Source organism: Talpa europaea (assembly GCF_964194135.1).
Source record: "Talpa europaea genome assembly, chromosome: 14".
In the NCBI taxonomy this organism is placed as follows: domain Eukaryota; kingdom Metazoa; phylum Chordata; class Mammalia; order Eulipotyphla; family Talpidae; genus Talpa; species Talpa europaea.
The window spans coordinates 15,496,808-15,640,067 of record NC_140082.1 but is presented as its reverse complement, the minus strand read 5'-3'; the positions used below and the strand labels follow the sequence as shown (position 1 = coordinate 15,640,067).

Here is a 143,260-nt window from a genome sequence, read left to right as displayed (position 1 = left end):
CCTTCTACCATTTCCTACCCTTCCATGACCTTCCTCGGTCTCATAAGCAGGCTAGGGCATGCGTTTTCTTCTTGACACAGCAGTTCCTCTCACCCTATTTTCCTTTCTGCCCCCTGGGAGGCCTCTGGCCCCAACAACTCTCCAGGGTTGGATTTGAGTCACAGAGAATCTCAGAAGCAGAGAGGCCGCTGACTCACCCAACTTTATCAAACTGATACTGGTTGGCTGGATTGGGAGTTTTCTTTCCATGATCCCCAGGATACAAACAACTCAGGATTGAATCTGGAGACAGTAAGTCACTGAAAGGGAAAAGACTAGTGAGATGCCAGCCAACACCTTACCTCGAGGCAGACTTGGGCATTTGTCCCTTTGCCCTGATGATCAATGCCACATTTAGTGAATGCTTTCTATGAGGTGAGAGTAATACCAGTTCCATTTTTAAAAAATTTTGTCATATTGATTAATCACCTGTTTACAAATCTAGTTACTTGAGGGGTACAGGTTCACACCTTGAGGTATGTACATGCTTTACTCATCCTCCACTAGAGTTCCAGGGTCATTCCCATTTTATAAAAGAGAAACTCTGGCACTGAAGGATATGGCTTGTCCAAGGTCACATAGCTAGTAAGTGCTGAAGTCAGGATATGCATCATCTAATCAAAGATAGCATTCTTAACCTCCAATTTAAAAAAAAAAAACCTATCCCTTCAAGAGTTAAATGTGACAAGGGCCTTACCTCAGGGGAGCAAAGCACTGTGACACCAGAAATAGAAGTAGTTACAGTCTTCACAGGAGTATAACAGATCCCTCTCTGTCCCAGAGAGAACAAGTGTACAGCTTTGCTGCTGTATCTTGCTTTGATCAAATTTCATGCTAACCACATAAAAAGCTCCCTTTTATATTGCCAGAAAAGATATTATTGCATTCACTAGAGACAAGGTGACCCAGTACTATAAGCAGAGAGTGACAGCGACACTACCGCCACCCACCTGAAATGGTTAGGGCACAGCCTGTAATTAATCATGACAAGCAGAGAAGAAATGGTATGGGGCTGGGGCTGGGTGGGAGATAATGGAGCAATCTGATCAAAGGACAAGAAGACCTACTCTTTCCCTCAACCAACTGGGGGTGGGGAGGGCTCCTCCATCTTTCCAGGGATCGTATCAACAGCAACTCAGGAGGACAGGCTGTCCCTGCTGCTCTCAGTTCCTGCATGTGGTCTTTGGGAACTTAACACAGGAGCAATGGCAGCTTCAGACTCTTTCCTCTTTTGTCTTGCTCAGAGACTTCCTACCCACATGCATTTCAGATCCCTTTGTTGCCTCACATGAAAATTGGCTAGAAAACAAATAAAAATGTTCAGTCTTTTTGCCAATGCTTAGCAATCATTACTAATAGCTTAAAGCAATCAAAGCAGAACAGGTAAAACTAAAAATGCTGTTCATAACAAAGGTTTTTAACTGACAAAATCTAATGGAAGAATTAACTCTCTTTGATAAAAGTTACATTTCAAATGTGGCTCGGAACAATTGAATTTGGTAAAAATAATGGATATAAAAGGGAATGCTATCTATAGTTATAAAATAAAACTTCTAAACAAAAAAATGATTTAATTATCCAAACACTTGCTATAAAAAATTTCAATATAGAAAAAAATAATGGAAAATAAGGGATTGAAGAAACTTTGTGAAATAAAAATGAAAAAGATTAAAAACAGATTAATGAAAAATTGATCAATGAATTAAAATGGTCTAATAAAGATCATTCCAGAAAATAATCTCTTGAGAAAATTCAACCCATTGCTATAATTCTGATTAAAATGTTTGTATTAAAAACATTAATTTCCAGGCCTCCCCAGTGGCACAGAGGGTTGAGCACTGCACTGTGGAGTGTCCACAGCCTCTGCAGCATGGGTTCTATTCCTGGCCGGCTAGGGAGAATACCCACATGGCTCAGCAGATTTCTCCTGTCTGGCCTGCTGCTCCCCTCAGCAGTGTTTTCAGTCCATCTGCCTGTTCTGCTCCCCACTCTGTCTCTGGTGAATTCTCTCACCCTCCTGTGCTCTGGCCTGTACCCCAGTTCTTGTATAAATAAAATAAATCTTAAAAAAATAATGAAAAAGATTTAAAAACAAACAAAAAAACCCATTAATTCTCTAATGAATCAGTAGATCTTTTCAACAGTCATCAATGCTTACATAACAAAAATAGAGTCTGTGCCTCCTGAGAGAAACACCCAACAATATCTATGACACCATCCTTCCCAGAAACTCCCAAAATTCTAAATGGAATCCAATCAAGCCTCTAACTCTAGAAATTTATAGGACATCCAGGGGGAAGAAATAACAAGCTAAACTGTAATTCAGGGATGAATCAAATTCAGACTAGGGGAAACCTACAGAGCAAACCACCTACTTCCCTTAATAAACAAAATAAAAAGATGGTAGGAACACTGAGACGAAAAGATACTTGAGACACCTTACCCAACTACAACATATGGACCTTACAAATATCCAGATTTAAAGCCAAACTATAGAAATAAAATAAAACCCAAACTGTTAAATAAAAAAACCTTTTGAGAAAATCATGGAAATTTGAACTCTGACTACTAATGACACTAAGGAATTACTGTGATACAAGATCATATTAAAAGAAAAAAGTTTTCCCATGTTTTAGTACATAAGTAAAACCATATATACCAGGATGGTGTCCTCAGAAGCCATTGCAGTATGTACATGGGCTAAGGACTCTGGGCTGGGAGTTTGAAGCCCTAGGCCCAGGGTTGCAATAACTGGTCATATAGCCCTTAGACTCCAGTTTCTCCATCTGTGAAATAGAAGGATGAGCTAGAAAACAACTGAAGGCCCTTGAAGACCTAATCCTGGCTCAGGGTATTTCCTTTCGTGTCTCCTCCCTCTTTGGGGGCTAGGGCCCACCTGGTAATGACAGTAGTATAGTACACTGGTACACTGGCCTGGCCAACTTCAAATCAACACTCTCTACTCACTGCCTGTGATCTTGATGCAGTCCCTCAATTCTCCAGAGCCTCAGTTTCCTCTCCTGGTAGAGCCACTGTGAGAGTTAAATGAGTTGAGGATGATAAACACAGCTGTCATTTTCTAAATGACAGTGTGTCCACCTATGCTAAGCACTTGACCTGCCTCTTCACAAGCACCTGGGAGGGGATATTACCGTTAGCAAATACAAAATTAGCAAACAGACTCAGAGGCCAGGAAACTTGGCTAAAGGTACACATACAGCTCTAAGTGGCAGACCTAGTACTTGCTGGAACTCTGCTCCAAGCTCATAATCAGTCTGCATCACTGCCCCAGTCATTGTACATGGAAAGGTTTGAAAGGAGCTGGAGTTAAGTGTGCACTGAAGCCAGCCTGAAGCCGTTAATAGCAGAGAAAAGCAGGCAGAACACTCATGACAGAAGCCCCACCAAGGACAGGGCTCTCAAGCTGCTCATTGGACCAGGAGCCTAGGATGAGTGGAGTAACCAGGTACTCTGAAGCAACATGCCATGGCTCCCTCTAATGGGGGACAGGGGCAGTCACTTTTATACAGAATGCCCCTGGGTCATCCAACAACACTCTCAAGCCCAGGGTCCAAGGCTACTGTCTATAAGTGCAGGGTCTAAAACCCAGGGACTTGCCATCATGAGGCAGTTGCCGAAAGAGCCCCACCCTCCAGGCACTGACCTGTGCCGCCTTCGTGGTCTTTCTACAGTCAGTGAAAGTAAAAATGGCAGGGCCAGGAGTGACAGGCCAAGGGCAGTGCTCTTTTATGTGAGGCTAGTTCACACCCCCAGCCCCAGCCCTCCGCCTTTCTTCCCACTCCTGACTGTGGAACAAGACTGCTGTGGTCATGGTCTTCTAGGGATATGTGACCTGAGATTGTCAATACTATGCCTCTGCTCATTTGCCCTCTTCAAAACCTAAACAGAGACCCACCACTGTGAAGAAAAGATACAAGCTGAGAAGTAATTGGAACAGAATGAGAAAAGGAAGAGAGAGGCCTAAATTTGTCAACCTGAAAGCATGGGGTCAATCTCATATTTATATTCACACTCTCTCCACTTGTTATAAAAAGCTGGTGTTCAGCCCCACCTACTGCAGTCACTTTTATCATCTGCTTTGTAGTTAAGAAAACTTCACAAATTAAAGTCAGTGAGTGTTATAAATTCTAGTGATGTGCCAGAACTTCTGGTTGTCTGGACAAGACAACACAAACCAACGTAAGCGTAAACTTCCTCAGACTAGGGAGGAACTGAGACAGCCCAGCACTGAGGCTCTCATCACACCCCCCTCCCACAGCACCTGTCCAGTACCCTGCACTGATGGGGGTGATCAGTTCCATGGCAGTTGTCACTTTGGCTTTTACAGTCATGATGTTGAGGTTCATGAGGTAGTAGAAAGTCAGGTGAAGCACGCTGTCATCTGGAGGAGGAAGAGAAATAGAAGAGATCATTTATAAGTCAACTATTATAGCACAGTCAACAGCATTGGAGAAAAGAAAGGCAGCTTTGGAGAAAGGAATTATATACCAAACACTCAACGGCAATATAATGCTGAGCAAAAGAGGCAGAAGATCTACAAATTCTTGGCTGCTACTCCTCCTCCAAGAGGTGGAACTTCATTTTCCTCCCCCTGAATGTGAGTGGGAATGAGAGACTGCTTTTAACAAATACAATATGGAAACAGAGTGCTCAAGACTAACATCACCAGTAATAAGACAGTGTTACCATGTACCCTGGCGTGACATGATCATAAACAACACACCTATGGTATTCCGCCCCAAAATTAATATCAGTCTTACCTGGGAAAAAAACCAGGTAAGCCCAACTGAGAGTCTTTCTACATAATACATAAGCTTTGTCTTCAAGGCGTCAAGGTCTTGAAAGACAAGCAAAGACTGGGGAACTACTGCCTGGAGGAGACTAAGGATATGACAACTAAAAGTAATGTGAGATCATGGATTAGATCCTGGAACATAAAAAGGAAAAACCAGAAAAAATGTGAACAAATTTTGTAGTTAATAATATTGTACCAATGAAATTAACCCTGGTTTTAATAACTGTATTGTGATTGAGGCTGACATTGGAGGAAGCTAGGTGAAGACTATATAAGAACTGTGAGTTTACTTCATTGAAACTCTCCTATGAGTATAAAATCATCTCAAAAAGTTAAAAAAAAAAAAAAGTTAAGAAAGTACAGTGGTTCCGTTTGTGTAAAAAACTAAAGGTGGAGGGGATGACCGTACACGTGTATAAAAGCTTCTAAATGCATAGGATAGTTCTAGAAAATACATAAGAAGCTGAAACACTGGTTGTCCTTAGATGTAAGACCAAGAAAAAGTTCTGGGAGTATGAGGTGAGAAAAAACAACATCTGATAAAGCTTTATCATGTGCTCCTTAATCCTTTCAAAACTAGATTCAAAACAATCTTACAGGAACACAAAGTTCTACTTGTATTTATAAAATTAAGCATGTTGGACATATTATTCAAAACCTGCATACTTTTCCAACTGTTTCTGGGTAGATGATTATTCAAATTCAGAAAGAGATATATCAATCAATAGTTTTATAGAACACCCCATATGTATCTAGAATTTTGTTGCTATGGCTATGACTTGGGGAAAAGAAAATCAAATTCCATACAGAACAATGAGGAAAAAGAATTAAACCAAAATCTTTTCCTGGGTACAGGCCCTGACTGACTAGATCCTATGCAAATTGCAAATCGCTGAATTCTTAGGTGCTACAGGATCCCCTAAAATAAGAGGAGCCAGACCTTTACACTTCAGGTCGAGCATGACAGAGAGTGGGTGCCTCTTCAGCATCTCCTTGCGTTTATCATCCAACTGAACTCCCAGTGTGGGTCGTCGGCGTTTCTGGACAAAGACAAAGAGTCAAGCTGATGAGCACTCACAGTACGATTCTTCCCCTCCCCTCTCCCTGCCCGCCAGGGCCTCAGCACTCTTCCTGGACCCTGCTGTTTCACAGGTACCCCGCTGCCAGGTTCCCAGAGGCCCTTCTTTCAAACCTCTTTCTGCTTCTAGGGAGGATGGCATCTGCCAGCTAGCAGGCCCCAGTGTAGCTTCTTGGCACCCCCTCAAGAGGAAATGGCTCTCACCGTGGTCTGCTCCTCTTCAGCATCTGAGTCACTCTCATCGTCTGTAGCCAGAGAGAAGGCAGCCAGAAGTGAGGGGGCTTGCAAAGTTCTTTAAAGAGCCCCAACCCGTGGGATACAGAGACCCATACTCTCTGTCTTTTGTAAATGGTTTCTTGAGAATAATTTGCAGCTGCTTATTCAATATAGAAAACACAAGGCAAAAATAAAAATTACCTATAATCCTACCACCCAAGGTTTTTAAAGTGCTTTTAATGTCATTCTATGAACCAAAAGTCCCTCTATTGGTGATGGTGGTAATATAGTACTATTAGTAACAGTAAGTAGTAATAGTTACAAATCTTCCATCATGGCAGCAGCAGACATCATTTGGGGAGTTGCAATGTGCATGGGTTGCTAAGGGCTTTCCAAGCATGACCTAATCATTTAGTCCACATAATATTCTACAAAAGGTATTACTATATTCTTGCCAGCTGTGTAAATTGCTCAGAACTGTTAAAGAGCTTCTCTTGGGTCAGTGAGTGGCAGGACTGAAGTCCAAAGCGCTAGTGACTCCGGGAACTGAGCTCTTCCCCAACAACCCCTGAGCATAAAGACAAGCAAAGCTCCCAGCTACACAGAGTCAGTACAGCTTATTTCCAAAGGACAAGCACTGTCCTTGGATGGTGTCCCTGGAACTGCTACAGAAGACTTGGGAGGAGGCACCCAATTACCACATTACCTTGGGAGTCTTCAGGAGGCTTGAACAGAGCCTTGGCTTCATCCACACTGCCTTCGATCGCCACAGACAATGTCTTATCTGGGAGCAAAAAGGAGCTTCATGTGAAAGCTGCCAAGGGAAGGAGCTAAGCTACACAAGCAGCCAGCTCTGGGACTGTACCTCTTCTGCTTTAGTCACAGCTCTTTACTGACTGGGGCTAGAAGTGCAAAGGCTACTTCTCTAGATGAAGAGGGACAAGATGGGAAACTTGTCTTTTTCCCTATCACTTACTGAGAACAAAGAACCCAAAGTGCAGATTCCCGGACAAGCAATCATCTGAGACCAGGGTGAATGCCTTTTCTCCAGGTTTGCACCAAGGTACAGAAATCCAAACCTTGGGCCTAAAGCCATATGATACACTTCTGCCAACTGTCTTACGTTCTCATCTGGAAGCCCATAACCGTCCACATCTCATAAACAGTATCCTTCATTTCAGTGCTTATTTTCTGCTCTGCACTACACCACACACCTGGCTGGCACTGTTCTATTTAACTGGGAAGTACTCAAACAGCGGGTAGAAACTTGGATCCTCTAGTTCAGTCCCGGGCCTGAGTCTATGCCCCACCAATACCCAAACACTTAATGGAGCAAGTTATGTCACTGCTTTGACCCACAGTTTCTACATCTATGGAATGGGTATTTGAGAAATAGCTGCCCAGCTGCTGGGTGGCAAGGACTGAATGGGCTGTTGCATATATTTTAAATTATAACATTATTTTTAAAAATTAATTTTTAATTTGCACAACAATCCTATAATCACTGTAGTGACCACAATCATTTACAGATGCAAAAGTTAAGGCTTAGAAAAGTCAGATACAACAGCTAGGAAGTAGATCAGCTATGATTCAAGATCAGGTCTACACAACTTGAACTTAATATCAAGCATGAAGCTAAGCAGTCTGTTCCATGCACTAGGCCTGACCCCTCAATAAGCGATGCCTCAGGCCGCCTTTGTGTAACTCCCTGGGTCTAATTCTTGGAAGTCACACAGAGTACCTCCACTCCTCCATTCAAAATGGTATGCAGATAATCACAGAGCTTGAAAGGGTGTGTGCAAATGCACTAAGGAGGAATGAAAACTTCCCCCAAATGCCAGGCCATTGAGATACTATTCCCAGAGGCCATAAACGACTATGACAATCCTACAAGAACCTCACCCTAAACGAGTAGTCCCCATTAACCGCCTGCAAAGGCCAGATGTTCTTTTGAGTAGTTAAATCCTAGAATTCTACAGTAAAACAGGAATGGAAACAGGCTAGACTATAAACACAAAAGAAAAGAAAATTACTCACCCTGTCTAGGGGGCTGGGAGGATTTCATATGAGCTGATGATGGAAACAGGTGAGAGAAGGAAAGAGAGAGAGAAAACCAGAAGGACCAGGAAGACACAAGAAGAAAGACAGTCATGTGTCAATGCCCATGGCTGGGAGGAGAGGCATGCATGGTGCATTATACATCTGTCTGATGTGGGGGTGAGAAGGGGGCAGGGAAGGAAAGTCTAGGTTATTAGGTGAAAGCTGCAGTAGGGCAAGAGGTAGATCTCCAAAAACAAAGCAAAATCCTAGTGGAGTCACAAGCTGCCTTTAAGCATCAGGAGGATGCTTCTCACTTGCTGATACTTGGTAACAAACAACATGCAGCCAGCTTCAAGGCAGGTGAAAGCCTGGGAGAGCTGGCTGGGACCCAAGTTCACTAAGCCATCTCTCTGATGCAGCGCAAGAAATGCAATTCACCTGCCAAGCGTGCCTTGTTGGGGAGAGCATGTGTGAGCCCCACAGGCTGCCTGGGCACTGCCTCCAACAGCTGACCAGACAAGCTCATCAAGATTCCAAGCCATCCATACTGAAATGCCCATCAGATTAGTTCAGCCTCAGGCCAGCTGGCCAAAGCTGCCATGCTGGGTGGTGCAAAGGGGAGGCAGCGGCTGTCACCTGAGGGCTTCTGAGGATGGCCAGGGGCTGTTCCTCAATAGGAAGTGCTTCCAAATGACTCAATCAGCCACAGCTGCTGCTCCCACAAGTTCCTCTTCTCACCCAGCCCCTATACTCACCACAGGCCTGCCCATATGCAGTGGCCTGAACAAACAGGACATAGAGAGGAGGTGGCAGGTGTCTGGCCGTCTCATACTGCTTGTGAGCCTGGTCAAATGGCATGAAGAGGTACTCTTGCACAGGGAGGGAAGCCTGAATACAATAAGGAGAAATTTTGTTTTTCCTTTTCAGGCAGTCTACATAGCTGCTTAGTTACCATTTATAGTTTTTTAGTTATGAAAGTGGTACATGATAAACTAAAAGATATTATAGGTGGCTAAAAGATCAATAAAAAAAGTTTTACTTCTTTATACCAGCGACAAACAATAAGAAAATGAACTCAAAAAAATTTTCAACAGCATCAAGAAAACATCAAATATCTAAGAATAAAAGCATGTATGCCGCTACTCAAATAGCTAAGAAAACAAAGATCTAAATGAATGGAGATATATGCCACGCTAATGGCCTAGATGACTTGCTATTGCCAGATGTCAATTCTTCCCAAAGTGATCTATAGATTTCAAGACAACCCCAGTCTAAATTCCACACTATTACAACCGGAGAGTATTTTTGTTAACAACTCTCATTCTATGCCTACAGTTGAAGAGAGGAAATACAGACCTAGCCAAATCCCACTAGAGTGAATTTATTTATGAATTTTTGAACGAGTTTATGTTCCCTGGGATGTTTTTACAAAGTTCATCCAGACTAGCCATTCACACTGCTTCATAAAGCTATAAGGATTTAGGCCAAATCTGGCTTCACAAAGTAAACAAAAATCAAGTTACTTATCCAGAGAAAGACATTAGATTTTACAGGTAAAATGAGGACTTTTATACTTAAGGTCAAATATGAGTAAAGGTCTTTTCAGAAGACTTTCAGAGACGTCTTCCCCTGAGATGCAATCAAAGGGATCTCATGTCCATGGAAGCATGCTTAGATGCTGGAAATGTTGGGACTGGTAGGAACGATGTAGGAAGTAAACAGAACAGAGTCTGTGAAAAAGTGTTTTACATGGCAGAGATTCTGGGTGAAAAAGATAACACTCAAGTAAATGTGTGGATATGTTCCTGAAATCAGCTGGCCAGCAATTTCTTTCACCTAGGATACAACCTTATCACACCAGCTGGGTATGACTGCAGACAGGACCATTCTGCACTGTGCCCTAACAAATCTAGCAAAACCTAAGGGAAATGTGACCACTGGTGGCACTCAGCAAAGTCTCACTAGGTGGGAAGGCAAAGCAAGAGACTTGGGGTAGGGGGAGGAGGGCTTCACCTGCATGATGCTGTTGAGGCGAGGCTGGAGGCTGCTCAGGTACTCCTTCTTCACCTCAATCTCTTTGAGGATCTTCTCCTTGTTGGACAGAGACTCTCGGTACTTCTCTGCCAGCCTGTTTGGGGAGGACAGAACACTGTCACCAGATGCTCCCTAGGGATACTCTGACATGCCTGTCACTGTCAGACTCCTCCTGATAGCAGTTGCAATTAACTGTTAAAGTTTACCTAGCACTTACTACATGTCAAGCACCTTGGGGAATTCTTTACAAGCACTGTCACATGTAATCCTTATGAAAACCCTGAAAAATAGTGCCTCTTGTTATCCTTAAAGGAGGAAATGAAGGCTGAAGGAGGTAGGTAAATTGCCCAAGGTAATCCAGCTGACTATAAGCACACAGCTGGGTTTTGAATCCATACCTCTGACTCCAGAAGCTCTGCCATGACCACTACGCGTTATCAATACTATAGTCTCATGTCATTGTATGCTTCATTTCTTGACTCAGAGGCTAGACCCAAACCTTTCATAAAAATGTGAACCTAGCAGCTACAGGATCCAAATAAGGTTCACAGATCAGCCTGAGTAGAGCATAGTAGGGATGGATTCTAGACTAGTGCCACAGGAACGTAACACTCATGGTTTACCTATGCCAAGGCCAGAGTATATAGCAAACAGAGGAACAAGGGGCCAGCCCCACCTGCTAAAAGCTGACACCAATTCTCTAGGAACCAACTGAATACTTAGCACATGTATCAGGTGGACCAAAGTTACCAAATAGACTGCAATAGAAAATGGCAAAAATAAAAACAGCTACTTCTCCAAAGGAAAAAGAGCAGATATGTCAACCAAAAGCCCTAAAATTCTCATACAAATATGAAAGGGATTCAACTGTGGAAAGTTCGGTATGAAAAAACAGGATACACTATATCTAGAAAGATATAGCTTAAACTACTTAGTACAGGGGCCTCCCCGGTGGCGCAGTGGTTGCGCGCTGGCTTGCGAAGCTGCCCGCAGCCTCTGCAGTGCCGGTTCAATCCCCGGCTGCTCCCAGGCCACCGGAGGAGGGTCCCACATGGAGCGCAGACCTCTCCTGCCGCCGGCTGCTCCCCTCAGCAGTGTACTTCGGTCCTTCTGCCTGCTCTGCTCCCTGCTCTGGCTCCGGTGAATTCTCTTACCCTCCCACACTTCTGACTGTACCCAGTGCTTGTATAAATAAATAAATAAATAAATAAATAATAAATAATAAATCTTTAAAAAAAAAAGTTAAACTACTTAGTACAGACACTCCATTACACTTGGTTAATAAAAGTTCTTTATTATAGAAAAGTCCTATATATAAAAATTGAGCCTAGAGTCATCACTTGTGATAGCTTAAAATGAAAGCAATTTAAAAGATCAATCCAATAAGGGAATGATTATGTGAATTATATCAATAATTTCTCTATATACAGGAATGTACAAATTTCTAAAACAATGTTTGTAAAGTTTTATGAAACTATAGGGAAAAAGGCAAAAATAATTGATTTATGGTACAAAAGGCATTTAGGTCCAGTTATTAAAACTTTAAAGGGAATTACTCTAACTTTCTGTTAACAGTGTCAAGCAATTCCAAACCCACCCATGATGTGGTTGGTGAAGTTTGAACTACCAGGTGTGAATCAATCATAAAATGGGACTTGGTCTTAGAGACTATTTGCTGGCTCCACAGTGCTTTGCTGTCTATTCATGGGGTCATGACAAATCACTGTGTCCTGTCTAAAGGTCCATGTTTGCACAGGTTAACAAGATAAAAGGGGAAACTACCTTTTCCGCTGCTCTAGCTCCCAGTCCAGACGTGCAAGGGTTTGCTGGTGAGGGTCTCCCATGGTGACTTCAGCCTTGCTGATATCTGGAGGGGCTTCTTTATAAAACTCCTCTAAACTGACCAGATCAATTTCTTCATGCTTTGACCTGAAGACAAAAACTAGGTGTCAAGTTGCCATTCTCAGGAACACAAATTGTCGCTTAAACACCCCCACAGTTACCCCATGTATGCTTACTAAGCCCTGGTCATACTTATGCTTACTAAGTTCCTGGTCCAGGAACCTGGAATCCATTATCAGTAAATGCTCATTAGATGTTTCAGTGTGAAGAGAAGTAGTTGGTGATATGCCACAGGATCCTTATCCATGCTAATATTTTGTATCCAGGAATTAACTAAAGGAAGGGATGCTGATCAAATTTACAAATGTCCCCAAGCTGAGCAAGGAAGCTGAGACAAAAGAGTCAAACAAAACACCACAATATAAGTCTAGACTGCCAGGCTGAAACCAAGAAATGTCATTCAACAGGAATAAACATAAATTCAAAACACTAACTGAATTTAAGTCCAACATGGCAGGATTAGATAGGAAAAAGATTGAGAGGCTTTGACTGATGCATTTATAGTGACATGCATGTGTATAGACAGAAAGAAGTACCATACTCTGCTGCATTAACACAGTAGTCAGCTGTGGACAGATGATGGTGATAATAGCGGCTACCATGTCAAAAGCTCCACTATACCCCATCCTCACTTCACTTAATTCTCATAATAACTATGAGGTGGGGATTTTACCTTCATTTTTCAAATGACATAGAAATTTCCACAGATAACCAACTAGCCCCATGTCACACAGTTAGTGAATGGCAGAGGAGGGAATGGAACCCAAACTGTCTCATTTCAGGACCCAAGTTCCTCCCATGTGGTCACCTGCTCCGCACAGGCCTAAGGTCCACTGTACTGTCACCTTTCATCTGATCAATGGTTAAAGTTGGGGCATCATATCCTTTTGTTTTTATTTTCAAATAGTTTGACTCATAAGAAGTTTCAAATGTAGTACTGAGAGCTTCTCCCACGTACACTTCCCCTGTGTTCTCCCAATGACAATACCTTATCTAGGCATAACATAAAATCAGGAACCAGACAATGGTACAATACTATTGACACAGGTACAGAACCTATACAGCTTTCACCTCTATTAGTATTTAGTATTATTATGTGATAAATTGATGATGTAGAAAAAGATGGCTCTCAAAAAATCAGATCATTACCATTATTAAAAATTCATTGGACCCAGTGTCCAACGTGTCTACCTCATTCTAAGTTTATTACAAATAAAATCTGCCTTTGTTTGCACAAACAGGTCTGACTATGCCAGAACATTTTCCTCTTCTTTCCCAGTCTACACTACTTCTCAGCTCTCACCTTGGTTTTTTCAAGACACATTATATTTTAAGAATACACTAAGAAACTATAGTTTGTTCACCTCAGGACAGCTAAGCTGCAAGAAGTTCAGGTTCCAAAGACCAAAATCCATTTGCAAAAACGAACACCTAGAACTTCAAAAAGGAAAACGAGACCAAAAGGTAAAAAGGATGTTACTGGAAGTGCTCTAGGAATTGAACTGGTGTAATAATAGGAACTGAAGATGGACCAAAGGTCTCTGCTGGGGAGGGACAACTACCTTTACCAGGTGCAGAGCTCAAAACTCAAAAGGGTCAGACAGGTTTCTGAGATTCTTTGTGCAGCCGGAAGCAACTACTTCCAATTCTCCCACTGACAGTGAACGAGTCACCCTTCTCCCAGATCCTGCAGTCTCCGGCTCATTGATTTCTTTTGAAACAAACTGCTAACAGAGCTACAAGGAAAAGGCAGTTGCCCACAAATCATTTTTCCAAAGCCCTGTTCTCCAACTCACTTAAATTCCAGACATTTGGTGATCTCCTTCTGCAGGTGCATCACCTCATACAACAGGTTCTGGAGCTGCAGGTGATAGGCGTCTACTTTCTGCTTGGCCTGAAAGGAGGACAAAGTGAGAGGTAAGTGGGGCCAGTCAGGAGGCACAGAGCAGAGAAGCAGCAAATGCAGCGCTGGGGAAGAGGAAGGAGGAGGGTTAAGCCTCTCAACTCCTACCTCATGGGTCTGATCTCTTCCTTTCTTCAACCTGATGTGGGCTAATCGGTTAAGTTTCTTTAGAGTCATGAAATGCACACAACTCTGGATCCTTCGATCTTCAATCTCAACTGCCTGTGGGCAAAGAAAACCAGTAAAGACCTCAAATAAGCTTCCTTCAGCCCCTCACTGCTGACCCATCCTCACCCAAGGTGAAAAATAGACACTAGAGGGAGCTCAGAACCCTGAGCTACATCAAAGGGACATGAGTAACTGTGTAAAGGAAATGCTTAAGGTCCCCAGGTAAAAAATCAATTTCTGCTGGGACTGTAGTAACAGGAACTGAAGGTGGAGCAAGTACACCCAATACAAACATTTGTTCCTACATATGGTACACAGAGATCCTAATAATTACAACACTGTGCCATACAATTTGACCTCTTAAATAACATTACTGAATAATTCAAATGAAAGCTGAAGAAGTAAACCTGTAAAGCTTAGCTATAGTAAAACAGATAAAACGTAATAAGTGCAAATAAATGAGAGTCCAAGAAAAATATGGGTCATTTTGTTTTGAATATATCTCATCCAGCTTTTAGTTACATTGTTTACTTTCTCTGTCCTGAAGTCTGGTTTACTCAGTTAATATTAATGGTAATTTCATTTTAGTTTCTGATTTACTTGTACATATCCATCCTTGTAATAGTAAGGGAATTCATATGTACTATCCTTTTTCAACACCCAGCCAAATGCCTAGCACTTAAGTAGTAATTGGCTGAAATATCATATTACAGGTATGGAAAAAATGAATTATCCTGTACTTTCATTACTGTAATTGGTGATTATAGGGTAAGTAATGCTCAAGGTTTTTACACCGCTGGCCTCTGTAGCTATTGCCTGTGGCCTTGAGTGCAGAAGGCACTTCAGAGCGTGGGTTCGGGGGGCAGGCATGTCTGACTGTGGACACCTGAAGTATGGTGTGGGCATGCATAAGTGGGCACACCTGAGCCTGGAGGCTGAGGCTAAGAGGGCAGCATCTCACAGAGGACAGCTATGGTGGTGGGGAATGGCTATAAGAGGACAAGTGACTACCAAGAGACAGAACCATGAGACAATGCCAGAGAAGGCCCAGAGAGTAAAGATTTGCTGGGAGCCAAGAGGCCCACCAGCCTCCCAGTCCCCCAGCCCATGGGCCTGCCGCCTTGTGCCTGGTTGCCATACTACCATGACTGAATGGTAATGAAACATTTCAAAAAATTAGCAGGCAGGTCTCGGAAGCCCCCAAGATCCAAATACCTGAATCATGACTAGCACAGTAGATGAGGATCAGGAAACTCGTCCTGGTCCCAGGACACACCCATCAGGTTCATATCTGCCTGGGTCCACTACTTACCGCATCTTTGCCTCCCCTGCTCTTCAAGTCCTGGATCTCAGCCATGAGCCTCTGTAGCTCCTGGCACGTGTACTTGTATAGCTCGTAGTCTCTGCCAGGGTCCCGCAGGTCTACTTCAGCCTCCTCACTGTAGTATTTACCTTCCTGTTGAGACAAGTATAGTGGCCTTGGTTGGGTGTATGGGTTAAGTCTCCCCGGCAGGGTCAGGGACCCTTAACTGACGTAGGTAACAATGAAGCCTTGAGTAAGATCTCTAAAGGACTGGGTCCTCAAATGTTTTTCTTTCTCTTCCTGATTATTATTAAGTAATTCATGCATGATTAGCACAGATTCAGAACACAGTAGGGAATATGAAAAAGAAAATGAAAAATTGCCCATAACCTTACGTTCCAGCTTGAAATAATGCCACTGTTAATAATGTAGACAAAAATAATAAAGATGAAACAAGGAAACAACAACAAAAGTAATGTGGACAGGGCCTCCCCGGTGGCGCAGCGGTTGAGCGCTGGCTTGCGAAGCTGCCCGCGGCCTCTGCGGCGCTGGTTCGATCCCCAGCTGCTCCCCGGCCACCAGAGGAGGGTCCCACATGGTGCGCAGACCTCTCCTGCCGCCCGCTGCTCCCCTCAGCAGTGTACTTCGGTCCTTCTACCTGCTCTGCTCCCCGCTCTGGCTCTGGTGAATTCTCTCACCCTCCCGCACTTCTGACTGTATCCAGTACTTGTATAAATAAATAAATAAATAAATATTTAAAAAAAAAAAAAAAAGTAATGTGGACAAATACAAATTTTATTTTTAAATAAAACGGGATCATGCTATTTAATGCAATTTCCCATTGAAATAAATACAGATCTCCATCAAAATGTTATGATGGTTCACACTACAAATGAACAAGAATTCACTTTAACAAATCTTTATCCAATGGGTGTTAACATAGTCAAATCAAGCTTCAGCAGAAAACAAAACATCATAATTGGCCCCCCATTCTCTGTAAATAAAATATATCCTTTTAATAGACAGCCAGAATCAATGCCCCAAAAGCATAAAACTCTTCACTAATCTTGATTTCCTAAATCTGAGAAAAGCCTCATTTTTTTTTTTTAAGATTTATTTATTTATTAATGCAAGCACTGGGTACAATCAGAACGGCGGGAGGGTGAGAGAATTCACCAGAGCCTGAGCGGGGAGCAGAACAGGCAGAAGGACCGAAGTACACTGCTGAGGGGAGCAGCAGGCGGCAGGAGAGGTCTGCGCGCCATGTGGGACCCTTGTCAGGTGGCCGGGGATTGAACTGGTGCTGCAGAGGCTGCGGGCAGCTTTACAACCCAGCGCTCAACCGCTGTGCCACGGGGGAGGGCCATGGAAAGCTTCATTTTTAATTTCATTTAAATTTAATTTAAGATGGTATGTTTCTCTATTCTAATTTAAAAAGCAAAACTAACCAATCAAAGAGTTGTCATAAATTAACATTACAGATTCAAGGACAGAGAAATAGCAAAAGGAGGAAAACCTGATAACCACATGAGCTCTCAGACCACAGAAGTTCTGGAAACACATGGTCCTAGGACTGTTTAATACTCCCTCCAGCAGAGAACAAGGATGCACATCTCTAAAGATCCAGCAGCATGCTGCAGATGAACTTGCTTCTTCTGCCCATGAGGACAATTAGAGACCCACACTATACTAGACTACATTCTCTTCTTAAGCACTAATGAGTCTAATATAGGCTTGTTGTTCTTGGGATACTACCGCTAAAACCTAATATGGATACTTAAGATTTGTAGAGCCAAGTGAGAATTCCAGACACCCAGTCAAGAGGAGGACGTCTGGGAGGTTGTCCCTGGAATCCTCAGCTGCCAGAAGCTTTGTCACAAGCTGCAATATCTCAGCAGCACAGCCAGTCCTGGCTGATCTCACCTGCTCAGTGTCAGATCGATTACGCTTTCCTTCAGTTGGGGTTCCATCACTTCGGATGACTTTGGGCTTTCGTTTTTTGCTTGATTCTGATGACATAGTTGTTTGGTGAGGTCAGGAGCAAACAGCAGAGACCTGTTAAGAGAGGAAAGCTTTGAGATTTTCCAGAGTTGGAATTGAAGATTTTCTAACAAGCAATTCTGGCCACTTACAACTTTGGTAACTCAAGAAAAGTCACTGAATCTCCAAAGTCTCAGTTTCATCCTCTGTGCAAAGGAAAACAAATCATCCTTCAGCCTGTTCAAAATGAACTCAACTTCTCCACCACCACCTCAATGACGAAACTTCTCAGCCTGTCATATAAATCCATTCCCAATACTACTGATTGATCGCAGTGAGCTGGGCCTTGACTATACCCATACCCTTTATGGGTATAGTCTCATTTGATCCTTATTATAAAACATCATCCGGTGATGCTACCAACTCCCTAAAATTTAAAAGAACAAAATCTACATTTCATGGGGCTCTAGGATCACAAAACATCTTTCCTCGGCTAACTTTCTACTTGTCACTGCAGCCCCCTGTGGGCACCACTGCTCCCTTAACCATTAATTTATTACTAACACTTACAATGAGGCCAGAGAAGCCCTGCAGTGGAGTATCCACTCTACTGTAATTTTATGTCATGTCACTTTCTTCAGAGTCTGTTTCCTCACAGACCAAACAACAGTAACAGGTCCTCCCTCAGGGATTTGTGTACATAAAACAGGAGGCAATCCACTGGAAAAAGTGATGTAGATAATCTGGGGCTGGGGCTTTAGAAGGTGCATGGGTGATCTGAAATAATGTTAAAACACCTAAGGAGAGAGTTAAAGTCTTGAACTCTTTAGAAACCTCTGATTGCTTCAAGGAGAAACTCATTTCTCATTGTCTTTAACAACTCTGAATGCCAACATTCCTTTGATAACAAAGAACTGTCTCAGAGCTCTCAGTAATGAAATCTAACCAGAATTATTAACAATTATCTGTTTTCATCATGTTAAATATATTTTTATCATTACTTGAAGCATATCAAAAGAGTAGTTTTCCATTTATGACACAGTTTTAAAGTAAATTTAATAGTGACTCGATTAAAAATCTTGAGTAAACAGTCATAGAGATGGTAAATTAATCTGGCAAAACCTATATAAATGGAGCCCTAAAGGCGTAAGTGTAAAAAAACGTGCCTCTGAAAACAGTCAAAAGAGCCTGGCACACATAAACGCATAATATATGTGAGCTGTTACCAGCACCTTAAACTAAATCTAAACCACCATTGTCGTCGCCGTCACATTCTGAGGCTACAGCGTGGGACCAGACAATGCTGCAGGCAACATCTTCCAGACGAAACCGCGCGCAGCGCCGAACGCCTAGGAACCCCGGGAGTGAGGGGAGAATCCGGGTGGGACCCCAGCCTGGACACTCCTGCCGGGAGCCGCGGACCTCACCCCAGAAGCGCCGCGCTGCACCCAGTTCACCGCTCCGCTGTCCCGGTTCCCACCTCACCACACGGTTACCCAAATCTGTCCCGGCGAGGAAGTCACTTCCGGCAGCAAAGGGACTGCAGCCCGCGCACCATAGAGAAACGGAAGAAAGGAGAGACCTGCCGGAAGTGAGGCGCGGAGGCCGGAAGCGAGGCGGGAAGGGCCTCTCTGGCCGCTGGCTCGCCTTGCTGGCGGCGACTGGGCCGTGTGGAGGCGAGGTCGTGGACTCCTGTGCTGTCGACAGGTCCCAGCCGGCCAACACCCTCTAAAAACAGGAAATTGAGATTGCAAAGGCAAAATAGCGTTTATGCCTCGTTCACTTTCCCCAGAAACTAGTGGGCGTTGTGCCATGTGTTCGTCGTATGCCCTTTGGAGCGAGGTAGTGCCAAGATCTAGACCCCTGTGGATTTGCCTCTATAACCTGGATTCTTAACTGTTAAACAACATGTACCCAAACACCTCACACTAGTGAAGGGAGCAAGTCGAGAAGGTTTTAACCCCATTTTACACTTGTTTTTTTCCTCCACGTGTGCATCAATAGTTCCCCCATCATAGACTGGATTTGCCCAACTCTAATGCAGCATTTGACAGCTTCACTTTTTTTTTTTACTCTTGATATGTATTGTACAAATAGCGCTCAGGGCTTTTGGTGTAAGTCCTATTTAATCCATAACTAGAAACACCGATGTCCTGAACCCCTGGTTTCATAAGGAATTATGTCACTGGGGTAGGAACACCATACCCTCCAAGGGGGTATTGTGGAGGGTATTAATCAGGTGGAAGCTGGCCAGCTCTGCTCTGCTCTACCCAGGGCACCTGCCAAAGTACCTTGCAGAAGAAGAAAAGACACTGTGTTTTATAGTAAATATTTAATTGGTTCCACCAGCAACTTCAGTACAAGTTTTCTTAAAGGGGAGGCAGAATCAAGCTACCCCGGGATTCATGAGGTGGGGGTGTCACTGAGCAGGCCCCTATAACCACTGACCCCATTTCACATACAGAGGCCCAGAAGAATGAGGGTTGGGCTGACAGAATATAATGATGGAGAAAAAGAATGCAAGTGAGGGGAAATACGGGCCCTGGCCTGGCCTTTTGCTTTTAGGAGAGAGGAAAGGACAGGAGAGAGGAAGGGAGGGCAGGAGATACTGGCGCAGAAGGGACGAACTTCACATTCAAGTTCTCACCTCATCGTAAGGACAAACAAATGAACCTTTCTCCATCTGTTTTGTATTAGAAACCCCTCCCCAAGTGGTCTTTTGTCAATTCTGTATTCCAAATTCTGCAATTCAAACCCAAGTTCTGAATTCTAAGTTCTATCCTCTAGGTTCCCATTCCATTTTGTTTCCTGTCCCCAAATCCTTCCAGCTCCCAGCCCTTTTTGGTGGAGTAGGAGGGCCTCCTACAGACTGCTAACTTGTGACTTTTGCCCATCAGGAGGGACTTGGCTCAGGCAGTTCAGCAAGTGGGTAGCCCAGTGGAGACCAGGGAATTCCTGAGCGCTTGGTCTCACGGGCTCCCTTCCTACCATATCTGAAGCCACTGGAAACACTATCTTTTGTGCACTTGAAGCTAAACAGAGGACTGCCGTGATAGTTAGGGTCTGGTGGCCTTGAGGTGAGGGATCTTAGGGAAATGTGAGAAGACATAAAAGGTTGTTGTTCTTCATTTAGAGAAATTAAAAACTGCTTTTAGCACAGGGAGAAGGGGTTGGGAAGATGGGAAGGGTCTGGTTAGAGCTACAAGTGCTCAGAACCCTGTTATCCTTCAACTCCCCCGTCTGAGCTGAGCACTAACCCCCAGAGTCCTCCCAGATCTGAGAGAAACCAGGACAGCAGGAGCTTCTCTGTTGGTGTCTGCCCTGAGGGTGAGGGGAAGGAGGTGGAGGCAGAGGCAACATCACTGGAGAGGCGAGATCTTCAAAGGAATCATGATTCGAGACTCCATGTGTCGCACGAGGGGGACTGCAGGGAGAGAGAGAGGCAGAGATCAGAGGGAGCTGAGGGGTGATTCCTGAAATTAGCCTTTGAAGGGGGAGGAGGCCTGGGATACCAAGACAGGAAAAACCTTGCTGCCTTCTTGGAAGGGCCTATGGAGAAAATCAGATCCTCCAAATATGGGATAAGTAGGAGACTTAGGTGGTGATGAGAATTTTAAAAAAGTTTTCATAGTTACATATTTATTTTCCTGTGTAGGTGAAAAAAATAGCAAGCATAGTAAAAAGTGAATCCATAGATGATATTTAGGACAAAGCTAAGGACAAAGTTTGGGAGTTTAAAGAAAACTATCAAGGAGATAATCGTAGCAGTGGTAAACTGGTAGGGCAAAAGCTGTGAGGCTGGCCTCAAGTGGCCAACGTTTAAAAAACACTTGTTTTTTGTTCAGCTGCCTCATGTTTTAGATGAGGAAACTGCAGCCCAGGGAGGGTAGGAGTCTCTGGCACACAGTGAGGGTCAGTCAATGCTCACTGACCCTCGGTGTTTACTGGGGGTTGGAGCAAGGTGGCAAACATGGTGAACAAGAAACTTGCTCAAAAAAATCTGTTGCATGCATCCTCTGGGCGAGAATCTGGGCAAAGCACTTTTCACTGTTAGCTCCTGGAATCCTCGCTCCAGTCCTCTGAGGGAGGCACTGGCACCGCCATCTTCCAGATGAGGAAACACACGGTGAAGTGAGAACCATGCCTGAGGTCACAGGGCTCAGTACCTCTCTTACGCAGGTGCAGCCTGGCTGCAGTACCTGCTGCGGCACTCACTGTGGAAAGTGCCGCCGGGCTAGAGACCCACTAGCTGCCTGTCTGAAAATCGAGCCCCCATCACTGGAGGCGAATCTTGTGCAGGGGTGTGCCTCCTTAGGGCTCCTGGTAGATGACCTCTATGAACGTGGCTGATGCCCCAGATAAGGTTCTCACCTGTGTAGTAGACATTTTCATCCCAGCCCCTCTTCCTCCAGGCAGCGTTTCGAGTCTCCTCCCGAGACTGTAGGTCTTTATAGGCTGTGGGGAAGACACAGAGTCATTCCATAAGCACAAAGGATGTGATCCTGTATCCTGTTCCCAGCATGGGGCCCTCCTCCTACTGTTCCAAAGCCTGCCCTGCTGTCTCTTCCCCTGCCCCCAAACCCCCATGCCTGGGACTGTTAAACACTGTTTGCTTTGACAATCTCATCCAATCAGTATATTTGCTGACAACTCCCAAATGTCTAGCTCCAGTCCAGAACTCTCTTGGCTCCAGACTAGTGTATCCAGGGTTCACTTGATGTATCTAGTTAGAAAAGTCAACATCAAATGTAACACAGCCTAAGATCTTATGTCTGAACCTCATGATAACCACAAAGCAAAACCTTGAGGAAACACTCAATGGGAACACTTCCCAGGACCCAAATTACACTCCTGATCTTTCCAACCTGCTCCTGCTAAGGTCCCAGGAAGTGACACACAGCTGCTCGGGCAGGCGCCTGGGCGTCTGGAGTGCTCTTCTCTCTCGCCCCACACAGACAATTCACCCAAGTCCCATCGGTTCTTCCTCCAGACTAGTGAAGCTGTGGAATTCTCAGCATCCTCTCCCAGGTCACTTGACACCAGGCCACCGCCCTCTCCCAGCTGAGCTAGTATAACCTCCTCCTGGTGCCCCACGTCCTTCCTCTCTGGCTCCCCTGCAAAGTGCTCTAGCAAAGCCCATGGAGCCAGAGGAATCATATTAGAATACAAAGCAGGTCATGTCCTGCTGCTTCAGGGGCTGCAGCAGCCTCTGGAACCTCCCAGCTCATGCCCGTGGCCTGCAAGGCCCAGCCTGACCTGACCTGTCTCCCTCGCCTATCCCATCTCCTCACACTCTACCCACTCCCTCCACACCAAACTCCTTTCCGTTCCTCAAAACCCCAAAGGCTCTTCCCCACCACAGGACTTTTGCACACATTGTTCCCTCTACTTGAAATAACCTTCTCCAGCAATGCATGGCCTGTTCCTCCTCATCCTTTTGCTGAGCTGACATTTAACCTCCTCAGAGAGACCTTCTTTGTCTATTCAAGCCAGTGTAGGTTCCCGTGTTTTTCTTCATCATTTCTCCCTGTCTATTATCTGTAATAATTTGAAATTATCTTGTTTGTTAGTTTATGTTTGAGGTGGAATCTCTCTCTGCTAGAACACAAGCTCCTCACAGGTACTAATGTATCCTCATTTTATATGTGGAGTGACAGTAGAGGAAGGGGGCTACAGAGGGTTCCCGGAGGGTCCCCAGCCTACCCCAGAGATGGTGCACCACGTAGAGCTCGCCTATCTGCGAGAAGAAGCCGCCTACTGCCTCCTGGTTCTCCTGCCGATACTTGATGGCCCGAGCCCTGGGGGTGGCAGAAGAGTGTGGGGCAGAGGCCAAGGCTAGTGCGAAGGTCCCCTGTGGTGTCCTCAAGCTGATTCCTCAGCCATATATTGAGGGAGGGAGAAAAGGCAGAGCCCCCAGCTCTCAGAAGTGAACAGGGTACAACCGCAGGCTGAGTTTTCTACCAGGGGAGCCTCACAATCCTCCAGGAGATCCTCTCCTTCTGGTTGGATCCTTCCCTTGGATCCATAAGGATGCGGAGTTCCCTGTAATATGACCCTAAGAAAGGTGGCCCACCAGGGGCCTTGGTGGGGCAGGTGCTCGGGGTACCCCCCCCCACCCCCTTGGCACTGTGACTCACCAGTTGTTCCCCCACTCAATCATGGTTCCTGGCTGAAAGAGAACCAGAGGAGCAGGTGGGAATGAGCCCCCATCCAGGCTTCCCAGCATCACAGCTGGGTACAGATGGGTAACTGTCTTGTCTGCCCAGTTTCAGGGGCTGCTTGGCCTCATTCAGGGACTCTGATTGGTACCCTGGGGTGTGCATGTGTGCACATGTGCATACACATCTCTCTTTTTCGCCCAGAGGGAGCGAGAGGCCAGAAGCCCCAGATTAGGTGCTCTGGCACAGAGCCTGCCCACCTTGGGGTACCTGCAAGCAGCGCTGCAGGAGGGAAGATGGGAGGCACATGGGGATCTGGTGGGAGGGAGGCACCTTGAGCTTGTATGTCCTCAGCTCATAGATGTTGGGGCCTGTTCTAGGCTGTGGCTCATTCCAGAAGCTGAACTCAAGGAGCATCTGGTTTCTCCTGGACAGCAGCATCTGGCTCCGCTCCTTCCGGAATTCCAGGTACTCCTGCAGGCATGGTGATCTGGGCATGATAGCCTAGAAGCGACCCCCATCCCACCCTGGCAGTGTACCCCATAGGGTAACAGAGGCAGCCACCAGCACAGGGCTCTGGACCAATCTCCAGAGAGGTTTGTTGAGTGGACAGTGACTTACCTTGTTGTTTTTGAGCTTGTTCATGCACTCCATGAGGGCTGGGTAGCCGCCTGAGAATCGCCACAGGTGCACTATTGGGGGATAGAGGAAGTGGGAGGTACAATCAGGGGACTCTGCTCTGCTTACCCCAAGGCTGGTTAAGTGTATGTGTTAAGGGGTGGTCTCTAGCCTACCTCCCAGCAGCACGAAGTCTGAGTTCCCCTTGCGTTGGTGGGGGGCAGTGCTGGGCAACAAAAGCCAAGGAGACCTCAGGTTGAGCTCCAGCCCTGCCAGATTGTCTTCGACCCCCTCTAGACTTCAATATCCTCAACTTGAAAATGGGAATAATGGCTTAAAGGCCTTTTCCCTCCAAGAAAAACAGCAAAAGTACCATATGGAGGGAAGTTTACCAAGTCCAGGAAGCTGACCCGTGGGAGCAGGATTAACCTGATACTAAGGGATGGACAGGGAGAACTTAGAGACCAAGAGGGCTCTGCCTAGCAATTGTCTAATAATTGCAGTGGTCCCTTTAGAAGATGGTCAGTGGTTCTTTCAAATGCACTGGAATGTAGCTTCCTGAGTGCTACTCTCAGAGAGGGCTGAGGGGGTCTGCTCCCTATCTTGTCCCACACAGTGGACAAGACCTCATAAATTGCAGGACGTGCTTGAAAATTCAGTCCTCGCAGTTCATTTCTCCACTAGTACACACTTAAGAGAATCCAAGAAGTACTGCTGGTGCTGATCAAATTGTATTTAAATGGGGAAACAACAGGGGATAGGAAGACACTTAGTTTTTCTCTTATCCATCTATCATGTCAATTTGTTAGTGAAATAAAAGATTAAGGGAGTCTTACCTACCTGCATATTTTTTTAAAAAGATATACAATTATCAGGGGTAGTGAGGGCTTAAGTTGGCCAGGAAGCAGCACGTATCCCAGTTCTGAGAGTGCTCAAGAGGATGCTGTCCGGACTGCTCCGAAGGACCTCTCGGTGCCATGCACAGGCTGAACGGGCACTGTCCCAAAGGACTTTCCACTGTGATTGAGACACTCCACAGCCACTGTCCACGGCAGTAGCCACAAGACAACGTGTCTCTCAGTGGGCATTGAAATGTGGCAAGTGTGACTGAGGAGCTGAATTTCTAAATCTAAATAACTAAATATGGCTAGTGGCTACCATCCTTGCACAGCACTGGCCTAACTGCCCAGGCCCCTTTGGGTGGCTGAGATGCTGAGCCAACCACATTCTTTTGTTCAACCACATTCTTGTGTTTGGGCATCCAGCTGGTGCCCACTGAGATGGGTATGTTGGGGGAAGGTGGGAGAGCATGCTGGGGAAACCCCTGGGTAGTGGAAGGGAACACCTCAGACAAGAACCCCCATTTATCCCAGTGTTACATACTGGGAATTCCAAGGTGAAGGACAGGCAGGGGTACCACCTACATGGATAACAGACATGGACACTACAGAGCCAAGGGAGGTGCCTGGCCCAGCGTGCATGGAGGGGATCAGGGAAGGCCTCCAGGAGGTGAGGTCTATGCCAAAACAAAAGAGGGAATAGAAGAATGAGCAAGTAAAGCAGGCAAGGGGATGAATGAATGAATGAATGAATGAATGAATGAATGAATGATGAATGGTGAGGAAACAGCATGAACAAAAGGCCCACAAATTGCAGGTGAATGTGTGGATGTGAAGAATGTCCTGGAAAGGACAGCACAGTGAGTAGGGAGGCCAGGCTGGGCAGCATTCAGAGCCTTGCGGGATACCCAGGGGCAGAGGGGAGCCACCGCAGGTGTTTGTATAAGGGAGCTGGTGATGAGGATCGAATTTACAATGACCCTCTGGAGCTTCTGTGGAGAGGAAGTGGAGGGCAGTCAGCTGAGAGAGGTGCTGAGGCCTGGGCTGGGCCAAGCAGTAACACCAGGGAGGTAGGTACCTCACCTGCCTGGTCCTGCTCCCCGTACCACGTGTTCCAGTTGCCCACCAGCGAGCAGGGGTAGTCCTCATCCAGGTGCAGCTTGGGCAGCACAGCCTCCCTACGGGAGGGGCACAGAGAAAGGGGAGGACTCACACCAGCCCCCAGGGCACCTGAAATAAGGATTCCAACACAGACCCAGGGGGCTGAGCCTTAGTCTCCCCATTTCTAAGATGCAGAGGCTGGACAAGGTATCCTTAGGACTTAAGACCCTGAAATCTACATCCCCTAAGTTTCTGCATGGAGAACTGGGCTGGGATGGAGTCCCCCACCCAAGCAGGGGCCGAGAAGGGTGGCTGGAGGAGCATTCTCACGTCAGGCTGTTGTAGGCATCCAGACACTCGGGTTTCACATTGTGAACTGCAACAGAGCACAGAGAGTGGGAGATGAAGCAGGGTTCATGAGAGTCCATGGGAAGCTGGGATGAGAGGAACAATGCAACCAGGGCTCCCAGGACAGCCCGTGATGTCCCTGACCCTCACATCTCCCGCCTGGAGTCTCAGAGAACCCCAGAGTCCCCAGGAGGGCAGGCTTGGCCGGCCCAGCAGCCACTCACACTGGATCTTGTAGAGGTTGCTGGTTTCCTTCTTGGACAGCAGGGTGGAGTGGGCATCCTTCCGGGGATCCACCTTGTGGACAAACAGGGAGCGGAACCAGCTGCCTTCATTGTCCTTGGAATAGAAGCTGTAGGACAGAGGCATTTAGAGGGACATGCAGGGATGCAGGGAGCCTTGGTTCTCCCATCAGTTCAGAAGCCCTGCTCCCTCAGATTGGTGACCCATATTTCTGGGAATGGGGCCATGGAATCCCATGGTAGTTCCAGAATATGAAATACACTGGACCTGAGCAGACCTGATCCCTCTTACAGAGATTCTGGCTGCCTCATTTGTTTCTTGAAGTTCTGCAGGAGGCTCAGGAGGACAGAAGAGGCAGACCTATGTCCCAGCTCTTTCCAGTCTCTCTGTCCTCACTTCACTCCCTTCAAGGGCTCCTCTACTTGGCCCATACAATGGCAGCCCCTTGCCAACAGGTTCAACTCCAAACCTACTTTGGCTTGATGCCTCTTCTCCTGCACCCTCTACCTATGTACCCCACTCCCCTTGAACACACCAGGCTTTTCCACTGTGCTTTCTTTGCAATTTCTGTTCCCTCTGATGAGAAGGCTGCACTCACTGTCCTCTCCAGTGCCCACACTACACTTGGCCTGAGCCCCTTTCCACTCCCCACAAATGAAGAGACAAAGACAAAAAAAGTTTTGTCCCTAAGGAGGTCGCAGTCCACTGGAAGAAATAGGCCTCAGAACATAAGTGGGATATCTCTGGGAAAGCCCAGGTAAACAAGCCTGGCAGTCTGGGCAGGTTCTCCAGAGAAGGTGAACTGATCAGTTTCCAAATCTCCAGGGCTGATTTGGCAGACAAAGGCAGATGAAAGAGGGTAAAAAGGAAATGCAAAGCAAGACTCATGCATTCATCCAGCCAACACTGAATTGACGAGTATCTGGCCTGCACACCTCCCTAAGATGCAGTGAGAATGAAGAAACGGTGATCATGTACTTTGTTCAGAGCAGGACCTGCCACTGGGCCCTGCCAGACCATAACTGACTCCCTACACAAGGTCCCAGCAGGGGCAGGGCTTGTTTTTAAGCTGCCTGAGGCAGCAAATCCTCTTGCTTAACAGCCTCAGTGCAACATGCACCCAGGTCTGAATAGCAAGCCTTCTACTGGCTGCTTCCTGGGCAGAAGGAATCACCCCCAGTCCCGACCCCCGTCAGTGGGGACCCTAGGTGTTGGTCCTTTCCTTTTTTGAGACTTTTCTGTGGCTAGAATAAATGCGCTGCAAATTAAAGTATTACTTTTTCCAAAATAGGAGCAGTGACTGGGACTGAGGAAATAAATACATTTAAAGTGGTGATCGGGAGGCCACCTTGGTGGCGCAAGGGGTTGGGCTTCAGCACTATGAAGCTATTGGCAGCCACTGCAGCACAAGATTGATCCCCAACCAGAGAGCTAACCCACAAGGTGCAGCAGACCTCTCCTATCTTGCCCGCTGCTCCCCTCAGCAGTGTATTTCAGTAGATCCACCGGTTCTGCTCCCAACTCTGTCTCTCGTGAATCCTCTGACAGCCGCTCCCCCCGCGCCCCCCCCCACCTCTGGCCTACACTCCAGTTCTTGCATGCATAAATAAAAAAATCTTAAAAAAAAAAAAAAAAAAGTTGGTGGGCCTCCCTCGTGGTACAGCGGTTGAGCGCTGGGTTGCAAAACTGCCCGCAGCCTCTACAGAGCCGGTTAGATCCCTGGCTGCTCCCCGGCCACTGGAGGAGGGTCCCACATGGCGCGCAGACCTCTCCTGCCGTGCCTGCTGCTCCCCTCAGGAGTGTACTTCGGTCCTTCTGCCTGCTCTGCTCCCTGCTCTGGCTCTGGTGAATTCTCTCACCCTCCCGCGCTTCTGACTGTACCCACTACTTGTATAAATAAATAAATAAATAAATAAATATTTTTTTAAAAAGAGTTAAATAAATAAATATGATTTCTAAAAATAAATAAATAAATAAATAAATAAAAATAAAGTTGGGCCTCCCCAGTGGCTCAGCGGTTGAGTGCTGGGTTGCAAAGCTGCCCACAGCCTCTGCAGCGCCAGTTTGATTCCCGGCCACCGGGTGAGGGTCCCACATGGTGCGCAGACCTCTCCTGCCGTGCCTGCTGCTCCCCTCAGGAGTGTACTTCATCACTCTGCCTGTTCTGCTCCCCTCTCTGGCTCTGGTGAATTCTCTCATCCTCCCGTGCCTCTGACTGTACCCAGTGCTTGTATAAATAAATAAATAAATCTTTAAATTAAAGTAAAGTGGTGATCGCAGAGAAAGATGATAAGTAAGGATTTATCCCAACAGTTAACATTGCTTACCTGGAAGAGAGGAAGATGGTGAATTTTTTCTTTATTTATTAAAATATTTTTGTAAACTGAGAAAATTTTTTTTACATATTTCTGAATTCACAGGCTTTCTGTCACTGTGCATGTTATTTGTTTCCTTAACAAAGACCAAAAAAAAAAAACCAAAAACTCAAATATCATCAGATGGGCAGTGTGGTCTGTGAAATCTGTGGACCAACATTAGGGAATCTTGCTGCAGATACCATTTGCCAAGGACATCCTCTGTGCCAGGGATCTGTGACCAAATTTTTCAACGGCATGATCCTATTGAATCTATGCCATGATGTTAGAATATTGATAGCATGTGTCCCCATTTTCAAGACAAGAAAATAAAAAGTTATGGAATGGAAGGAACTTGCCTAACATCACAAAGTAAATCAAGGGCAGATCTAAGGCAAGCACCAATCCAGAGCTCTTTCTTCCAAAGCCAGAGCCGGGCACTGACCTGGAGAGATTCAGGCAGATACCATGAAAAATCAGGTGCTTCCAACAAGCCACTGGCAGAGGGGCCTGACCTTTGGCTTGAATGTAGAGGGGATGCTTCCCCTGGGAGAGGTGGTGGCAGGGGGCAGAGTGGCTCCTGTCATTTGTCAACCAAGACCTTTGCTCCAGCACTGGGCTTCAAGTAATTTATTAACGCTGGTACTGACCAAGATAAACAGCCAAGCAGCTAGCCCTGATGAGAGTCTGGGGGCTGAAGTGCTGGGGAGAGATTGGGAGTGGAGGGGCCCAGGAACTTTCATAGGCTCTCATGTCTGCCCCACCCCCAGTCTTTCCTGCCTGTGGGCCTCAGTTTCCCCATGTACCAACTGAGCAGGGTGGAACAGCCTTCTTCTAAAGCTCTCTTCTGTAGCTACACTTTGAAAAAAGACCTGTCCACGGTCTCAGAGCAGGGTCTGAACTCAAACCTGGCATCCATAGGCTCACATTTTCAGGAGGTCAAGTTTCACTTTCTCAGTGAAATCACAATGTTCTCCTGCCCTGTACTTCCAATCACTCTTACTCTGCTCTCCATTTTTTTTTATTAAAGATTTATTTATTTATGCATACAAGAGCTGGGGTACAGGCCAGAGGTGTGGGGGGTGAGAGGATTCACCAGACACAGAATGGGGAGCAGAACAGCCAGATGTACTGAAATACACTGCTGAGGGGAGCAGTGGGTGAGCAAGCAGAGGTCTGCTGCACCATGTGGGTAGCTCCCTGACCAGGGATCGAACTCATGCTTCAGTGGCTGTAGACAGCTTCATAGATTGCATCTTAATCCCTTGCGCCACCAGGGAGGCCCTGCTCTCCATTTTTTCCCTAGCGCCTTCTAACATACTGTATCAATTTTCCTGCTTGTTCTGTGCCTTTTTATTGTCTCCCCATTAGAGGCAGCTCCACAAGGACAGAGCCTTGTCTATTCTGTGTACCCTGTTGTACCCCCAGGGCCTGAACAGTGCTGGGATCATGTCATGTGAATGAAGGATGGTGGGGTGCATTAAGATACCAAAAATTGGGAGGTAAGAAAGGAACCCAAGCGTGGACCTTCAGCTCAGAGTGTGGACTTGGGATCCAGCCCCACCACCAGCAGCAGAGGACTGATTCTAGACAAACCTGGGTTTGAATCTCAGCTCACTTTCATTTTTCTGAGCATCATTTTCCTCATCCATACAAGAGGGGCAAAGGATGGGCCTCTTAGAGAAAGGGCCTGATGCGGCAGGGCTGCTAATACACCGTTCTCACCCACCCTGGAACTGACATCCTGGCTTCTACTCTTCCCCCTTTTCCTAGTCTGTCCCTAATCTTTATAAATCACCGTTGTTGTGATGCTATTCCTCTTCTCAAGAAAGTCTTCTCTGGCTCCTCATTGCCTACAAAACAAAAGCTGAATGTTTCCACTTGGAATTCTAGTTCTCATCTACTTTGATAAGCTTTCAGAGTCAATTCCCTTTTAAATCTGGTAACTACAGTGCCAGGATTCCCTATTCAATGGTTCTCAAACACACGGTATTAGCATCATCTAGAACTTGTTAGACGTACTCAGGCCCGGGGCCTCCCTTGTGGCACAGGGGCTAAAGTCTCAGCACTATCAAGCTATCACCAACCACTGCAGCATGAGTCCAGGGAGCAACCCACATGGCGCAGCAGATCTCTCTGTCTTGCCTGCTGCTCCCCTCAGCAGTGGATTTCACTAGATCCATCTGTTCTGCTCCCCACTGTCTGGTGAATCCTCTCACCCCCATACCTCTGGCCTGCACCCCAGTTCTTGGATGCATAAATCAATAAAAATAAATCTTAAAAAAATATATTAAAAAAAGAGAAATACTCAGGACCCATCCCAGAACTACTGCAACAGAAACTCTGAGGTGGGCCTCCCAATCTGAGTTTTAACAAACTCACCAGGAATTTCTGCTGCATGTTCAAATTTGAAAGTCATTGTTCTAGATCAGTTCCAATTTCTTGTTTTTTTAATTTTCCTTCATGTAATCTCAGTAAATCAACACAGAAATGTAAAAGATTCTGGTATCTAGGGCCACCCCTGGTGGCACAGCGGTTGAACATTGGGCTGCGAAGCTGCCTGCTGCCTCTGCAGCGCCGGTTCAATCCCCGGCTGCCGGCAAGGGTCCCACATGGCGCGCAGACCTCTCCTGCCGCCCGCTGCTCCCCTCAGCAGTGTGCTTCGGCCCTTCTGCCTGCTCTGCTGCCCACTCTGGCTCTGGTGAATTCTCTCACCCTCCCGCGCTTCTGACTGTACCCCAGTGCTTGTATAAATAAATAAATAAAATCTTTAAAAAAAAATTAAAAACAAAAAAGATTCTGGTATCTATCTACATATTATATTAAGAATGCTTCTAAGGGGGCCTCCCTGGTGGCTTAGGGGTTAAGTCAGTGCTACCATCGCCAACGGCCCACCACGAAGGCCTGAGTTCGATACCCAGCCAGGGAGCTGACCCACATGGCACAGCAGACCTCTCCTGTCTCGTCCGCTGCTCCCCTCAGCAGTGTATTTCAGTAGATCTGCCTGTTCTGCTCCCCACTCTGTCTCTGGTGAATCCTCTCACACCCCCTCTGCCCCCACCTCTGGCCTACTTCCCAGTTCTTCTATGCAAAAATAAATAAAATCTTAAAAAAAAAAAAAAAAAAAGAATGCCTCTTAGGCCTAGACAAACACCACACAGTTTTGTCCAATCTCTGGGAAGGGCCTACTCCAACTGGACTAGTCCAGTCCCTTGTATAAAAACACTTGTCATGTTTCCCCTCAGCCTTTTCATTTTCATGATTGTCTTCTCTCCCCACACTCTCCAGATGCCACTAGATAATGTCCTTCCATCCCCCGAGGAGCTAGCACAGGGCTTTGGCATGAAAATTGCTCAATAAGGGCCTCCCCAGTGGCGCAGTGGTTGAGTGGTGGGTTGCGAAGCTGCCCGCAGCCTCTGCAGAGCTGGTTCGATCCCCGGCCGCTGGCGAGGGTCCCACATGGCGCGCAGACCTCTCCTGCTGCCCGCTGCTCCCCTCAGCAGGGTACTTCATCAGTCTGCCTGTTCTGCACCCCGCTCAGGCTCTGGTGAATTCTCTCACCCTCCCGCACTTCTGACTGTACCCAGTGCTTGTATAAATAAATAGATCTTTAAAAAAAAAAAAAAAAAGTTGCTCAATAAATGTTGGTCCAGTTAAGAAATTTTCAGTAGATGACACATTTACATTCTCGATATGGATCAACAATCTGATGCCTTCCCCATGAAACTATTCCAGAATGTTCTACATTTATAAGCTAGGAAGCTCAGCATTATATGCCAGGATGCTGGGCTCTCTGCACTTTCCAGAATACTACTCTGTTGAGTCGACTGCTATTAGAAAGGTGACACCCATGTTTCTGTTTATTGTTCCAGAAGTGTGTCTTCAGAAGAACTAGAACTGAATTTCCGTTAACAACAGAATTACTGGTATTACATTAACACTAACAACTGTTTATTGAGCACTTACTATGTCCTAAGAACTATCCTCACAACATATTTTTGGGAAAAAAGAGGCTCAGAGATATTCCATGCCTTATTCAAAGGTGGTTAATCAGTGGCCAAGAGAATTCCTCTCCATGTCCGTCTGATTTCAAAGCCCACATTCTGTACCCACCCAAACCTCAGAGGCCAGAAGAGCTGTGGCTGGTGACTCCAGAGAGATATGGGACAGATTAAGAGTCAGCAAGATGGGATGTTCCTAGGTATACAAGGTGGGACCAGGATGTAAGTAACTTTAAAACTGTCCTTAAGGGACTTGACAATTATTGATCTAAGAGCCTTTACAGCAACCCTGCAAAAAACACCCAACAGGGATCATAATTCCCTTTACAAAGAAGAAAAGCAACGATCACAGAGGTTTAATGCCTCTTCCAAGGTCACTAATTGAGTAAATAAGGAGCAGCAGGCTGCCTTCAAGTCCCGTGCTCCTTCTGTGGTTTCAGGATATTTACCACACAAATAGTTTTATCACCAGCTGACTCTGCCACCCTGGAGAAAGAGGTTTTGTCCCTAGCCTTGATTTCCCCATCTGGAAAGCAAGGAGCTATAGAAGATGATCTCCCAAAGGCATTTTCAGTCCTGATATTTAAGGAGGTCACACAGAAATTGCTTCAGACATAGGCTTGAATAAGGGGCAACATCTGCGGCATGTTCACAGGAGCCAGATTCCTCACACACAGGCTCAACCGCTCTATGAGATACATCTTATTTTATCACCCCCATTTTACAGATGAAGAATCTAAGGCTTCAAGAAGCCAAATGACTCATGCAAGTTCACCACACTAAGATTGAGCAAGATTTGCTGTTGGAAGGCAAACTCCAGGTTCTTCCCATGATAGCAGTGTTCTTCCCAGGTAACAGGCAGTCGGGGTAGAGGTACAACCGTGGCTGCTTCTTTCCAGCTGCCCAGCTCCCTAATATCTGGTGCGGCAAGGTCTAATACAACTCCACAGCTTCACGCCTGAGTTGCTGGGCAGGAGGAAGTTGCTGCTTCCTTTCCACAGATGTGGGGACAGGTGTCCTCACTTCTTTGACAAATAATCCTGAGCATACACGGTCCCTAGCCCCATGCCAGGGGCTGAGGTAAAAGATAATCGAAGTGATGGTCTTGTGGGGAAGTGAGCAAGCACCAAGCAGTAAGTGCAGAGATGGGGCAAGCACAAGACCTGGAGAGACGAGGGTGGGACCCCCTGGTCTGTCAGGGAGGCCGGCATCAACCTCAGCCCACCGGCCCAAACATAAGCCCAAATGAACACATGGCTGGGTCAGCAGCCTCCCTTGCCCAGGAGGCCAGCAGTTGTGGTGCAAAGAGCACGAGGTGTGGGGAGACCTGTCCAGACCCAGTGCTGCCATGGGACAGCAGGGAGAGTGACCTTGGGCTACTCCCATCCCCTTTCCAGCCTCCTGCGTCCCAGCTGAACTATTCAGGGCTGGGAAGCAAAGGGTCTGGGCAACCACGGTCCTTGGGATCCCCCATCGCTCCCCTACCCATGTCTCTTCCCCCCCCCAGAATTTCCCGAGGGAGCAGAAGCCTCTCCTAGAAGCCTCTAGTAGGTGTTTCAAAGGACTGGGGAAGGGGCCGCTCCTGCCTCGTCTGCTCCCACTCTCCAGGGCCCACCAAGTGCCCCTCCCACTCACCCCATCTTTCGATCCCTGCCCGGGTCCAGGTACCTCCTAGGACAGACCCTGCGCGTGCCTTTCCGATGATTGGGATTCTTGCCCAGACCTCTTCCCCAGGCCTAGATCTTGCTCCCGCCTCTAACCCCAGGATTCCAAGCCAGAGCCTCTACCCAGCCCCCAGGCCCAAACCCAGGCCACCGCGCAAGCAACCCCCACGCGCGCCGCCCGCGCCCGGCCCGGCTCTCACCGCGCGGACGCAGCAGCCACAAAATCCCCAGCGCGGAGCCCCGGGCCCCCCAGCAGCCGCCGCGCCGACGCAGAGATGCTGCACAGCCGCGGAGCCATGTTGGAGCGGCGCAGGTTGGAGGGGAGCCCCGCCCCCGAACCCGGCGGCAGAGGCGGGGCGAGACCAAGCCCCACCCCGGGCGGCCGGACGCCCCGCTCCGCTCGCACCCCGGCCCGCCGCGCTGCCGGGCGCATCTCCCCAGCTCCGCCGCGCTGAGCCGAGCGGGGGCTTTTGTCCTCTAAGCCTTGCAGCCCCTGCGGCTCTAGTACTGACTAGTTCTGTGACAGCGAGCAGGCCCCGTGCCCACTCTGGGCCTCAGTATCCACCTTGGTAAAATGGGCTCGCTGACAGCAAAATTACTTGGCTGGGCTCGCCACGATGAGCGGCAGGTGTCAGTGAGCCGGTGCTTTCAGGGGCGGGGAGGGGGCTGCAGAGACGGCGTCTAGTTATCAGAGAACCAGGAACCTAAGACAGGTGCACGAGGCTGGGCCCCTGGGACGCATTCTCACCATTGTGTCCTTTTTCCTTTTCATCCTTCCTCGCCATCTCTGCCCGGCCCTTCTGGACCCAGCCCTTCTCCCCCACTTCCAGAATAATCCCATCACACCCCACAATCTCCCCACTCCTTCACAAACCACAGCAGAAGCATAAAGCTTGCAGACCCCACTGGGGGGCCCAGGGGCCTAATCACTTCTAAGGGACAAAACATGTGCATACCCCACCCTCCCGCCCCCGGCCAATAATGTCTACCTGCTGAAGGCTGAACCTTTATTTCCTCCTCTCTGCTTGGGGTGGAGGAGTGGAATGCAGGCTTTTTTTTTTTTTTTTAAGATTTATTTTTATTTATTTATTTATTCATTTATATTTTATTTATACAAGCACTGGGTACAGTCAGAGCGTGGGAGGGTGAGAGAATTCACCAGAGCCAGAGCGGGGAGCAGAGCAGGCAGAAGGACCGAAGTACACTGCTGAGGGGAGCAGCGGGCGGCAGGAGAGGTCTATGAACCATGTGGGACCCTCCTGGGAGCAGCCGGGGATCGAACCAGCGCTGCAGAGGCTGCAGGCAGCTTCGCAACCCAGCGTTCAACCGCTGCGCCACCGGGGAGGCCCTGGAATGCAGGCTTTAAGTCTGTGATTCCTTCAGCAAATGTTGAGTCTGCCTGGCCAGGTCCTGTGCTAAGTGCTGAGACACCAGAGGTGGTGGAAACAACCAGCCCCTTCTCCCCCTCAATTGCAGTAGACGCTCTGAAGACCTGTGCGGAGATATAGGAGCTGTAATGGGAAGGAAGAGAAAAAAAAGGTGGTCCTCTATCAACTTTGAGTGTCAATGATGAGTTCTATAAGGAGGTAGAGGTTGAAATATTTTTTTCCTTGTGTTTTCTAAAGTTGCTATAATGAACATGTTTATTTGTATGACTTATTTCCAAAGGAAACTATCAACGTGATAAATGGCTAAGTGAAATCAACCATTGTAGACAGGCAGAATCATCAAAATAAATGCAATGACTACAGCCTGGGTGGCAGCTGCCTTGGAGCTAAGGCAGAAGATGGTGAGCCTCAGGCCCACTGTCTATCTCTGCAAGGATGTGCCCAGCATGGAGAGGGGGTAAAGACACAGCTGGGCACAGTATGTCCTTATGATGGGACTGGTCACAGTCACTCAGGAAAAGCCCACAGGGGCAGATGAAGGTACAGCTTTAAGATGTAAAGCAATATACAGATTCAATGCTATTCCAATCAAAATCTCAATGGCATTCTTCAAAGAAATAGAACAATTATTGATGAAATTCATATGGAATCACCAAAAACCCCGAATAGCCAAAGCTCTACTGAAAAAAAAAGAAGGAAATGGAGGCATCACACTCCCAGACTTCAAACTATACTACAAAGCCATAATCATCAAAACTGCATGGTATTGGAACAAGAACAGACATACAGACCAATGGAATCAAATAGAAAATCCAGAAATAAACCCACAGATTTATGGTCAACTAATCTTTGACAAAGGAGCAAAGACTATGCATTGGAGCAAAGAAAGTTTGTTCAATAAATGGTGCTGGGAAAACTGGGTCGCTACATGCAAAAGAATGAAGCGTGACCCCTACCTCACACCATACACAAAAATCAACTCAAAATGGATTAAAGAACTAGACATAAGACCTGAAACCATAAAATACATAGAAGGAAATATAGGTGAAACACTACGGGATTTGCACATCAAAGACATATTTACAGACACATCACCCAAAGCAGTGATAGTGAAGACAAAGATAAACAGCTGGGACTACATCAAATTAAAGAGCTTCTGCACAGCAAAAGAGACAATAACAAAAACAAAGAGAAACCCCACCAACTGGGAGAACATTTTTGCACCCAACACTAATGATAAAGGACTGATCACAAAAATCTGCAAAGAGCTGATGAGACTCAGCAACAACAAAGAAAATAATCCAGTCAAAAAATGGGCAGAAGAGCTAAAAAGAAACTTCTCTGAAGAGGAAATGCAAATGGCCAACAGGCATATGAAAAAATGTTCAACATCACTTGTCATCAGGGAAATGCAAATCAAAACTACCATGAGATACCATCTTACACCAGTGAGAATGGCACATATTAAAAAAACTAGCAACAACAAATGTTGGCGAGGGTGTGGAGAAAAAGGAACTCTTCTGCACTGTTGGTGGGAGTGCAAACTGGTCCAACCACTATGGAGAGCTGTGTGGAGATTTCTGGACCTACTAAACATAGAGCTTCCATATGATCCAGCAATTCCACTCCTAGGTATTTACCCAAAGGACACAGAAACATCAATTCCAAAGAGCACCTGCACCCCTATGTTTATAGCAGCACTATTTACAATAGCTAAGCTTTGGAAACAACCCAAATGCCCAAAAATAGATGACTGGATCAAGAAGATGTGGTACATATATACCATGGAATATTACTCAGCATTCAAAAAAGATAAACACATGCAATTTGCAGCAACATGGATGGCGCTGGAAGGGATCATGCTCAGCGAAATAAGCCAAAAAGAAAAAGAAAAATACCGGATGGTCTCACTCATAGCAGGAATCTAGAGAACTTAAATAAGGGACCAGGAAAATGAATATAAGAAAGTGAAAATCAAAATCAACAGAAAACTATGAACCAGAGACAGTTTTTGGGGGGTGGGGGGCGGGAGGGGAAGGATTGGGGTCAGAATGGGGCATTTGCAATTGTATGGGGGAATATAAAAATAAAATTTATTATTTAAAAAAAAATAAAAAGGAGGAATTTAAAAAAAAAAAAAAGATGTCACTGGTACTGTGCATTGGAGCTGCCTTCCCTTAAAAAGTAACCACTCTCATCCAGCCTCCCAGGAGGTCTGACTAGATATCTGTAGGGTAAATGGAAATTATCAGATTTTTCCCATCCTCCCATATTAGCATCAAACTGGGTGGCTCCAGGAGTGTGATTCCACCATTGACCAGGAAAGATAGGACATGGGTCTCTTTCCCCATTTCACCAAAGGTGCAGGTTTGAGTCCCTATCCCCTCACCCCTGCTGGTGAAGCCAACTTATTTCAATTTGCCCCAGACTTTCTCAGTTTTAGTACTGAAAGTCCCGCACCCTGGGAAACCCTCTGTCCTGGGGAAAGCAGGAGGTTTAGTCATTCTAATTGTGGCTTCATCCCTCAGTGACATGCCATGCTGGATAAATGGGCACCTGGTATGAATGGGTCCCTGCCCCATGCACTGTGCATTCTGGGCAGCAAACCAGATAGATGTTGGACAACAAATCCACAAAGGAGGAATTAGACCATTTCTAATTGCTGTGGAATAAATTACTCCAAAATTCAGCAGCTTGAAACAACAATAAACATTATCTCACACTGTTCCAAATGTGTCAGAACTCAGGAAGGGTTATCTGGGCTGGTTCTGGCCCAAGTTCTTCCATGACATTGCAGTCAAGATGGCAGCTTCAATGGTAGTCATCCAAAGACTTGGCTGGGGAGGCGGGATCTGTTTCCAAGGTGGGTTGCTTGCACACTTGGCAAGTTAGTACTGGCTACTGGCTGGGGGCCTCAGTTCCTTGCCACATAGGTTTCTCCAGGTGTTGCTTGAGTGTCTTCACTGCACTGGCAGCTGGCTTCCCTCCAATCATATGATAGAATAGAAAGAAAGGGGGAACTTTCCAGAACTTTTATAGCCTGACCTAGGAAGTCATACTGTCATCTCTTCATATCCCTTTGATTGCACATGTCAGCTCTGCTATGTGAGGGAAGGATGTGGAGGGTAAGTGAATAGGTCAGGCTTTTATGCCATTGGCCTCCGTGGCTATTACCTGTGGCCTTGAATGCAGAAGGCACTTGGGAGTGTGGGTGTGGGGCACCATGCCTGATTGTGGACACCTGGGGCATGGCGTGGACATGTGCAAATGGGCACATCTGAGCCTGGAGGCTGAAGGCTATAAGGGCGGCATCACCCAGAGGCAGAAGATGGCTACATTAGAGTACCTACAAGAGCACAAGTGATGGCTACGAAAGGAAGAGACCATGAGGGAATGCCAGAGAGAGCCCATAGAGAAAGAGTAAAGATTCGCCAGCTCCCAGCCCCCCAGCCTCCCTGCCTTGCCGGCCTATAGTCTTGCCCCACAACAGTTGGCATAGAAAGAGCATTAAAGGGCCTCCCGGGTGGCGCAGCGGTTGAGAGCTGGGTTGCGAAGCTGCCTGCAGCCACTGCGGGGCCGGTTTGATCCCCAGCTGCTCCCCGGCCACCAGAGGAGGGTCCCACATGGCGCACAGACCTCTCCTGCCGCCCACTGCTCCCCTCAGCAGTGTGCTTTGGTCCTTCTGCCTGTTCTGCTCCCTGCTCTGGCTCTGGTGAATTCTCTCACCCTCTTGCGCTTCTGACTGTACCCAGTGCATGTATAAATAAACAAACAAATAAATAAAAATACATGCCTCTTAAAAAAAAAAAAAGAAAGAGCATTAAAGCCTGAAAAAGCCACATTATCTCACACTATAAGACTGTCCTTTATCCATCTGCCCAAATTGATAGAGAACCTGCCTTGTGCTTGCTGGCACTGCAGATATAAAAACCAACACATGAGAGTCATGGGGGCCCTCTTGGAGGCTGGCTATCACAATTAGGTTTCACCCTAGGCCCAATTTTATTATTGGGATTGAGCTCAGTTCTATCACTCTGTCTTCTGTGAGCATCATCATCTTCTGTCCTCGCATCACTCCCTCTGCTTCCCTCTGAGGCCCCTTCCTGCCTATCACTGAGTTGTGACATCTCTTTCGTTTGAATCTGTCCATCCTCTCTTCTGCTGGAGCCGGCCCTCCCTCCCCCCTCCCTTCTTCCCTTCCCAAAGCTACCCCCATGGAATCCACTTTCATAACTCTTTGCCAAGACCTTCTGCCCAAGCTGCGAAATGAAATGAGAGGAATCAGGGACAAAGACAGATGGGCAGAGCTGGGCGGAGTGGAGCAGGCAGGTTCATAAGTGTAAAATATGGACAAACCTGCCATCATCTATTCCCTGGGACAAATAGATCATCACCAAATGAGCTGCTGAAGAGCAAAGAGACAAATTACCCAGCTGTGTCAGTGTCACCTGCTCCTTATTGATGGGCTTTTAGGCTCAGGCGCAACTGCTCTCTAAGAATTGCAGCCCCCAGGTCCTAGGAGACCCCACACAGGAGTGACATGAACAAAAAAGCTTTTCTATCTCAGCTAGAGCATGAGCTGCACTGCCAGATTGGCTTTCTATAATACGCATCATATGCAGATTTGAGTTATGGGACTTTGACCCACTGCTACATAAAAACATTAACAAGTTGGGCCTCCCCTGGTGGCGCAGCGGTTGAGCACTGGGCTGCGAAGCTGCCCGCAGCCTCTGCAGCACCGGTTCGATCCACGGCCACGGGGCGAGGGTCCCACATGGTGCGCAGACCTCTTCTGCAGCACCCACTGCTCCCCTCAGCAGTGTATTTCCTCAAGTCTGCCTGTTCTGTTCCCTGCTCTGGCTCTGGTGAATTCTCTCACCCTCCCGTGCTTCTGACTATACCCAGTGCTTGTATAAATAAATAAATAAATCTTTTAAAAAAAAACATTAACAAGTTGCCACTGTATGTATAGACTGAAACTCTTACAAATGCTGGAAAAAGAACCTGTTTCAGTATTGAACAATTTCAAGCCCAGCATGTGCAGCTATGTTTATACTACTGCCACAAGGTGGTGCCACTGTACCCGGCAAACAAATGACCATAGCTGCATCATTATGGAACAAATCACTGTTGTTAGCGCGTTTTGGACTTTAGTAACTGCTTTTTGTGGCTATTGAGCTGTTAGTTTCCCATCCACCGTCATTATAAACCACTTTCAAAAGCTATAACAACATCATTCAAGAATTCATGTAGTAGAGATAGTCTACTTCTGTTAGTGCTGAAAAAGACACCCCCCAAGCAATACATTTGGGGTGGATATTGGAATGTGATAAAACACCACTAAGGCTTAACTAGCTCCATGACAGGTAGTGTTGTTAACTTAGGAAAGTGCCTGCAGGTAGAGATAAGCTGCCAGGATACAAAGCAGCATCAAAGGCAAATATTTGGCAAGGTGGTTGTAGATTTATGAGCTGTACCCATGCATTTCATTGCCTACATTCATTCCCATGGAGGGGAAAGCGCCTTGGAACACCAAGTTTGGAATTGTGTGACGTTAACAGAAGGTATTCTTCTCTGGACCTCCCCAGATATCCCGCCATAGATGCAGCTCCTGGAACCCAGACCTGGAAGGGGAAGAATGTTGGTTGAGTTGTGTCCTGTGAAATAATAGACAATAGATTTTAGTCTCTGCTCAGTTCCTGACACAGAGCTCCTAAAACCCTTGTAATCTCCTAAGTGATAAGAGCAGCAGAAGCTCTTTATTTCTTCTTCAAATATTTGGTCTTTGACCCTGGTTCCTGACATAAAACTTTTAAATTCCTTGGAATTTTCTGGGTGACTGGAATCTTTTGTTCTGACAGGTGAGGCTTGGTTAGCTCCTGAATGGGGGCTTTTCACCAGAAAGACCAAGCCATTATTAGAAGCTTGGAACTCTTAGCCCATCCTCCTGGAAGAGAAGGGAAGGGACTGGAGATAGAGTTAATGATTAATCATAACTTTGTGATGAAATCTCCATTAAAAAAAATCCCCCAAAAAGGGCTTCTTGGTGGCGCAGGCAGTTGAGCTCAGCGCTGTGAAGCTGTCTGCAGCCTCTGCAGTGCCAGTTCAATCCCCGCCGGCTGCAGAGCAACCCACATGGCAGGACAGACCTCTCCTGTCTCGCCTGCCGCTCCCCTCAGCAGTGTATTTCAGTCGTTCTGCCTGTTCTGTTCCGCGCTCTGTCTTTGGCTAGTCCTCTCACCCTCCCGCTCATCTGGCCTGTACCCCGGTTCTTGTATAAGTAAAATAAATCTTTTTAAAAATCCCCCAAAATAAAGGTTTTGGCGAGCTACCAATTTGGTGAACATATTTCATGCTTGGAAAGTAGTGCATCCCAATTGTGGGGACAGAAGCTGCTCCCTGGACCCTTTCAGACCTTGTCCTATGCATCTCTTCATCTGCTCATGAAGAGCATATATAATTCTATATCCTTTATTATATCATAAACTAGTAAACCTAAGTGTCTGAGTTCTCTGAGCCATTCTAGCAAATTATCAAACCCAAGGAGGGGAGGCATAGGAATACTGATTTGTAGCTGGTCAGTCAGACATACAGGTAATAACATGTGATTGGTGTCTGCAGACGGGAGGTGTCACTGTCACATGGGACTGCCTTTACCTATGGGGTCTGCAATAACTGCAGTTAGTGTCAGAGTTGAAATGAGTTATAGAGCACCCAGGGGGTGTTGCAGAGAACTTCTTGGCATGGAAAATCCATACATTGGGTGTCAGAAGTATTATGAGTATGAGAGTAAAGGAGAAATACAGGCATGTTTTTCCTACCTGTGTTGCCTAAAAAAGAGATATTAAAACCCTAACCCTAGTACCTCAGAAAGTGACCTATTTTGAAAAGGCTATTTACAGAGGTAATCTTTAGTGTGATCCCCTCATCCAACATGACTGGTGCCCTTATAAAAAAGGAAATGTGGGGCCTCCCCGGTGGCGCAGCGGTTGAGCGCTGGGTTGCGAAGCTGCCCGCCGCCTCTGCGGCGCCGGTTCGATCCCCGGCTGCTCCCCGGCCACCGGAGGAGGGTCCCACATGGCGCGCAGACCTCTCCTGCCGCCCGCTGCTCCCCTCAGCAGTGTACTTCGGTCCTTCTGCCTGCTCTGCTCCCCGCTCTGGCTCTGGTGAATTCTCTCACCCTCCCGCGCTTCTGACTGTACCCAGTGCTTGTATAAACAAAACAAACAAACAAACAAATAAATAAATAAACATGCCTCTAAAAAAAAAAAAAAAGGAAATGTGGACACAAGGACACGTACAGCAGAGGGATGACAATGTGAAGAGACATAGGAAGACACTATGCGTAGGCTGAAATGTGCAGCCAACAAATGTCTGGGGATCCCAGAAGCTGGAAGAGGCCTAGGGGGATCCTTCCCTGCAGGTTCAGAGCCAGAATGGCCCTGGAGACACTTTGATCTCAGATTTCTAATCTTCAGTCCGTGAGACAATAGATTTGTATTTTTCTAACTTACCCAGTTTGTGCTACTTTGCTATGGCAGCCCGAGCTGCCATTAATACAATGTCAGCTTAAGATCCAAAATTGTCGGGCCTCCCTGGTGGCACAAGGGGTTAAGCACAGCACTGTGAAGCTCTTCTCAGCCTCTGCAGCATGAGTTCCATCCCTGGTCAGCTAGGAAGCTACCCACATGGTGCAGCAGAGCTCCCCTGACTCGCCTGCTCCTCCCCTCAGCAGTGTATTTCAGCAGATCTGCCTGTTCTGTTCCCCACTCTGTCTCTGGTGATTCCTCTCACTGGCCCCCTGCCCCTGCACCTCTGGCCTGTACCCCAGTTCTGATATGCATAAATACATAAATCTTTAAAAAAAAGACTTTAAGCAAAGGATACATACTATGTAAAAAGATATACAGGTAGTAGAGCCAATAAACAGTAAGCGAGTGGTAGAAAAGTTATTGCAAAGTAGAGAATAAAGGCAGGAAACATGAAATGAAGCCAAAGATAAGGCAAGGCCAAGTATAATTGCCAGAGGCTGACTTCAAGTTTGGCTCTGAGTTTCCTTACATCAAACTCCAAAAAGAAAACAAGATTGGGTACATGAATCACAATATGTGTAAAAAGAGAAAAAAATTACATCCATACAGGCAGCCCCTAGGAAAATCACACTATAGACTATTTAGTGATATGGGAAAATATTCACAACATATTAAAAAATGAAAAATTAAACAATGAAACAATATGTACTATATATATATTTTTTAGATTTATTTATTTATGCATATAAGAGCTGGGGTACAGGCCAGAGGTGTGGGGGATGAGAGGATTCACCAGAGACAAAGCGGGGAACAGAACAGGCAGACTGACTGAAATACACTGCTGAGGGGAGCAGCGGGCAAGACAGGAGAGGTCTGTTCTGCTTTGCCATGTGGGTTGCTCCCTGGCTGGCCAGGGATTGAACTCATGCTACAGAGGCTGCGGATTGCTTCATAGTGCAGTGCTCAACCCCTTGCGCCACCAGGAAGGCCCAATATGTACTGTATAAAAACAGTGTGCCAGCGCAAATTAAAATTTATCTGTCCTTCTGCTTGCATTAGTTTTCCATTGTTATGTAACAAATCATCACAAATTTGGGGTGATTACATTTACTATCCTGGCGTCCCTGGCTCTGGAGTTCAGACACAGCATCCTCCTTTGCCCAGGGGTTCACAAGGCTGCAATGAACCTGTCAGTCATACCGTGGTTCTCACGTAGAGCTCATCCTAGCTTGCTCGAGTTGTTGGGAGTTTAGTTGCCTGTGATCGTAGGACTAGAGTTCCTCTTCTCTCACTGGTTGTCAGATGGGAAATGCTCTCAGCTACCATAGGCCACCCAGTGGCACCACAGGCAGTTTACAACATGGATGTTTGTTGCCTTCCAAGACAGCTCCTCCCTCTGACTTTCTCTTTTGACCTCTAGACTCCCTTTTTTTTTTTTTTAAGATTTCTTATTTTTATTTATTCATACAAGCACTGGGTACAGTCAGAAGCGTGGGAGGGTGAGAGAATTCACCAGAGCCAGAGCAGGGAGCAGAACAGGCAGAAGGACCGAAGGACACTGCTGAGGGGAGCAGCGGGCGGCAGGAGAGGTCTGCGCGCCATGTGGGACCCTCCTCCGGTGGCCGGGGAGCAGCCGGGAATCGAACTGGCGCTGCAGAGGCGGCGGGCAGCCTCGCAACCCAGCACTCAACCGCTGCACCACCAGGGAGGCCCTAGACTCCCTTTTAACAGTTCACCTGACTAGGTCAGTCCCACCCAAGAGACTCTCCCTTTTGATGAACTCAACTAATTAAGGATTAGTTCTGCAAAAGTCCCTTTTGCTGGGCCTCCCTGGTGGTGCAAGGGGTTAAGACACAGCACTATGAAGCTAGCCACAGCCACAGCAGCACAAGATTGATTCTGGTCCAGGAATCAATGGAACAGCAGACCTCTCCTGTCTTGCCAACTGCTCCCCTCAGCAGCGTATTTCAGTCAGTCTGCCTGTTCTGCTCCCCACTCTGTCTCTGGTGAATCCTCTCACCCTCCACACCTCTGGCCTGTACCCCAGTTCTTGTATGCATAAGTAAGTAAATCTTTAAAAAAAATCCCTTTTGCCATATAAAGTAACATAACACTGGAATAATATCCCCCTCATATCCATAGGTTGCCCCATACCCAATGGTGAGGATTATACAAGATTGTGGGGTCACTGAAGGGCACTTTAGGATTATGCCTACCACATTGCTTATTTGCAATTTCTTTTCTATAATGCACATGGATTACTTGTAAAATAAGGTATACAACAAAAAAAGTTATTTTTAATAAAAGCAAAACAGGGCCGGGCCTCCCCGGTGGCATAGTGGTTGAGCGCTGGGTTGCGAGGCTGCCCGCAGCCTCTGCAGCGCCGGTTCGATCCCTGGATGCTCCCCGGCCACCAGAGGAGGGTCCCACATGGCGTGCAGACCTCCCCTGCCGCCCGCTGCTCCCCTCAGCAGTGTACTTCGGTCCTTCTGCCTGCTCTGCTCCCCGCTCTGGCTCTGGTGAATTCTCTCACCCTCCCACGCTTCTGACTGTACCCAGTGCTTGTATAAATAAATAAACAAATAAATCTTAAAAAAAGAGAAGTTACCAGAATAAAATTTAATTGAGATGCATAAATGCTCATTGTAATGAATGTATTTAAAAAAAAAAAAAAAGCAAACCAGGGCCTTCCCGGTGGCGCAGCGGTTGAGCGCTGGGCTGCAAAGCTGCCCGCAGTCTCTGCAGTGCCAGTTTGATCCCCGGCCACCGGCGAAGGTCCCACATGGCATGGCAGACCTCTCCTGCCGTGTCCGCTGCTCCCCTCAGCAGTGTATTTTTTCAGTCTGTCTGTTCTGTTCCCCGCTCTGGCTCCGGTGAATTCTCTCACCCTCCCACGCTTCTGACTGTACCCAGCGCTGGTATAAATAAATAAAATAAATCTTAAAAAAAAAAGCAAACCAATCTCCCTTAAGAGATGTGTCTTGTGGGTCTGCACAGAAAGGATGCTGTGTGAACCTTTGTCAGCTAAAGATCTACTCTAAAGACAGAGCTGCTCAGAGTGGATTCTTGTGACACCCTCAGTGCAGGATGCTGGCTTCATGCCAATGTGCGGTAAAAGTAATTCTCCAAGAAGCCAAAAACAATGGAGCCCAGGTTTTAGGGGAAGGGGCTCAATATAAAATTCTTATGGAACATATAGGGCAAGTCAATTTAATCAGGGGTAGATTGATTTAATCATAGGTGTGCTTTGGTGAACTCTTTCTATGCACCTCCTAATATGCAAAATCTGTGCATCTATGTATTCTTTGAGAAGAGGATTCACTGGCTTTATCAGATTCTTGGTAGAATATTTTTTACTAAAAAAAAATCATTACTCCAGAGCAGCCTCTTTATCTTAACCCTATTTACAATTTGAGCTAGATAAGTCTTTGTTGTGGAGAGTTGCCTGGTGCATTATGGAATGTTTACTAGCTTGCTAGGCTTTTACCTCTGGTGATCTGGGGGGCCTGAGAACTTGGGAGTGAGGACATTGCCATATGTCCCTAGAAGGAAGGTGCCTCATTCTGAAAACCAATGATGTGGAAGAATGGAGGAATGAAATGTAAATCAGGTGAGATCTGGTTTAAAACAGTCCTGGATGCAAATTGCAGCTCTACAATATCACCTTGGGTAACTCACATTTCAGCCTTAGCTTCCTCATGCCTAAACTGGGGAAATAATAAACCCTTACCAAATAGGGTTTTGATAAAGATCAAAAGAAATAAAGCATGCAAAGCACTTTGCAGAGTGCCTTATATGGTAACAATTAATAATATATAGCAGCTGTTAACAAAGGAAGAAGTTAGGCAATGGGTACAGGCAGTTAGTTAGGAACAGGGTGCCCCAAGGCCCAAGCCCATTTATCAATCTGAACAATCAGTGGGAACCAGGAGCCCTCACCCCCAAAGCCCAGGTGTAGCAAATCCATTTATCAAGCTGATTGGGGAATAATCAATGGGAGTCCAGGTGCCCCCCAACCCAATTAAAAATGGAAAGTTTAGGACACTAACACAGAGACACATTGCTAAGCAAAGGACCAAGCCGGTTTCAGGACGAAAGCCCAGGTAATGTGATACTCAGAGGGCCTCAGTAACCTAGGCGACCTCAGGGTCTTCAACCAATCAGCAAGAGACACAAGCTGAGACATTCAAGTGCCAGCTCCCCCCATCCCCTCCTACCTACTATCCCTATATAAACTCCTGCTTTCCATGGGCCCTCCCTGTTGGTGCAGGGGTTAAAATCTCCGCGCTATCAAGCTACTGCCAGCCACAGTGGCATAGTTTCAAGGCATGGATTCAATCCCCGGCCAGGGAGCTAACCCACTTGGCAGCAACAGTCCTCTCCAGTCTTGCCCACTGCTCCCTTGCTTTCTGGTCCCTCGGCAGCTACCCAATCAGGACCCCTCTCTGCTTTCCTTTCTCTTATCTGTCACTAAATCGCTTGCTGTTCTATCTAACTCTGGTCTGGAGGTTGAATTCTTTCCTCCCAGGGACAAGAAGAGGGAAGGGTGATTCATTAATATTGTTCCCATAGTTAAGATTCTAGGTATTTCCTCATGTCCTTCACTTACTCATTCAACAGATATTTATTTATTCACTGGTGACTGTGTGCCAGGTCTTAACCAGCTCTACCTGAATTATTCTTTCTCAGACCTTTATCGGGTAGGGACTATTATCTCTGTTTAGTCTTTATGAATGCGTTTTTAATGCTAGCTTGTAACAGGGTTACAGGGAAAGGGGAGGTTCCAGGTGCCCTGTCCCACCCAAGGAAGGGTGGAACTGAGCAGGGAGGGGGAGAAACTGGGGAGGAAACTGGTGGAAGTAGGGGAGAAGAATGGAGAGTCAGAAGGAGATTGGAAGAGGCACATGGGGCAGAGAGACTGTGAAGAAAGTGCGCTTGCTTCTTGCTCCTGGACTGGTTAAAACAGACGTGGATGAGAGACCCATGGGGAGCCTGACAATGGTTTTGATTTTGTTTTTTCCTTCCAGGCTTGCCTGTCCCCTTCTGCCCCTTTTGTATGGGTCCCCAGCAGGAGCTGCCTTAAACTTGTGGCAGGCTTTCAGGCCTCAGTGGCTCTGCTTTGAGCCAACCCTGTTAGGCTGGGCATTTACTCACAATGGGATGGGTAAATTTGGGTACTTGATTTGGAAACTATTGTATTTATTCTTTCCTTTCTCTTTACTGCACACTAACTGTATTAAAGTTCCTTTCCATTATAGGTTTTATACACTAGAGTATGTTTTGTCTTGATGCAGTGGATGGCAGAAACCATTTAGAGTGGTCAGGTTAAGTGGTTCTGGGGTGCCCCTCACCCTGGCCTGTAGATCCATCTGCTCTATTTAGATTCCTGGCCCTGACATCCTTTTTCCCCCTAACAAAACAGCAGTTTCACAGGATTCAGCCTAGTGCCAGTCATTGATCTAAAGCTTTTTGTGTATTAACTAGATTACATTCCTCAACAACCTCAAGCGGTAGGCATAGTTATTACCCTGCGCCCTCGTAATAATGTTTCCTCTAAAGAGAAGCAGAAGAATCCAAAGAAGGGTTTGCAACCTGAACGGCCTCTAATGATTTTAAAATTTGAGGTAGAGGCCAGTGTTTGCAATTAAGCATCGAACTGTATTATCCTCTGAGTGTGTGTCAGAAACACGATCCCCTGGGGTGCTACGCTAGACTTGTATTTGGTCCAAAGGGAAGTGCGTCGCCGGCCCAAGATCGGATCCGACTCCCTCGCTCAACGCGCTCTGGGACCAGACGCCAGGTGGTTTCCTGGGGAACAGGCGCGGGTCTCTGTCGCCTCAACAAGCCTTGCTAGAGGCTTGGAAGGAAAGCTTTGGGAGTGACTGCCCTGTGGCCATTCAACGCCAACGCAAGCCCTGCCTCCAGCTAGGGAGGAACTTCCAACTGGTGGAGTCTTTCTGAAAAAGGCGCTACGGAGCGGAAAAGTCCTCCTCCCTCGAAGTTCTCCGGTACCCTGGGCGGGATCCGTCCGGTTAGGTTGAGCTGAGTATAGTGTCTGGGGACCTGAGCGCTTGGGGAGCGAGGACAGTGACAGTGTCGTGCACTTGGGTGCGCCCTTGAGAAGAATGGTATTGATGGCTGGTATAGCTCCTTTTTATGGGAATATTATTAGGTACTAGACGTCAGGCTCATTGACCAAACGTGCCGGAACCGGTGAATGCGGGAACCAGCGGGGACAGAGGACCAACTAACTCTAAGGGGTTTGAGCATCCGGGCATTTTTGCATTGGTGGGGAGGTGCGATGTCAGCGACCCCCATCTCCGCGTGGTTCAGGGGTCAACTGTACTTTGCAAACTATGAAACCACTATTTAAGTCCTTGGTGGTCATGATGCGGATGGGCCAGCCCATGGCTAAGCAAAACCTGGTTTAGGAGGTTGTCAGCTCTGACTCACTTTGGAATCGCCTGAGGAATTCACACACACACACACACACACACACACACACACGAGAGGCCCCACAACCCGCGTGCCCTCCACCCCTGCCTCCATTTGTTTTAATGAGCATCATTTGGGGTGAAAACCACTGGACAATGACAGTCTTGGGCTTCTCAATAAGCAGGTACAGTACACTTGCACCAGATATACCAAGTCTTCACATATCAATTAACTGGATATGATTTCTACATATTGCCTCCTGTAGGGTAAAGAAAATGTCAGGCTTTTCTGCCCTTCCATCATCAGGATAGATGATGGATCCTTGTCCTGAATGCATGCCTGATGGCGGGCACCTGGATGGAATAGGGTGTGGGCATAGGTAGATGGCATTCAGCTGAGCTAAGACTGTGCTTTTAAGGGCGGCGTCACAGGGACGCCAGCAGCAGCAGCACAAGCCGAAAGAGAAGCCGAGAAGCAGCAGAACGAACGCCAGGGAGCCCAGATAGAGTGAAGACTTGCTGGGGGCTGGGAGGCCTACTGGCCTCCCGGCCCCCCAGCACCCCTGCCTGCCATATGCCTGGTGAACCCCAATAAAAGACCTGCAAAAACCACTGAGGACTCTGACTCCTCCTTTACCCGGTCTGCATGGGATCAGAAAACCTGCACTGTGTCCTGTCCTGACCTTACACCTCCCTATTCATTTCATGGATGTTTACAGAATACCTATTGTGCTCATTTCCTATTGCCACTGTAACAAATTACCACAAACTTGGTGGCTTAAAATAACAGAAGTGTATTCATTCATAGTTCTGGAGGTCAGATGCCCAACATTCCTTAGGTTTTTCCTCCAGTGGCTCTAGGAAAAAATCTTTTCCTTGCCTCTTAACGCTTCAGGTGGCTGCTGATAACTCATTGACTTTTAACCAGTTAGCCCAGTGCCCAGCACCTAGTAAAGTTTAAAAAAGAAAATAAAGCAGCTATTACTGGTCATCAATTTCATTTTTAGCTCTGCCCTCCTATCCACCTCCTCTTGTTACTCAGTAGGTTTCCAGAGTCACTTTTTTGTATTTTTTCCCCCAGAGTCACTCATTTTCTGTTAGCAGTCTTAGCCTGGGTTAAACCCCTGATTTGTTGTCTCTGTAGGGAGCCCCTATGAGTATCCAGCCTGGTTCTCCCACCTGCAGGGAAGAAGTGAAGTAGTGAAAATGAAGACACTCCCACACCAAGCCTATACTGCCCTAAGCAATCAGTTTGATGGGGAGAATTAGCTAGCAGTAGACAGGACATAAAGTGTCCCCATTGCAGCCTCCCTGGGTGTGCCAGCAAAAGATTTCTGGGACCTGGTTGGTGCTTCCTGGCACCACAGGGGCCTGTGGGAAACTAGATTTATGCTATTAGTATAGTTATAGCAACTGCGTCTGCTGAGTGCTCCAGAACTGTAATCCATGGTTCTTGGGGCTGCAATGGAGCAATTCAGAAGTCACAAGCAGGGAAGCAGGGCAGAGTAGCCATGATACTGGCAGGCTCTAGGAGGGACTGAGCTGGGTTGGAGTTGGGGCTTTGCTTCTCACTACCCAGTGCTGATGATCGATTGTCTCAGGCTGAGTCAGCTCCTTCATCTGTAGAGTGAGGGTGATGCTATTGCAATAATGGTTAATGGGTATGGAGTGTGTACTGTTCCGTTAAAACATGAACTTTTCTCTATTGAACTACTCAGTTTTTTAAAGCAAAATTAATTTTTAAAACTACAATTTTTTCAAAGTTACAACCTGCCCGCTTATAAACTGACATTAAAAAAAAAACCACACACACAAGGAGCTCCCTGGTGGCGCAGGGGTTAAAGTCTCAGGCTACCAAGCTATCTCCAGCCACTGCTGCATGAGTTCAATCAGGGCCAGGGAGCTAACCTACAGGGAGCAGCAGACCTCTCCTGTCTCGCAGCTGCTCCTCTCAGCAGTGTATTTCAGTACATCTGCCTGTTCTGCTCCCCTGTAGGGTAAGGAAAAATGTCAGGCTTTTCTGCCCTCCCGCCATCAGGATAGATGATGGATCCTTGCGGTCCTGAATGCATGCCTGATGGCGGGCACCTGGAATAGGGTGTGGGCAAATGTAGATGGGATTCACCTGGGCTAAGGGCGGTGTCATGGGGATGCCAGTAGAAGCCGAAAGAGAAGCAGAGAAGTTGAGAAGCTGGGGGGTTGGGGGGGGAGAAGGGGAGGGAGGGAGAGAGAGAGAGAAAGAGAAAGAGAGAACACCAGAGAGCCCAGATAGTGAAGACTTGCTGGGGCCTGGGAGGCCTGCCAGCCTCCTGGCCCCCCAGCACTCCTGCCTGCCGTATGCCTGGTAAATCTAAATAAAAGACCTGCAAAAGCCACCAAGGACTCTGACTCCTCCTTTACCTGGTCTGCTGGATCAGAAAACCTGCCCTGTGTCATTCCTGCCCCATAAATCCCCACTCTATCTCTGGGGAATCCTCTCACTCCCTGTACCTCTGGCCTACACTCCAGATCTTGTATGCATAAATAAATAAAAATAAATCTTAAGAAAAACACACACCCACAGATGGCTTGAAATGGAAATCACACATGGAGTACAAAATGAAAAATGCATTCATTTCTGTACAGTTTTTAAACCTAGAAAGACAGCAATTTTCACAGAATTCATCCTCATATGTGTCAGTCACCATTCCAAAGCTGTGTCAACTTGCTTAAATTCCTCCACAACCCCACTAGGTAGGTACAATGATTACCCCTCCGCCCTCGGTAATAATTAGTATTTCTTCTAACGAGTAGTAAAAGGACCTAGGGGGACTGTTGGCAACCTAAGAGTCTCCAAGGTGATTTCAAACTTGGAGAAACACTGAGAGCAGTATTGGTAACTATGTGCCAAACAGGAATATCCTCCCGGAGCCCGAAACGCTCCCCTGGGGCTCGGCACTTGGCTTGCACTTGGTCCAAAGGGCAGCGCCTCACTGGACCCGGGAGGGACCCGGCACCCTCCCGCGCCCCGGGCGAGTGACTGTGGCTTCCCGGGACGGGCGAGCCGGTTCCTGCCGTCTCAGTCAGTCTTGCTAGAGGGGGCGTACCCCCAGGAACAAAAGCTCTCGGAGTGACTGCCGCTGCAGCCTTTCAGCGCCGAGCCCGGCCCGCGCCTCCGGTGCGCGAGGAACTTCCCATTGGTGGAGCGGCGCCGAGGCAGGCGGGGCGCAGCGGGCAAGTGCTTCTCCTTGGTGCTTCTCGGCCAACCGCGGCGCCTGGGCCTCCCCGGTCACGTTCGGTTGAGCCGCGTGCAGCCTCGGGAGGGCCCGAGGGCGGGGCGGGGAGCAGGCCGGGGGCCGCGGGGAGGGGGCCCGCCTCGCGGGCGCGCCGAGCAGGGACGGTGACAGCCACGCGCGCACGTGCCCGCCCGGCTGCCGCGCGGCCCTGAGCCCGGTGCAGGCCGCCGAGAGGCGCGCGGGGTGTGGGCGGGCGCCGTCTGGGGGCCCGGCCCCCGGGCGTCTCCTGCGTCCCAGGCTCGAGTCCCGGAGCGCCGGGCCGTGCCCGCCCCGTCGGTCCCCGCTCCGATTCTTCCCAGTGACCATCAGGACCCGCCCCCCCTACCTTGGCGCGGTGTCCTCGCGGCCCATGCTGGCCGATGGGGGCCCGCGGCGCCTAGACAGGTATCGGGCGGGCCGGCCACCATGGTGGCCCTGAGGCCTCTGCGGCTCCTTCAGGGGGGCTAAGAAGCACAGAGCGCAGGCCTCGGACGTGCGGGTCCCCGGCCTGACCCCGCGCCATGGCCGGAGCCATCGCTTCCCGCATGAGCTTCAGCTCGCTGAAGAGGAAGCAGCCCAAGACGTTCACCGTGAGGATCGTCACCATGGACGCCGAGATGGAGTTCAATTGCGAGGTAACCGGCCGGCCGCCCCGACGGGCTGCGGTGAGGGGGAGCCCTGCGGAACCCCAGCTGGCCGCGTGCGTGTGCGGGTCGGGCACGAACCGGGGCTCCCCAGACCGCGCTGACAGTTGAGGTGCAAGCTGGAGGGGTTCTTTTTAGATCATCTCTGGGCATGAATAGAGACGGTCAGAACCGGAAGGAGTCATCTAGGCCCAAATCCTCAAGTTAAACTAATTGCTGCTTCCCTCCCTTTACCCCCACAGGACTTTTGGGTTTGAAAGCACTTCCTAAAGGTTTTCATTCATTGTTACTGAAATAGGCTGGAAGCATCTGTGGTGGTAAATTCTGGTTTTAGTGGCAGGCTTAAGCTCCAACACTGTAGAGTTTTGATTTAGATAATATTATGTATCCCAGATTTCGAAAGATACATCTCGTTTGTTGGAAAGTCTGTACTTGTTTCCCATTTCCATAGCTTTAATTTTTTGCGGTGTGTGTGTGTGTGTGTGTGTGTGTGTGTGTGTGATAGGAACATATATAACTATTAGGAAAGAGATGGTGTCTTATTCTCCATACAATTTCCATCATGAATTAAACAATTATTTGTTGAATACTTTCTAAGTTCCAGACATGCATAGTTTTAATTCTCAGAAAAAAAATAACAACACAAAAAACCATGTATGTAGTAAATGGCACAGTGGGGTTTTGAGTTAAGCTCTTAACCAATACAATACTGCCTTTCAATCATTAGTTCTTTGCTTCTCACAGAGTGTGCTCTGTGGCCCAGCAGCATTGACAGCAGTGACCTAAGTCAGGTGCTGCAAATTTTGTCTGTAAAGAGTCACATAGTAAATATTTTCAGCTTTGCAGGCTGTGGGGTCTTAATTGCAACTACTAAACTCTTCAGCTCTATCATTGTTGCCCAAAAGCATCATCAGACAGGAAGATTTCAGCCTTCTGTGTTCCCTATCCTTACTTCGACCAAGGATTCAGAGATTTTTCCTGGAGGGAGAAGCAGTCTTGAAAATCCTTAGCTCCTAATCTCTTCCTCCAAGTGTGTGGAGAGTTTATGCTTTGGGTTATGCTCTAGAGCAGTGGAGGCTTTGGTCATAGGCAGTTGGGAGATTTTAGATTTAATCAAATCACAGCCTAGACAGTGGGCCAGTTAATTTACAGGAGACAATGGGGGAATAAGACACCTGGTAAGAGCATCCTTGGGCAGAATAAGTATCACTGATCCCAGTAACAGTTCCCTCAAAAAGAGGTACCATTTGATTGGATTCCTTATAGAGCAAGTAATGCCCCAGGTCATTGTTGGAAATAATAGAAGAATATACCACAATTAGTGAAGTTTAGGCAGGTGTGAGCTGGGAAAGGCGAAGAGAGCCCTACTAAAACTCCTGTCATCTAGAGTTATAGTGGCGGGCATACCAACAGCTGCAACTCCAACTCCCTGAGTTGTTAACACTATGAGGAAATAGAGTTCTCCAAAACTATCCAGCCAATCACAAAACGAACAAGAAAATGATAATAACAAGCCCTGGAAGATGGTTGGGGGATGACTAGCCTTTGAGTTGCTATATTATTACCTAAAATGTCTAGTTTCCAGGAGAAAACTATGAGACATACAAGGAAGAAAGGGAATTATTACCCATATACAATCATGCATTGCTTAAGAACATGATAGGGAGAAATGGTAGGTGATTTTGTTGTGCAAACACCACAGTGTAATTAACTAAACCTGGATGATATAGCCTACTACACACCTAGGCTATATGGTATAAACTTTTGGGGCTGCCACTGTATATGTGGTCTATTGATGATCAAACATCCTTCAGTGATGCCTGGTTATAATGGAAAAAAGCTGGCAACAGATGTCAGATATAATGAAAAGGTTTCAAAGTAGTCATTTTAAATATATTCACTAAATTGAAAGAAAGCATGATTAAAGAAGTAAAGGAAGATGAGAAGAAGGCAACACCTTATCTGATTTCAAGCTACATCACAAGGCTACAATAATTAAAACTACATGGTATTGGTATAAAAACAGACACATAGCTTAAAGGAACAGACTAGACACCCAGAAATAAGGCCATGAATTAATTAAATAAGCTCATGATCAGTTAATTAATGATGAAGTAGCCAAGATTATACAGTGGGGAAGGGACCATCCTTTCAATAAATGGTGTTGGGAAAACTGGACAACCACAAGCAAACGAATGAACCTGGGCCACTATCTTACACTATATACAAAAATTGACCTAAAATGGATTAAAGACTTGAATGTAAAAGCTGCAACTGTAAAACTAGAAGAAAATATAAACAGTAAGCTCCAAACTTGACAGTCTCAGCAATGACCTTTTGAATTTAATACCGAATGCAACAGAAGCAAAAGTAAGTAAGTGGAACTACATCAAAATAAAAAAGGTTCTATACAGCAAAGAAAACCACCAGCAAAACGAAAAGGCAACCTACTGAATGGGAGAAAATATTTGTAAATTATAGAAAGGGTTAATGTCAACAAGTACATTAAAATATGGCCAACAGTGATCATTAGGGAAATGCTATTCAAAGCCACAATGAAATATCACCTCGTACCTGTTGGAATGCCTATTATCAAAAATATAAGAAATAGTAAGTACTGGTGAGCATGTGGAGAAAAGGGACTATGTGTACTATTGGTGGAAATGTAAATTGGTGTGACTGCTATGGAAAACTGTATAGACATGCTTCAAAAAATTGAAAATAGAACGACTGTATGATCAAGTTATTCCACTGCTGGGTATTTACTCAAAGAAAATGAAAATATTAATTCTGAAAGAGAAATGGCAGCCTCTTGCCTGCCTATGACTATGCAGGTGCCTCTCTTTTTCTTTCTCCTTTTCCTAATAAACCCAACCTCTTAAAATGTAAAAAGAGAGAGAGAGATTGAGAGAAATGCATTATGTTTATTGCAGCATTATTTTTGATGGCAAAGATATGAAAATAAAGTAACGGTCCATCAGTGGGTGAAGGGATAAAGAAAATGTAGGGTAGGCACACGCATACGTATATGTGTATAAACACATGGAACACTATTCAGCCATGAAATAGAATGAAATCTTACCATTTGTGACAATATCAATGGACATTGAAGGTACTCAGCTAAATAAAATAAGTCAAAGAGAGACAAATAGTACATGATTTTATTTATATGTGGAATATAGAAAACAAAACTAAATTAAAATCATAGAGACAAAAAACCAAATAGATTCTGGGTGGTTCCCAGAGGGGAAGAAGGTTGGGATTATATGTGAAATGGGTGAAGAGGAATGAAAGTTACAAACTTCCAGTTATAAAATAAGTCAAGGAGATAATGAAGATTTGAAAGTCACTAAGAAAAAAATGCTTATAGACTTACTGTGAGAATCATTTTGTAATGTATACAAATATAGAATCATATGTTGTGTTCCTGGAACTAAAATAATGTATGTCAATTTTACTTCAATAAAAAAGTATGTGTAAGACTTTTTACATATTTCAGATGTACAATTGTATGTGCTACTTTAATAAACCTCAACTCTAAATCATAAAAAAAATTCTATTTACTATAGCATCAGAAAGTGTAAATGTTAGGAATTTAACAAAAGAAATACAAAACTTTCCTCTGAAAATTATAAAACATTGTTGAAAAAATTAAAGGTGATCTTAATAAGTGGAAAAACATCCTTTGTTCATGGATTATAAGACTTAACATTATTACATGGGTGATATTCCCTAAATTGATCTGCATATTTAACGTAATCCCTATCAGAATCCCAGTTTATATCTGTAGAATTTGACAAGCTGATTCTAAAATTCATATGGAATTCCAAGTTACCTAGAATAGGTAAAACAAACTTGAAGAACAAATTAGGAAGATTCATACTTCCTGATTTCAAACTGTACTACAAAATAATCATAATCAAGACAGTGTAGTACTTGCATAAATACAAATATGTAGATCAGTGGAATAGATTTGAGACTCTAAAAACAAAACCATATGTCTTCTGAAGACCATTCAGTGGAGTGGGGCAAGAAAGGTTGAATGAGTAGTTCATAATTATCAACAAATTGAACGGAGACAACTGGATAGACATATGTAAAAATGAAGTTGAACCAGAACTTAAAATGGATCAAAGAACTGAATGTAAAAACTAAAACTCTAACACCCTTAGGAGGAAATATAGTGATAAGTCTTTAATACTTTGGATTTGGCATGAAATTCTTAATATGACACAATGAGGGGCAAAAGACAAGATACATACGCTGGACTTCATCAAGATTAAAAACTTTTGTGTTTGCAGGACCATCAAAAAGTGAAAAGAAAAAATATTAGCAAATCATGTATCTAAGTAATAACAAATCAAATAACCCAATTTAAAAATGGGCAAACGATCTGAATGGACATTTCTTTTTTTTTTTTTTTTAAAGATTTATTTATTTATGCATACAAGAGCTGGGGTACAGACCAGAGATGTGGTGGGTGAGAGGATTCACCAGAGACAATGGGGAGCAGAACAGGCAGATATACTGAAATACACTACTGAGGGGAGCATTGGGCGAGGCAGGAGAGGTCTGCTGCACCATGTCGGTCACCTCCCTGGCTAGAGATCAAACTCATGCTACAGTGGCTGCAGATAGCTTCACAGCACTGCATCTTAACCCCTTGCGCCACCAGGGAAGCCCCTGAATGGACATTTCTCCAAGTAAAATATACAGATGGCCAAGAAGCACAGGAAAAGATGCTCAACATCATCAGTCATCAGGGAATTGCTAATCAAAAACAGTGAGATACCACTTTCCTACAATGAAAGCCAATCAGTAGGATGACTAGATTAAAAAGGGCAAATAATGACAAGTGTTGGTGAGAACGTGGAGCAATCAGAATCCTCTTACACTGCTGGTGGGACTGTAAAATGGTGCAGCCACTTTGGAAAAGTCTGGCTGTTTCAAATAGTTAACTTAAGAGTTATTACATTCCAGGGCCTCCCTGGTGGTGCAGTGGTTGAGCGCTGGGTTGCGAAGCTGCCCGCAGCCTCTGCAGCGCCAGTTCAATCCCCGGCTACTCCCCGGCCACCGGAGGAGGGTCCCGCATGGCGCACAGACCTCTCCTGCCGCCCGCTGCTCCCCTCAGCAGTGTACTTCGGTCCTTCTGCCTGCTCTGCTCCCCGCTCTGGCTCTGGTGAGTTCTCTCACCCTCCCGCGCTTCTGACTGTACCCAGTGCTTGTATAAATAAATAAATCTTAAAAAAAAAAAAGTTATTACATTCCACTCTTAGGTATCCACTCAAGAGAAATGAAAATATGTCTACAGAGAAATTTGTAAGCAAAATGTTTACAGCAACATCATTCATTGTCACCAAGTGGTGGAAACAATCCAAATGCCCATCAGCTGATTAACAGATAAACAAAATGTATATATGTGTATATCAGCACAATGGGATATTATTTGGCATGAAATGCTAATATGCACTAAAACATGGAAGATCCTTGTAAACATTGTACCAAGTCAAAGAAGCTAGTCACAAAAGGGTATACTGAGTCTAGAATAGGGGTATCTGTAGGATGGACAGTAGATTTGTGGTTGCTTAGGGCTGTGGAAAGGAGGTACAGGGATGGGGTGTGATAACTCCAGGGGGATAGAAAGGTTTGTTTTTGAATTGATGGCAGTGTTCTGAAATTGACTGGTAATGATTGTGCAACTCTGAATATGCTAAAAACCATTGAATTGTACAATCCAGGTGGAATTTAAGGTGTTTGAATCACCTTTCAATGAGGCTGTGTTAAAAAAAATAAGCAATCTTTGACCAAGTGTAAACATAATAGATGTGACTTTGTTCCAATAAAATTTTATTTATGGAAACTGAAACTTGAATTTTCTCTGTCTCACATGTGGTGAAATGTTATTAATTTTTTCCCCAACCATTTAAAAATGTAAAAATCATTCTCAGCTCTCAGACTGTACAAAAACAGGTGCTGGGTTGGACTTGTCTTGTAGGCCATAGGTTGCTATCTGGTGAATGTTGTGAAAGATTGTGAGAGAGTGACCTATAGGGAAAGGGATTTTGTGTGACATTTCTTCAACCATAATTTTGCCACGAAATTCTCTTTTTTAAAATAGACCCCAGGATCCAAAGAGGATGGGCACTATTATCAGTGATAGTAGAGTTTTTCAGCCTTGGCAATATTGATGTTTACATATCCATGTAATTATTAGTGGTGGGGGTGTCCCTGTACACAGTAGGATGTTTGATAGAAACTCTGACCTCTCCCCTTTAGAGGCCAGTAGGAACTACCCCCTCAGTTGTGACAACCAAAAATCTGATATTATCAAGTGTCCAGACATCAACCACCCCCCCTCCATTCCTCTTTCCCACTCCCCTGTCACCACAGTAAGAACCACTGATCTGTAGACAGGTTGGATAATACCAGTGAAATTCAGAGTCAGAATGGTTGAGTAGAGTGTGTCAAACTTTTATATGCATATAAAGGACCTGAAGATAAAATGAGGGTTTTGGTTCTGTGGTTCTGTGGTGGGACTGAGAATTGTGCACTTTTTTTTTTTTTTTTAATTTTGTTATGTACACAAAAGCTGGCCAGAGGTGCGGGGGTGAGAGGTGCGGCCAGAGGTGCAGGGGTGAGAGGATTCACCAGACACAGAATGGGGAGCAGAACAGGCAGATGGACTGAAATACACTGCTGAGGGGGAGCGGCGGGCAGGCGAGACAGGAGAGGTCTGCTGCACCAGGTTAAGCTCCCTGGCCGGGGATCTATCTCGTTCTAACAAATTCTCAGATGATGCCAATGCTCCTGGTCCAGGGACCATACTTTGAGTAATAAAGTGGGAGTAGAAAGGACATAGGCTTTGAAATAAGACACGCCTAAATTCTCTGAGTCTTAGTTTCCACATCAGTAAAATGGAACTGATAATGATGATCAGGTTGTTATAAAGATTTATGGAATGTGTAGTGCAAGACAGAAAGAAAGAAGGAAGTAGGTCTGTAATTAGCCTAAATAGAAGGCTTGGGTCACTGTGGGCAATACCTTGTTGTGACTTGTCAAGCTGTTGCCTCTCATTGAATGCCACATTTCCAGTGGAATACCTGTCTGTAAACAGTGTTCAAATGTTCTCTTAAATGTAACAGTAGTTTGAGTTATGATGCTAAACCTCTGCTAGTCTTACTGTTCTGCCTTATTTTTATGTTGGATATTAACTGGCAAGGTGCTAATGTAAGGAAGATGGCAGATGCCTTTTGAAAAAAGGAAGAGATGGTACTTGAGGAATTCTTGGCTTTATTAAGGTCAAATGTACGTGGCTTTCTAAGGACTCAATTTCAGAACCAGTGGTAGTTAACATGAGTCATGTTACCTTATGCTAATAAGTTCAGATTTTTTTGCTGCAGAGATAGGGGGAAAAAATCTTCCTTGCACTACTTGCTGCATTGCACATTTGGCTTGATGCTTTGGAGGATTTTTCCACTTGAAAAATTTGATATTTGTCATTTTGAGAAAGTGGGTGCTGAACATAATTTGCCAGGAGGCTAAACGGTTATGTTATTTCTTATCTAGGCTGGAATTTTACTCTAATAATTCAATCTATCAGGAAGAAGAGCCAAAAATGAAAAATGTTTCAAAATTGTGTTGTGAGAGATTCTAATACCATCTTGTATTGAAAACAAAGCCTCCTTCTCTTGTTGTTTGGCATCCTACATGTTTTCACATACCCAAGCAGGATTATCATCAGATTAAATAGCAACATTACAGGTCATTCCAACATACAAGTGGGCATAAAGTCATCCATGACAGAAGGAACTTTCACAAGGGGAAAACAGAAAGGACAACTTTGGTATTTTCAGTTAGATGTTAAATTCTAGACACTTTTAGATTTAGGCAAGTGATTCCCTGCTAGGATGTAAACTTCAGAAGGAGGGTATTGGTTATGTCATTGCGTAGTGATGCATAGTAATCATGTTCTACATGAAGGCATTAAGAAACCTCTTATCTCAGAAGAAAGACTGTATCTCCTTTCTTGTAGGGCTCTCCGGTGAGGTTTAAGCAGGTCTGGTGGATGGCATAGATGCCATAGACCTGGGACATGGATAGTTGTATGTGTGTAATGAATCCAGTTGTGCTGAAGAGTGAAGGAGGAAGCAGCACTGACTAGTGCTGCCATTCATTGGACCCTGTGTGTCTGCTATTTTGTGGGAGGAAAAGCTAGGCAATAGCAGTTGCTATATGCCAGGTACTAGGCTAAACTCTTTAAATGCACCGCCTCATTTGATTCAACAGGGACTTATTTATTCATTCAACAGATATTCAGTCATTGAGCACCCACATAAGGCAGGCAGTGAAGACGACCTAGCAGTGATCAGTACCTACTTAGGATGTCATTGGGAGAAATGGAGGCTCAGATGGTAAATTGGCTGCTCAAAGCCCCAGTGTGGCCATTGTCTATTCTGAAAGAGAAAGAAGACAGGGACAGGGAGGAAATGGGAGGCTAGATGGGCACACCGCTTAACTTAATAATGACCAGTGAGGCCAGCACTTACGCATAGGAACCTGATGAGGCTTTACAGTAAGTCTGGTAGTTCTTAGCTCAAACCCAGGTTTCCTTGTCAGGGCTGCTGGGCCACTGTTGTCTAGAGGTTCCAAGCAAGGTCTGCAGAACCTGATTTAGCCCCCTCAGATGATTTTGTTTCCTAGTCTGTAGAATGGGGAATGTAATGTCCAGTTGTTCTTCCTGCTTAGCATTGTTACAGGAATTGAATTGAGTGATTGGTCACCTGGCACAAGGTAAGGTCCATGTGAGTGTTACACAAATGGAAGTGCAATTCCTCTCTTCATTCTGCTTCCTTTCTTTGCTTCCCTTTGCACTTCCTTGCATACCCTCTCTGCTCTGGGCTTGCTGTCCTGGTTGCTCTTTTCTGAAAATACCAAGCTTTTTCTTTTTTTAAACACTGCTGTGCCTTTGAATAGAGTTCCCTTTGCTTGGAATGTCCTCCTTACTAGTGTGCTGGCAAAGACATTCTTCTAGGTTCATTCCTCTTTGTGCTCAAGAAAGACATGAGGGAAGTTCCCAGGCACTTATAATCTACTTAGAGAAACAACACACACGTGAAAATACAATAATTTTATATAAATATAAAGTGAGGGTGTTTTGAGAGGGAAAGAGGAATCGCCATACAGTGAGGTGAACCGGGAGCATCCCAGCTCAGGCTTTGAAGGTAGGTTTTCAATCACAGATGAGGGGAGACTGTGAGGGGTGGGGGGGAGTGTTCCTGGCAGTGGAATCCTGGGAATCCTGTGGGTTGAGGAGGAAGAGGAGAGAGGTGTTCAGATTGGTAGGTTCAGGCCAAATTGTTGAGGCCTTAAAGGGCAAATTAAGCAACTTGTGCTCATCAGATACATCAATGGGGAGCTTTGAGGGTTTTACTAGGAGAATAATTTAAAGTGGTTAGTATGCAGAATTATTTGGATGTTTGGGGTTGAGGGTGGGATGGGAGGAGGTTAGAAGACAACTACTTTGGGGCTGGTATCACATTGAAAACTGAACTTGCTGTGAACTGGGACAAGACTAGGCAGACTGTAGGGTCTAGTGAACCCAAAGCCCTGGTCACAAAGAGGATGCGGCCAGAGGGATCAGGATCTTCTGTGACCAAGAACAAGCTTGGAAGCTACTACTTCCAAGAATCTTTAAAGTCCTCAGACCCCAAGGCCAGCCGGCAGGAGGGAGTTCTTGGTTGAAGCCTGGTCAGAGTTGGACTCAGGAGATCAGCTCATATCTGTTGTCTGACCCTGGAGCACACAGGGTGTTACTTGTACAAACCATTGTGAGCCTGGACTGATGTTTGGACACCTGGCTTCTAGGCAGACTCCTCTCCCCTCTTTTCCCCCCACCCACCCCCCTTAGGCCATAGTCCTTTGACTCAAACATGAGGAAGATGACCTTGATTTCAAGGGTATTATGCTTTAACATCCCATTTTAGGTGATTTGCTTAGACGTTCCATTGCACTCTTCCTCCTTCATATTTCTTTCTTAGGTAGGGACTTGAGCGCGTAGGTGTGAGAAAAATGTGCTCCAGGACAGTAAGAATATTGCTTAGGTAACAAGAGTTGGCATCCTGATGGAAGGGAAAGGTGGCTTTGGTAGAAGCCCTACCTGCCTCCTGCTCCCCAAGTGATCTTGGACTTACCTCTCTAAACCTCAGTTGCCACATCTGAAAAATGAAGAGAATAATAGTATTATTCTTATAGGATTGGTTATTTATTTATTTATGCATAGAAGAACTCTGGTGTAGGCCAGAGGTGCTGGAGGTGAGAGGATTCACCAGAGACAGAGTGGGGAGCAGAACAGGCAGATCTACTGAAATACACTGCTGAGGGGAGCAGTGGGTGAGGCAGGAGAGGTCTGCTGCGCCATGTGTGTGAGCTCCTTGGCTAGAGATAGAACTCATGCTGCAGTGGCTGATGATAACTTGATAGTGCTGAGACTTTAACCCCTGCACCCCCAGGGAGGCCCATCCTCGTTAATTTTTTAAGAGTTGTGTTAAGGCATGAATGAGGTAGACTTTTGCAGGCATTGAGCCAGAGCCCACTATAGTAAGCACTTGGTGAATATCAGCTTCTTATGTCACCTGCATGGGAACAAAGAGGCAGGGCTCATGTCAGAGGTACTGTGAATTCTTCTTTGAACCTTCCTCAGGTTATCTGTGCCTTTACACTTGTTGACTCTCTAGACTTTATAATTAGTCTGAATGTCATAGGTTTACCTTATGCCATATTCCTGTTTAAGGATCTCCTTTTCTGTAAAGTCTTTATAACTGATCTGTTTAGCTTGATGTCCATTGTGATAGCAGGATTCTTTTCAGCTTTCTTCCATACTTATTCTCCATCCTTTTGTTTCCAATGTGTCATTTTTCATTTTTTTCTCTTTGTTTATTATGAAGTCCCCAGTTATTTGTGCTAGTTTTGCATTCTTGTCTAAGAACATTTTTGGTGCTTGTTTATTTTTAATTTGAGAAGTTAAAACATTTGAGGCCTTAAAAACCCAGAATTGATCTTCCTCGGAGCTGCTAGTCTTTTCAGCCAGCCAGTGATGAGATTTTTCTGGTTTGTTACAAGATGATGTATTCCATCCTCCTGTCTATGCCTTGTCTAATTTAAATTCTAAATCCACAAGTTTTAGTATGCAAAAATTTACTACCAAACTAGTGTTAACTTCAGGAAAAAATCTTCAATGAAATCTCGGTCTCTCCTGTGCTGAGACCCAAGGTGCTTGGCTCAATTTAGGGATCTCTCCTATACCACTAGGTGGAGTCTGAGCTCGTACTTCTAAAGGCATTGGCCTCCTTTACGCTTCCGACTCTCATTCTGTTCTTTTTGTTTCTTTGCCAAATTGTATACCTTCCTTTAGAAAATCCACAAAAATATTCAGTTAGTGATAGTCATGTCTTATCCAACCTATCTTGCCAAATTTAGTTGTTTTGGTGATGTGAATTTCAGATAATACTTAAAACTGAAACCTGGAGTAATTACTAAATTCATCTGAACTGATTTGTGGTTTTAAATTCACCAAGAGTGTATTTATCTAGTATCCTACCTATATTGATATGAGATTAAAGCAATCTTGTAAATAAGTTTTTTTGAAAAGTCATCAGTTCTCATCCATCTGCAGAAATCCTTACCTTCCTACCCACTCATACCTGTACTTTAAAGTCAGTGTCATTCTCACTGATGAACTTGAAGTTTAATCAGAATGAAAAGATAGAAACAGAAACAGAATTTTTAAAGTTTCTTTCAAGGCTGGTGTTTGACTTCTGCTGCATGAACTGGCTTAACACCAATGGATTATTCTCTAGCTGTGTTGAAGGAATACACTTTTTTTTTATACAAGCACTGGGTACAGTCAGAAGCGCGGGAGGGTGAGAGAATTCACCAGAGCGGGGAACAGAACAGGCAGACTTATGAAATACACTGCTGAGGCGAGCAGTGGGTGCGGCAGGAGAGGTCTGTGTGCCATGTGGGGCCCTCGCTGGCAGCTGGGGATCGAACCAGCACTGCAGAGGCTGCGGGCAGCTTTGTAGCCCAGCGCTCAACCACTGCACCACCGGAGAGGCCCTGAAGGAATACACTTTTAACTACAAATTACAACTTTTTGATGTCCTGTGCAGGAGGAATTAATCAGGTGGATAATACTTTGTCGTGGGTTGGTATTTCATAGCTTGTTAGTTTTACTTCATATTTAAGCATTTGAAGTTTTGTCTCTATCTGCACTGAATTTACTGTTTCGTATTTGTAGTTTTCTGCAGAATTGTTATTCTTAGTATTTTAAAAATTTGTAATCATTGATAATTTCTGAACCTCAACAGTGTGCTAAGTAAGTGCTAACAAACTTCTATTTTTCAACAGTGTTAGAATCACCACCTTTGTTACATTTGAGAGTTCATTAGTATACAGTCAACTCTTGATTAGGAGTAAGGGACATGGTAACAGAAGCAGAATCTGAGGAAGGGAAAATGTAGAAAGTCCATTTACATTCAATGTTGTATCATTTACATCCCTGAAAATGATTTTAATGTATAGATTTGGATGTTAAAGGATTAAAAGAAAAAATGAAAAAAATACTGCATGGTTTAATACAAAGCCATCTCAAGCTCTAAACTCACAGGGTGTTAATCCTAAAAGATCCACTCCATGATTATGGAAGCTGAGACCCAAAGAGGTTAAGTGACTTTCCCAGCACAGCAGGTTTGGGTGTTTTATAGCTATTTGACAAGGCTGTGATTGCTCTCATGTTGTGAGCTAAATTCCAAAGATAGAGATTGTCTTCTTGGCTTTTGGGAGACTTTATTGCTTTTATAGCACCATAACTATATTGTTTCTTTTTTGCTTTGTCATCTGCCAGCTGACTTTGAAATGTCTTATCTTCTTTGTTCATAGTGTCATAAGATCTGGGCATTGCATGGGGCATAAGAGATTGACAGATGAGGAAACGGAGGCCCAGTTGAGCTGTGTGGCTCACCCAAGCTTATAGGCTTGTGTGTGGTAGAGAGAGGGAGTTGGGGTACAGATCCCCTCTCTGACTTCACTGCTGCGCTTATAAACCTCTCTCTACTTCAGGAAACATGCCTGAACCTGCAAACATAAGGACTTCCCTTTCCTCCCCCTCTGCCCCGCCCCTCACCAACCCCCCCCCCAAACTATAATTCATTTGGTTTTGAAAGAATTATCAGAGTTTAAAACTTCGATTTTGTGGCTTCCCCAAGTTGCTCTGATTTGTTTCTCACTAGTCTCTTTTGTTCTGTGGAAATTTTTCTTGGTTGATTCTTTGAGATTTAGATTTCCTAGCCAAGGTATTTTTAGAAAGGAAATCAGTATGTGCTACCAAAGGGGGAAAATATGTACCTTAAGGCCTAATTATGCAATTAGAATTTTAATAAAGAATGTCATAAATTCTTACTTCATTGCAATCATTACTGAGAAGACAGTTCTGCTCAGAACCCTCATCTAGTTATCATCATCATTATCATCAGCGTCATCAGCCAATCACAAGCATGTATGGAGTGGCTACAGATTATGCAGCACTTCCTTGGGTTCTGAGAGACTTAGAGAGAGAGAAAGGAGAGAGAGAGAGAGAGAGAGAGGTAGCCCTTGCCTTCGAGGAGTTTGTGATCTGTAGGAATCTTGGGGAGAGACAGATATCTCATTTTCCATATATGTAAAGTACATGCTTACTCACACTTGCATGGGGGGTGGCTGTAGTGAGATACAGGAATGGGTCTTGGAAAGGTCTGTATGCAGAGAAATGGAAGACCACAGTTCTGATGACTTGGTTGGGCACACAGGCTGGATTGTGACCAGCCAGGGCTGTTGGTTGAAGGAGGGAGGAAACCAATCATTTAAATAGATTCAGCATGCTAACAGAGAAGACTGGAGGTGGGAGAGGAAAATTACTTGCTGTGGTTGATTACTGCAGAAACTAAAAGGGCAAGAAATTGGAGTGGAATTTATTTTTTCCCTCAAAGAGGAGGTTTCAGGTTTGTGAGATTTTTGCCCAGATTTAGAGGCGGATATTGGGGTCATGATTAGTAGAGCAGAGAAAATGAATCTCTTTTTTTTCCTAAGATCTTGTTTCTATTTGGAACCCCCCTATTCCCTCATGTTGAGAAACAATGGTGATTAGGAGTACGTATCCTTTAATTATGGCAGCAGCACCATAATTTTTTTTTAAGATTTATTTATTTATTTATACAAGCACTGGGTACAGTCAGAAGCACAGGAGGGTGAGAGAATTCACCAGCACCAGAGCAGGGAACAGAACAGGCAGACTGACGAAGGGGAGCAGCGGGCGTGGCAGGAGAGGTCTGTCACACCATGTGGGACCCTCGCTGGTGGCCAGGGATCGAACCTGTGCTGCAGAGGCTGTGGGCAGCTTCGCAGCCCAGCGCTCAACCGCTGCGCCAGCAGGGGAGGCCCAGCACCATAATTTTGCAGTTTAAACTCATGAGACTGCTGGGCCTCCCCGGTGGCGTAGCGGTTGAGCGCTGGGTTGCGAAGCTGCCCGCAGCCTCTGCAGCGCCAGTTCGATCCCCGGCTGCTCCCCGGCCACCAGAGGAGGGTCCCACATGGCGGGCAGACCTCTCCTGCCGCCCGCTGCTCCCCTCAGCAGTGTACTTTGGTCCTTCTGCCTGCTCTGCTCCCCGCTCTGGCTCTGGTGAATTCTCTCATCCTCCCGCGCTTCTGACTGTACCCAGTGCTTGAATAAATAAATAAATAAACAAACAAACAAATAAATAAATCTTTAAAAACTAAAGAAAAAAATTTAAAAAAATAAAAAAATAAAATAAATAAATAAACTCATGAGACTGCAGAACCTGCTTCTGTGTTGTGGTGATACCCCACACCACATTCCCCAAACTGGAGAGTATTGGTTTTATACCTGTATTAAGTATCTTTTTTTAAATCTTTGATTAAACACAATAGATTTTTATAGAACTCATTCATTTTTTGCACAGCAAAATCATTTTGATAATTCTTTGTGTTGTTTATCTTGTTAATTAAGGTATTGAGCATCTGTTTTTTTCATACCAGACAAATAAAAGCTGTATTGAAGTTTGCATCTTAAATTCTCAAGTCGACTGTAAATTGGTTCCTGTAGGCCAACCACGACTGCAAAAGTCAGCTAGGGATGAACATTGAAAGGGGATATCACAGTCACCCTGGGTTTTCCATTTCTGAAATAATGGTAAACACGTGGCATGTCTCCTGAGCCCAGGGATGCAAAATTCCTTCTGTTGCCTGTAAGGGAGCTAACCTTTTGACAATTTTTGTGGCAAATGCTAGGCCAGCTTGTGAGCTAATTAGGAGAAACCCTGGTAAGCCAATGCTGGGTTTCTCAGTTTTCTTTCAACTTTTGTGGATTAGCCAGCCAAACAGCATCCTTGTGTGGCTGATCACCCAGGCCCCCAGACCTCTATAAAACGAGATGTTGCTTCTCTGGTAGCTTTTTGCAGGTTTGCATCTTTGCTATAAAGCTGAAGTTTCGGGCCTCCCTGGTGGCCTAGGAGTTAAGTCTCAGCGCTATCACCTCTATGGCAGGAGTTCTATCCTGGTCAGGGAGCTGACCCACATACGGTGCAGCAGACCTCTCCTGCCTTATCTGCTGCTCCCCTCAGCAGTGTATTTCAGTAAACCCACCTGCTCTGCTCCTCATTCTGTCTCTGGTGGAATCCTCTCACTGCTGCACCCCCCACCCCGCCACTCACACCTCTGGCCTACACCCCAGCTTTTCTATGCAAAACTAAATAAAGCTGAAGTTTCTCTGTGAGTTCTAATTCTAGGCATTTCACATATAGCAGCCTAATTTGGTTCTCTCTTCAAGAAATGAAGAGAGAACCATTTCTAGCAATGGCCTTTTCCTGTCATGTGGCTGGTTTCCTACTCACCCTGCATAGTTGTGTCAGCAGGTACAAGGGATTCAATTGTAGGCTGCAAGGCCCAAAGAAAGCAGTGGGGAAAATGCAATGTGAAGGCAGCTGAAGCAAACACCAAATGGCAGTCTCGGGGTTAATAGCCCCCATTCAGCCTTGTAGGTTATTGGTGCCAGTTGCTTCCCACAACAAAAAAGGGTTGCATTCTAGCTATTCCTGCTGTGGAGGGTAAGTGCTTAGTGCTATTTACTTAAAACATTTTAGGTTGATGAATTACAAGCACTTCACTCTGGGTAAAGCTCATAAATTCAGCCCCTACAAAAAATAACAAGCTGACGGCACTTAGTCCTGTTTATAAGGTTCGTACACATCTATCTTTGATACAAGCACAAGTAGATCTTCGTGAAAGAGCACTGCAGCCTGTTAAAGTAATAAGAGAGGACTGCCACAAAGCAGGAAGCACCGTACTTCCAGATTCACTACCATTAGCCCCTGTGCTTGAAGGGCATCTTGAGGACGAGGTCTGCTGAGCAGGGAGCGTGCGTGCTGTGGAGTCCAGATTTGTGCTCCTCCCTGCCTCTCTCCTCCCTTTATTCCTGCCACTTCTCTTTTTTTGTCGGTAGAACGAGCACCTGCCTCTTAGCCTCCCTCTTCTTTACTAGGCAGAGATGAGGTAAGGAGCTGCAGTGGGGTATGTGGAGCTCTTTGAACCCTTCAGCCAGGTGGAAAGAGATGGGCTTTAAGTGAAGACTTCATCAGAACCAGGAGTGTTCTGTTTTGGGCAGTTTGTTTGGGAAAAATGACAAACCCTAACAATGACATAATGGCCTGTAAGTAGTATAAGTGCAAAGCCTGAAAAGCTTATGTGCTGTCAAGTATCAGAAAAGGAAATCATTTAATAAAGTAATAAACATGAGACTCGTCCCGCCGGTTGGTGATTCCTAGAGACCCTGCAGGGATTGTTACGGGGTGCGTGACTGCTCGGAACCAGTGACTGAATAACCTGGTTCCTCATCAGCTGTGGGGAGTCCGAACTGTCACACACATCAGGCTGAAGCTGCATTTGCAGTACCGCATTGAACATTCAGTACTGCAGATAGGATAATTATGCTGCTTGTCAGATACTAGAAAAGTGCAAAGAACATTCCTCCACTTTGCAACAGCTTGGACCCAAGCGGCAGACATGCTGTTCCCTCCGACTGGTGTGACCGCCCCTTCTTCAGCCAGAGGGCCAACTACCACCTGGTTTTTAAGACCCATTCAGACAGTATGAGGGTGTGTGTGAATGAAGCCCCTCAACCCCCAGATCCCCAGGTCTGATTTGTATTCTCAAGGCATTCTGTTCTGTTAGCATTTACCAGGTCACATTTCCTGTCTTCCCTCTCAGACATGAACAGGGACAGTGCTCTTGTGCCGAATTCATCATTTATCTCTTGTGCTGAGCAGAATGACTAGGATGTAGTGGGTGCTCAATAAATGTTTGTCAAATAAGTGATAGCATGGCTAGCTCGATGAGAATTGATGGTGCCCTTTCTGATCTGTCATCCATCATCCATCGAGTGAAACAGGACTGGGAGGCTTTACACAGTATCACTTGCGAATATAAGGGGGGGAGGCAGGGTTACAGTGAATAATAACTACTCCTCATTGAGTATTCGCTGTGGGTCAGGCACTGTCTCAGGCTTTTTAAATGTATTAATGCACTCAACCCTTAGATCAGTCTGCTAAACAGGTTCTGTTTATTACCCCCATTGTGAAGCCCAGGGAAGTCCAATAAGTTGCCCAGAGTCACATATGACAGCTGAGATTCATGAAATTCATCCCATGTTAGATAGCCATCACCTATTACACTTTTTAGACAGGTTCCTGGAAAGAATTAAGCATTAAATGTCCTGAGGCATCCCTCTTATTTAGTGACTTCACTTTTCTCCTGTATGTCTAGATGGCACTAGTTATTTTCCTCCCTTATGGAAAAAAGGAGAAAATAGTCATTCAGATAGCTTGGTGTTTTGTGCTTCACTTGAGAGAGGTGGAGTTAGACAGCGGGCAAATAATTGGTTTTAGATGATAGTGTTGGTTCTCTTGGAAGTTCAGCAGTATGTTCCATTTCTATTCTCTAGTCAAACTGAAGCACGATAGCTTATAATACACCTTTTAATATATGTAATATATATTTATAATATATTTTTATATGTTTATAATGCTACTATTTCCTACAAAGACCTTTTTTTTTCCCAAAGATTTGTTTATGGGCCTCCCCTGCTGGCGCAGCGGTTGAGCGCTGGGCTGCGAAGCTGCCCGCAGCCTCTGCAGTGCCGGTTCGATCCCCAGCCACCGGGCGAGGGTCCCACATGTTGCGCAGACCTCTCCTGCCACGCCCACTGCTCCCCTCAGCAGTGTATTTCGACGGTCTGTCTGTTCTGTTCCCCACTCTGTCTCTGGTGAATTCTCTCACCCTCCTGTGCTTCTGACTGTACCCAGTGCTTGTATAAATAAATAAATAAATCTTTAAAAAAAAAAAAGATTTATTTATGCATACAAGAGCTGGGGTATAGGCCAGAGATGCGGGGGGTGAGAGGATTCACCAGAGACAGAGCGGAGAGCAGAACTGACCGAAGTACACTGCTGAGGGGAGCAGCCGGGGAGTCAGGAGAGGTCTGCTGCGCCATGTGGGTTGCTCCCTGGCTGGCTGGGTGCTGCAGAGACTGCGGATTGCTTCTTAGTGTGGTGCTTAACCCCTTGCGCCACCAGGGAGGCCCCTACAAAGACCATTTAAGGTTTGGACCTCTAAACCTTTGCATATGCTTTTCCCTCTGCCTGGAACACACTTCCCTGCACACTTCTTCTCTAAGCCCAGTCTTCCTGCCTCCCTTTTCCCACCACAGGAGTAAGTCTAGATGCTATTTCCCATCCCTCCAAGACGGAAACTTTCTTCCTAGGGGTCCCTATAGCCCCTGGAGCTCCCTGTTGTGGGCCTGACAGGTGGTGTAGTGCTGAAAACCACACCAGAAGTTGACTTTATGTGTGAGATAAGGGAGGTTATTATCTGTTACTGACTCTTTCAGGTCTTAGATCTATTCTGTGAGAACAGCCTCATCTCTTTTTGTTCCCCATTTATCCCATGCACCTTTGGTGATGCTGGACACATGGTGCGTTTCCCAAATATATGCTAAAGGAGTGGATGAATGGGGGTTCATTTTTCTTTAAGTCTTGAGACTTGGGTGTTTAAAGTAGTCAAATCTATTCCATTATTTTTTACTTTGTCCCATATCTACACATTTGGCAGGCACTGTGGGGAATAGAGAGAGGACTGATGTTGCTCTTGTTCTCAGACACCTACAGTCTAGGGAGACATTTAGATCTCTTCACAGTGTCACCAAAGGTGAGCATGGCTACATTCTGGCAACCCTGGCTAGCGCCAAGGAAGCCCTATGCACACCCAAGACCTCTCTTGCCCAGGTTGTTCTGAGAACCAGGAGTAACGGTGACCAATGGTTCTTGTTTGTTAAGACGGAGAAATCCAATTTAGGAAGACTAAGCAAGTCACATACATTTGGGGAAAGACTTGTTGAAAAGTAAAATCTCATGTAGGTGAACAACATGCTGAAGATGTTTAATCCAAGAGGAAACTTTTTAATCATTTAAATATAAAAACATTTATAAGTAGAGCTAAGACTGCAAATGTATTTAGGACATCCCTGCCTAGTTTCCTCAGACTCCTTAACTTCTCTAAAAATTGATCAAGAAGATGTGGTACATATACACCATGGAATATTACTCAGCATTCAAAAAAGATAAACACATGCAATTTGCAGCAACATGGATGGCGCTGGAAGGGATCATGCTCAGCGAAATAAGCCAGAAAGAAAAAGAAAAATACCGGATGGTCTCACTCATAGCAGGAATCTAGAAAACTTAAATAAGGGACCAGGAAAATGAATAACTATAAGAAAGTGAAAATCAAAATCAACAAAAAACTATGAACCAGAGACACTTTTAGGGGGGCGGGGGCGGGAGGGGAGGGATTGGGGTCAGAATGGGGGGGGCTGCAATTGTATGGGGAATATAACAATAAAATTTATTATTTAAAAAATAAAATAAATAAAATAAATAAATAAAGTAAAAAAAAAAAATTGTTCATCCATTTCTCCCCGAAACTTGCTACTTCTCCTGTATTCTCACTCCCCTTTAGTGGATCTATGTGGTGCTTAGCTCAGAAATTTGGGGGTCCCTGTTGATTCTTTTTCCTTCATTTCCCCACCAGCATTCAGGCACTAGTTCTGTGACTGTCTCCTTTCCATTTCTCAGGCTGCCTTCTCCTTCCTGTTGCCTTGGTTAAGGCATTTGTTGGCCTCCTTTCTGCCCTTCTTTTTTATTATTATTATTAATTTCTTATTTTTTACATCATTGTTCATTTTTAAACAACATTTGCTTCCCTCCCCCCCTTCTCAGGTGTAGTCCCCATAGAGTTTCCTTCCCCTATGCCCCCCACCCCCATCACCTCAGTCCCCTGTGCTCCCCCCTCCCTCCCTCTGATCCCTCTCCCTGCTCCTCCCCTGCAGTATGTCTCTGGTTTATAATTGTCTGTTTTTGCTTTGTTGTGTTTTGTACTGTTATTATTTTTTTTTTACACTGATGTCTTATTTGGTTCCCCTATATTCCTGCTATAAGTGAAACCATCTGATATTTTTCTTTTTCCTTCTGGCTTATTTCACTGAGCATAATTCCTCTATCCACGTTGCCCTTCTTGGTTCTACTTTTCTTCCCTCCAACCTATTCTTCATCCTGTTTGTCTGGTCACTCTGCCTGAGTCTTCAGAGATCCCCCACGTCACAACCAGTTCCTACCACATCCCCTCCTGAGTTCAGGTTGTCTCTTTCAGTTTGACCAGATGGCTTACAGTTTCCCTCAGAGAAGGCTTTTCTAGACTTATTTCCTTTTCTCCTTCATCTAGTTCTCACTTGTTCTTTAAAGCCTTTTCTGACCTGAGTCCTTGCTGTGCCTCCTCCGGGGACCACACTTCTACCATTTTCCATCCTCAGTGTCTGTCTAACATTGTTTGGCAGTTAGGATGTGATCTTAAACTGCTTGTTGAAAGAATAAGAGAGGAAGCAGGGGCTTTAAGTCACAACGAGGTATAAAGGAGCAATATGTGACTGTTCCAAGAATGGATTTTGTTTCAGGGTTGGAGAAGAGTGTTAAGACACCAGTTACTTACTGGACAAGGTGACTGGGGAGTGCTGGTAGAGAGTGAGACAAAAGGAAGCCCTCAGGATAGGAACTGGGGGCTGCCCCCCTTATGTCACCAGTGTCATTTTTAGCAGGCTGCCAAGTATCTCTGATTCTTACTTGTACAAAATGGGGATGAGCCTCCCTGGTGGTGCAAGGGGTTAAGTCACAGCACTTTGAAGCTATCTGCAGCCACTAGCACGAGTTCCATCCCTGGCCAGGGAGCTAACCCACGTGGAGTGCAGCAGACCTCTTATCCCAGTTCTTGTACGCATAAATAAATAAATAAATCTTTTTAAAAAGGGGGTGGGATGGGTCTACAGTCGGTAGTTGCTGAGACCACTTCCAATTCTGACTCTCCACGGTGCTCGGAGTCAAAGTTAAAAATCTATGTAGGTCAACTGAATCTGCGCGAGGGTTTTTTCCCTTTTTATCTCTGGCTCCATGGGAACAAAGACATTGTCTCTTTGCATTCAACAAAGACAGTTTTATATTTTAAAAACAAAGAAGTGGAAGGCAATACAGTAAAGCTGCATTAATGCAATATTATGTTGAGAATTTAAACTCCCTAGTCAGGCAATTCACTCACCCTTCTCTTCGCAGCTTTCCTTTAGATGCGTGGCACATCCCTCTTGCAGACAGCCCCTTCTGCCAAAGCCTGCTGGCCCTGAGTTATGTTGGTCTGGGAATCGTTACTTTGATCTTCCTGGCCCTTGGGCGTTTAACTTCTTCAAGTTAATATCTGTTTTTTAGTGTTACATTATCTTGTAGCAAGGTAGTCATTTATAATTTATGTACGATATACTGGCTTAAAATAGAGACTAGAGGATAATCAACATCCCAAAGCTTCTAGCTTTCCAAAATAACATTTCTTCAGTGAAATCCGCCTGTAGGAATTAGAACCTGCTATGAATTAAAAAACCCTTTGCTCTATTGTCAGATTGGGAAATGGGTGTGCCAATAGGCATTATTAAGTCTTACAGAGGGGATGGAGGTCATCTTTTGTTAAGCTAAAACTTGTCATTTTATTTTATTCAAAATAATCTCTAAAGATTTAAACCTTTGTAGTGTTCCAGTGGCACCACTAAAGTCACAGATTGGGGACAGACAGGAGAAAGGGCCCTGGTGAAGGACAAGAACCAAAATAAATATCAACCACTTGTCTGCTGTGGTTTTGGTCGCCACTTTGCTCTTTGACTTTGACTGCAAACTCGGAGAAGGGTTGGGCTTTCTCCTATTGAGTACCTTGCAGAGAACACACTGTTCATTCACATGTATTAAAAATAGCCTACTTGAAAAGTCCCCTGTAGAAACAGCAAAAGCCAATCAGATATTAGATGTCTAACTTATTTTTTCCTTCTGGCTCTTATAACAAGTCTTTAAACCCCACTTTTTTTTCTCCATTCCTTTTCATTATGCATCTTCGTGTGCCAGGACACTGGGTGGAGATTCCTGATAAGGGCAAAAGAAGGACAGATGCTTCTGCAGTTGAGTGGTTTTGCTCTTCCAGTGTCTGGTGACCTTGGATTTAAATCTCAAGATTATTCTTACTGTGACCACCGTCTCTGTGATGTGTCTCCTGTGCTCACCAAGTATATTCAGTTATGTGCATAACTATGCCCAGTGTGCATTTGAATGTTCACCTGACACTTGGGAGGGTCAAGCAGCTTCAAAGGGTAGTATGGGAACATCAAGGGTGATTTAGCTTGAAAGCCACAAGGTGGCAACATTTACTAAGCTGCTGGGCATTTCCTTTCCCTGGTATAATGTTGGACTTGCTTTTCCAACTATAAGATTGAATAGCTGAGAAAACGCTTTAGCAGCCATTGCTGTAGGTCCTTTTGAAAGTGAGGCTGTAGAATAAACATACTGCATTATATTGGTGTCAGTTTGTCCCCTGGGCTTGGATACCAGGAGTCTGAAATTGCTCCGTGTGACCGTGGACGAGTTGCCTTCCCCTTGGCCTAAGTTAAGTATCTGTGACAGGAGAGACCTGTGATTGGGCTGACTGGTCCCTAATGGTTCTTTTTCTTTATGATTTATGTCTTTGATACAACTTCCTCCCCTACACACATACACACACACACACATACACATACCTATGTATTTAAATTGAGGTATAATTGACATGTAACATTATTAATTTCAGGTGCACAGTATAATCCAATATTTGTATATACTGTGAAATGATCACAATAAGTCTGGTTAACATCTGTCTCCTCACATAGTTACAATTTTTTGTCTTGTGATTAGAACTTTTAAGATCCACCTCTGTATTGCTTTTTTAAAAAAACTTAGTAAAGCCATCTTAACTAGCCTTTTGTCAGAGTCAGGATTTAAAAAAAAAAAAATCTCAAGGAAATTAGTGTCGTTAGAAGCTGCCTATCTCCCTGGGTTAACTCAAGAGGCTAGACTCTCCTAAATGAGGATGCTTATTTACCAGCTTTCCTAAATTAGCAGCTTTGGGGATATTAAGATCTGTAAGGAACTGTCCAAGGGAGGTATTGTGTATGCTTTGCAGTGATTAAGCCATTAAGCTCTAATTGGTATTTTCCCACTCATGGTTTTGTGTAGGAAGCTTCAAAATTATTTAGTTATTCTGTGCTCATCAGCCACCTTAGTGCCATCCCTACATTTTGGAATCTGAGAGCAGGGAGTGCAGGATAAAAGCTTTTGTGCAAGAGGGTTATGACTTTTGCTCACAACGTCCTTCCCTGTTGGTTTGTTATATTGCAGATGAAGTGGAAAGGGAAGGACCTGTTTGATTTGGTGTGCCGGACTCTGGGGCTTCGGGAAACCTGGTTCTTTGGACTGCAGTACACAATCAAGGACACCGTGGCCTGGCTCAAAATGGACAAGAAGGTTGGGCTGGAACTTGGTGAACTCAGTGGGGCTGGTGTGTGCTCTCTGGCTTTTCCCTGAGCATGTGATTAGCTTATTTGCTCACCACGGGGTATTGCAAGTACTTGGTAGAGAAGGAGCAAGCCCTGAATTAAGTCTTGCAGAAAGCAGATCCTGAAGATGCCACAGGCTTTCTACTCCTCACGGACTTTCCTAGGCAGGCAGATCCTGCGGGGATTTGCCACCCTGGCCGCTTTACTAGGCTGATTGCTTTTGGCTTTATGCACCTCAGTTTTTTGAACTACTCAGACTTTATAAGTAAAAAATTGCATGTGTATATATATATATATATATATATATACACACACACACATAAATTGCTAAAAAAAAAATACACGTGTGTGTGTATACACACACGTGTATTTTTTTTTTAGCAATTTATGTCTTTGAAAGATTTTCTTGGAACTTATGCTAGTTAGGGAATTTTTGAGTCTTTTTAGAATCACTATGACCCAACTCAATTTAATCATTAATATAAACCTAAGGAATAGAGTGCCCTAATCTCTGTGGTGAAGAGATTCTAAGCTAACGTTTTCAAATGATGTGAACATTTGTCCTTAGTAATCTGAAATTCATGTTAGAATCTCTGCTGGTTATAGGTTTCATAGGGAACTTCCCAATAATCATGAAAGTGCTGCTGTGTGTCAGCGAGACTAGGACTCTATAGCAGGTCTGTGTGGAATCTTCTGGACCCTGCCACCTGGAATTTGGGCAGGAGCATGGAGAATTATCTATCATAGACAGCAGAACCTTCTCTTACATTTTTGTGACTCTCAGCAAAGTAAATTTTAAATCATACCTGAATGTTGGCCAAACGGATATGAGATTGGGGGCATTAGGAGCGCTGGAACCTGCTGCTCAAAGGAAATAAATTATGACACATGTTAATGGAGCCTTGTAGCCTGTCACATGGCATGTTTATGTCCCGGAATGAAATTCATTCTGGAGAGCAGATGGTTCAAGCTTTTCAGTGGGTGGATGAGATTGTTAGAAGATTAAAGGCAGCATGGTTTACTGACTGTGCTCAAGTATTTTGTGGGGCGTCTCCAGAGGTTCTGGGAAACAAAGGGTTGCCACAATGGCCAACGTTTCACTTCTGTTGCTCAGTTAATGTTTAGGTGATTTCACAATGACTAAGTCCATCATCTCTCAGCTCCATTTCAATATGGACCTAAATGTTAGAGGTCGGCAGCAAGAAAAAAGGGGTGAAGGAATATTCCATTCCTTGAGGAAATGGAATAAAACCTGCAGCCTAATATGAAGGATCGTGCCCAAGACCTTTGAGTTAGAAATGTCTAGGTTTTAACTATTTCTGTGACCTTGAGGCTTGGTGGCTTCCTAATCATAGCTACACCCACCCCTTGGGGATATTGGCTAATTTAGTCCAGAAGTACCATGTGAAGTATAATTCCTTGTTCTAGGTGGCTTTGCGAATGCTTCAAGCTGTAGAATCACAACCTTTGAGAAACGTGATAAATTTAGAGGGGAAACAATATACTCTCCCTAACTTGGGAGGAAGAGGTGCCCACATAGCTTGTTTGTCTTTTGCTTTGCAATTCTGTAGGTGCTGGACCATGACGTTTCAAAGGAAGAGCCAGTCACCTTTCATTTCCTTGCCAAATTTTATCCTGAGAATGCTGAGGAGGAGCTGGTTCAGGAGATCACGCAACATTTATTCTTCTTGCAGGTAAACCAGTCCATGCTGTGCACCCCCCTCCCCGCCAATACTCCCCCTTCTGTGAGAACTCACACAGGCATGGTTACGGAGGCAGCTTAGATGGTCCTCTCGGAGTTGACTGCAGATGCCTTCTCATTGTGATAATACTCCATCTCTGGAAAGTCAGTCACTTTGGTTTCATGATGTGAAAAAATCTTGAGAATGGAGTTATACTCAAGTGATGAGGCCATGAGTCAGATGAAATTGCCCAAGTGTGGTGGTGAAAGAATAGGTAGGAGTAGCTACTTGAAACCTCTTTGCAGATAGATCCTGTTTTCTTCTCACTAGCTTAAGTACTGAATAGCTGCAAAGGAAATTTAAAAAAGATTTACAAAGAGCAGTTCTTTCAAAAGTTCAAAATCTGTTCTCATCAAGAGTGGACTTCAGAACTCCAGCGACACTTGGGTTTACCCTGTGCTCTGGAACTTCAAACATCATGTTTCACGCTATTCTTTGTCTACTCTCTTATTTCTCCTTTACTTCCTTATTACATTGTAAGCCCCTTAAAGGCAAGGCTCACTGTACAGTGGGCATTCCATAAGTAATTGCTCAACTGAATTGAAGAAATTAGGAGATCCATGATTATAGTTGACTGTTTGGGGGCCCAGGAAAGGGAGGTTAGTGTGAGGATGAAAACCCAATCAGTTTTGCACTTGCCTGTTTTCATGGTTATTTACTGTGATTGGCCCTGGAGCTGCTGTCGGTGCTGGATCATGACGTTTGTGCCCGAAGGTGCCCACTGTCAGTAATGGCAAAGATCACAGCAGGAGTGTTAATGACATGATTTCCCAGAAGTGGATGTATATAGCCTGTCGCGTAGTCCTCCTGTAATTAGTTTGACCCTCAGATTATTGTGTTCAGTAAGTATGTTAAATGTAGTGCCCCCTACCCCCGCTCCCCGATAATTTCTTTCACTAAAGGGAAGCCCTTGCAGTTTTTCTGTAGCAAGCCTTTGTTGTTTCCTTTGAAAAGAAACCAAGACATTAGAAAATCATAGTGCTTGGAATGGAACCACATCCCGACCTCCCCGGCCCTGGAATGTCCCAGCGTTGTGGAGATGGCTTTCTTGTAAATGCTTGGAAGCAGTGCCCAGCTCTCATGTGACTTTGGCCTGATTTTCCCTCATACTGAACAAGGCAAACTTTACTACTTTTATGAATCTGGTATCTGTTGACATCTGTGAAGAGAGAGGTGGCTTTCCTATGGTGTTTATTTCTGTGCTCCCCCCACCCCTTCCTCCATGTCTAAAACCTCACACACACACACTGTACCATTCTGAGGAATTAAGTGCGATGAGATATGTTGATTCAACATTATGGCTTAAGAATTATATTTCCTGGACCTCACACATACTTAGAAGTTGAATCAATCAAAGTTTATTGCTTCCTTTTTTCTTAGAGCGGGCGTATTGAAAGTGATTTCTTTTTCTGCAGTCATAACTCAGTGGCCTTGCTGACTTTTGTCTTGTGTTAAGACTTAAAAGTAGACTCCATTTCCTCTAGTGCTGCGTGTGCTCAGCAGGGGCTGAGCCTGTAATCACCACCAGAGCTGCTCCTGACACTTCTCTAGTTCACAGCTCTCCTCTGTCACAGCCGAGATGTCAGTCCGTTTTAACCATGAAGATTGGTTTTTCTCTCCAGCATTTGATTGTGAACAGGAGAGATGAGGGGTTCTTATGGGTAGCCATCTTACCAGTAACTTCTCTGTGACTGAACTCCCTGCCTGTCTCCGGCAGTATAAAAAAATTGTACGCTTTGTCAGAAAATCATTAACGGGTTTGGCAGCCCTCGTTAGAACACCCTGCAGCCATCTGCTGTGACCAGCTTACACGGCTCACTTCCATGCACACGACATCATGTCTCCCTTGTTGCCCTTTCAGGTAAAGAAGCAGATTTTAGATGAAAAGATCTACTGCCCTCCTGAGGCTTCTGTGCTGCTGGCTTCTTATGCTGTCCAGGCCAAGGTAGGCTCAAAGAAGAAAAATGCATTCTTCCTGGGCATCAACTTGTATCCTGGGATCACTCTAGTTGTCTGCTTCTTCGGATTGTCTAGATTTCATAAAGATTTTCCCCAGAAAGTGGGTTGCTGTGGGACTTGTGGACCTGGGAAAACACTGTGGCTGTCCCAGCTTCTGTACAGTCTTGAGAGAGAGAGAGAGAGAGAGAGAGAGAGAGAGAGAGAGAGAGAGAGAGAGAGTATAAATGATAAGTATACAGCTTGACGAATTTCCTGTATAATCTCATTTTACACTTGTGGTTAATTACATTCACTGGATTAACCTCTCTTTATTAATCAGGAAAAATGAACTAATGGTCTTCAGTTTTGGCCAAAGATGGCCTTTAGATCCTTATTCCAAACTTATCTTCCAAGAACCTGCAGCCCTGTGTGTGTGTGTGTGAGGACCTCGCCACACCCCAGAGAGAACCCCACTTCACTCCTGATGAGCATGCCAGCTGAGCTATGGCTAGGCACTGCAGATTTTTTTTATTAATTAATTTTTTATTAATTAAATTATTTTCTCTTACATAATTGTAGTGCCCATAGTTTTCCCTCCACCTTACCACCATGAACCATCACCATGTTCCCTTATGTTCTTCCCTTCCCTGTTTTGCTCCCACTTCTCTCCCCTGCTTTGCTGTACGCCTCTGTTCTGTGGTCAGCTTGCTAGTTTTGAATTTTTTTTGACTGTCATTTTGTTTCTCTATATTCCACATATAAGTGAGACCATCCGGTATTTATCTTTTTTCCTTCTGACTAATTTCATCTAGCATAATCCCTTCCAGCTCCATCCATGTTGGGCACCAAAGATTTTTTGACCCACTGAGCTAAGTTGAGCTGTCTGGTTGGCATTCATAGAGAAGTCACTGTGGGTTAGGAGTGGTGGGAAGGGAGGCCCACCACTTGTGTTTTTTGTCCTATCTTTTTATAAGCCCTCTCTGTTTTTATAAGGCCAATTACAGAGTCAGACCACAGTGCTTCATATAGCACCTTCTCTTGGTCCCCAGAATTGGGGCAGCTGAATGACTTTTGTGATTTTGAAGCATAATCTTTTCAGTTACTACTTTCCTTTTTAGTTTAGTTTTTCCCCAGCTTCAGTCCATTGAGCCATTTTCCTCTAGTATTACAAAAGTTAAGAAGACACGCTTGCCTTCTTGGCCCACTTTTTTGGGTAGCTTAATATACTTTCAGATCAAAGCCAGGAAGTAACTGGCCTGTCATTTTTTTTTTTTTTTGAGGGGGCAGGTGTCTACACATGCTAGTTAGACAAGAAGGAACTCCAGAGTCAATGTAATGCTTTGATAGCTTGTCTAATACTTGCTGAGGATTCACCAGGCCTGAGGAGGGAGTGTTGATTTGCTAACTTAGTGCTACCAAAGTGAGTGTCTCACCTTGTTCCCCCCTCCATCGATGACTTGTTTGTATTTAATAGAGGTATGGGTAGAAGTCTTAAAAAGTTCACATAAAATTCATCTGTGACTGCTAGACTCCACTCCATGTTCTCAAGAGCCTCACAGTCTTTTCAGAGATGATGGCAAAGCAAGATACCACAGCTTAGAAACAGAAATAAACAGCATGACAAAGTATAGAATAAGAAGGGAAACTCCCTAAAAGCCAGAATTTGGGGTTTTCTCAAATAGAGTAGTAGTGATCCTCAGTGATTTGCCCAAGGTCATTCTGGCAATCTTGGGTAAAGTTAAGGGCAGAATTCATGACTTGCATCTTGTGCTGCGTCTATTCTACTACCCAGAAAAAAGAGTAATTGAAAAAACAGAAAATAGGCCTCGATTCAACTGAAACATATGCTTCCTTTTATGCCTTGATTAAGAATATTAATAGCAGGGCCTCCCCGGTGGCGCAGCGGTTGAGTGCTGGGTTGCGAAGCTTCCCGCAGCCTCTGCAGCGCAGGTTCGATCCCCGGCCACCGGGCGAGGGTCCCACATGGAGCGCAGACCTCTCCTGCTGCCCGCTGCTCCCCTCAGCAGTGTATTTTGTCACTCTGCCTGCTCTGCTCTCCCCTCTGGCTCTGGTGAATTCTCTCACCTTCTTGCGCTTCTGACTGTACCCAGTGCTTGTATAAATAAATAAATAAATCTTAAAAAAAAAAAAAAGAATATTAATAACAGGAAAAATGTGTCCTTTCAGTCAGTATTGTCCTGACAGTGATGAAGCAGTCATTGTCACTTTCATTAATTGCAAGGACTTCCTCGCCCAGGGTGGAATTCCTTTTTAGCACATCTTCTCCTCAGCTCAGAGGAGACCCAGTCTTTCAAGGACGCTACTTCTTTTTGAAAGGCTTCGGTTGCAAAGGCTACATTTTCTTTGCATAGATTTTGGGCCACAAATTCAAAGACCACCTGTGGAAAAACTTTTCAGGGAACCAGCAGATGTTTGCTTAAACAGATTTCACTGTAGGAAAGCCCTACTAATTTAGATCCTACTAATTTAGAGATGAAAGTGATTCACAGACAGCATATGTGGTTCATATGGAGGGGGAGGATACTCTGGTTTTTTTTCCGGTGTAAATTCTCAGAATCTTACAAACAAAGGTAATCTATGGCTTTAAGTCTGCTTTTGGAAAATTTAGGATTATTATAACATGCTTCTGGTTTCTAGGACTGTAGGTTAATATTAATAGGATAACTCTGACTTTGCTATTAATAAAATCTTACTGTTTCACAGTTTCACAAAATACTGTAATGTAAATATTTCGTGTGAAACTTGGTGCAGTCTTTTTCATAAGCGAAGGCTTGAGCATATTATGCCTCTTTTGCCAATGAGGAATTTAAGGCCCAGAAACAATGAATAACTTGGCTTACGTCACAAAATCTTGTGAATCTTTTTAAAATGGTATTTGTAGCTCACTTCTCTGAAGCAGAATGGAACTTGAGAGCGGAGATAGCATGAGAACCATGGTGTCCAGGGTACCTTAATCAGCACCCTGCATCTTGCCCCCCCACCCAGCATGTGAGAGAGGGAGGTCTCTGGGTAGCACCCACCACCTTTCACTAAATTCCAGATTCATTTATATGGTCATGTTTGTCCAGACTTCTGAATCATACTCGTTCCTTCATTATGTCTAGTTTGTTTTCTTACACAACTTATCTGAAACAGAAAGGAACTTCAGAAGTGTGGAGGAGAAAGTGAATTGAGTTCATTTACACATGGAATATAATTAGGCACAAATGTATTCATTACAGTACTTTAGCTATTCCAATGATATAGAACACAGTTAATTCCAAGCATAAAGAAACAATTACCTTCAAAGTATAAATACAAATATTAATCACATGGTTCAGTTAACAAGAATCGTATTTCTTGGTTGGAGTCTGAGTTATGTTTGAATCAAAAGTATGGACTGGGTTTATTTTGGTGTAGTTGCATGACACACCAAGCCATCTTTCAACATTTTGAGCCACCTGTTGTATTTTATTTTGACTTCTTTATTTTGGTTTGAAATGTGTTCTTATTAAAATTGACTTTGGGAGAGGGTGGTATGTAATTCATCATTCTTGCAGTACTCCTGGTGTTCATAGAGATAAAAGAATAGTTGGAGAGGAGACTTACTGTTTCTTAGTACTCTGATGCAAATTACAGGCATAGTGCTTAAAGGCAATTTGGTTGGGAAGCTGGGTATATGTAAAGTATAGGTAGAAGGAGTTGAGGCTGGAGAAGTCTACAGGGGGCCAGATCACAAAGGGTCTTAACTTTATCCTGAAGGGGATGCAGAGCCAGTAAACATGGCTGAGTGAAGGACAGAGGGGAGTAAGAGAAGTTTGGAGTTAGGAAAACCTGTTAGAAGACTCTGGTGATCATTATGGTTAGAGACTATGAGGTTTACACCTCAAGGAGTGTTACAGGGCAGGGTGAAGGGCACCCCAGGACCCCCAAACCTGCCTGTTCTAAATAAGTTCTGCCATCCGCCACATCAAGATAAAACATAATCAAGTGCCAGGAGATAATAGTTGTATATCCTTTTTAAATTGCTATTTTTATCTCATGAAACATTGATTTTGAGATGTATTCACGTCATATGTGTCAATGTGGGTCTTTAATTTTAATAGCTGTTGATGAATAAACCTAGTTTACTTATCCACCCCCCTTATGAGAAAAAGTAGTTTGTTTCTATTTTTTTCCTGTTATAAACAGTGCTTTACTGAAAACGCTTTTATATTATTCCTTGCATATATATGAAAAAGCTCTTCCCCACAAAAGGCAGATTTCTAGAAGTAGAATTGCAAATCAATTCCTGAATATAAAGATCTCTTAAGTTTATATAGAAAAGACATCAGAAAAATGGGTGCAACAGGCACTTTATAGAAGAGAAAATGAGAATGGTTGGTAAATACAAAAATAATGTTTAATCTCTCTAGTAAGCAAGTAAAAGAAAACCTAAAGCCACAACAAAGTAAACAGTTCAGAACTAGAACATGGGCAGGGAATTAATAAATTGGATAGATGTGTTTGAGCTCATTTACTTGCTGGAAGTGGCATAACCTCAGCAGGGCAATGGATGTGGTTAGGTGAGGCAACCCCTCCCCAAATTCCACTTCTACATTGCTACTGCAGGGGAACTGTAGTACAGCATACCCATTCCACTTGAAACTGTCAAAAGAGATAGACCCACCTCACCCTTTTCAACTGCTTAACAGTATTTTATAGAAAGAAGCCACTGGGTTATTCAAATATATCTGTATTGGTACACAGGTGTATTTTTCTTTCTATTACTTTTCTATTATTAAATGAATCCAGTGACTGTCCTTGAATATGCTTCTTTGGGCACATATGAACAAGATTTCTCTATGACAGACACCAAGAAATGGCATAATTGGGTTGAAGGATAAGAACATTTAAAATTTAAATAATGCTCAGTGAAAGAAACCAGACACAAAAGGCTCCATTTATATGAAATGTCCAGAATAAGCAAATCCATAGAGACAGAACGTAGATTTAGGTTGCTAGGGACTTGGGAGGAGGGGAAGGAAATTAGGAGTTACTGGTAATGGGCATGGTATTTTTCTTTAGGGTGATGGAAACCTAGAATTAGATAGTGGTAATGGTTGTATACAACATTCTGAATATACTAAAAACCACTAAATTAAATGCTTACAATGATGGATTTTATATATGTAAATTTTAATTTAACTTCTAAAAATAGCATGAGAATACCTATTTTTCTATATCCTCATCAACAGAGGATGCTGTCAGCCTTCAAAATGTTTGCTAATCTTGGGGAAAGGGTAAGAGCAAAGAAAGAAGGAAGCACAATGGACTATAGTGATGGATCAAGGGTGATTTGGTGGTGGGTGCACTGTAGTGGCGATACCTGATGGGGAGGATCCTTATGTTACCAGGTAGGGTGAGAGGCACCCCGGGGCCTCCAAACCTACCTCACTTTATTTATTTATTTATTTTTAAGATTTTAGTTTATTTATACAAGAACTGGGGTGCAGGCCAGATGCGTGGGAGGGTGAGAGGATTCACCAGAGACAGAGCGGGGAACAGAACAGACAGACTGATGAAATACACTGCTGAGGGGAGCAGCGGGCAAGACAGGAGAGGTCTGCTTGCCATGGTGGTGGCTCCGAGGCCGGCGGGGATCGAACCGGCACTGCCATGGCTGTGGGCAGCTTCACAGTGCTGTGCTCAACCGCCTGTGCCACCAGAGAGGCCCCCAAACTGACTTCACTTTAAATAGGTTTTGCCGCCCATTACATCAACATACTCTAGTGTGTAAGACCTTTAAAGGAAAGGAATTTTAAAAAATTAGTGTGCAATAAAGACAAGGGAAAGATAGTTTCCACATGAAACACCCAGTTATCCATCCCCTTATGCGTAAATGCCCAGCCAAATAAGGTTGGCTCAAAGCAGGGCCACTGAGGCCCGAAAGCCTGCTACACGTCTAAGGTACCTTTTGGTGGGCACCCCCAGGAAAGGGGCGGAAGGGACCCAGCACTCCTGAAATGGAAGGAGCAAAATCAAGACAAAAGCTGCCATTGTCAACCTCCCCAAGGGTCTCCACCCATGGCTGTTTCAAGTGTCTCCTTCCAGGTTCCCCAAGACCCTAAGACCAGTCCAAGGCCAAAAAGCAAGTGCAGCTTCTTCACATGTCTCTCTGCTCCACGTGCCTCCTCCAGGTCTCCTTGCTCTCCATCCCGCTTCCTATCTTCTCTGAGTCTCCTCTCCAGCTTCTCCTCCCTGCTCAGCTCCAGCCTTCCTTGGGTGGGGCAGGGAACTTGGAACCTCCCCTTTCCCTGGGGACCACCCTGTTACATTAATCTTACTTCAATTAAAAGAATAAATATAGTCACACAATAAATAAGTACATAAATATTTTGCCAATCTGATAAAAAGATTTTAAAGAAGTTTTCACCTCCTTGATTTCCATTTGGGCTGAGCATTTTGTCATCGGTTTACCAAATGTATTTCTTTCCTCTGTGGATCAACTATTTATGACTTGCCATTTTCCATTGTATTATTTATCCTTTTCTAATTGAGTTATAGGAACTCCATATATTATGGATATTAACCTGGGTCTGTTTTAACATGTCAGTCTTTTTATGTTTTGAGTGATTTTTGGAGTGACTTTACCAATCATTAGTATACATATGTTCTTCTGTATTTTTGTTCTGGAGCTCTTATGGATTTTTGTTATCACTTAACACCTTTAATCCATCTGGAATTTAGTGACTGGTGTGGGTAGGGATCTAGTTTTTCTGTGTATGTCTTGATCAAATCTTTTATGTTTTATGAAATCCTGTTCAGAGCATTTGATCTAATATTCCATACATATAGGCAGAGGAAAGTATTTACTATCTAGAGGGTGTTTCTATTTTTGCTAAGAATTTGATTCTATGAGTTCTTTAAATGGCAAAGTTCCTTCTTGAATTTAAATTTAAATTTAAATTCAGTTGGTTCAGGGCCTCCCTGGTGGCGCAAGGGGTTAAGCCCAGTACTGTGAAGCTATCCGCAGCCTCTGCAACACAAGTTCAATCCCCAGCCAGCCAGGGAGCTACCCACATGGCTCAGCAGACCTCTCCTATCTCACTCGCTGCTCCCCTCAACAGTATATTTTCAGTCAGTCTGCCTGTTCTTTCCCTCTCTCTGTCTCTGGTGAATCTTCTCACCCCCTGTACCTCTGGCCTGTACCCCAGTTCTTTTGTGCATACATAAATAAATCTTTTTAAAAAATCCAATTGGTCTATGTCAGGGGTCGATCCAGGTTTTGGGAGCCTACAGTTATATAACTTAGGGTTTGCTTTTTAATGCAAGAATACCAAATTATGAATATAAAATTAAATACAGGCCCTGGCAGGTGCAGCAGCTTATAATCTAAGAATCATTAATATCTTCACAGTAAATTTACTCCTGGCTCTATTCTCAGTAGGCAGCACATAAAAGAGTGAGGACAGCTATCTTTACCTATGGAGTGTTATGACTTTCTTTTTTATTCACCAACTGCCTAACTTAAGGGGTTTCTTTTTCTTTTGTTCCTTAAAGAGACATTTAGGAGCAGATACAGACATCAAGGTGGCTTTAATGTAGTAAGTGGAGTCAGTTCCATGGAGAAGTTCTTTGCAGGGTCTTTGCTGCCCCTGCAGTCCTCAGATGGAAAGTATTTGATCAGTAGAGTAGCTGGGAGCTCAGCAAGATAATGTGGATTCTAAATCTTCCAAGCCTTTGGAGTCTGAATTTACAACTTTAACTTTGCATATCTGCTTACTTCTGCATTAGCTCTAGGTCAGCACAGTTGATAGACTTGCAAACCCAACTAATAGAGCAAAAATCAGAGATGCAAACAGGAACCAGTGTCATTATAAATAATGCAGAAGATAACAGTAACACCTGACATTCACTGTGAAGCAGGTTTATACAAAATGCTCACCTGGATTGTTTTACATCCTTCTTGTCCCCCCATAATGAGGCAAGTGCTATTAAGGATCCTGGTTTTCTAGGAAGCTGAGGTTTAGAGAGAAGGTGCCTTACTGAGGGCCTTCGGCAATACTCCAGAATTCTCCCCCTTTGAAATTTTCTAAGGCTAGTGCTCTCACTTGACAAATAAGAATACAGATTCAGAGGTGACAGACTTGAACTTTTATCTTTTGATGTCAGGAATTGAATGCTATGTGTCAAGCATAGTTTAAAATTTTCATGGGTATTATTTAATCTCCACAAGAGTCCTCTAAGATACTGTTATTATCCCCATTTTACAATGAGAAAGCTGAGGTACAAATTTCCAAGGTCACAGCTAATAAGTGACAGAGCTGAGACTGAAGCTTAAGCAGCCTGCCTCCCTAGAGGCTACCACCATTTAGGCTCAGTGACTGATTTATTACATCCCTGGGCCTCTCACAGATTGAGGGAAAGCAGGTTCCTTTAGGTTTTTTTATTTTTTTATTTTTTTTAGAGGCATGTTATTTATTTATTTGTTTGTTTGTTTGTTTGTTTGTTTGTTTGTTTTATACATGCACTGGGTACAGTCAGAAGCGCGGGAGGGTGAGAGAATTCACCAGAGCCAGAGCGGGGAGCAGAGCAGGCAGAAGGACCAAAGTATACTGCTGAGGGGAGCAGTGGGCGGCAGGAGAGGTCTGCGTGCCATGTGGGACCCTCCTCCGGTGGCCGGGGAGCAGCCGGAGATCGAACCGGCGCCGCAGAGGCCGCGGGCAGCTTTGCAACCCAGCGCTCAACCTCTGCGCCACCAGGGAGGCCCCCTTTAGGTTTTTTTAAATGAAGAAATGCCTAGACAGAGTTACAAAAACTGGCAGATTTATTTATTTACTTATTTTAAAGATTTATTTATTTATGCATATGAAAACTGGGGTACAGGCAAGAGGTGTGGGGGTGGGGGTGAGAGGATTCACTAGAGACAGAGTGGGGAGCAAAACAGGCAGGCTGACTGAAATACACTGCTGAGGGGAGCAGTGGGCGAGATAGGAGAGGTCTGCTGCGCCACGTGGGTCAGCTCCCTGACTGGGGATCGAACTTGTGCTGCAGTGGCTGTGATAGCTTCACAGTGCTAAGACTTAACCCCTTGTGCCACCAGGGAGGCCCCCATACTGGCAGATTTTAAATGTTTAGTTTGAAAAATTAATTCTCTTAACATTTGAAAAGCAATGTAATACAATTCTGCTATTCACAAGATAATGATGAGATTCATGAAAAATATTAATTCATGAGGCTTTTGTAATGGAGTGGTATCGGAATGCAGCACGTAAAGTTACTGATGAGCATCTCCTTTCGATCCCACGCTATCTATTGTTAGGTGTACAACTTCATTTGGGAAACACACAAGTCTAACTTGAGGCTCTTTAGGAATGAGAGGGTGGGTTATATCCTGATCCAGTTTGATGGTTTGTGGAGCTGACAGTCTTGTGCCTGATCTTTCTTTTGTTTTTCCAATTTGATGACTGAAAGGGTAAATGTTTATAGACGATTACACCAAGGTACTGAGATTTTTTGTTTTGGTCAAAAGAAAAGTCACTAGATGCTGATTGATAAGAGATAGACTTTGATTTCACATTCTACTAGATGTTTTATGATTGGTTTCTTTTTAAAAATGCTATCATTTTTTATTATTTCCTCGTCAGATTTAAGTTTTTTAGGAAAGAAAGAGATGTTTTCTTAAATCAGAAAATAAATTTCCAAGTCATTATCCCTGGATGAATGTATTGAAATGCAGGGCCCATTTCTAGTCCCACTAGTGACTTGTTTTGCAGCTTTAGGAAAATCTTTTACTCATTTCTTTGTACAGATAGGAATGACAATTTTGGCATCAGATTTTTTTCCCCCAAAGCATTTTGCAGAACCTTGAGTGATAGGTATTAAAAATATTGCCTGCATTATTCTCATCTCCCACCTAGCAGTTGGTTCCAATTACCGGCCACTTAGAAGCATTCCTAGGTAAGACTCTTATCACACGATGCTAATCACAACTTTCACAGTTGTGTTTTGTTGTTTCATTTCAAAAGCTGCTGTTTTGGTACTAACTGCTTTCTTTGTGGGTTAGAAAACACAGTCATATTTCTATACAAATGCCACATTCTTATTAGCACATCACCTGTCCATCCCTTACAGGATTGTGCAGCTCTGTTCATAGATATAATCAGCTTTGTATTTTCATTCAAGGATAACAAACTAGCAAGGTTGAAATCTTGACTTGTCATCAGAATTGAATTGCTCCCCGGAGCTGGGAGGGAATGAGACTGATTTGAGCTCTGTTCAGAAATGGCAGTTGTCTGTAGAATCTCAATCGCCCGGCTCTCCTTTTCTTCTCCTTCCAGTATGGTGACTACGACCCTTCTGTTCACAAGCGGGGATTTTTGGGCCAAGAAGAATTGCTTCCCAAAAGGGTAAGAAGAAAAACATTCCCTCTTTGGGAAGATAGAGCAGTTATGTGCTCTGCAAGAAAACTAACTGAAGGACTTGAAAGAATGTTGGGAGTACATGGCAAGAACATTAAAAAAAAATATTTTGGAATCATTCTTAAGTAAAAAGTGTGCAGTCTGTGTTGAGAATATTAAGAAGCAAAGGTTTCGTGGAGTTAGTTTGGGGCTGCCCTGACTGACATGACCTGTATAAATGTTCTCTGGCATGGTTGTCTGTGTAAAGGTGGATGAGTGGCAGCGATTCTCAGGGATGCGTTGAGGGCTGCAAGTGATTTAGCCCAGGCAAGTGAGCTGTTTGCTCCTGCTCCTGGTGATAGAAGAGTTGGGGGCGGTATTATAGTTTTTAATCCTTGGTGTAGTTTATCTTGTTCTTTAGCCAAGAAATAGGCCCTTCTCCCTTTTGCTATTTCTGATATTACAGCTCTGCTCATCTATTGTGTAGTGAAGGGCTGCTCCTTACCTTTCCTGACTTTTCCTGCTCCTTTGATGGCTTCTGTGCAGGCAAAGGCAGCTGCACAGACAGGCTCCCTGGCTGTCTGCACAGGATTAGTGAGCACTGCTCTTGGCCCACTTCCTCCCTCGGGGGAACCACAGCCTGGGGGGTGGTGGGGAGCCCTGCCAGGCGAGGGGTGCACCTAGGCCTGATAAATGGTGCAGCTGCCTGAGTTGTGACTCAAATTGAATGGTGCTTGTTTACACGCCCACGTCTGTGTGTGACTGGCTCTCTGTATGTGGCTTTTTAAAAATAGCTTTGCTGTTTTGTAAAAATGATACATAATTATAAAAATGGCACACAATACCAAAACTTTACTTGTGTGTGGGTTTTTATTTTGTTCAATTTTTTTTGGTAGGTAATAAATCTGTATCAAATGACTCCAGAAATGTGGGAGGAGAGAATTACTGCCTGGTATGCAGAGCACCGAGGCCGAGCCAGGTGAGGCTGCTTCGTTATTGGTTTACATTTCTTTACCGACTTCTTTCTTTAAGAACCACAAAACTGGGACATGCTTGTTGAACAAAATACGGTACCAAAGTACAGGGGAAAAAAAGGAAAGCTGGGTGTGATGCTGGCCATCAGTTTTGTGTGCGTCTTTTTTCTAGTGCGTGGGGTGTGAAGTGGGTGTGGGTTCTGTCTGTCAGGGTGACTGCTGTGTTCACGGAGAGCTTAGTTTCATTTAAAGAAGTGCAACGTATGCCTTTCCCGTAGCTGTCACGTCTATTCCTCTATGGATGGCATTTGAAGTAACTATAGTTTTCACTTTTACAAAATGTTCTGCAGTATACAATCTTATATCATTATGTAATTGTATGAGTAGCTCAGCAGTTTCTGAGTCAAAGAGTGTGAGCACCTTGTGTTTGACAGGTATCTCCAGACTCCCTCAGTTTACTTTTTACATGCCCTTCATCAGAGTATGAGAATGTCTCTCCCACACACTTGTTTTTATCAATCTAACTATTGTAATCTAAAAAGTAAAAAGTTACATCGTGTTAAAGCATTTCCCCGATCACGTTAGGAATGGATCATCTTTCAATAGCCTTTAAAATTTTCTTCTTCAAAGCAACTTTCATATGCTTTTTTAAACTTTAAACTTTAACCCAAAATATTAAGTATACTACTTCATGGATTATCAGTACGTGAAAATATCATGTAACATACCCGGTGACAAAATAGCATGTTACCCTCCCCACGCCCCAACCCTGTCACTTTACCTCCTCTCTCCCCAAAGTTATCTTTGGTTATCCAGCTGTTCTCCTGATTTCTAACTATGATCATAGATTAGTTTTAAACTTCATAGAAAAGCAGTCAGTTTCTATTTTTTGTGTCTCATTTGTTTATTGAGCATCATATTGTGAAGTTTGTTGAGCATAGCAGTAGATTTTTCATTTTCATTTCACTGTATTAATAAACCCCATGTTATTTATCCATTCTACTATTATAGGTACTTATAGATAGTCAGGTTGTCTTCTGGTTGCTATGCTTAAAAATAATGTCAAACAGTTTTCTAAGATCGTTGCACCAGTTTGTATCAGCACTTTGTGTGACGTTTAGATGCTTCGCGGTCTTGCCCACATTTGGCATACTCTCGGGCTGAATTTTTTTTTTTAAGATTTATTTATTTATTTTTATTTTATTTATTTACTTATTTATACATGCATTGGGTTCAGTCAGAAGCGCGGGAGGGTGAGAGAATTCACCAGAGCCAGAGCGGGGAGCAGAGCAGGCAGAAAGACCGAAGTACACTGTTGAGGGGAGCAGCGGGCGGCAGGAGAGGTCTGCGCGCCATGTGGGACCCTCCTCCGTGGCCGGGGGGCAGCCGGGGATCGAATCGGAGCTGCAGAGGCTGCGGGCAGCTTTGCAACCCAGCGCTCAACCGCTGCGCCACGGGAGAGGCCCTCTCGGGCTGAATTTTTTACATTTATTTGAGAGCATTTTAAGATCGCAGAGAGAGGGGGAAAGGCAAGGTCACAGGGAGACTTGAGTTACAAAATTTTCATACTATGCCTGTTTGGGAGGTTTTTTGCAAGTCACTGCTGCTTTAAGAACTTCCTATACATTTGACTCAGAAATAGGTGACCAGGCTTGGATTTGACAGCCCAGATAGTTCTTGCCCTTACCTCCAACATGACCAAAGAAATAAAATCTGGAAGGTAGCTGTCAGGTAACCTGCAGAGAGTTGTTTCATTGTCAGAACTTTCTAGGTGAAGAAAGTACACAGTTAGATTAAAGCAACAACCTAAATAAAATTTGAACATCCAAATCCATTTGAAGAGAGAACATACACAACACGTGCTTTTCTTGAATTACTTGTGATGGGTGTCACTATTTACCAAGAGCAAAGCGTGAAATTGAAACCAAAAGACACTGTAATGAATCTGTCCTCTTGTTTTTATGGGGATGGGAAATTCTGCTTGACCTCGATGTCTTCAGCCGAGAGGGACTGGGAAGGTCTTTGCCGGTTTCTGCTCTGGCTTGTGTCTTCTGGCAGATTCACAAGCACCTGCCCTCCAGCTTTCTTACTTAGCTCCAGTGACAATGCCTTTCATTCTTCATACAGGGACGAAGCTGAAATGGAATATTTGAAGATAGCTCAGGACCTGGAGATGTATGGTGTGAACTACTTTGCCATCAGGGTGCGTTGATGTCTCTCTGAGTTCCCTGGATAGAAGCAGAGACTGAAACAGGGGCAGACTGATAAAATGGGTTACTTCCTCCTTCCAGGGTAGTAGACTTTTTAATGGTTCAGTGGTAAAGAGGAAAGAGGAAGGGGAGAGAGGTCTTACAGTCTAATTTTCTATTTTGGACTTCAATTAGATCCTAGGTAATTAAGTGTCATTTGAGCCTCAGGGAGAGGGATTTGGGCCTGGTCCTGTGCTCAGCAGAAACTTGTTTGAATGCTCCAAGAGTAATACTTGGTTATTTGTGGCTCTTTGAGAACTGGCCCATGGGGGGTACCTGCAAAGACATTCTTCCCCCAGGGCACAGGAGAGTAAAGCTGCTCTTAGAGATTACTGACTTGTTTGGGTGGGGACTTTTGTTCTCACTAGCAGGCTAATTGGTTTTCTATTCAGACCATTAATAAATAGTCCACTGTCCTCTGGGAACCCACTGCTTCCACTCCAGAGAAGCATTTGTTCTCATCCCCGGTTCAGTATCTTTTTTCCCTGGGTCTGCAGCTGGATGCAGCATGCAGACAGTTATTTCCAAAGGAATTCATGGGATTTACTAAAGTATGTCATTGCTGGTTCCAAACTGCTGAAGTGTGGACGTTAAAACAGCCATCTACTGTGGCCCACCTTTATTGTACTGATTTGCTCTCCTTTTTGGGGCTCTTATACATTTTTTAAAAGATTTATTTATTTATTTATATGAGAACCGGGGTATAGTCAGAGGCGCGGGAGGGTGAGAGAACCCACCAGAGACAGAGCAGGGAATAGAACAGGCAGACAGACGTAAGACACTGCTGAAGGGAGCAGCGGGCGAGGCAGGAGAGGTCTGCTGCGCCGTGTAGGTTTCCCCCTGGCTGGCCGGGAATCAAACCCGCACTGCAGAGGCTGTGGACAGCTTCGCAGCGCAGTGTTCAACCCACTGCGCTACCGGGGAGGCCCTCTTATACATTTTTTATTAAATTTGGGTAAATTGAGACACATTTTAAATATTCTAGGATAGCCTTCTACTAATTTATTTTCTAAAAGTAGATTTTTTAATGGATCATTTCACAAAAAATAAGGCACACCAAGGAGTTATTTCATATAGTAAATAAGTGCCTAAAATTTTTTCCATAATAATACGGAAAGTTATTTTCTGAAGTGTTATTAATGTATATTTGCTAATTGGTTTTGGTTTCTTATTTAAGATCAAACGAACTTACTCTATTTCTGTAGTTTTGTGAACACACCTCCTCTTACCTCATCATATATATGCCACCACCAGGGAATAATTCTGCAGTACTTAGACTAACATATACAATTTTTATGTTTATCTTTTTACATTGCACAATGTTATATTGTGACAAAGCTAATGGATAGTTTAGTGTCTTTTATATTAAAGTTCCTGAAATTTCACTATCAACTAAGGAAGATTAGTTCTTAAAACAATTTCAAGGAGATTGCTTGAGTCCCATCTCTGTTTAATCTCCAGAAGACTTGAAGTCATAATTACAGGAGGCAGAAGGTAGAATCCTTTTTTGTTTGTTTTAATTTAAACTAGTCAGAAACATAATGGAATCTCTTGTTTTATACTGTAGATTTTAAAATCACAAAGCCTCACTTGTGTTAGCACAGTAGTTTTAAGAGTTTGCAGATGAGCAAAGGAATCTCTCATGGTTTGGTGATTGTACCTGACTTCGAGGTATTAGGAGAAGTAAAAAGATTTATTTTGGAGGACTCACTTCTCCATCTGACACCTGCTGTTAGATTGGTGCTTCTCATCACCATCCAAGCCCTTTCTCAGTTTGCCAATCTGTTTTCCTGCCCTTGAGTCTTGGTGCAGTTTCCTTATTGTCAACAAGAGGTCAGGCGCTGTAGATCCTTGTACAGGTAGCTTCTTCCAGTGCCACATAAGGACCAACCATAGTGCTGGCGGGGCAGCCTGCAGCATAAACTTGGGTCCACAGCTGGGTCAGTGACCTGGTATCTATGGTGCTAGCCCTCTGATTGCTCTAACTGCTCACCAGGACCACTGTCTGAGGTGTAGCATACAAATAACCAGCGACACTTCTAAATAACTTCATTGAGGTATATATAATTTGCAATTCATTTTTTTAAAGATTTATTTATTTATACATACAAGAGCTGGGATGCAGCTCAGAGATGCGGAAAGGTGAGAGGATTCACCAGAGACAGAGTGGGGAGCAGAGCAGGCAGATCTACTGAAATACAATGCTGAGGGGAGCAGCGGGTGAGACAGAAGAGGTCTGCTGCGCCATATGTGTCAGCTCCCTGGCCTGGGATCAAACTCATGCTACAGTGGCTGTGATAGCTTCATAGTGCTGCATCTTAACCCCGTGCGCCACCAGGGAGGCCCCCGCAGCAATTCATTTTGATAGATTTTTTTCCCCAACATTCAGTTATAAAAATTTTCAAACTCACTTAGAATTTTCTTTCTGGTTGTCCAACAACTTTTCTTTTAACTTAAGAGATGTTTTATCCCAAGGGATTTTATTCTACATCTGTGATTACCTCGTTTAATTAAAGGTAATAACACTTGGATTACTACTTTAGCCAGAAGTAGACAGAAGCTCCCAGTAATCCCTCTTTGGGCCACATGAATCATAATTTTGCCTCTGCCTACCCCAATTCAGGAAACTGGAGGCCCCCTGGGTTATAAGAAAGCTCTGACCTCTGTTGGGACCTGTTGAAGCTTGTCATATGTAACAGTGTGTGCTAGATTCTTTGGGAAGTTGAATAAAATCTTGAGTCCTCAGCAGGAGCTGACAGTGACTATTCTTTATCAAATTTACAGAATAAAAAGGGCACAGAGCTTCTCCTTGGAGTGGATGCTCTGGGGCTTCACATCTATGATCCTGAGAACAGACTGACCCCCAAGATCTCCTTCCCGTGGAATGAAATCCGAAACATCTCGTACAGTGACAAAGAGGTAGGACATGTATATACTACAGATGTACCAAACTGGCCTGTCCCCAACTTTGCTCTTTACTGGAGCATCCCCAATTGACCTTTCCTTGTTTAAAATCCTTTAGTTCCTAAGCTTTGGGTATTTGGTTGTTGATTTTTACAGTATTTAAAGAACAGTATTGGCATCCATTTTTCCAATAACCCTCTACCGACTAACAAGAACCTGGGAACCTCAATTTGTCAGAACAAAAACCCCAAAGAATAGTAAGCAAACCAGAAAATAATATTTCTTATTTCTTGGCTTTTTATTTCTTTTTTTTTTTTTTTTAAGATTTATTTATTTATTTATACATACAAGCACTGGGTACAGTCAGAAGTGCGGGAGGTTGAGAGAATTCACCAGAGTCAGAGCGGAGAGCAGAGCAGGCAGACTGATGAAATACACTGCTGAGGGGAGCAGTGGGCGGCAGGAGAGGTCTGTGCGCCATGTGGGACCCTCACCCGGTGGCTGGGGATTGAACTGGCGCTGCAGAAGCTGCGGGCAGCTTCGCAACCCAGCACTCAACCACTGTGCCACCAGGGAGGCCCTGCCTGGCTTTTTATTTCTGATGAGAGATTTTCTTTGTATTTTAAGTGTGATATATTAAACCCTCTCTCTGTCCAGTGGTTGGTATATGTGCTGGGGATTATGGGATTTATATATATATATATATATTCATACATATGTGTGCGCATTTTAGCAATATATATAAGATATATAAGAGATATATATAGATAAGGATATCAGGCTAACCTTACAAAAATCTGAGAAAAATTGTTTGAATAACCTAGATGAATACACTAAATTAGAGTTAAAATATTTCTATGCATAATAGTGACTTCCCCCCAACACTGTAATCCTTTGTCCATTTGTTTATTCTTTGTTAATTTTAAAGGAATTATTGATCATTTGCTACATGCAGGATTTCATGTGAGAAACAAAAATGAAGAAAATCTAGTATCAACCCTCAAGGCAGTTAGAGTTGATTTGTGATTTGACCACTGTACTATATAACTGCTTTGAAAGGGTATAGTCATGAAGGTGATGATATACTGTTTTTCTGCTTATAAGCACTTTAATCCTGACTCCCTGATTCTGTCTTCCCAAGAACACTGTGATAAGGGCAGGGCTGTGTTTTGGTTATTTCTATATTATATTAGGAAGTGGAAATGCAGAGGAGTCAAGTGACCTGGGTTTAGTGAGTGGAATAACAGGGGCTGAGCTCCAGGTTTCCTGGTGCCACATCCCCTGCTTTTCTGGGAGAGGCAGAGGATGCCAGAGAGCGCTGGGACCCCAGACCCTGGAGAGCAGGCCTGGACACTGCTCAGTGTGTGCAATGCCTGTATAGCCAGGGTGCCGAGCATGGAGTGGTGAACAGTGATGGCTTATGTTGTTATCCACCCAAAGCACATTTCATGTTTTCTCTTCCTTTGTAGCAACTCAAGGAGAGGACTATCAGACCCCTGGTTTCTGGTTTCCGTGGTTGAAAAATACTCAGCCATGCTTGAGGAGATAGATTGAGCTTCTTAATTTAAAACATTCTGACTTTAAAATTTTTAAATAGGTAGCTCCGGAGAAAAGCATTTAGGTATTTCTTTTTTAAAGTACTTAAATTGAAAACTCCGCATGACTTAAAGCAGTAGGTGTGCCATGGGATGGTCGTTTTTCACCTCTAATTTCATAAAGTCTGTTTACTGCACACCCACACATTTGTGTGCTTAAAGACTCCCAAAACACTCGTTCTTCACAGAACCCAAGAATTAAAGTCTCCCCTAGTACGGCCTGAAACAATAAAGTCTAATATACCCTCTCCAGGGGCAGGACACCATTATGTCCCATCATGTCAATAACTCACTCAGGAAGAGGACCCCAAGCTGACTTGATATAATAGGAAGTAGTCTTGGTAGTTATGCATGACAGCCGTGCTGTCAAAACAAAAATTTTGGTTTATTTTAAGTGATCCATTGATTCTTTGTGTGCATCCTGGCATGGTGCAGAGCCTGTGGTTACCCTACTACTTGTGGTTTCCCACTGACAGCTCCAGGGTTTGACAGCAAGGCCAAAAATAATTTCATAAAATTCACAAATAAAAGCCTATACAAGACTAATGCTTCTTCTAAGTTAACTTGACCAGAAAGCTAAACAAAAGATGATTTTCTGTCCTCAGTGTGCTAACCTTGTTGGACAATGTAACATGTGAAAAAAAATACCAAGAATTCATTTTCTCAAACATGTTTATCAGCTTGATAGGTTAGTCTTGGGAATGGATATCCATATTTTCAAGTGCATCTTTGAAAGCTAGGATCTGTCCGGTCTCATCAGAAATGGTTGAGAAAAAGCAGTGGCCATATAAAATGCTTCTCTGTCTGGCTCTGAGTTTTCCTACTAAACTATCACTCTATCACAATCATTCATCTTTCTCTCCCTTTGATTTTAAGAACTTTGTTTCTTCTTGGGCTGTAGTCCATTCTCCTATTAATAACCTCATCAAATAACCCCCATCTTCAAAAACTTGTTGTGGCTCCCTGTATGTTGTCTCATCACATGTAAATCTCTGTCTACCTCCTGCTCACCCTCCGGCCATGGACACACCCAGCCCACGCCTGCCTCCCTCCCACACCTAAGCCATGTGTCATCACAGTCATGAAGGAATTAACATTGTCAGGCATCCTCATTCATGGTGCTCATTTCCCATCTCTGCCTTATTTCTGTTGTGTGCCCTGTCCATCCAGCCTTATAGCTTATCTGTCATATTCTTTGTTAAAGACAAGCTTAAGTCTCTTCTGACTTATAGTAGATTGACTCTGAACTTCCAGAATTTGTGATTTGTGCCACCAGTGAGGACTTACATTTGAAGCAATTCCTTTTTTTTTTTTTTTAAGATTTATTTTATTTATTTATGCATAGAAGAACTGGGGTGTAGGCCAGAGGTGGGGGGGGGTGAGAAGATTCACCAGAGATAGAGTGGGGGGTAGTACAGGCAGATCTACTGAAATACACTGCTGAGAGAAGCAGGATAGGTCTGCTGCGCCATATGTGGGTCACCTCCCTGGTAGAGGATCAAATGCAGGCTGTCCAGATGGTAACACTGAGACTTAACCCCTAGGCCACCAGGGAGACCCCTGAAGCAAGTTCTTAAGTGACTTCTGGTTGCCTAATTCTAGTAAGGTGAGCTTCCTCTAGGCAGGGCCATGTCTTAGTCTGCAGTGGGCTTTCCAGTGTTGGCCTCAAGGTTGTATTCTTACCTCAGTTTCCCAGGCGAAGATGGTATCAAGAATCCCCCTTTCAGGACCCTGCACTTCCACAGCCCTAGCCTGGTACCCTCAGATGGTCGAGTGCCTGGGCACCAGGAGCTAGGACAAAGCATATCCTCTTGCTGTGTATTTGCCAGTGTGGAAGCTCCTTTTTTGGGAATTTTGCAATTGATGGTCACATCCTCGGCTGTAAGACTGACACTGTTTTCTGCTTCCTTCTTTCAGTTTACTATTAAACCACTGGATAAGAAAATTGATGTCTTCAAATTTAACTCCTCAAAGCTTCGGGTTAATAAGCTAGTAAGTTGAGATCCTGTTTTTTATTAATGATAACTGGTTTTTTTTTAAAAAAGATTTATTTATGCATACAAGAGCTGGGGTACAGGCCAGAGGTGTGGGTGGGTGAGAGGATTCACCAGAGACAGAGTGGGGAACAAAACAGGCAGATTGTACTTAGTGTACCTAAGTACACTGCTGAGGGGAGCAGTGGGTGAGTCAGGAGAGGTCTGCTATACCATGTGGGTAGCTCCCTGGCTGGCTGGGGATCAAACTCGTGCTACAGAGGTTGCGGATAGCTTCGTAGGTTGTGTCTTAACCCCTTGTGCCACCAGGGAGGCCCAATGATAACTAATTTTTCTGAGAAATTGAATGCGCTTTTTGCAAGAGTATCAGGATGACATCTTGTGAAGTTAGAATGATGACTTACTTGGTACACACTTTTCTGATAATCTTTGAAAGACTCTTCAGCTTGCCCTAAAGAATCCAACCTAAATTTGGTGATAAAGAGTTTTGTTAATGAAATTATTTTTATTGCACTGCTTCATACACATAATAGTACTTCATACACATATATTGTATAAAGAATGACAAAAACAAATGGCTACATACCAGCTTTAAAGACAAGCAGCTTCCCAATACTGTTGAATCCCTGTGTTACCCGCCACACCCCACTGAGGGTGTTCATGTTCTGAGCTGTGCATTCATTACCCCTTGCTTGTCATCAGAACTTTATTCCATATATAGCAAAACAAATATACTATTAAATTTTACATGTTTTTTGAAATGTATATAAATGCTGTCAACTCTATTCTTCTGTTGCTTTATTTACACAATTTTTGAGATTTTTCTATGTTAATACTTAAAAGACAGAATCCCTTCATTTTTGCTACTGTGTAGTATTCCATTATGATATTTATTCATTCCATTAATGGACATAAGTGCATTACACTCCTGTACCATTTTAATAGGGCTATTATGAGCAATCATTCTCATGTCTGCCTCCCTGTGCACATGGGCAACCATTTCTCTAGTGTAAAGTCTATACACAGCAGTACAGTGCAGGACTCTAGTGTGTGTCCAAATTCAAGAGTATGCCATGTTGTTTCTCCCCACCTCTCAAAAAAAGGTGAAGTAATTTACAAACCCAACAGAGTACATGAGACAATTTTTTTTTAATTTTAATGTAGACAAATATATACATCTCTTCCTTAATCATTTGTGCTTTTTGTGTCTTACTTGACATTTTTCCTTATCCTTTAATCATAAAGACATTTTGTATTCTCTTCTAAAAGTTCAAGGGCTTGATCTTTGCATTTAAATCTTTAATCCTTCTGAGGTTGATTTTTGTGTGTAGTGAAAGGGAGGGATCCAACTTATTTTTTCCATGTGAATAACCTATTATCTTGACCCACCCTATTGAATGAATTTTCCTCCCTGAACTGCAAAGCCACCTCTCAACTTAGGAGACTGCAGTACATCCAGAAGGCATGCTACTGTCCTTTCTTTCTTCACTTGTGACTTTTGATGCCTGGCTTATCTGAGGCACAGAGACTTGGCCTATCTCCAGAGCTGAGCACTTGAGGCCAGTGGTAGAGTTTTGGTATCTCACCCCATGCTCTCCTATTCAAGTTTCCTCCTGCTGCCTGCAAGAGCCCCCAGATCAAGATGCTGCAGCACAGTTGGTAGGTGGTGAATTTGTGAGTTTAACTCTTCTGCTTCCACGGCCACAGATTCTCCAGCTATGTATTGGAAACCATGATCTTTTTATGAGGAGAAGGAAGGCTGATTCTTTGGAAGTTCAGCAGATGAAAGCCCAGGCCAGGGAGGAGAAGGCTCGAAAACAGGTGAGCAAGACCATGTTTGACTTGCTGTTATTGTCACTGGGTGGTCGTCGCCTGTGAAGGGAGGTAAAGAATGGTCATGGACAGACAAGGGTCATCTTGACATGGACACATCTGCTCCTGTTTGATCCCTGTCGGGGCTTTATTGGCTGATGCCCAGCTAGTGGGTTGTCAACTCTGGAGATGAGGAATAAACTCTAATAGCATTTAAAAAAGAAATGTCTCTAGTTATTTCTCCACTTAATGAAATAAGTGAAATATGATTAATGCCGGTTTGGGAAGAGATAGCCAAGCTTGCATCCATCTTCTCTCCCTCCCTCTTTCTCTCTTTCCCTCCAGTCCATCCATCCATCCATCCATCCATCCATCCATCCATCCATCCATCCATCCACCCATCCTTCCATCCTTCCATCTAACTAGCTAGCTTCTTTTTGCCTGCCCGTCTCCTTTGCCTGGCCTTCTCCTTTTCTAATTAGATGGTGATAGAATGCATGGCGGCATTTCAGCGCTTGCTGCTGGAATGCTAATTAGACTCTGGCCGCACTTCCCCACTGCAGGTCAGCCCAGGCAGCATATCGCCCGCAGCGGGAGGTGTTGGTGTGTATCAGCAGACTGGACAATCTGCATCATTGTTTTCTACTCATAAACCTTTCGACTCACCGAAATCCACACAACTAATCTGAGCTTTGCTGCTGAGAATATCAATTGTGGTTTTGGACCAACTCTTAGAGTAGCAGCAGCTGCAGTCACTGCCCTTAGGACTGGCAGGCTCAGAGGTGTAATAATTAGTCTGTGCGCAGCTCTCTGATTTGGGTACTCTGGCAAGACCAGCTCCCACCCTTGAGATTTAGAATGAAGTAATCCCTTTGCTCCAGTGTGCTCCAGCTATCCAGCTCTGCTTTCTGGGACAGCAATCCATATTGTACTCTTTGGGATGTTTGGGGTGGTAGAATGGGTTTTTTTGGATGACGAAATGCTCCTGAGCCAGTACAGTATCTTGCGGGCAACTTTAAGAAGAGCTCTCTCTGACCACTTTTTCAGCAGAACAAAGCTTAGAAACAAGATTTGAAAAACAGAAGCATGTAGGCAGAGAATAGCATGAATGGACCCCAAACTTGTGCTACCTGTAGATCAGCAGAGGCAGGTCCTCAACATCTGGTGACTGCAGGTCAGGGGACTCCATGGGAGGCAGCACAGGCTGGTGTGAAACAGTTTGTGATGTTAGTGAATGACTTACCTTCTAGACCTCAGTTTTCTCATCTGTCAGATGGAGCTACTGATACCTCTTCTCTGCCTCAGATCAAAGGACACTGGAAATTCTTTGTCAACTTAAATTGCTTTGCCAATAGGAGACCCTTATGGGCCAGGGAGTGGAAGGGGCGGGAGGGGGCGCTGAGGTCCTGGGAAAAGCAAAGCTGGAAACCAGAGGGGATTGTGTCGGCTTCTCTCAAGTGGAGGCTGATGGAGATATGGCCATCCACCTAATAAAAATTAGGGAACAAATTGGCCAACCTTTACATTGATCTTCAAGGGAAAAATTGGAGAAGTTATAATATTTTGTTGCTTGCTTTGCATTACTCCTTTAAGTCCCAATGCATTTTTAATCTGCTTAGAAATCTTAGAAATCTTGAGTTTAGGAAAAGGCTGAAGCAATAAGTAAGTAAGTAAGTAAATGTGCATTAATTATTTAAGAAAGAAAATAGTGCAGTGGTCATCTCTGGCTTCTGCTTTTGGAACTCGGTTGGTACCCTAGGATCACAGAGAAGAGCACTTGTCCTGTGCTTGTTCCCCTTATTAAGCTCAGCATGTGGCCCAATTAATACAGTGATCCAGAAGGCAAGGGAGGTGGCGGTGGCTTTGTACTGATGCCTTAAGGATGGGGGGATGTGTTCCCTGCCTGGCTCCCTCCTGTCACAGTCCTGGCTCGGGTAGTTGCCTCCTTGTGAGACAGTGAGAATCTGTGCTGTGGCTGCTGCAGCTTCCCCCCTGTGAAATACAATGTAGGAACTATTGATGCATCACGCAGAGCGCTTCCATCTTCTCCGTGGGTCAGAGGCAAGAGTGGAGCTATTGTTGATGAAATGAGGGTCTGAGTGGATTAGAATCAACAAGGTGGCTCATCCAACCAGATGAGAAAGCTGGCTGTTTCTGGGGCTCCATCTCAGGAAGAAGGAAACTCCATTGTGTCCTGGGAGCCGCAAGGCAGAGCCACATGAGCTCTCTCAGCAAAAAGCAATATTGGCTGTTTCAGCCTGCCGTGTCCAGGTAGAGACTGGGTTTGGTTTTTGCTTGTTAGTTGGTTGCTGTTTCTTCTAAGGACATAGTTTTCAACAGCACGGCTAATTTGGAAATACAGAGGGTGGTGAGCAACGAGAATGACACTGGCTACCTAGAGCAGAGGGAAGAAAGGGGTCCCCCAAAGGGGAGACTGGGACACTGGGCTTTCCTGGATCCGGTGGCACCACAGGTCTGAGCCCCGACTCTGACGGCTCTTGCTCCCTCACAGATGGAGCGGCAGCGCCTCGCTCGAGAGAAGCAGATGAGGGAGGAGGCTGAACGCACCAGGGATGAGTTGGAGAGGAGGCTGCTGCAGATGAAAGAAGAAGCAACGATGGCCAATGAAGCACTGGTGATTCACGTCTGAGGGGTTGTGTACCAGGAGGCTCCACAGGACTCTTGGTTTCTGGAGTTAGGCCTCTCGAGGACCACAGATTAGTGACATTCACTTTGACACTTTATTCCAAATAAAAAAAAAAAGTCCCTTTTGTTCCCACCTGCATGGACAGAAGTAGAATTAGGCCAAGTTCATGCGCAGCAGAGCTTCATTTTCACTGTGGGCTGCCTTTAAAGTAGGGCTTCTCAGCCTCAGTGCTACTGACAGGGGAGCCAGATCCTTCTTTGTGGTGGGGGCCCTTCCCTGCATTGAAGGGGGTTCAGCATTTAGCAGTGTCCCTGGCCTCTACACTCTGGATGCCAGCAGCACTTGGTCACCCCTCGATTCTGACAATCAAAAATGTCTCCAGACACTGTTACAAGGCCCCGGGGGTGGGGGTGGGGGTGGGGCAAATATGTCTGGTTTTGAGCCCTGATTTAAAGGGGAAGAACTGAGTTTTTCTCCCTCATAAAGCATAAGCCTTAGCTCAAACAAGTGCTCTAGGAAGGGACTTACTCTTGTTGGTCCTCACAGATGAAAATTGAGGGGCTCTTCTGAAAAACCAAGTCGTGTGACTTGACATCTGTTGCCAGTGTCACCGAGGGGACTCTCAGTGGGCAGTGCCCTGAGGAGCCTGAGATTCTGGTTCTTGCTGACCTGAGTGTCTGACACCAGCTATCAGGAATGCCCCACCACCACCACCACATTCCAGCTGACAGTGTTTTTCTCCCCAGATGAGGTCTGAAGAAACGGCTGACCTCTTGGCAGAAAAGGCCCAAATCACTGAGGAGGAGGCAAAACTTCTGGCTCAGAAGGCTGCAGAGGCCGAACAGGAAATGCAGCGCATCAAGGCCACAGCCATTCGGACAGAGGAAGAGAAGCGCCTGATGGAGCAGAAGGTGCTGGAAGCCGAGGTGCTGGCACTGAAGATGGCTGAGGAATCAGAGAGGAGGTCAGAGCTTGGGTCGGGGGCAGAGGCACCCTTGGCACTGGTGCTGCATCCCTGGGGCAGAACTTGACCGCAGCAGTCCTCAAGCTACTTCTCATCTTCTTGGGGGGCGGGAAGGAGAGCAAGGAAATTTCTTCCTTGATTGCTTGGGGTTGGTGGGGTCTGGTACATAATCCAATCTGGGGACTGGAGCTAGTAGAGGACACAGGAACACAGTTCTCTTGCAGAGTGAGTGTCTCTAGTCAGGCTTGTGCCTTTGTGATAAGCCCTATCCCTCCGATCATGCATCTGCAGGAAAACCATGGAACACGTTGCTTTTAACTGAGAGATAGGAGGCTCTTCTTATATTAAGAAAAAAATGGTTCTTTTCGCTTTTTATTTAGGGGGCATGTGGGGAGACAGCAGTTATTTACCTTTAAAATAGAAACTAAACACCCACTTCCTTGCAACCCTTCCTTGGTGTGAAGTCTCCCAGGGCAAAAGGGAGTGGAGGGCCAGGGTGCCCTGGCTCGTGACCAGATTGAGGGGTCGTGTAAACTGTGCTGCTCAAAAGCATGTAGGTGCTGGATTTTTCTGGTTCTACAGCCTTCAGATCAACACGGTGTATTCCCCACAGCATTTGGCTCTGTTGATTTAGACACTTGAATTTGGCTTTTAGCTACCAACGGGTAGTCACTGTAGTTTTTCTCTCCACTTTTTGCATTTAATTCTGGGAATATGGTTCCTTGTTTCCTACCCTGTCTCAGGTCACTTTCTGCTTGTGGGTCACTTACCTCATGAGTGATGTGTGTTGGGCCTGGTTCCCCGGTCCTGTGTCCTGAAAGTGAAGACCTGCACCAAAGCATGAGGCCCTTGGTACTTGTCTTCCTGCCTGAAGACATTAGACCTTGGCCTGCAGTAGTTTTATTGGCAGCTGTGAAAAATCCCTTCTTTCACATCCTTTTCTTTGTGATTCATCATGAAAGCTTTGATCCAAATTCTTCCTTTGCCCAGCGCAGTCTCACTCAGAAGTGACTCAAAGCTTCTAGCCCATCCCCACGTCTCCTCCCCCTCCACTGATTGCAAAGGTTCATGCAGGACTCTTCTTCCCACCAGCTTCCCTGCTCTTCCAGTTTAGATTTACCAGTGGAAATGGATAATACCCAGAAATGTTATCCTTGCTTTAGATGTTCTGGTTTCCTGTAAATTTCCCCTCATCATCCTTACTTGCCTGGTCTGGTGCCATCCTCAGGATTAACCCAAGTCCATCCTAAGAGGGTAGAGTAGGAAGAGGGTCTCTTGCCTCTACCTGTCATCTTCTGTGGAGGTAATGGCGCCTCCTGTCCTTGTAGGGCCAAGGAAGCAGATCAGCTAAAGCAGGACCTGCAGGAAGCCCGTGAAGCAGAGCGAAGAGCCAAGCAAAAGCTCCTGGAAATCACTACCAAGCCCACATACCCGGTGAGCCTGGGTGGGGGCTGCCAACCTGCAGCTTCTCCGGACACGATGACCTTCCTGTCCCTTCTAGCCCTTCCATTCAAACAGACAAATGGCAGAAGAAGTTATGCAGAAAGCCCAGTTAGGGGCTGGGTCAAACCCCTGGTCTGCCATTTGGCCTTAGACTAGTCACCATTCTGGTTCCCAGATTACAAGCAACAGGGCCTTTTCTTTTTCTTTTTTTTAAAGATCCATTTATTTATGCATATAAGAGCTGGGGTACAGGCCAGAGGTGCGGGGGGTGAGAGGATCCATCAGAGACAGAGTGGGGAGCAGAACAGGCAGACTGACTGAAATACACTGCTGAGGGGAGCAGCGGGCGAGACAGGAAAGGTCTGCTGCACCATGTAGGTTGCTCCCTGGCCGGCTGGGGAATTGAACTTGTGCTGCAGTGACTGACAACAGCTTGATAGTGTTGTCTTTAACCCCTGCACCAGCAGGGAGGCCCAACAGGGCTTTTCTAGCACTGAAAACTTTTTATTCTGCTGTAACCCCAAACTGTCCTTAAGAGAATTTGTTCTCTTGTTGCCAAGCTGAGTGTCACCTTCAACTGCTAATATATACCAAACACCAGAGTTGTAGTCTGGGCAGGGATAGCTTGTATGCTCAGAGTGAACCACTTCCACGCAAGAACCAGCTTCCAGTCTCAATTTTAGACAAGGAGGCAGCCTTCAGTTAAATGGGGTCACAAAAAAATAAAGAATCCCATTCCTTTCCTTTCCTTTGTGCATTCAGTTCAGCAAACATTTTGCACACCTGTTCTGTTTCATATAATACCAAGCAGATGTGGAGTCTGTATGCAGGGTACACAGGTGCTAGAGCGGAGCTTAGCCCACCTGGAGGGTCAGGAAAGACAAGGGGGAGTAGAAACTAGCCAGGTAGGAAATACCAGGTGGGAAGATGATAGGGTATTCTAGGCAAGCCCACGAGGTGCCACTAACACAGAAGTGTGAAGGGCACAGAGGCATATGTTGGCCTGGGTTTGAGGTGGAGAATACAACAGCTTGCTACAGTCATCTGTTCTGGTTCTCTATTACTGTGTAACAAACCACTCCAAACCAATCAGGTAGCTCAGCACAACCATTTATTATCTCCCATGGTGGGCTGGGTTGATAGGCTGTGGTCCTTGCTCAGTATCTCTGGGGCAGTTGCAGGCAAATGGCAGCTGGGACTGAGTCATCTGAGAGTTCATCAGGGCCACAGACCTGAGAGGTGTGTGTTTTTAAAACATACATTAGAAAAAACCTACACATTGTCCTGACATTTTTTTCTTAGCAATAAATCCCGGAGAACATCCAGGATTTTTTTTTATCATATTTCATTGAATGAATGGATTGTAATTCATCTAACCAGTTCCCTATGAGCGGGTATTTGGTCTGTTTTCTTTTGCAATTGTGAACAAAACTATACCAAACATCCCTGAACACAAATCTTTGCACATAAGTTTGGATATATTGGTGGAATAAATTCTCATAAATGGGACTGTGGGGTCAAATTTTCCAATTTGGATGCTCTCTGCAGAGGTTGTGCAATTGTATACTCTTGCCAGTGGTACAGTACTTGGCACTCTTCAGAAATTTTTATGAAGTGTACAAGATAGATCCAGAAAAGAGCCTGAATTATAATTCTATGGTTTGAGCGATTTTCACAAACTCAACACAACCATACACCCAACACTCAGATCAAAAGACAGAATATTCTAGTGCCCCAGAAGCCCCTCTCAGCACTACCTTTAATACCCATGCGGACTCTCTACTTGAGGTCTTGTTGTAATCTCAAATGAATGTTCTGAGCCTCTGCTCTTTCCCAGACACTGTCCTTGACTCAAAGGATCCAAAGATGAAAAAGAGGCAGATCCTGCCCTCAGGAAACTTGCCAACAGCAAAAGGAAGAATACACAGCCAAAAAGGTTTTTTTGGGGGGTAGAATTAGAGAAGTGCCATTAGAGAATCGGAAACAGTGTTCACACACTGAGAGGAAAAGAGTGCCATCTGGCCAGGAGGAATCTAGAAAGACTTTGGTGAGAAATCATAGCATTTGAGAGGGGACTTGAAAGAGAGATGGAGGGCCTCCCTTATGGCGCAAAGGGTTAGGACACAATCTATGAAGCTATCCACAGCCACTGCAGCATGAGTTCAATCCCCGGCCAGGGAGCTACCCACATGGTGCAGCAGACCTTTCCTGACTCACCCCATGCTCCCTTCAGCAGTGTGTTTCAGTCAGTCTGCCTGTTCTGTTCCCCACTCTATCTCTGGTGGATCCTCTCACCCCCCCACACCTCTGGTCTGTGCCCCAGTTCTTCTATGCATAAATGAATAAATCTTTAAAAAAGAAAAAGAAAGAGAAATCGAATAATAGGGAAGGGAAATGGTTTAAGCAAAGGAAGGGAGATAGAAAAGCAAACTGGTCCAAGGGATGATAAATGATGTCATTCATGATTTTGCAGGAAAGTGATAGGAGACACTGAAGAAGTAGGTTGGGGCCATATTTTAAATGACCCTTTCTTTGTTCTGGTATGAAAAAGTCCTCAAAACAAATGTAATTGCTCCACCCCTCTGCTTCAAACCCTACTCTGGCTCCATCTTCTGAATCTAAGCCCCTCAGGGTACGGGGGCTTTGTGATCTGACTCCAGTCAGCCACCTGCCTTTCCACACTGGCTCTGCAGACACTCAGCATCTCACTGATTGCTGTCTGCCCTGCCCAATGTCAGGCTTCTTGCCTGACAAGCCTTCTCCTCTGGCACATCCTCTGAAGCCAGCCGAACCAGCAGTTCTTCTAGTGTACCTTTTTCAGCTCCCCAGGTCTCTCCCACTCCCTAGCTACAGTGTTTATCTCATTTAACTATGATGGTCTGTGAATACATCTGTTCACTGAACAAGATTTTCATTTGCTCATAGCCAGGAGCCCTGTCTTGTTCCTTGTGTCTCCAGCTCCTTAGCACAGGGCCTGGGCATTGCATTTCCTCAATGAAGTAAGTAGGAGTTTGTGTCTAAGTTGGAAGGGCATGAAGAACAGCTACATGTTTGAGGGGCGAAGAGTGATTTGGAATCATTGGGACTGATCACCTGGCAACCTTAAGTGTGTAGGGATCGAAGAGAGGAGACATGGGTGACAGTCGTGACCAGAGGACATCATTGTGCTAGGAGGCCTGACTCATACTGTGCCCATTGCCTTTGTGACTGCTGGAGGGTTGGTGGTTAACACAGCAGTGCCCCTCTGTTCTTGCATAACTTATACCTCCTAATCAGAGATTTCTCATTCATAGCCCATGAACCCGATTCCAGCACCGTTGCCTCCTGACATACCAAGCTTCAACCTCATTGGAGACACCCTGTCTTTCGACTTCAAGGATACTGACATGAAGCGACTTTCCATGGAGATAGAGAAAGAAAAGTACGTAGCCCTTCCCACCCCCACATCCTGCTGGGGCAGCTGGTGAACCAGAGTGAGTCACTCTGCACCTGGGGAAAGTCAAGGGCCACCATAGCAGCTTGTTGCTAGCACCTGTAAAAGTTTGCTCTGTTCTCACTCACTGGAAGAAGAATTTCCTAATCAGAAACGAAGGACACCAGACCAGCATTTAATCTTCCAGGATAAAAACAACACTTGATTGGTGCCCTGGAGTTTATAGTAGCTCAGAAGCTTCCCTAACGGGTAGGACTGGTTGTCAGGGGCTTCCGAGTCAGTCACACTGCTGCTCACATGGGCACAGAGTATGTGATGATGTTCAGAACGTTTCCTAGTTGCGTGCTGTGGTGGCTGAGCTCTCTAGCAGCTTCCATGCTTATTTTTTTTTTTAAAGATTCATTTTATTTATTTATGCATACAAGAGCTGGGGTGTATGTAGGTCAGGTGCAGGGATAAGAGGATTCACCAGAGTGGGGAGCAGAACAGGCGGATTGACTGAAATACACTGCTGAGGGGAGCAGCTGGTGAGACAGGAGAGGTCTGCTGTGCCATGTGGGTCAGCAACCTGGTCAGGAATTGAACTCGTGCTGCAGTGGCTGCTGATAGACTCATAGTGCTGAGACTTAACCCCTTCTGCCAACAGGGAGGAACAGCTTCCATGTTTAGAACATGTCTCACTGGAGGCCAAGGAAGCATCCAGGGCAGTGACCAGGATGGGCCAGCCCTGGTGTGTGGGCCAGTGTTGACCAGAGCCTGGCCTGTCCTATTGCAGCAGCTTCTGCTGCACTGTCCTTCATGTCACTTGTCCAAAATGAGAAGGAGTCCCCCTACAGAGGAAGTCTTCTACCTGAGGTCCTTCCAGTTCCCGGGGCTGTAGGTAAACTGACCAGCTCTGCCACAGCTGCCAGGGGATAGTCACAGTAGCTACCATGTATCGGGTGCTTGGGCACTGGGGTTTTTTAGCTTTAATTAATTCCCAGTAACTAACTGACATCAAAGGTAGGGTTTAGTGTTCTCATTTGTAAATGAGAACTCAGATGTAAAGCTTTTAATGAGCTCACCTAGTATCCCACAGCTGAAGAGGAACAGAACAGGGATTTAGCTCCAAGCCCACCTGCCTTTATAGCCTGTGAGCTCTCACCTTGGTCCGTATTCTCGAGTAAACCTCTGGGAGTTTCTCTCTGGAGCCCAGCACGTGTGGCCTCGAGGAGGGCTGTTTCTCTTTGGGCTTGTACTCTGAGGTGTGGATAAGTAGCCAGTGAACCAGACTCTCTCTCCCAGTCCTTCCGCCTTTCACCAAGGCCCAGGCATTCTAGGCATGGTTGTGGTCAGGGTGAGGCTGCATCCTCTTCTGTGTCCGCTTTTTATGGTTTCTGTTTCCTTCCTCACTACCCTTGCACTGTTGACAGAGTCTATACACCAGCCATGAGAATCACTACAGATCGTTCCTTGGTATTTATTGTGTGGTTTGCTGATTCATGCCCTTTTAGCTGGATACTTCATGCTTCCCAGATTTTCAGCCATCATAGACACTGTGTGTCTACTTGCAAGTGATGGTGGGGATTGTTTTCTTCCCGGTGTTGGCTGAGCAAACATGTGTCATCCCAAAACAAGTAGGCTCCACAGCCTGTCATAAAAGGTCACTTGAATAGAGTTACTGCCCTGAGAAGGGTTGAGATGGGGAGGCTGTTTTAGGTGCCAGGAGGCTTGTTTTTGTAGAGAACTAAAAGCTATTCTGAAAGTATTTGTAGAGCACTTCATGAAAGTTTGCAGAGAGCTCTCCTGTGCACTGCTGCCATCACTATCCCTATTTTACGGTCAAAGAAACAGGTTCAGAGCAGCTCAGTGACTGATTCAGGGTCCCGTGGCCTCTGAGTGGTCAGGTAGATCTGAACTCCAGTCTTCCGGCTCTGGGTCCCACACCAAGAGCTCACGGGTCATGGAGCACCTCAACCCTGATATGTCTCACTGTTTGCCGAACCTGTGATTCACGATGTCCTCTTGCCGGCAGAGTGGAGTACATGGAGAAGAGCAAGCACCTGCAGGAACAACTCAATGAACTCAAGACAGAGATCGAGGCCTTAAAACTCAAAGAGAGGGAGACAGCCCTGGATATTCTGCACAATGAGAACTCTGACCGGGGTGGCACCAGCAGCAAGCACAATACCATTAAAAAGGTACTGAATCTCTTGTCTTTTGCTGATCAGGACAGTCGTTAATGAAATGTGAGGTTGGCATCTGGTTTCTTCAGAAGCTGAGTCATTAGACTGTTGTCATTTTTTATATGTTCTTAATTGAGGAAATTTTTTGACTCGTGCCAGAAAGGGAATTTAATCTGCCAATGACTGTGAACCCATCGGCTTGATGGAAGGGAGCTTGTGTTAAAAGCTCTGATGAAATGAGTCCCTGTTACAGGATGGGTTTTGATCCATCATTTAGTAGTAAAGCAGTTCTGTCTTTTAAGCCGAGGGGAGTTATGCCCAGGGAGCTGCCTTACTTAATGAAAAAGCAAAAGGAAATGGAGGCTGTTGAGAAAAGGCTCCTGTTCTAGACTTTTAGTGTTTGTAACTGGCAAGGACTATGAAATTCTATTCTTGGTCTAGAAACTAAATTTTGAATTTTTAATGTTTTTCATACTTAAAAGAAAGTGTTGAGAAGAACCTCAATATTTTAAATGAGGAGACTTCACTTATGTTGCTAATCATTCCCTATCTTTCTCCACTGGTATTTTGAGCTTTCAGAATTTTAGAGAAGTTAAATTCTATACTAATTATTGGCCCAAGAGCATACTTCTTTTACCTTGGGCCAAGTAGCAAGCTGCTCTCCTGCTTGTGATATCTGCCCCTGACTGATGGCCCAGCATCAGGTGAATGCCTGTAAAATGTCACTCAGATAAGATCATTGCATTTAGATAATGATAATTTCCATAGGGTTAATTTTTTTACTTACTCTTGAAAACGGTCTCCCAGTGTAAAGAATTATCTGTTTTCAGTGATTAAGCTGAATCTGAAAACTCAGGAGTCTGTATCTACCTGCCGTTGTTGATGGATACAGTTGGGAGTCCCAAAAACTCTCTTCACTCCAGTTGGTATGGCACCTGGTAGAGAATTCCTTTTAAAAGGGTAACCTAGAAAGAAAGACACTTCCACATTCTGTGTTCTTCTTTCCTCTGACTTCTGTTATTTACTGGGTTTCTCTTCCAAAACCAAGTAATTAACAGTTAACAGAAGGGGGCTTAAAGTGAGGCCTCAGCTAGCGAGCAGACAGAAGAGAAGTAGAACCATGACTGGGCCAGTGAGCCAGTCAGCCCTCAAGGGCGCTACCTCGGCCTGTCCGGGCCCGCCCCTGCCTTTTCTCCCTGCCCCCCACTCCAGGCGCTGGGAGCAGTCACATCATTAAGCTGTTGCAGCGAGCTGGGCCCTGGGCGGCAGCAACCTGGAGTGCTGAAAGCTGGAGAGACCCATTTCCAAGCCATAAAAACAAACAAATGAAGTCACTTGTCACAGTTTCAGGCCTGTCTGAGCATTTTGCAAATGCATGTGGCATTGTTGATATCACAGGGTATGTTTTGTTTTTCTTCATTTTATTTTGCTGGTTTAGCCTCAAGCCCAAGGCAGAAGACCTATCTGCATTTGAGCCTTCAAAGTAGGTTACTCCCAGGTACTCTGTATGTGGTGATGGTACTCCCTCTGTGATACTAACCTATGCATGAGCTTGCCTGTCTCTGTCCCCAGGCACGTCAAGCCCTCCTGAGGACAGGTGGCACTGGGAACTGGCCGCAGCATGCTTTGAGTCTGAGAGCAGGCATTGTTCCTGGGGGGCTGGTCCAGCCTCCAGGGGTCTAGAAGGCTGCCTCATTCTGAAGAGCATGTCATGGGACTGTAAAACCAGTTGCCCTTCACATCTTGTGTCATTGTTGGGCTGGGGAAGGTCATGGCTTCTTGTCCAGTCAGGTCTGTCTGAAAATCCTTTGTGTTGGTGGCATATGTCTTAGATCAATAACCCTAGCATGGAAACAGGGTCATTTTGAGTGTCTCTCAAAATGAACTCAAGATCAAGCCCTTTCGTGTGGTGACATGCTTGCACCTGGCAGCTGCTGGTTGTGGAATGAAGGGGCTGCCCATGCTCTCGCCTCGTCCTCTAGAGCCTTGCCTTTCTGTCTCCATTCCTATTCTTCTCAAGCAAAGCAAACCAACAGCACGGAGGTGTGGTCTGTTGTCATTCTCAGCGAGCCAGCTGTCTCTCAGTTCTCTGAAGACTGTCTTCTGCCTTAGCTCCCCGCGGCCTGGGGTAGAGTCACGGTCAGCATGAACTCCCACGGGGACAGTAGTTGCGGGCCCCCAGTAGACAGGCAGTCGGTGGTGGTTGAGTGAATTAATTTAATACTGCTTTTCTTCTGCAACAGTTTGTTGTTCTCCCAACAAGACTGGGCAGTGAAGATAATTGGTGCCTGATAATAAAATAGCATCCTGCCTCCGTTCCTCGCCTAATCCCCAGTAGTCCCCAGGCTGGCAAGGCCACCTCCATCCAACAGTCACATAGGATGTGTCCTTTGGAGTCCTCACTGCCACTTCTGATACTAGAATAAAATAAGCTCATTGGAATCTTTCTACCAAAAAGTGAGATCTGGCGGAAGAGAGATCCTATTTGTGGTTGTTATCCAAGCAAGAGAGGTTAGCTATTAAAGTCCCAGGTGGATCTATAAGATGGAGTTGAGCTGCCAGTGGTTCCAAAAGCCCATAGCATAAACCCTGACTTGTGTGGCACTTTTATTTAGCAGTCTGCTGTCTCTTCAGCTTTCATACTGCTCATAGGTTGGTGTTTAGTGCCCCAACACCTAGCAGTGCGTGCCCTGAGCAGACCCACATTGGAATGACAGGCGGATCGTCTGTTCATGTAATGACCCTGTGGTACTGAGGGGGGGGGCGGGGGGGCCCTTTGCTTCCCTGAACTTTGTGACCAAAACAGGGGCAAGCAGATACCCCTTTTTGTTTCCATCTATGCGGTCACAGATTCTGTGCATACGACCACTCTGTTCCACCTCGGTATGATTTCATCTTTCTTCTTTCTGTGATAATTCAAAATATTGAAATTCTTCAGGGGCCTGGTTTTTACCATCAGTTCTCACAGAGCTGTTACTGCAAACAAGTGAGGTCTGATTTGTAGTCAGATCTGTACTGCTCCTAGAACATGGACAGAAACCTTTTTTTTTTTTTTAATGTCTTGATATGAACTTGTTTTCAAAGCAGGCTGCTAGGCTCTAGTTAATCAAGAATTGTGATTAATTAAGGGTTAATAAAGCATAGGCTTGGCTTTAGTGCAGTTGGGGTTGTGTCAGCATCACTGATGAAATAATGGTAGTTTTGCTGCGTGTAAAGTTTGGTGCACTTCCAATTTTCTAGACTTCAGTGCTCCTGCGACAGCTGCCCAGGACTAACCTCCCACCACCTGCCTGTGCTGGGGTGGCTCCGGGGTTGTTCCCACTGTAGTATAGGGTGAGGAGAGCCTCGCTGAAGAGAAACACCACTTGAGGCTTTGGGGGTGTGGGCACCTAGAATGTTAAGGGCAGAGTTCCATCCAGAAAGCCTGGGATGAGAAATGCAACGTTTGTTGGTGAACTGGAGAGTGTCCAGGATCCTGAAAGCTCATTAATCTTGGTTCAAACCAGCCTGCATTGATTTTTGTATTGTTTTTAGTGGTTTGTGATCATGGGTTTCTTCTCCTGAAGGCTTATTCTCCTACATACTGAGATCCAGGCACATCTCCTTGCTTTCAGTTCCCTTCTGCCTCACCGAGAGGTCTTGGTGTCTGACACCGTCCCAGCAGTCTCCTCAGGGCCTGAGTAACACTTAAGTTGATTCCAGGAATTTACTCTTGGGTGATGGGGGGTGGGGGGGCTACCATGTCCCCTTGGTAATGCTGAGAGGCAGTCCAGTGCAGATAATCCAATTTAGCCTTGGTCTGCCACTTTCTCTATAATTCTTACTTTTGCTTAAGGCTCAGTGTTCTCACCTGTAAAAGGTGAATAAAAACAGCCCTGGCCCCAAGGATTAAATGAGGAAATGCCTAGCAAACACTTACCCTAAGAGCTGGCCAAGGCTTAGAAATATATAAAGAAACAGGGCCTCCCTGGTGGCGCAAGGGGTTAAGCACAGCACTGTGAAGCTATCCGCAGCTTCTGCAGTACAGAGTTTGATCCCCCAGCCGGCCAGGGAGCTACCCACATGGCACAGCAAGACCTCTCCTGCCTCGCCCGCTGCTCCCCTCAGGAGTGTCTTTGGTCCATCTGCCTGTTCTGCTTCCCCCTCTCTCTGGTAAATTCTCTCACCCCCTGTACCTCTGGCCCTAGCTCTTATATGCATAAAGAAATAAATCTTAAAAAAAAAAAGAAATATATAAAGAAACAAATCTGCTTGTGAACCTATGGTAAGGGACACACCACATTATGTGCACAACTCATAATAAGCATATTCATAATTGTATTAATTTCCATGTGTTTGGAGGTTAAAAAAAACACACACAAAACTTTTTAAAAGCCAGAATTCACTGGTTCCCTGATTTGAGTTTGTGAGGTATATTTTCCTCTTCCTACTAATCTGAACTCCCCACATTTTCATTTTTCTCAATTGATAATCAGTGCAACTGGTTTTGGCATTTGCATCTGAGTCAGAGCAGCACTAGTGATCAAAAGCTGCCTTTGGGAACCTAGCTTCCTTTCATTCTTGAGGGAGCGACATGTGCTCCAGGCATCTGAGTCTTTAGAGTGAGGGGTATAAGATCCGCTGGTGAGGCTGGGGTGAGGGGGGAACAGGGTTTCTTGGGCTTTGAACTTCTTGCCTTCAGAACCACAGTGAGGATGGTGCCAGTGGCAGCCGGGTGTGACTTAGCTGTGCCACACATTGGAGTGACAGTGTGGCCCCAGAGCACGCCTTTGTCAGTACCTTTGTCCCCTCTCAAAAGACAGGTTTCTCCCTCCTCAGCCCTGAACTCATCATGGTTTGTGGGCCTGTGGCACCAAGGAAGCATGGAATTTCAACACACATCAACAGATGAGAAATCATGGAGACTGTGGAGTTTAGAAAGCTTATTTTATTAGTAAACAGTTTGAATTGTCATGGTCCAGCTGTGGTTTCTGCTGGTGCAGGAACAGGAATGAAGAACCTTGACATGTATCTGAAGCTCTGGTTGCTTTTCTCGGATTAGGAAGACATATAAGCCCAATGTCATCTTCAGTCTGCACTGACTCCCCTTGGAGATGCAGGGCTGGCGAAGTGAAGTAGAACACTTGAAACACCCTGGGAAGTGATAAATCACAGGGCAAAATTGAATATGCGTGAAAGGCAACTCCCACAATTAAAACAAACGGCCAGAGCCTCCGTGGTGACCTCTGGTCTGCATTGGCTGCCTCGAAGAGGGCTGCCCACAGTTTATGTTCCTTGTGCGGTTAATGTGTGCAGCCCTCCTGCAACGCTCATCTTGGGACTTGAATGGCTCTGCCTGCTTTGGAAACGGCATTGTCTGGTGAAGCACCCTCGGCCTTGACATAAAAGGCAGTGCACTCCTCCCCAGCTGCAGAACAACCCTTTGTTGTCAGAACAGGCAGAGATGGGAGGAAGGAGGAGAAGAAAGAGGGTGGGAGTGGGGCAGGGAATGCGGATTAGTGAGGAGCAGCAGCAGCTCCAGAGGTGGCCCTGGAGCACACAGAAGAGAGTGCAACCGCAGCCTCCACAGCACTGGTTCGATTCCCAGCGGGCCAGGGAGACTCCCACATGTCGATGCAGACCTCTCCTGTCTCGCCCGCTGCTCCCTCAGCAGTGTATTTCAGTTAGTCTGCCTATTCTGCTCCCCGCTCTGTCTCTGGTGAATCCTCTCACCCTCCCGCAACTTTGACCTGTACCCCAGCTCTTGTATAAATAAAAATAAATCTTTAAAGGAGAAAAAAGAAGAAGAAGAAGAAGAAGAAGAGAGTGCAGTGTTACCTGAACTCTTCCCCGGCTCTATGGGAGACCCGGGAGGCATTGGGAGCCGTGGACTGGGTGCAGGGAGTACATTCTCCCAGATGGGAAGCCTGGGCTCAGCCTTGGAGGCTACTCCTGCCTTATACTGTACACTTCATCTCCGGGGGTCTCTTAACTGTTGCGGGTTCACGGTTTTCTTGCTTGTTTCTTGGTAGCTCCCTAGATAGAAGATAGTATCAGCCTCTTTTTCCCAAAGACCACAACCCAGCCCCTGTTTTTGATTAAGAGACTTTCTCCAACTGTTTTCCCTTTGAGAGGCTTTGAGGTGCCTACAAACCCTGCCTAGCCCTACTAGGATATTTTATGACCATTTGAAAATGCCTGAGGACATTATTGGGTCTTATTTGATGCAGTAAAACATCCCATTTGGTCCCTCAGCACTGAAGATATGTTTCAGTGCAGCTTTCCTCCAGCACCTGATTTGTTACTGCAACAGTGGGAGGGATGCACACTCATTCTGCAGGCTCGAGGTTCTGTTCTTAGATCCTTGCCATGATGTCCCTTCTGATATTGGCAAATTAAAAATGACATCAGTGTATCTGCACCTTTTTCCTAAGTACTCGCTCAGCGTGTTCTATAGCTGTCAGTTAGTTAGCCTCCACCTGCCCAGTGAAGTGAATCAGGCCGATCAGTCCATTTTCCAGGTGGAGGGATGGAGGAGCAGAGAGCCCTGCTTGCATCATACATGCAGCTCCAGACACAGGCAGACACCAGTCTTCGGGCATCTTTCTGCTGCTTTAGGTCCCTAAAGAATCAATATACAAAAAGGACCCCCCTGGGTTTTCCCTGGCAGGCTTCTTTTTAAAGCAGATAAAATAGCTAACACCAAATTAGAAGTGTTAATTGGGATGGACTTGACCTTTCATCCTACCTCTGTTTAGGGATATGCTGTGGACAGCCCTCTCCTTGTGGGCATCTCCAGATAGCATTTGGGTGCAAGCTGTCACTAGCAAGACCGGCAGGAAAGCTTCATCTGGCCAGTTTACAACTGCTCCCTCCCTTCACCAGCCCTGCCCCCTCAGCTCAGGTCTGGAAAGGGGAATGTTTATCACACCATAAACCAAAGATTATGTTGGAATTTGTTGCCGCTGGATTTGGCTGTCACCTTTCTGCTCCAGAGTCTCCCGGTGAATCCAAGTGCCAGAGAATCTGCATGTCCTTTTCTCTCTGTTCCCTCCCCCGCTCCTTCATTTTCAATATGTAGTGCTGGAGAGGAAGTATAACATGATTTTAGGGCTCGCATTTCAATTCCACTGCATTTTTATGGGACAAGCAGAGTCTCAGCGCCTGAAGTTATTAGGTTAGTATCTAAAATGGGTTCAACATTGTGGGTCTTAATGTTTAAAATGAATTAGGTGGCCCCCTCCCACCTTCCTTTTTGTTCCCTAGGGACAAGTGGATTGAGGCAAGGCCCCTAGAGACTAGTTGGAGGAATCCTGGTGCTCTGATTAGTTTTGTTCTCCCAGCTTAATTGTAGAGCTTCCTTTCTCTTATTATTGATAGCCAAAGTGGCTCTGTGTCCTGCCCACCCCCACATCACTCCCTTTTGCTTTAGGAACAAGATTATCACAATGCGGCCTTGTGAATCAATTTTCTCTATGTGCTGATGAAAGTGTAATTCATTCTTAATCAAGCAGCTTTGCTGCTGCAGGCTCAGTGCCGGAATACATTTAGTTACCCTCCCATCACTTTGGGAAACGATCCCCCTGAAAGGACTTTCAGAGGAGAACTGGAAGGAGAGAGTTGGCAGCCAGTCTTGTGCTGTTTTTCCAGTAGGGGGCAGTCTTGGGAATGATGCTGCAGTTGCCTTTGTGACTGGAAGCCTTCCAGGGCGCCTGACCTGGAGGCATTGGTGAGCCTGCTGCTTGTCACAGGTGCCTTTGGGTTTGGGGTCTCTAGACCCTGGGCCCTCTCTCAGGAGTGGGCAAGTGCCCACTTGTGTCCCCATGGGCTGGCTGAAACCCTCCCCCTCCCCCTGTTGAGTCTGCATGTTGTGTGCCTGTCCTCATTAGGGAGAAACTGCTGGGTACCAGGTCCTTTCTGGGGTTGCAAGGAGCCAGCCTCCTATCTTTTTTTTTTTTTTTTCAACAAATTTATTTATTTTATTTTTTTTTTTTTTAAATTTTCTAGAGGCATGTCTTATTTATTTATCTATTTGTTTGTTTGTTTGTTTGGTTTATACATGCACTGGGTACAGTCAGAAGCCGGGAGGGTGAGAGAATTCACCAGAGCCAGAGCGGGGAGCAGAGCAGGCAGAAGGACCGAAGTACACTGCTGAGGGGAGCAGCGGGCGGCAGGAGAGGTCTGCGCGCCATGTGGGACCCTCCTCCGGTGGCCGGGGAGCAGCCGGGGATCGAACCGGCGCCGCAGAGGCCGCGGGCAGCTTCGCAACCCAGCGCTCAACCGCTGCGCCACCTGGGACAGCCTCCTATCTTTTTAAGGAGACTGACATGTCTCTTGAATCTGAAGTGGCTTAGATTGGGTGGACGTGTCCATCTGGTCATACCACACACAGTTTCAGGAGGGTGAGGAGGGCTCGCTCTGTCCAGTCACCCCCTGTCCTGCCCTTTCACAGCCTGGTGACTTTCACGAACAACTGGCAGTTGGAGGGCGAAATGAACAGGGTAAAGTCACTCTGCCAGAGTTTGGATGCTGGACAGGAAGGATGAGCCCTGCCCAACAGGTGAATTGGAGCCCCCACAAGATTCCAGCCTGGCTGCCTAGATCTGCAGCCGAAAGAGAAGAGGAAGTTTGCCTGCTCAGAATGGATTGGATTAGTGACAGATTCGAACAGCCGGTTGGTTCAGTCAAGAGAGAACTTAATTCCTCTTGTATTATTCACACGGCTGATTTTAATCAGATGTGAAGAGACAGCTGGAAGAGAGAAGCGGGTCAGCCCAGTGCCTGGTGAGGAAACTTTGTGTTCTTTTAGTCATCTTCAGGGAACTGGCAAGAGCACAGTGGACTGGAGACTTTGTGAGGATCTGTGTGGTTTGCCGCTTCCCAGAGGAGCGGGCATGACCACTAGGACTCCTGTGACTGGCCCGGGTCTGGATGCACTGTGGCCTGTGGAAGGCCTGTGACAGCCCAGGTCGCCGGCTTCTGGCAGAGTTCTACCTGCTTGTCCTCAGAAGGATTCAGAGCACTGGACCAGGTTTGGCAGGGCCCAGAATCGTGCAGCCATCATCGGGAGACCCTGCCTGTCTATCTGTGTCCTGAGGCTTTTCTGCTTTATCGCCGACTAAAATTCGGAGATCTCTTCCCGGACGGCCTTGGAGATTCACTGTGGCCTCCGCAGTGTGCTCCTAAAGCCCGCAGCCCGCACACTCGGGGAATCCCCTCAGTTGCCCTCTCCTGGCAGGGCAGGCCAGGTGGTGGGCATGGAGGGGCATTGTTATAGCACCGGAGCAGAGCAAATGCAGGCTGGTGGGTGGGACTCAGGAGACCCAGCTTCGGTTCTCACAGTGCATGGTGAGGAGGCGCAGGCCCAAGTCAGATCATCTCCATGGGGCTCTGCTGGGCCATGCTGAGAGCCAGGATGGTCGGTCACTGAGCAAGAAAAAGGACCAAATGTTGACACAGGCTTATAGGCATTAGGGTGTGAGAGGGTGACAGGAAGCCAGGACACTTGTTAGCTGTTTTTCGTGGGTATGCAAAGAAGACCCAGAGAGGCAGTTTATTTTATGAAGGGAGGGCTAGCTTTGTGTCATTTCCTCTGAGCCTCCCCTTTCTCTTTATGAAAACTTCCTGCTTGTAGCTGTACTGTAAATGTGACATTAGTGAGCTTTCTAGAAACAGCAGGTGGTGAAGTGGTGATCCGCAGGTGAGGAGAGTATGCCCAGCCTCTCCCCGCCTGCCTCCCCCACCTGCTCTTCAGCAGGAGCTGTGCCTTCCTGTGTAAGATTTGGGGAGTGCCGGCCAGCTCAGGAGGAGGATATTTTGATGTCTAAGATAAAGGATGCTGCTGAGATGGAAGCAGGCAGAGGCTGTGGTGGCGACTGGAAGGATTCCAGCAGTGGGCAGTAGATTCCGGTGGTGATTCTCTGATGACAGAGCTAACAGAACTGGAACTGTATACCCAGGAGCTGTACAGTAAGGGGAACAGGTGGGAGCAGTGGTGGCCAGGTCTGGCTCTGGGTCGAGGCAGGAGGCTCCATCTCCCCCTGGCATCAGCAACTGCATCTTAGCTTCCTCTGTCCAGGGCCTCTGCCTGTCCTCCAGCTGCCTGGTACCTCTTGCTGAGGCCCCTTGTCTGTGGTGCTTACTTCTGCTTGACCAGAGAATTTGACTTAGTGACACACATTCCTTGGGGCTGGGGCACAGCTTTCACTTTTGCAAGGTAAGAGGTCAGGCTGAGCTCCTGCTGTGGGGTATGGGGTGGGCAGTCCAGGAAGCATCCTACCCATTCTAAGAGGGTTTTGCCTCCTAACGAGCACAGCTTCCAATAACTGGAATCTGGTGCTGCCCGAGCTGCCAAAACCCTCCCCTGGCTCTTGGAGGGGACAGCCAGCATGCTCCTCTGATAGGGGATCCAGGAATTCTTGGAGCCAGTGTTGTACAAATGGGCAGGAGGCTCTCGGAGGCCCCCACAGCCTGGGCTCCCTGCCTGGGGACATGGCCAGGCCTCTCAGGGGCATCCGCTTGCCCTGCCTTGGACAGCAGGAGCCCAGGGCAGCACATCACACTGCCTTCACCTGCACCCACTTCTAACCTGCACTCTGCTCTGCTCCCCCCACGGGAAAGAGGAGCCAGAACTGGGGGAAGAGGAAACATTTTGACACTGCTATTAGTACTAACAGCTGCTGAGTTCTCATCATGCTGCAGGCACAGTGCTGAGTGCTTCCCAGTCACTCTGCACGTCACCGGGGACTGCCACCACCTCCGCTTCACAGTGGAGAACTGAGGCCAGGGGGAGTAAGCGACCTGCCCAGGGCTGCACGCTGGTCGGTGGCCCAGATGAGCTTTGGGTCGGGTTGTGCTTTCGGAGCAGGCTGTGAAGTGGTGTGTAGAAGGGCTCTAGGCGGGGCCCTGTCTCCTGAGGATCTGGGATCAGGTGTGGGAAACACCTGAGTGGGGACACTGGGACACTGGGTTTCACACCTTTTACCTTTTGATTTAAACTCTTCTCCCCAGGGAATCCCCCCCCCACCCAACCCCTTGAGTGTCCTCCTTTGTTCTTCCCCAGGAACCATCCTGGTTCCCATTATCACAGAGCACTTAACTTCTGGCCCTTCTCTGACTGCATTTAGAGAGAAACTCATCCAAACCTGTTTCCCTTCTGGAGGGAGTTCCATTTCAGCAAAGAAATGAAAGCCCTCTCCATTCCCATTAGAGCTGGGCTTTGGGCTTTCCAAAGGGCTCCTGAAATTGGTTCCATGGAAGAAAACAGCTCAGATGCCTCCCTGCGTTCAGCTTGTTAGTCAGGAACTTCAAGGCCAAAAAATTTGGCAGGATTTAAAGAGCTGCCTCTCAAGCTGTCTCATTTTGGGTGCGCTGATGGTGAAGTGTTTGGGTCTAGTCTTCCTCCCATCCTTGGCGTCGTGGATGGTAATGAGGACTTTTTTTGGATTCAGAGACTATAAGAGGTCAAGGGAATGGGCCAGACCATCTAGCCTCCCACTGTGGTTTAACTCCAGAGGAAAGAGACTCAGAAGGTCCAGGGCGCCTGAGGCTACACAGTGAGCTGGTGACAGAATTGGTGCCTTCTCCTGCCTGTGTGGTGCTCTCACCTTCCTCACACATCTCACCTGGTTTCATTAGCGCATATCTCTTATTCACTCAACAAACGTTTGCGCTCCTATTAGGTGCAAAGCATGAAGTTAAGTGGTTTGGGGGATTGAAAACCAATTGCTGGCTGAGAAACCCGGTCTTGTCTGAGTGGTTGATTTCAGGAGTAGAGTAGGGAGCCAAGTGCTTCTGTTTGGGGAGATCCTAGAAGTTGCCTCCAAAGTTAGGAAGCTGGGGTTCAGCAGTGCAGGAGGTAGGAAAGTCTAGTGTCTCATCCTTCACACCAGGAGCTCACCTTTGATCCCTTCCTCCCTTCCCTGTCTCCCAGCTCTGTGCTGCTCAGGGCAATGCTCTTCCGCTCTTCCGGGGAGGCCTTAGTTTCTGGCGGAACACTGCCTGTGGGCACCGTCCTCCCTGCCTGAACCAGCCCCACCGACAAAAGCCTCTTGCCTCCCAGTTCATGGAAGGAAACCCCCTCTCAGCTGCTGGGTCATGGGCAAGTCAGCCCTAGGCCACCTGAGGAACCAAGGAGCAGAAGGGACAAGCTCTTACTCATGCAACACAGGCCTGCCTTGCATGAGGCCGTGTTGCCTTGCCCAGTGGCATCTCCAGGGTATGAGGACCCAGGCATTTACCCTGACAGGCTGTTCCTGTGAGCCCTGGCAAGGATTAGCATCCCAGGCTGGCACCGCTGCAGACAGCACATCACAGAGGTCATCTTTGAGGCTCTTTTGTAGACGGGAATGTGAAACTCTGTTTAAATGTCCAGGGATCTCATGCCATTGTGAGATGACATTTTCCTGCTGACGTGCTTTTGCCCCACCAGCCTTCCCTCCTGGCATGTCTTCATTTGTCACCTCCTCATTTGAATTCTTGGGCAACTCTGGACTGATCACCAGCTTCTTGAACAGCTATTTGAACAGTCTTCCCTTTCATTCCAAACCACCTTTGAGGTTGGTCCACAGCAGGATGGCACCCTGTTACGAAAGAGCGGAAATCGGTCCCCCTTCAACTTCTTCTTTGCTTCCTTGCAGCTCACCTTGCAGAGTGCCAAGTCCCGAGTGGCCTTCTTTGAAGAGCTCTAGCAGGTGACCCAGCCACCCCAGGATCTGCCACTTCTGCTGCTCCCTGCACCGGCGGGATGGGTCAGACAACGCGGGAGCCATCTGTAGTTGAGCTGTCTGGGAGCTTCCGTGGGAGCTCTGGAACTTTCCCCAGCTGAGTGGAGAGCCCAGCCCCCTTCTTGTGCAATTGCCTTGAACCTTGACCCTGCAGAGCTCTCTCTCACAGGGTTTGAGTTCTCCTCACCCGAGTCTTTAAATTTTTTGAGAAGTATTTGTCTTTCCTTGTCTATCGAGGGGTCCTATTTCTCCTTCGTGAAAGGTACCCTGGGGTGTGCATCTTACTGTCCAGTGCTGGGAAGTGGTTGTAGGGAATGAAGTGCACAGTCCCCCTGGAGACCTGGAGACTGGTGCTAACACCAGGGTTCCAGAACATTCATCTGCTCCTGTTGAGATGAATGGCATGCATCTGTTGAGGTACTGACATGCAGAGAAGAAGCATGGCCCACCCGAACCGAGGCCCAAAGCGACCTGCCTGCACATCGTCAGTGACCATATGCCCACTGCTCACAGCGAGCCAAGCGATGGGCCCTGGGCCCAGGCACCCTGGGCAGCCGAGCCATCTCGCTGCCAGCTGGCAGGGAATGGGAAAGGGAGCTGTGACTGGGGAAAGATTTTAGGTAGAAGCTGTGATGACGGTCTGGCTGCCAGCAGAGGGTCTGGGAGGCCAGTAGAGCCTTGTAAGAATCTGCACCACACAGAACATTCATGGAACTCCTACCACCCCAGACCAGGGTCCTAGAGGCACGCAGGGAGCCAGGTATGTCTTCCCCACTTCCCTTCAGCCTTAGCCTCTCCTGCCTGTGCTGGACAGGGGTCTCCCTGTCATGCTCTAGTCGGCACCTGATAGCCCAGCCCTGACGGGGGCAGGGAGGGCTCTTAAGGCACTCGAGCCTCATGGGCACTGCCTCCTACTGCCCAAACACTGAGCTCCACCGCCCCTGTCTGTGGGGCTCATCTGAATCACCTTTCCTCCAGGTCACTACCAGCCCCTCCTAACCCATTGTCCCTGGGCCTCATTTTGCTGTTGCCTTTGTCCCCCAGAAAGCCCTTATATATCAGAAGACCTGCGGGCTGTGTGGGGTCCCTTTGTCCACCCCTCCCCCCCAGTGCGAGCCAGTCACAGGGTCACTCACAGACGGTGCTTCACACCCGCTGGCACGCAGCTCACCTTCATGGGGGCAGCAGCAGGTCACAGAACCACCCGTAGTCACACTCACACTCACTACTTGGGTTGGAGCCATTCTCTTGTCCTTTCCTCTCTCCATGGCTGCCAGTGCCAGGCCACCAACTGTCCCTTCAGATCCCTCCACTGGGGCTGTTGTGTAGAGCAGGTGATTTGTCTTAACCAGGGAAAGGATGATTGTTAGATGAAGACAGGGGAAGGCCTGGAGATTTCCTGAGAACAGAGGTGTCTTTGGCAATTCTATGTGGTTTTGAGAAACTGAGCCTTTTTTCCAGTCAGGCTGACCTCGTGGTGTCTGGTACCGCCTGCCAGCTTCTCGGGCCACCTTGCCCTAAGGACGTCAGCCCTCTGTGTCAGCAGCCTTTAGGACATGTAGGGTGGGGCTCCGCCTCTGAACACTAAGCATAGATGACTGTGACTAAAACAATTCCCTGTGTCTCCCTCTCCCTCAAAGGTCTCTTCCCGCAACCTGGGTGGGGGTTTGGGGAAGGGACATCCTCAGGCGTTTGTAACTTAAGCTCTGGTTCTTGTGTTGTGACTCCATCAGGCTCACCACGCATCCCTGAATTTCCGTGAGGAAAGTTCCTCCCGACCTGTGAATTTAATCTGTAACAGTACTGTGGGCACAGGAGCTGGCTGGTGGCTTATAAAACGTTGTTAGACCTTGTTTTTTCATTATTTAAACTGCTATGTGTAAGTCTGAAGTCCGGGAAATGCCCAGCCGTGTGGCCACAAAGGAGCCGGCTGGTGTCTGAGCTGTGACAGGACCACCCTCAGCCTGGAGCAGACTCACTCAGCCTGAACACTTGGGCTCTCCTTGGAGACGAGAGCTGGCGGGCACCTGGCCAGGTGGGGAGGATGGCAGCCCTGAAAAAGGGGAGCTTGTTTTTCAGAGACTTGTGCCTGTGGCCACCTGACTGCTTTCTTTCTAAGTGAACATTTTTAGGGCAGAGGAGCTTCTCAAGTAAGGAAGTCCACTGAGAGCAGGGCCCTGGCTGCGATTATTTCATTACGAGACTTCTGATGGTTCTTGGGCAGCAACACCACGCTGGGAAAACACTGCCCGGCTAGCAACACTCCGTGGGACTGTGCTATTGACCCTTACCTGTGGCAGCACAGACCACCTTGTTCACCCTGACCGAGCCCCCACCTCAGCCTGACCTGTGGTACCTGCTCAGTTATTCATGTGCCTGCCAGACCCTGCTAGACAACACCCCGTGGCATTACATAACACTTCTTAAGTGACTGTGTTTTGTAATCTAGGGGACAGATTTCTCTCTCTCTCCCTTTTTTTCCCTTTCAAATCAAAACAGCAAGACCAGAGGCTGACAACCAGCTACGGTGACTAAGTGTTCCTCACTGACAGGGCTGGGGCCAGGCAGCCCCTGGAGAGAGTGGCTTTGGCAGGGAGACAGCTTCCCCCAGATGCCCTGGAGCCAGGATGCCCCTCTTGGGCTTCCAGGGATACTCCGTCCATTTTCAAAGATGTCAAACCCGACTTCTCCCTTCAGGCCAGAGTCCCGCCTCCTGTCAGGGCCACACCATGGAAAGCTAGTTTCTATTCTGGGGGACTGTTGTAATTTAAATGATTGTTTTAATAAAAATTCTAAGTTGTAAAAAGTTTGTCTTGGACTTCCTCAGTCTGCTTGTTGCGGAGATGACACTGGGTGGCAAGGCTGCCTCTCGTGGGCTCTGTGAGGGAACTATCCTCCCAGACTGCCAGACTTCAACACGAGTCCCATGTCTTAAAAGCATCACCTTTTTCATGCTGATGATACAGCACCCCTTACTATACCTTCATCTGGGAACTTCCTTCCCTTTTCCTGCGGGGTATACAGGGTCAGAAAGGACCCAGAACCAGGTCCCAGTGCCTTCATTTCCTCTCCGCACGCCCCGTCCACTCCCAATTCCAGACTGAAGAGTAGGGCACTGGACTGGGTGATCTCCTAGGTGCTTCTCCTTCCTGGTTGCCCCATTCTGGGTCTGGAGAAAGTGGGTGGTGGGGAGGCTTGCAGAGCCACCGGGGCCCTGGGCACTGTCTGCAACAGCTAGTGACACCGAGCCGTTGTCCTGAAGCCACACGACATTCACACTCGAATCACACTTGAGGTTGGGAATTACCACTGCAGAGCTTGCATTTTTCGTTTTGTTTCTATTTTCTTTTTTTAATCTAGGTAAGTCCTTTATTAAGACCAAAACCTAATAAACTATCTCAAATCACACTGTCCAAAATCAGAGATTTCAGTGGCACAGTGAGTTATCAAGACTTCCAAGGGAACAGTCATGCCTGTCAGACATGTCAGAATACATTTCAGGTCTTCACTGTACAAGCAGTAAGGAAAATAACCTATCAGAACACCCCAGATTTTCCGAAAGAATTTGAGTTAAATATAACTCTTTATGTTTTAGAAAGATATGTTTAAAGTTGTAAAAACTAGGGAATTGTGGGCCTCCCTGGTGGTACAAGGGGTTAAGTCTCAGCACTGTCAAGCTATCACTAGCCACTGCAGAATGAGTTCCATCCCCGGCCAGGGAGCTGACCCCCATGGCACAGCAGACCTCTCCTGTCTTACCCACTGCTCCCCTCAGCAGTGTAATTCAGTAGATCTGCCTCTTCTGCTCTCCACTCTTGTCTCTGGTGAATCCTCTCACCCCCTATACCTCTGGCCTACACCCCAGCTCTTGTAAGCATTTTAAAAAAAAAGGAACTTATTTTAAAAAAACAAACTAGGGTGCAAGAGGTTAAGCACAGCACTGTGAAGCTATCCGCAGCCTCTGCAGCACAAGTTCGATCCAGCTGGCCAGGGAGCTACCTGCATAGCACAGCAGACCTTTCCCGTCTCACCCGCTGCTCCCCTCAGCAGTGTATTTCAGTCAGTCTGCCTGTTCTGTTCCCTGCTCTGTCTCTGGTGAATCCTCTCACCCCTGCACGGCTGGCCTGTACCCCAGCTCTTGTATGCATAAATAAATAAATCTTTTAAAAAAACAAACTAGGAAATTGTAACATTATTTTGTTTTAAATTTATAAATTTAGTAACTATATTAAGCTGCTTATTGGAAAAATAAGGTAAAATAGCCTCATTTTTTTAAAAGGCCGATGCTATTTTCAATGGTTCGAAATAGTTTGATTTTCTGTGTAGTCTAAGGCCGAAAAAGTACTTCATAATACTGAGCATTTTGAAACCATCCAGACAATATTTTCACTGATTTTTTTTTTTAAGCCACCTCCTAACCCTCATAAGATAGTAATGTGTTCACACAGCTCTCGAGGTTTCCATAAGTGTGGCTAAAATTAATCGTATTGGGATTTGGTATGGGATGACCGGTCGATTTCTCCTCCGCCTTTGTCCCCTTCTGTTTTGACTGTGCTGTCAACCCAAAGCTGCTGACCGGATCTCAGTACTTAATTGTGGCGTTTGCAGCCCACTCTCATGGGATCCCTGCGTGGATCCTCTGGCCTCCCTGCCAACACTTTGTCCTTTTGCCTTTGGTCCTCATCTGAGAACTGAGAGCCTGGCAGATGTGCCCACGCCACCCACCCCGGCAGCCTTCACTTTGGAGGAGCAGCTCGGGAGCCTCCCACATGTAACAAGTTGGCAGCAGGACTGGGCCGGGGAAAGGTATTGGCGAGATTGCTGCAACCGTGTCTAATCTAAATTTTTGTACGTCTGGGGAACAGAAAGTCGAGCCATACGCAGTCTCTTTCCTTCTCAGACAGCGCAGACAGCTGCGAGAGGCCAAGGGCTCCTCTCCCCTCCCGGCAGGAGTGGCGGGGCTCCCTGGCAGCCTGTCATCACTGCATTACGGCAGGAGGCTGCCTCGGCAGGCCGCAGTCCCAGGGCTCGCTCACAGACAGCTCGGCCATCCGTCAGCTTCACGAGCACCTGAAGTGACTCCGAGAGGAACCCACCATGTCCTCTCCTGGTTCTCTCTCGATGCCCATTTCTCATTGGGGAGGTAGCCCCAGGACAGCACCTGGCATGATGCCTCTAAGCCGAAGAAATCAAGACATCTGAAGAGCTTCATAGTCGGAGAACAAGAGCCCGCCTCACCCCTCCCCTACTGCACATTTGCTCTCTGCCACCTGGCTCCCCCTGCCCTGCAGGGCCAGGCGCTATGCTCCCTGAAACCTGTTTCCTCCTCTAGAAAGAGGGTTGAGAATGATGCCTCCGGGTACCTCTGGATTATTGCTGGGATGACATGAAGATGCAAAAAGTGCTCAGTTTTCTAAGAAAAAAACTGAGGCTAGGTAGCAGTGGCACTGTTATTTACTAGCACCAGAAGCAGCTCACAGGGAGAAACATGCAGCATTCACAGCCAGCCCGAGGTGGGGTCGACACCTGCTGGTGGCTCAGCGCCCTTCCTGACTAGCAACTCAGACACACCTGGGTTCAAGTCCCTGTCTAGCCACTTCCCAGCCATATGACCCTAAGCAAGTGACCTAACCTTTGGGCATCTGCAGTTTCTTCATCTGTAAAAGGGAGACGTTATAGGTTTTGTGGGAGACCGTAATGCCTAGGGAGCTCTCGGCACACTGCCACTGGGGGAGGACGGTTCTTCTTCTGGATGCTTCCTGGGTGGGGGTGGTGGCAAGAAGAAGCCCAGAAGAGAGCAGTGGTCACCCAGAGGAAGTCTCCATTTGTTGGGCCCAGGCCCAACAGCAGCCCCCATGTGGGCCCCATTACCTCCACCTGCACCGGGGACCTAATGAGGCTGCATCTGGCCTGTTTGTCCTCCCTGTGTTTGCCCAGTGCCAGCTGCAAAGCCCGGGAGATGATAGATAACCCAGGCTGGGGTTCCTGCAGAGGATGTTCTGGTCTGGTCACATGAATACCTGCTGCTCTGGTCAATAATTTACTGGAAGCTCAGGGTGGAAGAGGAGCTAGGCGGGCAGGCCTTGCCTCTGCACCTGGAGCCCTGCCCTGAGCCCATGGGTACCTGGGCTGTAAAAACCCAACCGCAGACTCCAGGAAGGCACGGCAGTGACCTAATTTTCTCTTATCAGGCATAAGGAAGAAGTCCCTGTGGGGTTTTGCCCATTTCCAATATAAATAATGTAATTCCCCCGTCTGCCTGCTGGGGAGGAAGGGGCAGCCTTTGATCTGAAGGAATTAAGTCAGTAAACAAAAGCCAAGAAGGCTGCAGAGGTGTCTCACTGTGGGCACCTGCTGTGCCACTTACCCTCAGTGGGGCGTTAAATTCAGACAAGTGAAGTGGACCACTGAGGGCCTGTAACGTCCCCTCATGGCCAGCTGAGTCCCCAGATACCTTCCCAGGACACGGCACCCATCCACTGTATGTGCTGATGCTGTACGTGCTTGGGCCTTGGGTAATTTTCAGTGGAGGATAATTCTGAGGGAAATGTGTGAGCCACACCGGAGCGGCCTGGCCTGGGCAGCTCAGCCCGGGTGCCCCGGGCTGGAGAAGAGCCTCCCACTGTTGGAAGAAGGGGCCTGTGACTGGCGGAGCCACCCAGACTGTCCCACAGAGGGCCATGCAGGTCCCGTCCGCATTCAGAGAACAGGCTTGGGTTCTGGGCCCTCCAGCTCGGCTTCCAGCTGTGAGGCCTTGAGCGGGTCCTGTCCACTCCAGGCTTCCACGTCCTCGACCACAGAACAGGCCAGAGGAACTCTGAGGCAGCTTTCGGCTCCAACAGCCTATAAACATCTTTATTATTATTATTTTTTTTTATTTTTTTTTTTGGTGGGACCCTTGCCAGTGGCGGGGGATAGAACTGACCCTGCAGCGGCTGCGGGCAGCCTCGCAACCCAGCGCTCAACCGCTGCGCCACCAGGGGAGGCCCATAAATGTCATTTCTGAATGTACCCTTGGGCTCCTCTCCCAGGCCCTGTCAAACCAGCTTCACCCTTCAAGGAGCCGGAAGGAAGGGGGTAATTGGTTCCGGATCCCCCAGGGGCAGCCACTGCCGGATTTGGACAAGAATCGGGGTCCCGCACAGACAGCCAAGCTCGCCCATCCTTTCTCCTAGCCCCAGGATCCTCTGGCACAAACTGGGCACTGGCAGTTGTGGTGCCTGCCCGGAATGAATGTGAAGGGCAGTGGGCACCAGGATGAGGCGTTGGCATCGCCATCCTCGTCTTTCCTGCTCTCTCCTCCCGAGCAGCGGGCCCAGCTTCTGCCAGCCTGGGTAGAGGAAGGGATGGCGTGAGCCGCATCACCAGCCAGGCCTGCTGTGACAGTTGCTCTGCCCTAAGCCCACGGGGGACCTCCCTTCTTTGCCCAGGCCTGCATCCCTCCCCCAGCCTTCCGCTCCCAGCCTGAGTTCCTGAGGCTGAATCTATTAAGTCCTTCATATTAGCCAGCAAAGGGGGAAACAACCCTCTTTCATCTTAACTGGAGTGAATTTGCATTAACACCTGGGGAGTTCTGTTTGCCTTGAGAAAGCACATTGCTATTCCGAGCTGCACACGCGCGGAGTGGTGGCAGTATCCTATTCTTTTATTAACACGGCTTTTCTCCTCCCTCCTCTTTTCCCATGGAAGGGTGAGAGCGGCTGGGGATGCCTGGGCTCTCCGCCCCACGTGGGAAGGTCCCCGGAAATGTCGAGCAGGGGGAGCAGGGAGCAGCTTCCAGATGGAGCGGTGTCCCCCACAGAGCGGGCTGTGAGCCTCCACCCCCTCGGCTCCTGGAGGCCACTTCCCCCAATCCAGTCCCAATCCAGCAACCCCATTTGCCATGCCGGTCTGTGTGAGGCACAGTGAGGGCCCACCAGGCAGGAGGTCAGGGGAACAGGGCTCCTGGGGGTGCTCCTCAGGCAGGGCAGGGGCCAGGAGATGCGAGTAACTTGGGAATGGCTCCCACAGGCTGAGGGGCCTCAGCAACTTCGTAGCAACAGGGAAGGAGTTGGAGTGATCAGGGCTGCTGTCTGCCTCCAGGGCACCGGGCACCGTTCCCTGCTCTCCACAGGGTCGGCCTCAGATACCCTCACAGCCCGAGGGGCAGTAACTCATTGATGTGCCCAGGCAATGTGACTCTAGGGTGGGTGAAGGTTGGGCGCATCTTGATTTTTCGGTCTGGGCCTTGGAGCTGGAGCTTCTAGAGAGAGAGAGGGGGGAGGCAGGGGAGAGCTGTGAGCAGTACCACACCTCCCCTTGGTGGAGATGGGCTGCCTCTGGACTCCTGTCTTGGCAGGCCCAGGTTGCACCACCACACAGACCAGGAATGGACATGCACCCCCACTCCCTCCCTGTGGCCCCCGTAAGCCAGGACACTGGGGCGTCTGAGAGTCTGAGATGAGCAATTCAACAGTGATCTCCTCCCTGTCACACCCACCGCCACCTCTAGCCTCTTGGCAGTTCAGGGGATGGGGGAGGCAGGATGCCGTGGGACAGACACCAAGGGCCCGAGGGCCGGCACTACCTTCTCTGGCTGTGGAGTCAGGGCAGAGACAGGGTCCCACGAGAGCTGTGGGTGGCACAGCAGAGCAGAAAGGGGGTTCTCCCTCCCCTGTGCTGCTGGAAGAAGAGGATTTGGCCTCATCAGCCGCACATCCTCTCCCACACGATGGAGTCAGTTCCCAGCCCACAGGGCCATCGCAGGGGTTGAAAAGGGTCACAGGTGCCAGGTTCTGAGCCGGCGCCGGCCACAGTGAGCATTTATTAGCAAGGCCTGCCACTGTGTGGTGTTAGCTATTTACTGTTAGCTTGTCCCGACTCAGTTATCGAAGAAGACAGCTCAGGGCAACAAATGCCACCATCATGGGCCAGGAGGGAATCTCAGACAGGGCCACCTCCCACTCCGGGTCCTGGGCCCCGCTCCAGGCCACCCTGAACCCCTCCCCCACACTTCCAAGAAGAGAGGGGTGTGTGACCGCAGGTCTGGGGGGAGTCCTCCCAGCATGGGGCCCTTGTGAGCCGGCAGGAGAGGGGCCAGTGATGCAAGCGCTTCCCGAGGGGGTGACAGCTGCAGATGGCTGGTCACAGCACCCCCAGGGCTTGGTGAGGTGGCTGAGGGGTCTGGGAGCGCTGGGCTGGCATCAGCATTCCATGGGCATCCCTGGCTCCTCCTGCAGCCTTCCCGCTCTCGCCCGAGACTGGGCCCATGCCAGGTGCCACGCTGCTCTCTCCAGTGACATTTACCGGCTGGGAAGTAGCCACCGAGTCGTGAAATCAGTGCCGGGCTGGGGCTAGCCCACTTCATTAGAGCCGGTTCTGCTCTGCTGGGTAGGTCCGCACAGGCCAGCCACAGCCCCCTCCCCAAGCCCAGCTCCGTATGCCTGGGGTCAGGGCCACGATGTCCCCTGAGCGCTTGCTCTGGCCAGGGACCAAGGAAGATGGAAATAATCACAACAGCGATTTGTGCTGGCCTTGGCACACTTCGTCTCTCTTTAACCCTCAACAGTCCTCAGGGGACCACCATTACCACCGCACACACAAGGGCCCTGATCAGGACGTGGCCCCCACTTAAGTCCTTACCTGGTGGCTTCTCCAAGCCCGGCCATTGCTCCTATGTGAGGCAGGAGGGGACGGCTCAGCGCGGCCAGTGACTCCTGCCTGCTCCTCAGCTTCAGAGAGGCCCTCTGGCCCAGCCTTCACCCCACATTCATGAGGAAGTTGGGGTGTGTAGGTGGGCTTGGTGCTGCCAAACTTGAGGGCCAGGGGGCATGTGGGCCTTCACAAGCCCCCCGCTGGGCTACTCCTCCATGGCCAGTGGGGGTTGCCCTTGTGGGTTGGGAAGAGGGCAAGTTCTGGGTGCAGATTTGGGCCTCTTCCCAGCTGGGAGGACCCCAAACAGGTCACAGCACCCCTTTGACCTCAAGTTTTCTCAGTTGAAAATGGGGTCACTGATGTCTGCCTCAGAGTAAGTGAAATAATGCACTTTCCAGTGCTCAACACAGCGCTGGGCCCTTGGCACTCCCCACCCAAATGGGTGATGTTGGGGCACATTCTCATTTATCTCTCAGGCCCACGTTGGATGCAAAACTCAGACCAGATCCCCTGGAACCTCCAGAGTGTCGGGGCAAGCAGGTGGCTGAAGCTTTCTTGTCTGATCTCTCTTGTCCAGCGCAGGTCCTGGCACCCGGTAGGTGCTGGGTGGGTAACTGCCGAGTGAAAGAACGAGGGTCGGCTTCCTCACAGGAGGAATGAGGATCTTAATGCCCAAGGTTATTACCCCACTCCCTAGGCCCTGTGCAATTCAGGTGGACTGATGGCTCAGAGAGGGCTTGTTTTAATTAAAATGCGAAGGAGGAGGGTGGTGGTGACTTCCCAGCAAAGGGCCGGTGTGGGGCTGAGAGAGTCTGGGGCAGGAAGCCCCTGGCCAGCTGGTCGGGCCAGTCGCTGTAATCACCTTGGGGTCTGATCATCATTCAGCCACCCCTCCCCCAGCCCCTTGGCAGGAGGAGCATCCATCTCCGGCTCCTTCCCCCCTGCCAGCCCAGACAATTAGCCAGTCCTGCCCGAGTCCATAGGCCCTGCCACTTGAAACTGCCACAGCCACTGCCTCCTCGTCCCTCCTCCCTCCTCCTCCCCCCTACCCCCCCCCCTCCCCTGCTGTCACCAACCAAAGAGCAGGAACCAAGGGGGGTGTACAAGCCAGGCATGGTGACTTTTCTCAGGGAATCCTCCCTTCTCCCGAGGGATGGGGCACTGCTGTGTCCCCATTTTACAGATGAGGACATTGGCTCCCAGGGTCACATGAGTGACTCCCAGGCTGTCACTCAAACACTCATTGGTCTCACCCCAGAGGCCCTCATTTAAACTTCTGTCTCCCTGCTCCAGGCCTCGGTTTCCCTGCACACTAGAGATCTGCAGATTCCTGAAGATTCTGTGGAAACGCTGCCCCCCGCTCACCCCTTCCCAGTGTCCCTGGGACAGCATGATGGATGAGGATCCCGTGGGGGGCAGGTGCGACACGCCCACACACCCGCGACCTACTGATGGGTGATGGATCTTTTCCTCCTCTCCCCTCCCCTGGGGGCTCAGCTCCATCTGGTCAGGCGCGGTGCCAGACTGATGGATGGGCCTCCTGCTGGGCCACCCTCACTGCTACTACCACCCGCATCCTCCCCGCTGCGCCCCAGGATCAGGAGGGCAGCTCTGCACCCCCTTATTCAGTCATTCAACAAACATTAATCAAGGGCCTACTATGTGCTGGAACCCAGAGCAAGCAAGTCAGACCAGCGTCACCTCCAATGTGACAGCTGTGTCATGGGGCAAACAGAGGGCTTCAGCGAGAGCTGCTGACCAGATCTGTGGATCTGACTGAGCTGAGGAGCAGCTGGCCCAAAGGCCTGGAAGTAAGAAGGCTGCAACAAGTTCAGGGTGACTAAAGCGTGGCGACTGAATGGGGGTCAGTTTAGAGCTGGCCTGCGGTGAGGTTCTGTGGAGCGCTGGTCCTCTCCAACCCCAGCGTCCAGGCCTGGGCACTAGCCTCACTCAGCCTGGCCAGGAGCAGGAGTCTGAGGACACCACCACTCCCCCGCCCCCGCCGGCACCAGCACCACCTTATTCAGGGAGGCAGCTGTCCCCTTTGGGCCGCCACGAAAGGAGCCAAGGCAAGAAATATCACATCATTAAAATGACAAATCCCTTCACTAAGTGAACTGGAAGGCCTGCCTCCCTCCCCAGTGCCTCTGCCCCTCCTTCCTCGCCTGAGTTCATCCCCCTCCCAGATGGGCAAGAGTGCACAGCCCGCCGGGCCCACTGTGGTCTCGTCCCTGAGATGACCTTGGGTCTCCAGTCCTCCTGCTCAGGCAAGGGCTATGGTGTCCGGGCCCGGCAGTACTGGGGAGGCTCATTCTGCGGGTGAGGAAACAGGTTCAGAGATGAGACGAGACGGAGCTAGGGCTTCCTCCTCTGCACAGGCTCCAGAGAACCCTTGGATTCCATGGCCATGGCCTGGCCCTATTCAAAGGTTCAAGTTCAAAGCAGGACTCACCCTCCGGAATACTTCCCCCAGGCCAAGATCTGCCACAGAGCCTTTCTCCAGAGTCAAACCCATGTCCCACTGTGATGGGGCATTTTCTTATCTTGTGAGGAGGCTGGGACAGGGGTCTTTTTCATGCACAAGGCAGGAAACCCATGGGTTTGGGCAGGCTGCTGCCTTCAGTTCCCCCATCTGACATGGGGCACCAACCCTGTTGCTTTTGACTGAAGCTGAGGCTGAGCTTGCGCATGGCCTGGTGAGTCTTGAGTGAGGTTGAGTCTCTCCCCTGCCTGCCTCACCTCCACCTGCATATCGGAGAAGCCCAGAGGACACAGGCTACACCTACATGCATCTGCCACGACTGTCTGCCCTGGGCCTCAGAGTCAGGTGTTCGGGCCCTGCACGTGTATATCCGCCCAGCACACACACCTTGCCATGACGCACACGTCTGCACGGACAGGCCCCCGTGCACCTGTGCATGCCCCCCACCCCCGTGTCCACCACAACTGTCCTTGAACATCTGTGTCCTGTGTCCACAGCCACTGGGAGCCCCTATGTCGGGTCCAGGCTCCTCTGGGGATCAGGACAGGTGAGCAGATGCTGGGAGGCACTGCCCAGGCCCCCAGAAAGCAGCCCCGGTTCCCAGAATGACCCCCCTATTCCCCATCCTTCCTCCATGCCCAGCCAGCAAGGACACACTGTCCGTCCACCCAGTGTCCTGGTCTCCTTGGATGCAGACAGAGCCCACAGAGGCGTCTGGCACATCCTGACTCGGCTGCAGCAAGTGCACGGGCCTCCCTCGCGGCCCCCTTCCCCGTGCCCAGTGCTGTCCTACTGTCCTTCCCCAACTGCTGGGCAGCTGCTCTGGCCCCCCACGCCCCACCCTTTCAGTCTACGATGACAAAGGGCTTCTTTCAGAAATCACTTCTAGGGATATCCTAAGCCCCTCACCTGAACTTGGGCAGATTCTTCCTCTCTCCAGATCTCAGTTTTCCCATCTGGGAAATGGGAAAGAGATCAAAGTAGAAACATCCCAAGGTCCTGTCCATCTCTGGCTGTGCTATTCTCCCAAAGGTCAGGAAAGGGAAGGTACAGAGAGCAGGAAGAGGATTTTAGGGACATCACCTCACTGACCCAGCACCAGGCTAACCGGGGAGAAGGTGGCAGAGCACCCCTGACTCCAGGGGCTGTGCCTGGTGTGCATTCTCTCAGTTGATCCTCCCTGCTGCCTCCCAGAGTTGATTCACTGCCATTTTACAGATGAGGAAACTGAGGCCTGGAGAGCTGCCATCAGGAGCCAGGACCCCCAGCGCCTGTACTTCCCCTCGCTGAGGGCCATGTTGTGGAGCCAGGCCAGCCACTCTTCAGCTCTCCCCCTCCTGCCCTGGTCAGGCCATTCCGGGAATGGCCTACTCCAGAGCCAGGCCCCTCCCCCTCCCTGCTCCCGGCTCCTGGCTCTGAGCCCACCCTTCAGCACTGCCCATCCATCTACTGTCACTTCTTGGCAGGGCCAGTGGGCCATACATCACCTGGCAAAGCCTGAGGAAGCTGGGCCAGGCGGGTGGGCAGGGTGTTGCTGAGCGCCCCACTCTGGTGCTTGGCCTTGGGTGCAGTGTACCTCGGTGCTGACAGTGGGATTTCAGGGAAGAGGAAACTGGGTCAGCAGAAGAGGAGTCTCCTTGAGGCCCCAAAGCCACCTGGAGGTGGCCACTCCTTGGGGGATATGAAGGAGGCAGTTGAGGCCACAGAGTGACCTGGCTGAAGGGGACTGTAGGGCAGGCTGACAGGGCACCTGAGTGGTGCTGCTCCACAGCATTTGGCAGGAAGATGACATTTTTATTTCCCCTCCCCCACTGGCCAAGTAATTTACTGATGTAGGTCGCTGGGGTGCTGATTCTTGATGAGCTGCTGCTGGGGTGGGAGCTGGGGTGGCCAGAGGGAATAGCTGGAGCCAGGGATATTCCAGCCACCACCCTGCCCCCTTCAATTCACATACCCCTACAACTTGCCCACCTTTCCCAGGGTCAACTCTGTAGGGAACCTCAGGTCTTCATTCATTCATTCATTCATTCATTCACCAACCAAGTACAAGCACCTACTGTGTGTTACGGCACTTAAGATGCAGCAGTAAATGAAATCCAGCACCAAGCAAGAAAGGAGAGTCTCTGGATGTTAGGTTGTGCTAAGTGAAAGCCAGGACAGTAGAGTATTGGGAGAACAGGCTTGGTTTGTCTGTGTGTGTGTATGTGTGTGTATGTGTGTGTGTATATGTGTGTGTTGAAGGGGGGCGTGGTTAAGTTGGTGATCAGGGAAGGCACATTGGAAAAGTAACTTTTGAGTAAAGACCTGAAGGAGTAAGCAATTAAGACATTTAGGAAGAGAGCGTTCTTGGCAGCTACACTTGCACAGCAAGTGCAAAGGCCCTGTGGCAGGGTGTGCCTGGCCCTCTGCCAGGAGTGGACAGTGGTCAGGTCACACAGCTAGAACAGACAAGCAAGGGGAGGAGGTGAGGGCAAAGAGGTGAGGGCAGCGACTTTGGTTCCCCATGGAATAAGGCGGACGCCACCGGAAAGCAGCCAGGGGCAGGCTAGATAGCGCTGAGGCACGAGAGAGCGAAAGGGCAGGGAAGGGGACAATCCTCCTTCCCTTTCTCCTTTCTCCTTTTTCTTTTATTCTTTCCTTCATTGATTAATCCAGAAAATCTCTACTGAGTGCCAGACATAGCTCTAGTCATTTGTGAAATCAGCCCAAAGGACTCTCCACCCTGCCTCCCTTCCACAAGCCACTTCAGGATATCGGTCCCCAGTGCCCTGGGGTCCCCGGGGCCCCCATCATTCCTCTTCATGCTCCCAATGGTTGGCTTCATACAGTGCAGAATGGCACAGAACCCACTAGATGCTGGCGTTCACGGCTGGTGAGCCTCACGTGCACGTACAAGGCCGGCATGGAGTACACACAAGGGTGTCCCCTCCCCTCAGGCCCCAGGTGTCCACCCGAGAAATGAGCAGGGTGAAAGGACCCTTCCTATGCTGAAAGAAGGACACTTTATTGTTACTCAGAGTCCTGGGGGGGCAGAGACTTGAAGGTCAGGACGCAGGCGCATGCGCGGAGCCCACGGCAAGGCTGCAAGCAGGTGTGAGAGCCCACTGGGCACAGGGGACAAACGTGTGAGGACAGGAGGCGCTGGGCTTGTGGGAGCCACTCCACCCCATTCTAAAGGGAACTACGCTATGAGTTTTGGGTTTCCTTCATGCATTACTCACGATCCTTCTCCCCATAGAAGGGGACCCCCCAGGTCAGGGATGGGCATGTGCAGACCCTGGCTAGGACCCCCCTCACTCAGCTGCCTCGGGGCTCTGCTCAGAAGGAGCAGCATAAGAGCAGCAGGTCCCAGTGGTAACCCAGCCCCAGTCTGGGAAGGGGCCCTGCCTGCTGCTTCCTGCCCCTGGCCCTGCATGGCCCCCCAGTTCACCCCGGCCCCCCACAGCTTCTCTAATTACACAGCCATAAAGCACAAATCTCTAACGATCCAATTAGTAACGCCATTACTGCTCTGTCCAGGATTAAAATTACCAATTAAACTGCTGTCGATTTTATCATCACTTAGGCTCGACACAACCGGGGCACTGTGGGCCGCAGAGGCCCATTAGCAGGCCTCTGGGCGGGGTACCCGTGGGGCCAGGGCTGCAGGCCTGGCTTGGCTCTGGAGGACAGTGGCTCAGAAGGAAGATCCTCCACTGTCCACCCTCTACCCACACCGGGGTCCTTGTCCTCGCGTCCCACCCCAGGGCCATCCCCCCAACTTCAGAGACTCCACAGGATCACAGTCCGGCTCTCTATAGAACCAGCAACAGCTGGGGAGGAGGGGCTCCCAAAAGACCAGGTCTTCTCTGGGCAGCCCCTCCCCTTGTCCAAGTCTACTTGTTCCATGCCCCAGCCTCTCAGTGCCAGGCTAATCTGCCCGGCTGAGCCCTAGGTCAAGGGGAGGTAGTTTCTCTTCTGAAAGCCTGCCTCCGCTCTGCCTCCACAGCGCCCTCTGCCTGGAGGCTCGAGGTGTCTTCCTTACTAGGTGCCCCCGCCTTGGAGGGGAGTATGCACTCTGATGAGCTGCTCACAGGCCAGCACCTCTCTCCCA

At 46.6% G+C, this 143,260-nt stretch overlaps 3 protein-coding genes across 17 annotated transcripts in view; 1 reads left to right on the top strand and 2 right to left on the bottom strand.

The window, feature by feature from the left end:
* Window positions 1–17,518, bottom strand: part of THOC5 (THO complex subunit 5) — a gene marked incomplete at its 5' end in the record, with an annotated part of 25,638 nt that extends 8,120 nt beyond the window's left edge. Inside the window, 13 exons of one of the 2 annotated variants that reach the window (XM_084253341.1) lie at window positions 198–299; window positions 4,333–4,441; window positions 5,796–5,895; window positions 6,138–6,178; window positions 6,856–6,933; window positions 8,187–8,219; window positions 8,945–9,077; window positions 10,203–10,317; window positions 12,006–12,152; window positions 13,922–14,019; window positions 14,137–14,250; window positions 15,509–15,652; window positions 17,423–17,518. In XM_084253341.1, coding sequence (XP_084109467.1) covers window positions 198–299; window positions 4,333–4,441; window positions 5,796–5,895; window positions 6,138–6,178; window positions 6,856–6,933; window positions 8,187–8,219; window positions 8,945–9,077; window positions 10,203–10,317; window positions 12,006–12,152; window positions 13,922–14,019; window positions 14,137–14,250; window positions 15,509–15,652; window positions 17,423–17,518 — 1,310 coding nt within the window. The remainder of the gene's footprint in view (window positions 1–197; window positions 300–4,332; window positions 4,442–5,795; window positions 5,896–6,137; window positions 6,179–6,855; window positions 6,934–8,186; window positions 8,220–8,944; window positions 9,078–10,202; window positions 10,318–12,005; window positions 12,153–13,921; window positions 14,020–14,136; window positions 14,251–15,508; window positions 15,653–17,422) is intronic. The other variant, XM_084253342.1, reaches the window with a different exon arrangement.
* A 3,320-nt stretch (window positions 17,519–20,838) lies between these two features.
* On the bottom strand, window positions 20,839–35,103 carry NIPSNAP1 (nipsnap homolog 1; the record flags this gene model as incomplete). Of its 2 annotated transcripts, none has more annotated exons than XM_084253339.1 (10): window positions 20,839–20,903; window positions 21,851–21,934; window positions 23,183–23,277; window positions 23,617–23,648; window positions 23,971–24,111; window positions 24,259–24,329; window positions 26,178–26,272; window positions 26,526–26,571; window positions 26,768–26,895; window positions 35,006–35,103. In XM_084253339.1, the coding sequence occupies 10 exons, from the start codon at window positions 35,101–35,103 to the stop codon at window positions 20,839–20,841; spliced, it is 855 nt and encodes a 284-aa protein (XP_084109465.1). The 2 variants fall into 2 exon arrangements, with proteins under 2 accessions (XP_084109465.1, XP_084109466.1); XM_084253340.1 differs by having other exon boundaries at window positions 35,066–35,103.
* Window positions 35,104–53,934: 18,831 nt separating this feature from the next.
* NF2 (NF2, moesin-ezrin-radixin like (MERLIN) tumor suppressor) lies at window positions 53,935–127,023 on the top strand (the record flags this gene model as incomplete). Of its 13 annotated transcripts, none has more annotated exons than XM_084253274.1 (16): window positions 53,935–54,048; window positions 77,949–78,074; window positions 79,678–79,800; window positions 81,710–81,793; window positions 92,109–92,177; window positions 93,065–93,147; window positions 95,270–95,345; window positions 98,176–98,310; window positions 101,808–101,882; window positions 103,592–103,705; window positions 106,209–106,331; window positions 107,090–107,307; window positions 108,636–108,741; window positions 112,044–112,171; window positions 114,198–114,363; window positions 126,966–127,016. In XM_084253274.1, the coding sequence occupies 16 exons, from the start codon at window positions 53,935–53,937 to the stop codon at window positions 127,014–127,016; spliced, it is 1,791 nt and encodes a 596-aa protein (XP_084109400.1). The 13 variants fall into 13 exon arrangements, with proteins under 13 accessions (XP_084109400.1, XP_084109405.1, XP_084109412.1 ...); XM_084253279.1 differs by lacking the exon at window positions 126,966–127,016 and adding an exon at window positions 115,787–115,822; XM_084253286.1 differs by lacking the exon at window positions 114,198–114,363 and having other exon boundaries at window positions 126,966–127,023.
* Window positions 127,024–143,260: the final 16,237 nt, after the last annotated feature.